Below are 144,179 nucleotides of genomic sequence, written 5' to 3'. Positions count from 1 at the left end.
GTGACAATTTTAGCTGATCCATAAGAGTTTTTCTTTCCAAGAGCACGGACAAGATCAGTTATTCCACAGAGTGGTGGGTTTATTTTCCTGCCCCATTCCTGTGTAAGCCATCTCTTTCACCTTGCTTGCTTCCCTTGCATTACAGTAGAGATTAAGGAAAGCAGAACAGCTTTAAAAACAAGCTGAAGAACCTGGTCTCAAAAGCAGGCTGCCTTTATTCTGAGATTTCTTTTCCACCAATTGTCTTTTATTAAGAATTTTCTGTTGATGCTGGTGACTAACATATGCATCATTCTACATGATACATAAGCAGACTGAATTTGGAACAAAATAGCTTTATTATTAATCTTGATACATTATTTCCTTGAAATATGACAGTCAGAAGAAGATTACAAGTCCTCAAAATTTGGAGATGTGAATGTGTGTATGGATAACTAGTAAGGAGTCAAACTAAATATACTGGGAATCATCAGGGTTAGCTGAGACTGGGTCAGCTCAGTGCTAACAGCTCTGCTGAGGTTTCCTCTTTGGATGAGAGCTTGCAGGGCTGAGTAGTTCTTAAGCCTCTTAAGAGACAGGACAAAGCCAGTTCCCAGATTCATCTGCCTGTAGAATGTCTCCTTCCAAAATAAAAAGTTTGGAGCATTCAGTGGAGTTAACAATCTGTCACTGATTGATATTTTTGTAAATATGGAAAAAATCCAAAGATAATATTAGACTTGGAGACATGCTTTGTCTTAGTTTTCTTTTTTTTCTTTATCTGGCTCTATTGCAAACGTCAGTAGAACTGTGATCAGCCCTGGCTATTTGCCTGTCCTGACACCTATAGATAGCTACTTTGTTATCTATTCATAAGCCTAAAATATTTAAGAAATGAGCTGAAAATTAGGCATTTTTATATTACTAGTGCCTACTATACATTTATAGTTGGTAAGGTGGAATGCTATCTGTGGGTTTTTTACTTGTATTTTTGGGAAAGTGTTCTGACCCACATTTGTGGAAATTAGGTTTTTAGATTACCATTCTGATTTTAAAAGAAAATCCAACAAAAATTTTGGTAGGGTTGTAATTACCTTTAGTTCCTTCATTCACATATAGACTTAAGTTTTAGCAGCGTGATACTTTCTTAAAGATGTAAATAACTCTACAGCAGAGAGAACCATATTGATTTAATGTGGGTTTTTTTTGCATATAGTAATAAATTATATGGGAAGGATTAAAAAACCCTCATTGATAATAGCTGTGATTTTTACCTGTGAACAATGGTTAGAGTTTTGAATTGTGATCATTGTTAGACTAATTTTTGCTCTATCATCTGTTTCCTTTTTATTGTCTTATATGCAATCATTGTCATTAAAATCTACAAGTAATGAGTTTGCTGAGTTGAGATGACTTGGTCTTGGAAAATATTTCGTAATTATAAATCCTCATCTATCCTTCTCCCCATCTTTGGCAAGCTTGGCTTAAAAACTTCCATTGTTATTTGTTGATGAATGATATTCAGATTAGGTTGGGTCAGCCTGAGTTGGACCCACTGCAGTTTTCAAATATATGACTATGAATTTTTTGCTGCTGGAGTCCATTTCTGGAAAGAGAACCAGATCATTACCCAGCAGGAAATGGTATAGTTACGTTGAAAACAATTTTCACTAATTGGTTATCTGACTTATTCAGTTTCCAGTCTTGGCTCTCACTTGGACCAGATGTGATATTATCTCTCAATATTAACTCCTGGTTAAATCTTACTGAAATGATATCCCAATGAAAATTCCATTTGTGCAATAGACTTAGTATTTATCTATCTTATTAAGATTTCAAACAAATAGGGGCAATCCCATCCAACATTCAGGAAAGTGTCCTATTTTTGGTCTCCATGCCAACTCTCTGGAGAAGTGCCTACTATTTTGTACCATCATTACGAGTACATTCTCTTGTTACAGATAATAAACCTGCTCTCCTTTCTGTCACCCTGGTCTATTCATTTAAAAATTGTTTCATTTTTACAACACTAATGTTCTTCTCACCAGCCTGGCAACGCTGGGATAATAGCATAAATCAGTGAATTATTATTTTTGTTTAAGGCATTTCTAATTTTTAATTAAAAAGAAAAGTCAGACTCTTGCTGATCACCTACAGGATTGTGACTCTCCATGGTTACCTGTCACTCAAAGAGATCTAGCTCTGAGGAATGCTAATTAGCACTGTTAAAGCACTGGTAATTGAACTGTGGAGACAGCCTGCAGAAGGAGGCTGTTTGCATTCAACACTGCTTTGCCATTTAAATGGACTAGTACAGTCAGGAAGGTACGGTGGATAAAAGCGAAAAAAGCACTCGGGCTGTAATTTTTCATTTTGACTTCAAAGTTGTTTACCAAAGTGTTTCCTGGAAACAAGTGCCCGTACCAAAAAAGTGTCATGCATAGCATCTTCACTGACAACCTACGCCTAAAAAGTTCACAATGCCCTTCATCTCTTACTTTTCTTGTTGCTTGGAAGAGCCACTCGTAGCAGTGTAGCTCACTGTGCTTCCCTGGGTGACCCATGCCACTCCCGTCCAGTGCTGGGGTTCCAAGCAAGAAATTAAAAATTAAGGAAGCACTAAATTTAACAAAAGGTGGAATAATATACCTTCCATCATAGTATTTTACAGGTTTGCTCAGGTTAGGCAGAATGTCTCTTAGCGCAGTAGAAGTAAAACCCAAGCCTTCTATTGCAAGACTTCTTGTCTGGCACCTTCAGATGGGCTTGATTTTTCTCTGAAGATAAATATTTGGCATCTCTTAAAGATCTCGTACTTTTCTTAAAAGTACTCCAAAAGTGAGATAGCCATGTCACGCTGATCGAACATGTCTTCGTCATCATTGCTTGTGCAATCTATTTTTCTCTTATACAGTTTAATGTCTCAAACTGTTCTCCTTGCCTTCAAAGTGTTGCTTATTTGTTTAGTTTAGGAAATATGAGCAGTCTCTTTCACAGGTATGAAGCTGAACAGTTACCTTGGCCCTTAAACTATGATGCAACACATATGTGAGTTATACATTGAGACAGTCTGACAATAATGAATAGTGATTTTAGAATGTGTCCGTCAGGTAATAGATGAAATGTGGATTTTATTTTTTTTTTTAATTTAGCAGATGTGTGTGCATGTTTTAGTACCTGCAAGATCATTGATTGATTGTTTGATTATGTAAAGTGAATGTTTGCAGCACATGACAGCTATACTATTAAGCTGTGAATATACGAAAGCTGCTAACTTAAGCATTTGAGGATACTGATGACTTTTGTGTTAAAATGTGAAGATATGAAAGTGCAGAAAGTGCCCAAGTGTTATCTTCACTGATGAGTTAAACTTGAAATCCCTTTTCTCTTACTCCTCCTACCTGTTCTCAGTGAATAAAACTCTGACTTCCAATCTCAGTAAGTCCAGGACTTCATGCAGACATTTCAGTGTGTGAGACTGTTATATGGGTAGCACGCAGGTGCTATCTTTATATATTCCCACCTTAGTATTTATTTAACCAAAACTGTTCCTGCATGAGATGTTCCCGGTTTTTCCATTCTTACTGCTTTTTGGAGAACTGTATGGATGGAAATTTTCCATGTTATGAGGAAAAAAACAGTTGTTAGGTCTATGTTGCTGAAAGATTATGATGGCAGTTGAAATCTAACACTTTCCAGACAATATTATATCTGGAGAATGGTAGTGCTGACCTGAAGGACTGTGTGCCAGCATGTTTCCGCGTTGCTCTATTCTTTCTAAATCAGACGTGTTGGCACGTTCACCACATTTCATTTCTCGTGGGCAGTTTGCAGGACATGTCATCTCTTTTAGCCTCCTGACTGTGGCCTGTGCCAGGTGGGTGGAGGAGGGTACACATACCTTTTCACATAATTTACACTTCATTGTTAAAAAATACTAGGGGAAAAATTAATAACCTGATGTGTGCTCAGGAGTATAGTGGCACACTGTTGGGTTTTAATCTGAATCATCTCAGACCATTGCCTAGGGAGCAATGGCATTTTTCACTTATTTGCAGGTTGGGTTTGAAGGGGTTCTGTCTTTCTCTCATTTATGTCAAGCTGTTATCTGTTTAGCCTTCGTGTTGCTCATGACTTTTTGTATCTGAAATGCTTTGTGCATGCCAGTACTCATGTGAAACACAGGCGTGGTGCAGTGTGTAGTCAGTGTCAGGCATTGCACAGTGTCCACACTCAAGTGAAGGGCACTGGGCAGCCATGCTCTTGATGGGGCTTTTGCGGCATGGTGCAGTGCCCCCAGCATGGAGGACGTGATTTTGATGTCAGGCCAACCCATCCTTGCTGTGGAGCTCCCTGCCCAGTAGGCTTCATGAGTGCCATAGTGAGAACGAGGTGCTGGCTTTGCTGCTGCTTGCTGGGGCTGGGTGCCTGCTTGAGTCTCCAGAAGCTGTGCCCACATGCCTGTGTGCTGGCAGGCACCTGAAAGTAAGAAGGAAGATTGCTCCTGGCTCCCACCTGTCAGTTAAGCAAGCAAAGAAAATCAACCTCAGAAAAGGAAGCTCTGACTTGGCTACCCCAGAGGAAGCCTGGAGTAATTTTGGCAGTCCAGGCATCATCCAGCCCTTGAGTACATGTCATTGTTGATTTTCTAAATTTGAAAGCCCATTAGTTTTGGGCATAAATTGGTGCTTAGAGAGGCCACATAAAGCCTTTACTGGGAATGGGGAACAGTGGCAGGCGCTGATGAAGGAGTGGGAGTATTGGGGTCTCCAGAGGCATGTGGGCTCCCATGACCCAGTGCCTGGCTGCGAGGTGCCGTTGTTTCTGCAGCAGCCTATCATGCTCTGGAGCAGTGGCACTGCACAGCTCTTGGATTGCAGTGAGTCTTTTAAATACACGGGTGGGTTTTGAGACTAGACCAGCACTGACTTATCAGTAAATAGACTTTAAGGTAATCTAAATCAGATAGCAGACCTACTGTGTATCCCATTCATCTAGGAGGGCAAGATAGTATTGCAAGACCTATTTTTGGACATCCTGGACGTCAGTCACCATGAGTGTGTCTGCAGTGCTGCAGGTAAAACACCATGCTGAAACAAAGAACTTCTCATTCCTCTGTGGCTTCAGAGGAAGTGTATTCAAATGTGTCTTTGCTTTTCCTCACAAGTCCCTGGAGAATTACACCAGTTAGATTCACACAGAGGAGCTTACTTTTGAGCTTGGTTTCTAAATTTGCAAAGCTTTTCCAGGTGTCAGGGCCAGACACATGGAGCAGAGGAACCATATTTGTGTGGGGAATGTGGTAATTTGGAACGCTGGACCAATAGGTGTTTTGCTTTATTTTAGTCAGTGTTAAGAAGAAAAAGTATCTGAACTGAGAAAATTAGACAGTGACTGTATTAAACTGGCATTTCTCCTGTATTGATTTGCCAGAAAAAAATGTTGGTGTTACCAACAAACCCCAAGGCAAAAAGACCAGGTGGCTTACCTGGTGTCACTCAACATGTGAAAACCAGAGATGAGATGCTAGTTGTCTGGAATCTGTGCTCTATTCATTAGCCCAAGCTGCCTGACTGCAGGCTGTTAACAGACACACACATAATCAGAGAAAGAAAAAATCTGTTGCTAAGTTATTTGTAACTGCCTAGTCTTTTCCAGGGCAGAAGAGGCTTTCACTTCTTAGAAGTTGTCTGCAAAGGGATATTTCCTCTTACCATTATGCAACATAATAGTTATGTTGTATTCACAGCAATTTAATCTGAACTGCAAATAAGTATTTTAGTACTAGGGAGTTGCATCAGTGGGTCTACATAGGTTTAGTGCTCAGTTATAATTGCCTCAGTAAATCTCGCCTGTGTTGACAAACCCTTAGACAAGCAGCGTAGTACCAATTTCCTGTAAGTAGGCACATTTCAGAGCACCAAGTTGCCCCCAGTACTGATGACACTGCGATTTGGACTTTTGGAGCAGTGGTATATGCAGACAAAGCAGCACGTGGCTGAATTTCATACCTGCTGTGTGTGGTGTATGGTTGGGAGCATTGCTTTGTGAATTGGGCCAAGAAAATGCATACAGTGTGCTCTACAAGAAAAACTGGTACAAGGGCACAGCTTGTTTTGAACTGGCAGCATTTTTTCAGGACTTTTTGTGCTGGATTACCCTCTTTCAGCCTAAAGGTTGCAGTGTGACTGTTTTAATTTGAAAACACAGAGGACCCTGAAAGCTGGATCCTTTGCTCTTATAAATTAGTGTTGCTCCATTCTCTTTGGTGCAGGTGAGTTAATGTTTATTTTTATGGCAAAAGAGCTATAAAAGCCTTCCACTTCTGCAAGTGAACAATATGTAACTGTACCAATCAAAATTAGCTTAATAAAAACACTAATTGTGTTTTTATTTTTCCTTGCTAATTGTAAACAGATCTAGGTTTGCTTACACATATTGTGAGTGTATTTATATTCTTTCGTTAGTGAAATTGTTGGAAACAGTTTGAGATGAACGGGATTTGAACGTCTGTACGGGGCACACTTAGTTGCTGTGTACAGCAATACCACACAGAGTGTGTGCCTCCATGGTTCGAGGGTTATTGCTTTGTGTGCCAACCTGATGTAATTCATTATCCTGTTCTAATTGAGTCTGCTCCAGCAGTGAGAAGGAAAGGGCAATATTTAGACCTGTCATGTTCCTCAAACTATTGCTGCTTGGTGTCTTCATGTGATGGTGCTGGGTAAATGTTCCCTGGTGGATGATCTTGCTGAAGGCTGTCAGGCAGCTGGAGTTTGTCATGACAAGCTGGAGGTTGTGTACTGCAGCAAGGGTGCTGCTCACCACTGACCACTGCAGCATGTGATGCTGCATAGGCTGCCTATGCTGTGCCAGGAAAGGGATGCCTTTCTCCTCGTTTACAGTCCCCCAGGAGTTTCCCAGTGGCCTTATCCTCTGCCAAAGTTAGCAGGTAGATACACATTATTTCAGCAGGCGCTGGATCATGCACAGCATGGATATTTGCATTTTGTTCTTCAATCTGAGCTATTAGAGCAGATCTCACCCTATCACCTTTAATACTGAAAAATTTAGCCATTTGATTTAAATATCATATTTCCTTTTCTGATTGTTAAACTATTCTTAAAATAGGCTTGGAAACCAATTTGCAGTTTTGTCCCTGGAGCTCTGGTAGTGGGACAAGGGGCTTTGTGTCAAACAAAGATGTCTACCTCTAGCACGAGGCTCAAATAAGAAATGATAATAAAACACTTTTAAGAATGCATTTCACAGTTTATCCGTAGTGTGAATTGCTTCTTACACTGTGAACTTTTTGGACTGTGGGGATGAGAATTTTCCTTTGAGTCCATCCTGGGTTACAACCAATAAAGGTCTTGGAGCAGAGACAGCAAAGCTTCTGCTCGAACTCCAGAGAATGTGAAAATGGAGCTCTAATGAGGATGTCTGACCTATGACAGCTCTCCCAGCAAAACAACAAACTGGCCATACTCTGCTTGAGCACTAGAAACCCTTGGGGGGATTCTCATGTGGCATGTACTCACTTCCTGATTAACTATACCTGCTGAAAAAGCTTTTTTGTTCTTGGGATCTTATGAATTGCTCCACTCTGAAGGATTACATTACAGAGCAGTTCATGAGTATGGCATTTCCTGGAACATATTTAAAGAAATATGTTGCAAGTGCATATATTGGCATACAGTCTTCAACCTTCCTGTAAATGAAATATTAGCAAATCCAGAAAACAACCCCCATCAAGAAAAAACCCCAAACCATTAGGGGTCTGTAAGGCATCTAAAGCTAGGTAGGGGTTATGTCATAAAGTATATTTTGTTAGTATAATACTTTCAGTTTGCTTCTGAAATCAAGAGTTCAAATTGCTGTTATACAGCTACACATTTTCTAGGTTAATGCTGACATTAGCGCAATGATACATTTGAAGAGTTAAATGTTTCTTTGCCATGAAATGTGGAGTTCAGACAGATTATCCACAGCTCTGTGATTGCACAGTTTGAACCTCTCGTGTTGAATTACCAGGCTGTTGTACTAACCTGTTGTAGAGCTCCAATGGTTTTGTGAATATACTTCAAACCTCTGGCTGCTCCACAGCCCAGGTAGACCTCCAAAATTACTTGTGTCTTAGTAGCAGATAGATACAAAACCTCTGGGTCTGGTGGTATTTGTTTCCATCATCTTCCATGGCTCATGGTATGCAGTCAAGCCTATATCTGCTGCCAGGTGACTTCTTTCCTCCCGCACCTTGTGGAGTCCTGCAAGGGGTGGCCCAGAAAAGCAAGGGCAGCTGCAGCAGCAAAGGGGAGCTCAAGCTGAGAAGGGCACCAGAGGGACTAAGTGTTTTGGATCAGGGAACATGAGATGGAGAAAAAAGAAAACTATTTTGGACTTCAGCTATAAATCGGAATGTGTGAGTAAGCTCTTGGGAAACGGTCTCATGAGCAAAAAGCTGTTCACAAAGAAATATCCTTGGTAATTTTCACCAGTGAGTGAACTGAAGAGAGTTGTGGGTTTGGTGTAAAAGCCATGCTGCTTATTACCAGCGAGAGTGGCTAAATTGCAGTATATATCTGATTAATTTGGTCTGTTTTCATGTGAAAGAATGAAAATTCACAAATACCATGTTTATGATTGTCAAATGAAATTCTCCCTGAATTACTTAGCTCTGCTTACAAGGGCTGAACAGCAGTGCTTACAGTGAAAATACTGCTTCAGGCTTAACATCAGTCATTGCTACTCCCTAATAACACAGGACTTGTCTAAACAACAACCAGCTGCAGGTACATATAAAATTGGAAATATCAGGAGTTATGAAAGCCATAGATTGGTGCTAAAGGCATGTCATTGTGTGATAAGGGAGGTAGATGCAGAAGCCTCATGGCGCCAGCCTCATGGCTCCCCTGTAGGAAGCAGCAAGCTGTGAAGAGGCAGCAAGTCAACAGGCATGTGCTCTGGGTGTCCTAAAGATGTGTTTTGGTTGCTAGCTTAAACGTATCCTTTCTGGCTGAACAAAATTCCTAATGATATCCTACTACTACACTGTGGCACAAATAATGTTAACTTTCCTAAGCAATGCTGAAGAGAATAGCTTTCTCCTTTTAAGCAGCTGGTTTTAAAATGATTTTATCCAACTTGAAGCTTGGAGAAAATTGCATAGAAACCCCTGTTTGGCGAGGAGAAAAGTACATAGGAAAACAACCCCATGTTGATAGCAAGTGTGAATGAATTACATAGATTTTTTTATTATTGCTGCTGGCCATTTTTTCCTTGCTATTGAACTGAGTAACATCGTCTGCCTTTATTTAATTGTTTTTTTGAGCAAAGCAGCAGTCACGGGTTGCTGTATTTCAGGCTGACTACCAAGCAGGTGGTGGCTCTTGTTCTATAACTTACTCCTCTATTACAAGCAGGCACAGGAGACCAGTTTGGTGAAGACATTGTGAATGGCCTACACACACTTTGGCAGCAATTAAGGATTATTTCTCGTACTGGTGAGGGTTAGAGAGGCCTCAGGTTTTAATTAAGACCCCACAGTCCTTGATATCATGCAAATCTAAGCTAGTGTCTTGCTGTTGCATGGGCATGGCCCTGTATCCATGGAGAGCATCAGTGGTATGGAGGAACCTCCTTGCAAGCTCAGAGGTTTGGCAATGGGACACTGGCAACAGGACTGTGCTAATTGTTTGCAACCTTTCCTGCCATGATGTTTTTAATCTAAATAAATAACGAGAAAGAGGAGAATGGATTCTTTGTACCTGGAGCTCTTCAGAAACGGGGCAAAGAGAGACTGCACATGAATGCACTTAGTTTTCTAGTTTTTAGTAATTATCATTGTTGCTCCCATTTTATAAGCAGGAGAGGGAAAAACAAAGTAAAACCTGAAGATTCAAATTACAATGTCTCTGACAGAGCTGAGAGCAGACTGTAAGATTTCTGAGCTTTGTACCAACCCGAGGCATGGTCCGAACAGGCAGGGTGGTGGTGTATGCGTACCAGCAGGAAGAGGCATACAGAGCTATAAGGTGAGCAGTGTCCATCATCCCCATGTATTACTGCACCAGAAGTAACAAGGGACTTCCCAAATCTACAGCCTGCCTGAAACATTACTACCCAGAAGTAGGTATTTCTTGTTCACTAGAATGAAGCACTAAGTTGCAATAATTGGATTTGAGCTTATTTATCAAGACTTTGAAATGTTGCTGTTCATCCCTGCACAAGCATTTAGTCTGTTCCCAGCACAAACCTGGGAAAGACAGTATCAAGATTGAAATTTTCCATCTGACTCAGACCAGGGGTTTGAGCAAAGGTGTCTCCATGTCAGCCTGGGAGGACAGGGTGGCTATCAGGCTGCTATAGACTAAGCTGATGGGTTCAGTTTTCCCTGTTCAAGCTCTTTCCCTGTCTGGGGAAGACTTAACTCCTCCCTGGCACTAGAGCTGGAGCTGAGATTGTGTGGCTCAGGTGAAAATCCTGAATCTCTTGTTATCATCTTCCCAGCCAAAAAATGTTTTACTAGTCTGTATAAGCTGGAAGAGCACCTGGAGGGAAAGATACTTGGGCACAGAGTACCCTGCTGTGGTGATTTGGGCACGCTGTTGAAAGGGCAGGCATGGGTTCAGGGTCCTTCCCATCCCTAGGGAGAAGATTAATTACCAGGTTAGCAGTGTGTAAGTGGCCTACATAACCTCCTTCGATTTATAGCAAGCAATTATTTTCCTTCCTTATTACAATCACCTAAAAGTGAACTACACTATTGCAGCAGGAGGGCAGGCAAGAGTTACACTTCTGTGCAGAGAGAGTAAAAAGAAAGTTGGATTCAAAGCAATCCTACTCTTGTTTTCTAGTCCAGATTTCAGACTAGAAAACGGGCCGAAAAGCGAGCAGCCGGACATGAACTTGTATAGCCCATGATTTTTAGAAGAGCTGCAACTGATTTTGCAGGTTTTCCCTCAGTGTGTTGGTGCAGGCAGTGAGACCTGCACAGAGACTCGCTCCAGGTCTTCCCCTGTGCCTCCAGCAGGTGTTGTGGGCAAGCCTGGGATATCTGAGCCTCGGGGATGATTTAATTCCTTGATTTGCACTGCCATATAATCTCCATTGTTCTGCCTTTTCCCTGCGAATATGGCTTCTGACAGTATGTTCACTGCCTTTTCCGTCAAGCTCTCTTGTGCCTTGCTCTAGGGACAAGTGACATAAAGCCCTTCTTGCTCAACAAGCGAGGCCCCTTGTGCTGCCTTTACAGAGCTCTCACTGAATGCAAAACCCAAGCTGGTATTGCTCATACTTAATCAATTGTGTCACTGCCGATGGTATTGGTAATTCCTGAGTTGTGTCTGCTAGGCAGGCTGGGAAAATAATAAGGAATGGTCAGGAAGAAAAATCACTTCACAACAACCAGACACGCAGAGCCTGAGATGGCAAAAATTTACAGCATCTCCTGCTTGGGCCTGAGACGAGATGACTTCATGCAATGCAAGGTAAGCTCATCTTTTTACTGTTGTGCTGCTTTCCTCTCTAAATTTCAAATGTCAGAGTTTTCAACTTCTGTGCCATGGTTGAAACAGTTGATTGAACTCTCATTCCTGTTGCTGAAATATCTGCGCTTCGCATGGTAGTGCTGTTGCTTCTCAGAGCAATACTTCTGTTACTGCAGATTTTAATTACCGCTCATTGAGAACAAGATAAATGGAGCTTGAAGTCCATAGCCTTAAAGCTATCCATAGACAACCTAACTGTGCCTGTTACTGTGCTTAGATGATGTCAGCCGCATGCTATTTACTTAACCTATAAATGTCACTGGTGTGATTTGTGCTGCTGAAGAAGATTTGGGGAGAAATGCTAACATGCAGCAAAAGAAAGAAACCTCTAAGGAACAGATGGACAGGCAGGATTTTCACACTCACTGTTCATATGTAAGAGCATGGAGAGCCCATATTTAAGGCAGCAGATTTTTGCGGGGGGTGAGCACATCTTGCACATCACTTGGTGTGTGTGCAGGAACATGTCTTCCCTCTGCACTTCACGCCTGCCAGCGAAGCCCTGTGGGAGCTCGGTGGGTGCCAAGTGGTGCCAGATCTGTGCCTGTCAAAATGGTTATCCCACCAGCACAGGTTAGGATGAGTGTGGCTGGGCCGGGAGAAGAGCAAACACCCATACATGCTGAACTGCTCCTTTGAACAGAGCTTGCCTTCTGGCAGGCACAAGTTCTGCTGCAGAGCTGCTGCCTCATGCTGTGCTCTGCCAACGATGTAGGGTGCTGCTGAGGGAGAGGGTGAGGCTGCCTCCACCAGCCTTTGAATCCCAAGTAGAAGTTTTGCTCTTTGGGCTGGATAAACTCTTCCCGTAAACTCTTCTCCACCTGTCTGCTCTCAGCCTTAATGTAGCCTGTGGTTAGCTGGAGGGACTCGTGGACCCCTGCATGCATCTGTACACATGCTGCAGTATCAGAGCTGAAGGGGTTTTGTCCATAAACCAGAAGCCCCAGGCAAGGCTTTTCAAATGCAGTTTGAGCTCAGGGGCTGGATCTGCAACCCTGCCTGCCAGCTTCTCCTCTGAGCTTCCCGGTGGGCTGCTCCTGGGCCCTCCTTCCAGCCCAGGGAAGGCCATCTCCTCCATAGGCACCATTGTTCAGAACAAGGGGTGGACAGAGTTTGGACCAATAGTTCTGGGGGTTTTTTTGTTTTATTTTCTGTTAATCTCTCAGGAGGTCACGAGATAGTTTAGGTCAGTGACAGGGCAGGGCTCAGACATTTAAAGTATAGCTGCTGTTCGTGCATCAGGGTGTTACACAGCACACTCCACAGCCTATTTTCTTTTTGGAGGGGTGGAATGTGGGGAAAGTTACACCTTCTGAATTTAATTCCTGATTTATGTGTGTAAAGCTCGGTGTATGCTTTTTTTTTTTCCTCTATCTTTTATTTTCTTTCTTTTTGGGGGGATAATTTTATACTTCTTTCTGGTCTCCATCCTATTTGATGAATTCATGGTGCCATCTGCTGATTAGAGATGGAATTAACACTGAGTTCTGGTTGAGGATAGCATTCTGCTCTATTTCTAAATAAAATTTAATTATGTGATTAAACAACAGCTTTAAACGTGGAAAGAACCAAATAGCTGGGATTTCTTTTTTTCCTTTTTTTTTTTTTTTTTTTTTTTTTTCACCAGAAGAGCTCAGAACCTCTCAATCACCTTGACTACTCTGGGGTATGTGCCTGCCTGTGCAGGAGGCCAAGTAAGAGCGGTGCTTTTGAAATCTCACCCCAAATATACAGCAGAGCCCCTTTTTCTCCTTGTCCCTGTGTGCAGAGCATTTGTATGCCTCTGCCAATGCTCTGCCCATCAAAATGAGAAATAGCTTTCAAAAACATTTTGAGCTTCTTGGAAAATTGGAAGATTAGGTGGGGTTTTTTTTCCTTTCTTAAAAATATAGCAGTAACCAAAGCCAACAGATCAAAATGTTGTGTTTTGGGTCTGTTTGTGAAGCAGACAAATTCTTTCCCCTTTTATCTGGAGTCAGCAACAATCTGACCATATGGCCAAATCTGCAATTTAAAAAAACCAAGCAAACCACCAATGAGAGGGGAAGAATTGATCTCAGCTGTCCTTACAGATGATCTTTCTGAATTTCAGATTTCAAAAGGCTCCAAATATTTTGATTAGAAATCAAATGTATAATTTTATAAATAATTTGCTGGTTCTACTGCCAACACCTGAACAGGGATGAGCTTTGCTCCTGCAGGTCTCTCCTCCAGCTTTAACTACTGTCTCATGCTATTATTGTCTCTTCAGTACTGACTGCTCGTTCTCTCCCAAACTATCTATTTCTCATGAAGGATCCTGCTCTTCAGGAGCCTGTTTCCCATCCCCAGGCAGATGCACAGCATCACCAACCTAAGAACCTGGCAGCTTACCTGGAAAATAGGGTATGGGGCTGGAGTTAGAGATCCAGGACATCTTCATCCCCAAGTGGCTCTTGCCTTTTGAAGGACTCTCTAGGAGGAGTGAGCAACAGAAAATGTGTGGCGAAAAATACAAGCAAGTAGAAACATCTTTAAAAAATATATGGGTACTTAACATGAAACAGCCAAGTGGCTTAATTGAGATACATTGGCTTTGCTTCTGAAATACCTAGTTCTTTGTTCTTTAGAAGAAAATGCAAAATGTATTCTAAATGGCAAACAATTTCCACACACACCTTTAAAGCACAGCCCCTTTCTGTCCTTTTTCTCTAAGCACAGCGATTGCCCGTAATAGCTTGCCAAATGTTCCTAAGGTTAATTGATAAAATAGATAAAAGATAATAGTATTCCATGTAGTGATGCTTTAGGGAATACTGTGAATATTGAGGTAATTGGGGAAGTCTGTAAGGAGGGGTCAGGTGTCACTGGAGGGAAGTCAAGGTAAGATTAGAAAAGCTGAGCTGCAGATCTTGGGAATACTTGATAAAGGTCAGAACTAGAGGCCACTGGTTCACTTTCTCTCGAAATACTGAGTCAAATAAAGAAAGAAGAGGGCAGAACTAGAGCAGTACCCGTTCTTTCTGACACCTAATTATTTTATAGATACTGTTATTTTAATAAAATTAAGCAGCAGTAGTGGCAAAGCAGCAGACCCTTCCTTTCTTTGTCTGTCTGGCAAGATTAGTCTGCATACCAGCAGTACAGTGGCATGCTTAGAGATGGGCATGACGATAGATGGTGAGGAATAGTTAGTTAAGAAATAACTTTGGTGGTTCCCTTCTCTCCTTCTCACTTCTGCAAAGCTGAACAATTAGGTTCAGCTTTGCACAAGCCATTAATGACAGGTAGTGGCGAGCCAGCTAAAAGTTAAGAACTAGCTCAAATTATGCTATAAAAGGACAGCCGGTATTTATGTGAAGAAAGTTTGGAATTTGGAGGGTCATTATTTTTAATCCAGGTCAAACCTGTTAAATTCAAGTCTTTCAGTAAAAACAATGCAAATGGGATTTTTTCGTTTATAATGTGCCTTTTTAATCCCACCTCAGGGATAAACACAAGGAATATTCTTGCTTTCTACTAAATGTAAGAGGGATGAGTTAGAATACCTACTGCTTCTGAATTTAAAAAAGGCTAATGCCCAGGTTTAGCCTGCCCCTCTTTGCAGTCTAAGCTGGTTTTAGCAAGTGTTTTGTTCAAGTCCTAAGTGATTTGGTATAGCTATGTTAATGTAAGCAGGCTGTAAACAATTGTTGAATGATATGTCAGGAAAGTCAGATTCACATGTGCAACGGTGGGCTGTGCTCTGAATGTATTCATTGGCGACAAACATAGGCAGTAAACTTGCAACCAGCTTGAGGCAGGGATTGCTGTTCCCTCAGTTTGTATAGGACTCAGCACAACAGAACCACAAAACCCCTTGTTGTTTAAAGAATAATAATTCATGTTTGATAACTCCTGGGTGCCACAGTCATGGAGCAGGACTGCAGTGAGGATGGGACTCAAGGCTGGTGTTGGAGAGGGGGATGGTTACGGTCACTAGGAGTTCGTAGCACAACATGACAGCAGATGAATAGGGATATGAGAAAACAAAGAAATGATCGAGATGTTATTGGGTAATACGATAGTCAGTAGTCTCGTAACACAACTTCTTATATGGTTATCATGCTCTTTTAGTAGGATTTGTAGCAAAATGAAGCTTCTTATAACGAGTGTGGAGGAGGAAAATGAAGCCATGTGTTGCATGTCTATGAGGAATTCCAGTTGGAGGAGGAGAAAGCATGAAGGTGCTGATTTGAAAAAGTAATTAGAGGATAGTGCAAGCTGAATCCATAAAGAAATTAAGGAGGCTATAGTGGGAATAAATTAGGATGCACATTAGAAGTTAAAAAAAGGTTACATTTGGTGTGAGAGAACATGTTGGGCTGATGAAAGTAGGAGGCTTTGGTTTGTTTATTTTCCCTCATCATTTTTTCACAATGGCAGTAGTGGCTACAAGAAAGAGGCTAACGAGAAAAGCAATTACTCTAGCACCTGCACTCCCTTGGTGTGGTATGTTTAATTTGATCAAGGATCCTGTGAAACAGAGATGAATTCCCTGTCTATAATTATGGAGAGATGACTGCAAGTCCTTCAGTCACATTGGCAGTGTGATCTTTGGAAATAGACCTCTGCCTCGTTTGTACTAGAACAAATCCACAAAAAGTATCAGATGCCCCAGCCGCTGCAGTGCAGAGGAGCTGGATATTGCACTTTCATCAGTTTCCTCAGGGCATTAGTCTGAGGTTTTAAGTCACGAACTGGACCTCTTACAAACTCACATTGTTGGAGTGTGCTCCTTTCATTTACGGGTCTCTGTTAAGATTGCTCTTTCAATTCCCAGCTCTTTCATAGACATGCTGAAGTCTGAATTCCAGTAGTGGCCTGTAAGGTCAGCAAATACTTGTGTGTGTACTACTACTGTTTTGCCTATGCAAACATTTGTAACTACTGCAGTGCCAGTTTATTGGTTGACTTCTGAACTTGGTTGCTGTTAGTGCTCTGCAAGACTCCAGCCTCAGAAGAGTAGCTGAGTGGAAGCAAGGCAGTGAAACGCAAGCTCAGACATGCTTATTATGTTGTATGCACCTTCAAACTGATCTTCACCTCTTATGGACCTGAAGTTTACAAGGCAAAAAAATAGTTAAAAGAATTGGAACAAGTCACAGGGGGTGAGAAAGCAAAGAGGCTCATTAAACTTTATGCTTGCATGTCAACCATAAACAGCATAGTGCAGTTTTTGTTAATGCTTTGAATTTTAATTACCTGCTGCCTTAACTAGTACATATCTTACCCTTTCCCACCTCGTATTAGAAAATGAATATCAAGTTTAATTTAAAAGCTACACAAGATTTTGAGGACTGCTGGAGTCCCTGTTTGAAGGTAGGGTACACATTTGCTTACGATTTCAAGGAGGGGAAAGGTATTTTCATTCTGGAGCTCATTAGGGACTTGATTTTACTATCCACAAAGCAATTAATAATGTATTGGTATATATGACTGCATTCAGTGTTTGCTGACAAGTCCACATGCTTCTGTGTAGAACATATTTTTTTTTCTGAATATGACATCTTTCTTAACCACCAAAGAGTGTAAATGTTGGTCTTAGTGCTTGAACGAGTCACATCTCAAACAAGTGAGTCACATTTTTAAAGCACCATGCTGTACTGTGGAATTACTGAATTTCTGTACAGATCAAAGCTGTGGCAAGTTTTCATGTTGCATTGAACATGGCCATATCCATTTGTTCTGTTCAAGCAGTGTTCCAAAGGGTATCACAATGAACTTCACAGTAAGATCTCTTTCTTACAGTTCTTCTCATTGAAAATAATACAACATCACAATTTAAAGCGTGGGCTGATGGAAAAAATTTTGATGGAAAATTTTGTCAGAAAATGCCAGTATTACTGAGACACACTCCTACTTTGAAATCCTCTTTAATTCTCAGGTGCACTCGGCAGCCCATTTCATTGCTATTTTGGGAGTCAAAGTGGCTGCACGCAGACCTAGCACAAACTGTGACCATGCACGTCGTCTTTAGTCTTGTACCTCATTAGTCTAGCAACTCCCACCATCACAAGGTGTTTTTCTTACTGAATCTGGTTTCAGATGGGAGCAGTAGGATCAGCAGAGTAGCAGAAGTGCTGGGACATTAGTGAACAACATAGTACGGTAAGTGCCAGATGCATACACTGATGGACAGCTCAGATTTTCACAAAACTGAGTTGAGCTGCTCAGCTTGTATCTTCTGATTTACAGCGATTCCCAGCAGCTGGCAATCAAGTCTAAGATTCTCACAACGGTTCTACCTAACCATGAGTTTGGAAAGGAATATTGCCAGGAAACCTGGAATTGTTTTGGGGAACATGCTCCTAGGTCAGATTTAACCCCCTTTATGGTCAATTCTGACTATTTTTAGCATTGATTAAGTAGAAATTGATGAACCATTCAGGCTTGAATTTGACACAAACAGGTAGGAAAGTAGTTTTCATTTATTTTTTCCAGGGTAAATAAATAATTATGGTCAACCCCCAAAACTGAATGAATAATGCAACTAAACTTTTTTTTTGTAGTATCAAGGATATGTATGAAACATGTTTGTGCTCCTGTACATATAAAACTATAAGTAAAACTTGTGTAAGTTAGTAGGAATTGGAGTACTTACAAAAGTGTGTGGAGATTCTGCAGACTCTCTATCTTGGAGTAAATTATTGTCTCAATGTCACTTTTTTGGATGACTCCAGAGGGTATTTAAGAAATTATATAGAAGAGAAATGGTTTTAAAAAAGAGAAAAGTGCTGAAGTTACTTATTCTAGAGCTGAATGGAAAAACCATTAGGGAAAATACGCTGAACAGGTTTGGCAGCTTGCACCACAAGACACATCCCTTAGTGCATGCAGACAGAGCAGTTAAGTGTTAATAGGAAACAATACTGGGTTTTTTCCTTGCAACTGATATTAGTAGATATGTTAAGAAGTGTTAATCTAAGACACAATTTTTCATTTATTAAATGTTCTTCACTTCTGCTAACAGCAGAGAAAGCATGAGTAAGAAATAAAATGCATCCTCCTGATGCATGGAGAGCCAAGTTTATAAAGTAAGTTACAAAGTAGGTCCTGAGGTTATTAGAGAGCCAGGGTACATGTTTCCTGGGATGGTAGAATAGTTATACCGGGGTGAGGCAGAGGGCAGCTGCTGGGTGCAGAGAAGAGATGTGGATCAAAATTCATGACAGGAGCAATTTCCAGCACCAGCGGTGCCCTGGCAGCCTGTTCTTGTTTGTAGGTCTCACTTCTGGCTCTCTGAGCTGCCACCACACTTCACCTTTACTTAATTTAAGCACAGGTATGAATTATCCCATTGCCAGCAATGGGATTGCTCGTGTATTTGCACTATTTCCCACAAGTAAGCCTGAATGAAAAGAGGACTGCCACAAAATGCTAGATTTATTTTGCAGAGTGACACATGCATGGTTAAATTACATTTATGTTATATATCTGGTTTTACCCATCTATTTTCTACAATAAATCAGTGCCACAGGATTGTAAAATAAATATTTACATGAAATATATAGAGGCGGTTATACAAATTAGGTTGTATTGACATTGCTGATCTGTTTTACATTGATATTTATGCTATATGGTTTGTTACAAGTGAATTGAATTATAAATACTGTGTTTTTTAAAGCCAAATCTATTTAATAGCAAGTATTGAGGTCATTTTTCTGGCATGATATTTCATGGAAAGCTTGTTTTTAACTGAAGTAGCAGTTTTTGAAGCACAGCACAGAATTTCTGTATTTCCAAAAGTGATATGGAAATTTGGTAGCATATTGGAGTCTGATGTACCTGTAAATAAATCAGATCTCTGAGGCAAGAGGGACTTCCAGGAATCACCCTGGGTCAGGTAATTCAGTTGTGGCATATCGTTCATAAAAGCAACAAGGAATCTCAGGAAGTTAATAAGCTTACAAGTCATCAGATTTTCCGCATGCAGTCATGTCTTGTAAGTGCAGTAGAGTGTATTAATAGTACTCCGATGTAACATTTTCCAAGTGTTTTGTAGTAATACTGGTTGGGTCATGTACTTCTAACAAGCGTTAACATTCCTCGGGGAAGGCTCAGGGTTTGAAGTGCCTTATACTACCATAAAATGCGGAATAATCAAATCTGTGAAGGACAGGCCACTGTGAACCTGGCAGGAGTATATATAACACTTGCGTATTGTGTAACAAGCATTTCCTCTATTTCTGCAATGAACTGGAGGAAATTATTTCAAAGTATATGCATGTATACATGAAGCAGAACAAAACTTTATGTAACATTCAAGTTTCTTACTTAATCAACACATGACTGTGGTGAGTTTCTGGAATGGAAAAGAACTGGAATTGCTGCTGTCACCCCAACGCCTTTGCCTGCTATCCTTCCCCCCCTTATGTTTTTTTTTTCTTTCAGTAGCACATGGCTCCCAATGGACAGTCAGGGAAATGTTTCTTTGCCCCATGGTATAGAGAAGCTGACGATGAGATGCCACACTGTACCATTCCCTTGGGTTAGTCTTTTGGTGAGGACATCCTGGAATAGGAACCTGACAAGTGTCTGGGACTGAAGAACAATTGTGCCTGGATAAAATTTGATTAGTCTGCACACTTATTTGAGAGAAAAACAAATCCATAGTTGAAAAGATGCATAGTTGAAAGATGCAGCATGCTCTCATACAGTTTTAGTCAAGAGAAGTTCCAGTTGGAGGTAGTGTCTTCCCATTAAGTGGGCCGCAGGGGCAAGGTTCATCCTTTCTTTTTTAAGAACTGTTACTATTTCACAATAGCTATGTCTTTAACTGAGGACAGTATAACCTGCCTGCCAATATAGCTAATGGCCAATGCCACAGCAAATGTTGGAAGGTGTTGTTTGTGACCTAAAAACATGTTTATATTTCATCTTTAGACTCAGTCTGAAGTCTCACCCTGCCTAGATATGTACCCAGAATTCAACACAGCCCCTTGCTGCAGGAATGGTCAATAAATCCTTACACACAGATATCTTTTTTGCTTTGTCTGCTGTTAAGGATGCTTGTAGGCAAGGCTGCTTGTGGAGGCACATATCTGCAGGTTCACATCTCCTGTGATTGTATGTCATGGCAGCCTGTTGTCACCTGTCCTGTTGTAGCTCTGAGATCTGCAACAGCAGGTCATCTTGTCCCATCTTACAGGGAAACACTGCTCACAGACCTTGATCTACAAAATCTTTTAAGTCAGGGCCTGAAATATTTTGTTCTGTAAAGAGCTTTCCACAGGCTTGTGTCCTACATATATGATCATTTACAAAACAACTTATGTTTTACAGATATATGAACTTCGAAGTATGATTTAATATGGAATAATTAATTGATGCAGATATATATATAAGGAATGAAATCTGATTTCAGTTAATGTCATAATCCATGTATTCAGTTAATATCATAATCATAACCAGATTAATATCTGGTTATGACTTCCCAAATCTTGGCTTCCAAGCTCTTCAGAAATTAATAGGAAAGTCAGTAGAAAGCTTCTACATAGAGCATAGTATTAATTCTTCATGTCTGTTTCATTTTACTTTATTTAGACTTGAAAGACATTCTGTCTTACTGGCATGAGTTCAGAGATCTTCCCTCATCACCCATGAATGGGAATCACATCACTATGTCCTCATATATTATAACTCAAAGTAGAACATTGAGGGAAAACAGCCAGAGAAATTCAGTCCCGTTCATGTCACGAGCTGTATAGAACAGTTTTTGTGCTTTCCACTGGTATGATCTTTTCCACTACTTGTTGTTTGAGGCACTGCAGTCAGTGGATTTAGAATTTATTGTATAATACAGCTGTTCTGTTTCAGACAGTAAAAGCTTTGTTAACCCATTTTTGTAAGACAGTGTAGAATGTGGTCAATCTAGGAAACCTCCCCGAACTTGTTTCAATCTTAATATCTCACATTGTAGGTGTTTTACAGTTGATTTTGATGAGATCAGATATAGAATTTGAATCAGCTCCATTCATTTTATTGATTACTGATTTATTGATAGGTAGAATATACTAATTGAAATACTGAAAGTGCTAATCACCATTGCTGTGTACAGTTTTCACTAGGCAGGGAGGGTAATAGTTACTCCTTACAGAGTCTGGCTTCCAATGATGTGAGGAAAAGCCCTTTGTCTGAAGTGGTGCTGTGGTCAGGCAACCACCCTTTACAATGGAAAAGCGTGTCTGGAGAGATGGAAACCTTCATAGGAGCTCTTCAGGTGTTTGCTAAGACCCTGATTTCAGAGGTATTTATGGGGAAAAAAAGCAAAGATTTACACAGACATGAATGCTATCTATATATGGCTTTCTATTTGTTTGTGTTGTGATATGTGAGATGTTGCCATTTTATTTGGCAACTGCATTGGTACACGTAAAGTAATAGAGTGTCAGGGCACTGCGAGGGCTGGGGGCTCCCTGGCACCCAGGGATCTTCCCCAGAAGATAACAGGGCGGTTGCAATCATCTGTGGTAGATGACTGCTAATACAGAGTAACTGGTTTTGCTCTTTTTTTATGCATTTAAAAGCATTTTGAAATTAATCCTCTTTGCTTCTACGATTTCTTTTTGTTCTGCGTGGAATAATTATTTGCCTTTATCCTGAATATGTGAATGTCATACTAGATATTTTGTGCACTTGTAAATTCAGCAGACATTTTCTTGGCACCTCAACATTCCATTGATGCAGCTGGTACTTTACACTCTTCATTTAAAAAAGCCAGTGTCTTGCCAAATCACATGAAATCTAATTGGACCTTTACCTCTGTACAGCTAGAAGTGATGGTGTAACCACCCTTTCCTTGTCAGTAAGTGGGAATGAATGTAAAAGAGAGCAAATGCACACAGTGCTCAAAGCTTTCAGATTTATATGTCTCAAGATCAAACAGCTAATCATAATGAATTAATTCCCTTTTCATGAGTGGTAGCTTTTCATACTGGCCACAGTTCAAGACAATAATCATGTTCAGAAAGTTTGAGTACTTAAGACCCAATTTATATCTCAAGTTTGCAGGTCATAGCAAGGGTACAGCCAGGTCATTGCCATGATTGCAATGCAATGTCACTACATGGGAGATGGCAGACCTGCTCTGTCCCCTCCAGACAGCGTTCATCCATGCTTCCAGCGGCTTCTGCTGTCCCCCAACATGTGCTTGTTTTTTTTGTCAAGGAGGGCATATTCGTGGGATGATGTATTTTAAAGAAGATCTCAATAAGATATGTTTGCAGTTATTAGGGCTGGAAGGGTAGAGAGCAGCCTTGAAAGGAGGGTAGAAGCTTTGCAAGAAAAGCAGTTGGTGACAGAAGGCAGATTTTGGCAAGAATGAGGGAAAGGGAGAATGTCATAAAAAGGAGCATGGCAATGCAAGAAGACAAAGCTTTATTTCATGTAATCTGGGTTGGTGGCCTTCTGGAAAGCTGGTTCTCTAGTTTGCTGCCCACTGTGCTGTGGCAATTCTGCTCTTGCTGTATACGGGTATAGTTTTCCCATACAGCTGGCAATGGAAACTCCATTGCTTTAGTTCTGCAGTAGACCTGCAACATTTCTGTATGTTTAGAAGTGATAACTGGTGGAAAGGGTCTGAGGTAGCCCAGAAGGGAAAATGGAGCAGTCCTGAACAATGCAGTGAGTCCTTGTGAGACATTAGTGTCCACCTTGGTGACCGTTTAAGCTCACAGAAAATATATGCTTCACACTTGAGGGACTGCGCTGTGACTGCAGCCATAACCCAAGCTGGAGGTGTGTGCGCCCAAGCAATGAGGCAAACCTGAATGCCCCGTGTCATGCAGGAAGGTGCCTGCATTGGCTCATGTGCATGGGCTGGGACTGGAGTTCTTTCATTCCCTCAGTAGATCAAAACCTATCATAACTTGATTCAAAGCACTCCTAAATAAATGAGCCTTCAGCTGATGTCAATAGGATTTTTAGTCTCTTTCCGATTCCTCAGCATCCTTGCGTCCCCAGAGAATATAATCAAGCACAAGAGACTGTAACAATCAGAGCTTGGAGATTATGTGGCATCCAGGCACAGCCTTGAGGAGTCGTGTTTGCTGACATTAAGTTGACTACAGCTTTATGGTCATTTTACGCATGACAGCATGTCAGCTGTGTAAACCTCACTGGAACAGGAGATTGCCTATGACTAGCTTCTGTGAAATTGAAATGATTTGTCTGTGTCTACGTGGACTGAAAACCATGGCTATTGTTTGCTGGTCATTGCAATTTCTCGAGCTTCTTTTCTAATTCAGTGTAATTTTGTACTGGAGACAAGGCATTAAGGGGGTTAATGATGCAGGTGTGTGCCAGGTCTCCACTTCAGCAGTGCCTCCCATCATCCTCCCATCAGATTTAATGGTCTTCACCTTGAAAGCACCAGATCATATTGTATTTTCCAAACTTCAGTAGAATTTACTGCAAGGGACATCTGTGCCATTGCATAGTGCTCAAGGTCACTTGGGTAACAGAAGTGAGCTCAAAGAGACATGATTTCTATGAAAAACTTGTGGGTGAAGGTACCATTTAATGTAACTGCTGTAGAGTTTGAGCCCATGGATTCCTGTGCTTTTGGTGTAACTCTATAGATAATGCTGGATCTGCCAGTCTGCACCTTGAACCAAAGCAATTTTGTAAATAATGATTACTCCTGTTCTCAGTTTTCAGACCTAACAAAGCTATATAAAGTTTATCGTGTGGTTATACAAAAGGATAATACTTTGAGTATAGCTTTTGAATGTAATTCTGTACAAGTCAGCTATATTTTGCTCTAAATTAGCATATGAAAATTGAAAATGTTTTGACCTATTCTTTTTGACCAAAAGCTGCAGACTTCATGTATGTTCCAGAAGCAGACCACTGTGTGTGTCACAAGGGAAGCAGAAATCCTTTAAGTTTTTGTGATATTCTTGAAGTACAATGAAGATTGGGACAAGAAGACTTTATGTAACACCACATAGAATCACAGATCAACCGTAGACTGGTTTGGTTTGGAAGGGACCTTAAAGATCATGCAGTTCCAATCTCCTGTCATGGGCATGGACACCTTCCACTAGACCAGGTTGCTCAAAGCCCCATCCAACCTGGCCTTGAACACTGCCAGGGATGGGGCAGCCACAGCTTCTCTGAGCAACCTGTGCTAGTGTCTCACCACTCTTGAAGCGAAGAAGTACATCCCACTACAGAACATTTTATAAGAGAAAAGGAATAAAGACTCCCACTGAAAAGCTGCTTGTGTCAAATAAGCATTTATTCTACTGTTGTTGACTTGCCTTTGTCTAAATGACAGGGGCTTAGCTAACAACAGGAAACAATATTCCAACTAATGCTTGTGAAACCCTGTATAATTCTTGTTACATTAAAATCCTATATGGAACTGTGTGCTTTTGGCTTTATATTTCACATATACAGAAACAATGAATGAGAAAATATTTATGCTTATCAAGAAAGAAGGCTACTTTTACAAACATCCTTAAGTACATCAGTGAATCTTAAACTGCATGTCTGAAGTTTGGGTGAAGTTCAGGGTTTATATCGCATATCGTGTTCAAAAGCTTTTTCATCATGCTCTCCATGTTCTTGTGGTAGCTGCTAGTGAGGTTTCGGATGTTTTCTGTTGTTTGCTCTTCTATTTTAGCGGAGAGGTTGCCTTGGGAGCCCATGACCTGAAAAGCAGAAGTCCTCTGAGCAAAATAAAGGGTTGTGTGTGACTATGTTTATAGTACTTCGTCATCTAGTCTAAACATAATCCATGTCGCATGTGCAGTGTCGCAGTGCTTCCTAACAGTAAGGGTATGATCTAGGTTGACCTATATGCATAAAAACAGGATTAAAAGGAACTCTTTCATATGCTCATTAGCAATGGGAATCTCCCTATGTAATGAAAACTTCCCAGTTCACTGTGGGAACAACATTGTGCCTGTTTGTCTTTTATATCGCTCATTTTAATTTGTTTTCTATTTTAATGACTAGTCAGCTAAGTTCTATCGCCCGTGTGCTTCATTTAGCCTCACTGAGAATGAATGTGAGTGTGGCCAAGGAGCAAAACATTACAGTTTCAGAGTACTTGAAATGTCTTCAGCAGTTGGTGATGTACAGCCCTCAACAGGCCACAGACAAGGTCTGTTAGTGTTACATTTTCTTATCTGGCAAAATACCAGACAGCTTCTGGCACAGTTAATATCAGGACATTCGCGTAGATTTTAATTGACTCTAGACTTGCTGAACATTTTAGCAAGGTTATGTTATTAACAGATGCATGAGTTCCTAATCTGTGACTTTGCTCCCTCCTCCCCCACTGCCCCAACATCCCTTGAATTCCTCCCTTATGGAAAAGTTCTACAGACACCAGCAGAGAATAGGTTTCCAGTTAAAGAATTCCATGGGGGAGAGCAGAAGACATTTCTGCATGATGACAGAGTAAGAAAGGAATAAGTAACATATTCTTCATATTCCTGCCATGGTTCTCTGGAGTGGACTAGCAGCTGAAGCTAACCTATGATGTTAGTGGAATACCTAGTGCATGACCAAAAATGACGGAGGAGTGATGAGCTTTATTTTCTATGTGATTTCAGCCCAACTTAGTCCTTAAAAGAAGGCAATGCAGCTAAGTTAAGATCTTTTGCAACTTTATCAGTACCTGACAATGTAGTAAAAAGCTTTTTCATAATCCAGACGTAAAACACTTTCCAATTTGGAAGTAATATAGGACATAAATGTAATTGTAAATATCGGGAAAACATTATAGTTTCCTACAGTAACTATTTTTAGCTAGCATTTCATTTCAGCTTTTAGACAAGTTGTAAGGGTCTCACGTGGGGAAGATTGTACAGCTTAGATCAGATTTATGAAGCTGATGTTTTCCACTGGGGAAAATAACTTTCTAGAGATCCCAGATGGTTGTGTGCTATCCAGCTACTAAATACTTTTGAATAACCTCAAGAAAAGTAGTATAATAATAGCCTAATTTTAAGAAGAGCTTCTGCCGACTGGGAACCTGCATTCTCAGTTCATGCTAATACTGTAATGAGATAGTCAGTTCTTCTATGTATTTATTTAACAGTTTTCTGCTTCTGAATTTGAAGACCTTTTTCTTGTCAGAATGCAGACAATGTTCTGCTGACCTTGAAGGTTTGTCTGTTATTTTGTTCATACTGGTTTTATGCTAGTGTCATTCCAAAGTCTCTAAAATGTTACCCTTGGCTTACTGACTTGGAAGCCACAAAATTCAGAACTGGCCTGCACATCTCCAGAGTTTGCAGCTCTTGGACCCTGAGTATAAACACCATGAGCACTAGCAAAATTGGTTTGAGATCTGGGCTTAAATTTAGTATGTTTCGAAAAAGGATCTTGTGTAAAAACCCAATCTTGTCACTCTAACTTCAAATTAATAATTTTCTGTTGCTGCTGTTGTTCATTCTGGACTGATGTGGAACATGTATAGTATGTGAAAATTTACCCCAGTTTTGATACGGCAGAAGAGTAAGTAGAAGAGGAAGAATAACATTAAATGGGACTATGACAAAGAATTAAAAATACTTGTGTCCAAATACCTGAGCCAGTTAACTGAAATGGGCATCAGACTTCCCTCTGCACTGGCTTAGCTGGAACTCCTGCCTGCCTTCCAGGCACAGGTTAATGATAATGACATGTTTCTGGGTGGATAAATGTTCGACATAATGGGGTCAGGGAATGTGGAGGAGGACTGCAATGATCTTGTACAACATACTGTCATTTGAGGAACAATATGTGCTTTGTCCTGCTTGTGTGAAATGTTCAGTCACAGACAGTGGCCTTTCCCTGCAGCTTTAATTTTGGTTGTGATGAAAAAATTGAGTTCACAGCAAACCAATATCTTTACTATGAAAATGTAGTGAAAACCCCCAAAGTTTTGAAGATTTCAGTTCATCAAAGATGCTGTCTTGTATGCAGTCAAAAAAGTCAGCTAAAGTAGAACAGAAACAGAAAGAAAGGTTTTAAATCATTGCTTTTACTGTAACATCCACCTTACTGAAACCTCCAGTTTCAAGACAGGAATGAGGTCTGCCTGGAGTTAGAGAAAGAGGACCCAAAGGCATTTTTCTTTGAGAGATGTATCTTCAAAGGACAAGCATGAGCCAAATACAGAATCTGGACAATTTTAGTCATGAAAGTCCACAGTACCTTCTCAAATGCATTCGAAGCCTGTGAAGAAGTCAAAATGAAGCATATACACACTGTAGGTGATACCTCTGTGTTTAATCAGTATGATCATGTTGGTTTGCAGAAGTCCCTATGTAACACTGAAGCAATTTGTTTTACCATTGAGCAGACCAACACTACAAAAGAACATATGCAGGTTTCTTACAGTTGTTTGCTTGTTCCTAAATTCCTTCTCCCTCTGTAACCTGTAGTGGTCTATCTCGGCTATGGCTTCTTCTTTGGCCTGCTTCAGCCTTTTTCCCTTTCCTGATGGGGGGAAAAAGCAGAGATTTACTTCACACACAATTGTCACTTTATCCCAAAAATGAATATCTCTAAATCGGAGGTATTTTATCCGGCATAGTAAACCAGACAAAGCTTTGAGCAAAGTCAACAGCAGCTTTATTTGCACAAGAATGGTCAGAAGAGCCAAAGTGATTTAGATAGGTACTTTTTGATTGAAAGCCAGTCACATAAGTACCCATCTTCTGAGACCAACTCCCTGTGCGAAAGCACACAGCAAATGAAAAGCTTGTTGGTTTGCTAACAACAGAAGTCTTTTTGCAATTACACATTTTCTCATAACACAAATGCTTTTTTTTTTTTTTATCACAGCTTGGTGTTTAAATAAATATCTATCTTTCCTTCATCAGCAATAGTAGCAGCCAGATAACAGATTTTAGTTGTCACTGATGGGAAAAGACGTTATTCTGTAAGATTTGCTGTGTTGATGGGTTGCCAGCATCCCTTCATCCCACACCAACTGGATTCTGCTTAGAGCTGGCAGGTTTCCAAAGTACTGCAAGATATGTCTTAACCACTACCAAACTGAGTTGCAACCTTCAGGCTTTGTCCTCTTCTCTCCCACCCTTTTCCCTTAATCACCATAAGGTCATTCCTGGGTGTAGCGGTGATGTTACGTAAAACAAAGGAATAAAAGGTTTAATGTGGATGCGATGCTTAAATTTTTACATGAAGCAGGCATTAAACATGTCATAACCACCCCATGGTGATGCACCTTTATCTGCTTGTTTTGTATAAACTTGGTAAAGTTTCATGGATCACCACAGGAATCTGCTACACTACTTCGTTTGGAAAAAGCCGCTTTCTAACTGATAGGGCTATAAACCTCTTGCATTGAGAGTTGGTATGTTATATTTGAGACACCTGGGCTGATGCTGGTTTTTGGGGTCTCTTTCTGCTGTACAGGTAGAATTTTAGGAGTGGGAGGAGATAAGCTTGCTCCCTTAACAGAGAAAAATATCTCAATGGCTGAAAAAGCTATTACTTAGTTGCTTTAATTAGGATATCACAAGAATGAGAGAATGGAGGCTAAGCAACTGAAAAAAGACGTCTTGGTCTCATGCCTGAAACATCCATTTATATATTTACTTAACATCACTGAGCAATACGAATACTTTTGTAAGCTTTTGTTGTGGGGTTTTTTTGGTGGGGTTTTTTTTTGTTTTGTTTTGGTTTTTTGTTTTGTGTGGGGTTTTTTTTGTTTGTTTGTTTGGGTTTTTTTAATCATTCAATTCAAGCAAGGAAGTTGAAAACAGTACATTTTCTGAAATCCTAAGGAACATTGATTGTATAACTAGGCTAGAAAGACAAACATCAGTATTTCTGATTATTTTCTCCAGGTTGCTGCATTGGATTGGTTACGTATGTGCTGGGCTTCTGAAGCCTTATCAGGTGTGGCATTTAGCAGTCTACTTCCACTGAGCATGGCACAATGAGGAAGCTGAATCTTGGGAAGAAGACTGCTGTTTATGAGGCATCTGAGATTCAACAAAAGCCTGGGTAAAATGCCTGATCCACCAGTAAATTATTTGCCCAGTTCATGGCTCCTTCTCAAGTCATTATCTGCAGATGGGTGATTAGGAGCAGAGAGGTGCCTGAAATGTGAATTGCCTTTTAAACTCTTGTTTTCTGCACTGTTTGGTGTTGTGGGTGTTCTTATTGTGGGAACTGGGGTTCATGATTGTATAAAGGCTTTTTACAGGAAGGAGCAACCTGGTGAGGAACTAGATAGCTTTACTGACTCTCAGTTCATTAGAGCAGTGCTCTCTTGTGTAGTTAACTGTATTGCTCAGAGTCCTTCTGCCACCGAGGCACAGTGCTTATGCATTAAGGCGCAGAGAGGCAGTTTAAAACCTAATGTGCGCTTTTCTAGAGCTTGTATGTGTGTGATTCCCTCAGCTTCTGCCACTCACCATATGCAGTCTTGGGATGAGTACGTGTGAACTGACAGATTTGTGTAAGAGTTGACATCAGTCTGGACAACAAAATTTGGAACTAGGTTTAGGTCTTTATTTTGAAGTTTCCTTTATTTCCTTCTCCAAATTTGCAGCTGATCAGACATTTATAGAGTTTTTCTCTAGGAGCAGAGCTATGGGGTGATTCTCAAGCTGTAAGTCGGGGGAGTGACTATGATGAAGCTCTGCCAATTTCACCAGCTGAGGAACTGGATCTCTATAGCAAATTAAATTATTTCAAAATCAGTGGGATTTTAATTTCAAATTCCATCTGGGGGGCCATCTGTGTAAATATGTTGCATATTTGGCCACCGGATAGATAAATAAATCCATTTAAAATGCACAAAATGGAAAGAGAGTAACTGTAAAACAACAGTTCATTTGCCTTTGACAATGTAGCTAGTGAACCAAAAAGTATATATATACATACGTGTCAGCTCTTGACAGTGCACTGGAGTAAGCACAATACATAGGGTGTCACTGTAGGGTGGTAGCCATTTCATTTTTCCATGATGCCTTTAGGATTGGCACAGCAGGAACCTGCTGCTTCTTATTTAATTAAGTGGAAAAGCTGTGAGTAAATTACTGCTAGTTCAACAACGTTGTGGACAGAATCGGCAACTGCCAACATATGCGATAGTGCATATGCTGCACCTGATTAAGTTAAGCAGAAACTAGAGCTTAACCTGCTGTTTCACTAGAGACAAACCAAAATTAATTAATCAGTCTGTTATTAACCACTTGTCTGCTACCTTAGTTGTGCAATATGGGATTGCCTTTTCAAAGTCTCACTGATTTTCTGGATGGGATTCTTTGCAGAGCACAGACAAGCTGAAATCAAACTTTACACATTGAAGGATGGCAAAGCATTGAAATTCAGCCAAGATCATGCAAAAAGAGGGCAAGAAATACAGGAGGATGGGCAAATCAACCTGTTCCTACGATATTTCCTCTAGGATCATAAAGGTGAGGTATAGAGAGCTCCGAGTTTGAAGAGACTTTTCTCCTAAAGGGTGAGTTGTGGGGACTGGGTTTGCTGCTGCCCTTTCCTCCCTTCTTCCCATCCTTGAAGATGGAGAAGCAGCAAAACAGCTGTGCTCTAGTTTCCTTGTCTGCTTCCATCCATGATTACTGTAGCTGATAGCCTATACGTTTCTAGGAACCATGTTAAGTTGGCCAAATCTTAACCAACTTGCCGTAACGAGTCAGCCCTGTATTAGATTTTCTTACCTAACATAGGAAAGCATTACTAGCATGGAGAAAGGATGTATTCTTCTTTCTAGGTGTTTTTGTAATGTTAATGAAATTCCTAGCTCTTTAGATCCAAAAGAACTGGAAGTTTTTTAGGTTGTTGGGGTTTTTTTGATCTTGCAAGAAAAAGACAGTAGAAAGCACAAGTCTTGCATTCTAATTTGCTCGAACACCAAGTTATCTTACTTCCCAAAAACTGCCATGGTAAATTTTTTTTTCTGTTTTCAAACATATCGTCTAGGCTTCTAGCTGAAGTCCTGCATAGAAATAATGTCATATGAAGAAGTTGCCAAAAGTTAATCATATTTTCTTTAAATAGGACTATTTCAGTTGTCTTCAACAGTGTTAAATCATCTGCAAACTGGGATTTAGGGTGCTCATTTTGAGAAGGCTATTTTGCACTTTTAATAAAATACAATAGAAGCAACTGATCAGTATGTATAGCTTTTTCAGTAGATAAAATATGTCCTGGATATTATCCAAGAGAATGCCATGGATCTAATTCTGTTTACAATATCTTATTTTGATTAACATTTGTTTTTAATCTGCTTTTCTGAAATCTTTCATCTGAGTTTTCATTTTATTAGGTGCTAGAAATTCAAGCCAAGGTAGAAAAATCTATAGGAAAACAAGTTTTGTTAAATCCAGTGTTCATGACACATTTGTTTCCCTTGTTTTACCCATAAGGATTTTCAGGAATTGATGTCTTGGCTCTGACGATGCACAGTTATTTCTAGGATCCAAAAATGATAGCTAAAGCAGTGCTGTGTGTAGAAAGCCAAAGGATTGCAGACTGTTTTGGTTTGTTTAATCAATTTAATAGTTTCAGCCTTGCATGTGTGCATTTACCAATGACCTATTAGTAATTTTTCAGGTATAAATGATGTCAGGCAATGATACAGTAAAGATATTGCAAGTCAGGATAAAGGATATTGAGCAAGAAGTATGAAAAAACGTATACAGAACAGCTTTAACACTGTATTTTTTGCTTTGGTTCATGTCTATATATATAATTTTATATATTTGCTGATTTTTCAGCTATCCAAAGTGGATTTTGCATTACAAAGAGCTGCACATATGTCAGCAAAAAATAGGCCCATTATCTGTTTATATACAATATTATGTGTGTTCACACTACATTTTGATCTGGTTATGTGAGTATCAACTGTAAACACTGAAGGGTTTGCATAAGGGGAGTTTTGCTAATCACACTTCCTTGAAAACGCCCTCTCCTGGGTGTGTCCCATAGACAACCTGCCATTCATTCTTCTCACATTACAATGTAAATAGAACAGTTGGACTCATTCCTTCAGTGCTGTTGTGCAGTAACTGCTTTCAGTAACAAAGGAGGTCATAGGTACAGTTTAACAGGAACAGGGCTGAATCAGGACTCACTGGATGGTTCATTGCTTTGACTTGCAGCCCAGATCTGCAGAGTGCCAGCTCCTGAGCAGAGGCTGCTGATCTAAACTGGTAGCGGGTGGATCTGGGCTGGCATTTTCTGGGGTGAAGCAGCATGTCCTCACCTTGTTTCGCTGATCTGTATGTGTGTGCACAGGTCAACTGATTAAACTGGCTATATGAGTTGCATTTCATGTATTTTCTTTTATCTTAGTTTTTATGCTCAGAGACAAACTTTGCTATCCTTTATGCTGACCTAAGTGCATAATCACTCTGGAGAAGAGACTGTTGAAGTAATCCTGACTTGGCATAATCAGATTGGCATTAAAAGAATTCCTTTTGACCTTGTCCCACAGCATTTAAGTTATGCTGGTATAGTTAGCTGTTTAACGTGGTGTAGTGACATAGCTATGAACAAAATTGAAATTAAGGACAGCATGGAAATTGTTTAATATTTTATTTTGTATCTTCACTGCAAACCTCTTGTAATATTGAATATAATAATGATTGTCTAGCTATAATTATTCTGTTAGATTAACTGTAACGTTTGGTTGAGCACAAAACCCAGGGTTGGCTTAAAAAAACCCAAATCAGAAACATTAAGGCCTGACCTTGCTTGTGTGATCATGAGATCTAAAATGCACAAGAGCTGTTCTCAGCCTGGTAGAGACTGTTGGCAGTGTTTAACATGAACAAAAGGAAACCACAGTCTTTAGGCTGTAGATGAATATGCCACTTCATTAGTTATTTAAACTTTTTGCCCTTGATCAGCTACACCTACGAATAAGATTTCTTAGAAATGTTTGAGGTTTTTCATGGGATCACACAGAACTGCTGAGGCTGGAAGGAGCCTCCAGGCTCTACTCCAACCTCTTTCTCAGAGCAGGCTTGGCAGGGCAGCTTGATCAGGGGCATATACAGGGGGTCTGAATGTTTCTGAGGATGGAGCATGTCCACAGCCTCCCTAGGCAGCCTCTTCCTGGGTTTGATCTCCCTCACAGTTACAGAGTTATTTTCTTACATTTAAATTTTTGCGATTTCCTCTTGCCCTTTCAGTGGATGCCATTAAAAAGAGTCTGGTTCTGTCTTCTTTATTTCCTCTTCTATCTCCCTTTCTACCCCCAAATATTTATGTAGGAGAAACTTTTATTTTCCTTAATGTTTATAAAGGCAAAAAATTGTTTGCCCCTTAAAAGTAATAGAGAAGAAAGTCATACTGATGAAATATTTTTATTCTGAATATTTTTATTGGTAGCAAAATTCTTAATAGCTCTTTTTCTGTAGCTGCTGAAAAACTTCTACCAGTGTATTAGTGCTGAGGTAAGCGTAGGCAGTGGTTTAATTCAAGTTTCTTACTCAAAGGGGTCTGGAAGATACTTTATCTGTAAGAAGCTTTGTGCTTATCACAAACACGCTGTATAGGGCTGAGGTGATGACAGGATAGTGCATTTTTTGGCAGAGTAAAGGCACCAGTAACTATGTTTGGATTCTGAAAGACAACTTGGGTCACTACTTTTATGTTATAATGATACTTTTCTTTCTTGGAGTTCCTTAACTTACAAAACCTCTTTTTAACTGGTTCTTTTAGAAAAGCTAAACTGACTTTACTGGGTTTAGAAGCAAAACATTTTAATTTAGAAATGAAAACAGCAAAAAAGCCCAAAACCAAAAGTAAAGGGTAATCAACGTCAAGCTAGTATGGCTAAAGGCCTGATTCTGCAGCCTGTGTTCAGACCAAACTTCCACTCCCTTCACTGGGGGATGTGTCTTTCTTTCCAGGTCATATGCCTTCTTGCTTATTGCTTTGGGGAACAGTGCATTTCCTCTGCCCTGCAGGAGAAGGGAAGAACCATCCCACTCAGAGCACATTTGGCTGTATAAGGGTCGAATCCCCCTTGTAATTATTCCTTGCTTTCAGGCTGGGAGCAACAACCTCCAAACACCTTCTTTTTGGGAGCCTTCTGTTTTATGAAGGTGAGCAAATTCTCCCCCTCCCCATTGCTTCTGCAAGGCATGGGTAGTAGCTGGACTCTCAGGGAAGTGGTGTTGCCTTTCTACTTATTTTTTTTTGTGTGCTGCTGTACAAACTAACATGTCAAACATAATTAATGAACACACAGCTGATTTGCGTGTAGCAGGGATATAGAAGCTACACAAATTATTTTTGTTTGGTTTCTATTTCACCCTAGAAAACAGAATATGTTCCTTCGTCACACTCTTGCTCCACACGGTATCATCTCTGTGCATTTCACTTGAATCCTGCAGGGCAGCATTGTTTCCTGCTGCTGGTTTCTAAATCAGGATAACTCCACAAAACAGTTCTGGTTCTAATGAAGGTCAGTGATTCATATGGTTGGTACCTACATTCAGGAGAATAAGGTCACCATATTTTGCTTTATATCACTGGGAGATAAATACAGAAATTGAAAGGATATCAATAAAGGAAAAACTCTGCCAGGGGAATTAATTCTTTGATTTAAATTATTCTAACAGACACCTTCATTTTTCTATTTGTTGTTATTAATATTTTGCTTGAATGACTAGAATAAAAGTATTTAAAGTATTATTATTGGCTATCTAAACATATTTTGCCCTGGGCATTTAGGCACCCAGTAAATAAGACATTTATTTTAACTTGAACATTTAATCACTTGGTGATTACTTATACCATGTAGTAAAACATATCAATGACTATACAGCATTGATGGTGCTTGTGATTGCACCATGAGTTTGATTACTATGTCCTGTTGTTTTCATATTTTTTTCTTCTAAGCCCAGCTAAGATTAGAAGGAAAGTTACTAGATTTCATAAGTAAAGAGGAATACTGAGAAAATTATACAAGATCTATGAAGAGAGAGTTTGGAGTCTGATCCTCAAGGACTGGCAGCCAGAGGCATGTAGGCTCCTAGTTTAAATAGCTAAGGAAGGCTGTTATGACATTATTGGCATTGAGATAAAGCAAGAATAAATCTAGCTGACAGGATGAATGTAACAAAGAAAACCTTGTTTAATGTAATAAGGCACATGTGCATGCACACACAAGCACACATGCACACAGAATTTTAAGCAAACTCTGCATGTTCAGGTTTGGTTAAGTACCTGGCTGCAGTCAAGTCACAGTACTAATGCAAGTGTGAAGAAATAATAGGAGCAGCACAGCTGTGATGTATGCAGATGAAATAATGTTGGTTTTCTGTAAGCCACTGTAATCCGTAAGAGCTTGCAGTTGAAAACTACAGTAAAACCAGGCCAGCTACTTACTTTTTTTGGCTTCCTCTAGTTTGTCCTTGGCACGTTTTTCTGCCTGCAAAAGCTGCTGGATTCCCTGAGACTGGCTGGTCATGCTGATTGCTGAAGCTGGTGAACTTCTGTGGGTCTGGAGCTCGCAGGGAGTTTTATACAGATGCCAGGCTCTTCCTTGTGCTTTTTGTTCTGTCTGTTATTACAACAGCCTTCCAGATTGCACCAAACCAGCCAGCTCTGCCTGGATTGCTGCTGGGTGAAAAGACCTGCTAGTGCAATCAGAAAAACAGAGCAGTGAGGTTGAAAGGAATGTCCTCCCCTCCTCAGGGTCACAGAAAAGCTGAAGTGTCCGATTAACACATTGGAAAGGAAGCAAAGAGCACTCCAAGTGGCTTGTAGTTTAATGGGGATTTTTCTTTTTTCTTAAATCTTTTATTCCTGAAGCAGAATATAGTCTTGTCAGAGGAACTGAGGAAAAAAAAATGTTTCTTGGAATTTCCTTATAATAAAACTTCCCCTGAATGTGAAGAATCAGACTCGGTCAACAAGGTTGAACACGGTGAACTGGTTGTAGGCTTCTGATTGGTGTTAGTTCTTAACATCATTTGCTAGAGTTTTTTCATTAAAAAAAAAAAAAATCTTAATTGGAATTTAATTCATAAGAGACTAAAGCTTAAAAAAAGCATGTGGTGGTTGAGGTGTGCTCTGCGTTGTAATCTGTTTGAGGGAGATGAGTGTTGTTGTGGGAAGCTGTGGTGTTAGTTCTAAGATCCGGACTCTGGGAAGGTACGACTGGTGGTCTTACTGTCAAAGTACTGACACGCAACAGTCGAATGAACTCATGAGCGTGACTGTAAATGCACATTCTGTTTCCTACGGTAGAAAGTATATCTTGTGAGATACTGCAGAGATAAGCAGAATGTTCATACTTCGAATCCTTATTAAAAAAACCCAACAGATCCCACTGTCACAGGAACTTCAGCCATTGCACAGGAGGGGGACACGTCAAGATGCGTAATTAAATAGATTTTTGTTTTAATACTTCATAGCATGAGTAAAACATATTTATTACAAGTTCTTCTGACACAGATGTGTCAGGACCAGAGATCACCTTCTGCTGTAAATATGGTGGGATTCTGTTTTGTTTGGGTTTTTTTTGTTTGTTTGTTTGTTTTGTTTTGTTCTTTCCTGACTGCAATTATATATAAATATATATTTCTACATATATGTATATAGGTATGATTTCTGCATACAGATTGTAAAATACATATATATGCATATATAAATATTATTTGGTGCTCCCTGCTGATTACTTGCTGTAGGGCCCTTTCTTTTTTGGGGCTTCTAGAGCAGCTGTGCTTGCTGGCTGCAAGGCTATTAGCTAGTTCTTATGAGGAAATGTATGCTGTTGTTAAGAGGGTTCTCCCCTCTCTCCGCCCCCCTGCATGTCCCAAACAGCCACAGGCTTGAGAGAAAATGGAAGGAGAAGCCTTTTTCCCTACTACTGTCTTCAGCTGTGCTCTGAATGACAGTAGCACTGAGACTTTGAAAAGGAAGTTGTTTTCTGATTTGTGATATCGTGAAGTCAAATTCCACCCAGGCTTCCTCTTGGGAAAATGCCCATTTCTTACAGCATATGAGACACCAAGTTTCTTCATTCATCCAGAAAGTGTGCCAGAAGCCTCCTCATTTCCAGCACTGAAATCGGAGGTCTGCTCCTGCTGCAAGAGAGCAGACATGGCACTGTTTTTAGAAGATTTTGATGCATAGCCTTGAAGTTTGTTTTATTCAGACATAGAAGAGGAAGTGATGATTGATTATACAGAAAATGTAGAAACAGCAAATGTAGGGTTAGGAAGCCTGTAATGCCACTGGGGCTTAGCTCCAAATGATCTGACCAGCAAAGCAAAGCAGAAGTGGAAAATGAAAGTAGAAAATGAAGAGATCTGGTTTACTTGGGGCAGGAAACTTGGGCTCAGAACGTTAAAGCAGTAGTTACTTAAAAATTAAATAGGAAGTGGAAATTCCAGGCTTGTCTCAAACACCAGAAGTATATTCCATGCAAAGGGTCTTGTCAAGCAAATCTCATTGCTACCAGAAATGTTCCAAAACTGTTAGCAAACTAAACTGTTTCAGAGTTTCTGGACTTGGCTGAAAGCATCAGAGGTCAGACCCTTTGATTTTTTTCAGAGCAGTTCTCAGCACTGTAGTTATATTATTTGGGCTTCAGTAATGATCTGAATTTTGATATTTACAATCTGTTAATTTTAATATTTCACAGAAAATAGTTCTATGTGATGAATTTTGAGGGAAAAAAAATCATCCTTGAACAGATTACAAAGCTCTTCCATTGTTAAAAAAAGTCATATATTTCTTAAGCAGATCAGTGAAGCTGCAGATGTCACAGTTCACACATTTCAATGCTTTTTCTGAATAATAAAAAAAACTCAGTTTATGATTTTCCTTGTAGCTAGTTCAGATACAGTGTGGTGGCATGCCAATGCCATGCTGGCACTCCTCACAGCATCAGGCAGGTACTGGTACACCTCTGCAGGGGACAGGATGATAATTTATTTTGACTGCTACTTATACACATTTTTTAGACTCCACAGAAAGTACTGCAACTTAGAGCTAATTTCAAAGCTTGTCTGATGATGATGGTGATGATCTCAGACTACATTTACATGGCACCTCTCTGCATCCCACTTCATGGATAATTCATTAAAATAAAGTAGGTTAAGCCACCAACTGACCAAACAGGCTCCTACTTCATCACACAAGCTAATAAGAAACTTCTCTGTGTTGTAGTCCCTGGCGTTCTTTCCAAGTCAGCTGCAGACTCATTTAATTAGAGAAGAGAAGCTGATGTGGTGACTGGTGCTTGGGGGCAGGAGAGGTGTTACTGGAGGGAGAAAGGGCAGAGAGAAAGAAGTTTGGTGGGTTTTTGTGTTTGGTGGTTGTGTTGTGGTTGGTGTGGGTTTTTTTAAGACTCTTCCCTTTTCTTAGCACTTCATCCAGCTATCTTGGTCCCCAGAATTTCCTGAGCCTTTTCTGGTTATCCCCAGTGACAGAAAGGGAAAAACGGGCTCAACTCTGGCATTCTAGCTCTCCCAAACCAAAGGTGTGTGGAGCAAGGAAATGAAGAGTCTTACAAGCGATGAGAGAGCGTGCTGAGCTCCTCCTGCTCATCTACAGCTTAACCATCAGAAATGCTCTAAATCAGGCATTGCTAGTTTAAAGAGAGGCTGTGCAGCTGCTGTCTTCTCTCTGCAGCGGGTAGGTCAGGGCCAGTGGGTAGGTTCACCCTAGGCAGTTCAGATTTTATCTGGCAAAAAATCTGCTTGCTGTTACTCAAATTGAGCATAAATAAAAAAAAACCCCTAGCATAAATATAATGACTTCTCAGTCTGCCTGCCACTGAACAGTAAAGGTAGTGCTGTGGCATCCTTTTATTGTGGCTTAAGTGCGCACAGGATCCCCTGTATGTAGGAGGGCAGCAGGCAGAGTTTCTGCTGAAATGTGTTTCAAGTTGAAGGTCTCCCATGCATTGTTTCTGTGGCTATATTTCCCAAAGCACACATTTTTTTTTTTTAAATCACTTTTTCTATTATAAAAAATATTCTTTCCAAATGAGCTGCTATGACTACTAAGTAGTATGCTTTGTTCAGGCTACAGCTTCAAAGCAGCAACACTGATTCAATGATAAAGCGTTAAAATCAGCAGTATGTCAGGCAGGGCAGCTGGCACAGATGCTTTTGTGTGTCAGTGTGTGCCTTTTGTTTTGTTGCTCTAGAAAGCCCTAAGTAAGGAAAAGCACGTTGCACACCTGCGTAGCTTCCTATATCATGATGGGGGCTGCTTTTATTATGAAAATGGAGCATGTTCAAACAGAGTAAGATCTATCACGTTGAGAAAGAGGAGTGGGCTCCTTTAGGGTTTAATGTCAGAAGGTCTTTGTGCATAAATTAAAATGTATGCAGTAAAAACCATCACACATTTCTCCAAGGCATGGTCTTCTTCCTCTGAATTCATCGACTGTGTTTGCTTATATTAAAAGAAAAATAGTTACTAAGTTTGTACTGAAGTTGTAATTATGTCTGAAAGCTAGGATTCTTGCTACAGCATTTTCCAACAGTGACATTCTCACTCTGTTGACATCAGCACAGTTGACCCCAGCAGCCTGAATTTCACCCAGAGGCCTGAGAAATACATGAAAAAATAGGTAAGCAAAGATAAATAAACATTAAAATATTGCTAGAGGTGGGTTACTGCCATACGGTTTGGGTGAGCTTATTGACTGCTGGCCAAATCTGTTGACACCGGCCCCAGCTTCAGCTGGCATAGCAGTCTGTCTACCCTTTATTGAACACTTACCTATAAAACAACGCATATTTTCCCCTAAATTGGGCCTGTGTCTAGATATGACTAATTATGTTTTCAACTATATTTGGTTTAGCATTCGGAGAAAGCCAGTACAAGCTGTGTGTTTAATTATTTTTTTTCTAAAAATCTCTTCAACTCCCAAGAGGAAAATTAAGGCAGAAATATGTATCCATGTATACTTTTTTTTTTTTTCCTCACTACCTATGTGATAGTTCAGGTAATGTTAATAATAAGAAAAAAAGTGTGTGTGGGAAAAGCTTTAGTCTTTAAAACTTTCACATTAATTTATAACTTGACCAGCACTATAGTTGAGATTATTTCCTGTGCTCAGTGTTTGGTGTGTTCATCCCACCTAGCATATTGCTCACTCCCTACCCCAGTGGCATGGGGTAGAGAATCAAAACAGCAAAAGTGAGAAAACTTGTGGGGCAAGATAAAACCAGTTTAAAAAATGAGGGGAAGAGGTGAGGGGGTGTGTGTAGTGATGCAAAATCACACATCACTTCACACAAGCAGAGCAATGCCCAGTCAGCCTCCAAATAGTGGCTACTGTGGAAAGATCAAATCCCCAGTTTTAATGCTGAGCCTGGCATTACGTGGCATTCAGTATCCCTTTGGTCAGCCTAGGTTGCTGTCCTGGCTGTCTCCTCTTCCGGCCCCTTGCCCACCCCAGCCTGCTCCCTGAGGAGGCAGAGTGAGGAACAGAGAAGGCCTTCATACCCTGCAAGCACTGTTCAGCAACACCTAAAACATTGGTGTGTTAGCAACGCAGTTATAGTGACAAGCCCACAACGTACAGGCTGTGATGAAGCAACGAACTCCATCCCAGCCAGACCCAGCATGCAATATTATTTAATTTAAAATAACATTTCCTCTTTTTCTGTACTTTTTTTCTCTTTTTTCTAGTGCAGCTATTTGCTGTCTTCTTTGTCACTGTTCTGTGCAAAGAGCGTGCCTCTTCCCGTATTACATCCTCTTGAAGATTTTCTAATATTGCTGCCTTCTGCAAAAGACTTCTGCAGCCTCACGAGCGTATTTGTGCAGGCGGGGAGGGGAAGTGGGGAGTCATGTAAGTGTATTTGGAACCATGTAGGCTAACCAACAACTTGCATCCATGTTGCAGCTCAACATTTGCTTGAAGGAAACCAAGTGTAGTATATCAGAAAACTTCAGTGCTGTGCTGTCTCAAATTAGATTTACAGAGGTGAACAAAGAACAGTTCAACTTTGCAGCCTAGAGGAGCTGAACCTGTACTGTAATTACATGCTGCTGCTTTGTATATAGCTCAAGGTCATTTAAACAATATTCTGACCTTTGATAATATCTTAATTTTCTACTCAGTCATTTCATTGTATTTCATTCCAGCTCTGAGCAACTGGAAAAGAGTAAAAGGAATATGAATTTCCTTTTGTTTAGTGAAAATATTAGTACTAAAATAGGAAGAAAGTTTTTTTTTTTCCTAATTGTTCTTTTTTTTCTTTTAGTTTTCATAGAGCAAGTGAGTATTTAGAAAGGTAAGACACAGATTTTTTTCCACCTAGGGTGGAAAAAATACAATACTGATTGTCTTGAAGACCAGAGTAGACATTGCCTTAGCTAAGCTTGTCCCTTGAAGATTTCCTGATACAATTATGAAGGTGAAGGGGGTGTTTTTCTCTTTATTTTATAAGGCCTGCTTTTGAATTAGTGTTCCTAAAACAAGAGATGTGTATACATACTTGTGCTATTGCACGTGTATGTAAGCAAGCGTGTGTTTGTGCATTGATATTTAAAATCACTTTCCAATGCCTTCTAGGATTTTTGTTTAATAATTAAAAAAAAAAAAAAAAACCCCACCCAAAAAACCCCGAACTTAACCTCCCTTCATAAAAAAAAAAAAAAATCAGAACATTAGCTAATTTTAGCCTATTCACCATCTTACATCATGTCTCCAGTATTTCTGTTTCTCTCGCTCCTCATGTGGCTGTGAGAAGCAAGTCTTGCATGTCAGGCAGTTCCTCATCTTCAAGGGGAAAAGACTTCTCAAGCCGTCATGCAGTAAACACACTTTTTTTTAAGCAAGCCTGTCAGTAACTCAGAGGGGTTTGAGTTTTGCTTTGCAAAAAGTAATTCTGCTGGTGAGGATCTCTATGTTTTATGGAAAACATTTGTCCCTCTTATGGGCTTGGAAAAAGGGTTGAAATTCACTATTAGTTTTGCTTTTCTGTCAATGACTTGCAAGTAATTTCAGATCTTGGCTAAACTAAGCACAATTATCACACATTAAATGCGTCCTGACTTCTAGTGTCAGACTTCTTTAAAAGCTGGTTGCTTCATGTCGCTGCGTGCAGAGCGTGAAAAAAACATGCTAGCACGTCTGCATGCAGCATGCTTCATGTTCTACCATGAGGAATATTGCTCTTTTATCCAGCAAGGAGATGTGTCTAAGGCCTTCCTGATAGGTTTTTCTTATATATTGAGGGCTGCCACTGCAAAAATTACCTCAGATTAGCTTCTGTAAGCCAGCGCAGGTGAATATTTTGGGCAATGGCATGATGCGTCATCAACCAGTGTTTTTAACCCAGTACTACAATTTTTAAAGCATTTCTTTATGCATTCAGTAGTCTTCAAGATTTAAGGATTATGCCAGAACTTTGAAAGAAAACATGGGAACCACAATCAGAGAGTTAGAGCTAGCCAATGCATATAGAAAAGCAGCACTGCGCGGGTGGCCTTGTACATGGAAGGAAGCCATCACCAGTAAAGGCATGTAAAGCTTGGGGTGCAGTAGAGACCCCTCTTCTGCTTGTGCTACTTGTGCCTGTTGCTTGGCTGCCTGCCCGTCAGGCACCGAGCTGTCGGGCTAAACCGATCCATGGAGAGGAACATGTGAGGTGAGGGAGTGAGATGTGAGGTTATGGGCCTGGTCTGAGGTAGCGGGATTGGGATAGGAAGACAAAGCCGATGGGAGCCGGGTGCAGAGAAGTGGGGGCCTTCATAACACCTTCCCAGAGGAAGGGTGAGATTCGACTCTAAACCTTGCTTTTGGCTCAGTGTTGTTTGAGATTGTCCTTAGTGTGGGATGGAAAATAACAGGAGTGGTGATCCAGATACAGATCAAAGATGATGTGTGTCATTGTTGTGGAAGTGTAGAAGACTGAAAAGTGCATTTCTGACAGGAACTGTGCTTTTAATGGTGGATCTTGGAGCAGGGGCCACCATGGAAGAGCTCCTCGATGTCTCCCTCACAGCTCCTGTGTGGAGATGTTGGTCCTGTATTTCTGTGATTATTGCACATAAGTTTTAGGGGGTCAGACTTTGCCTGGGAGATGCAAAGAACAAAGAGGAACTAAGTATTGTACAGTAGGAACATTTTGGAAGTTCCTTGTCTACACACAGGAACTGTTTTCTGGCCCTGTGGAGAGCCATGGGATTTTTGGTTTCATGCAGCATTTCAAAGAGGAATTTCTGACTATGGATCTGTGCTGTTCTGAAGCCATCATGGGAGCAAGGCAAGTGACTTTTTTTTAAATAGTTTTATTTTTAATATAAAATGGATCTTCATTAACATGCAGTTAATGTTAATATGAAAAGTTTTCTCTAGGAATCATATGGTCAGACAGGAACTGTTGGAAATGACAATATAGACAAATTATTATCAATCTGATTATTCTGAGTAGCTGCCCAATTTGTCTTTGAAATAAATATGTGGAAAGTTTTTTTTTTTCCTAGAGAAATAAGTGGAATTAGACTACTATGAAAGTATCAAAGTGTTCCTGTATTTCTGTCTGAGGATATTGTGAATATTTGCATTGCTCTTTTTTTTGACACTATGAGTAACAGCAGAAGCAGCATGGATTAAACCTTCTCTTGCAGAGCATGGCACGGGCTATAATAGAAGCCTCTCAAAAGAAAAAACCCATTTCTTTGAAAAACCTCAGAAGATACATTAAAAAAAGAAGCTTCATACTTATGGTAAGGTAACCCTTGATAAAAGGCTACACAATATTAGCTCTCAAAACCCTCTTGAAATTAAATTAAATCCATTGAAATTCTTTAGTAAAGGCCTAACAAGTAATAGCTTTTATGGTGTTAGTGTGCCCTACTGAATCTTTTCCTTCCAAACCACCTGAGGTCCTCCTCTTAATAGCAGAGGTGATTGTAGATATGTGTCCTAGAATTCAGAGAATTACAGCAGTTCAGCTGTCCATTTCACTTCTCGCCCTTTTCTAGGTAGGGTTGAACTCCTTATGCCAAAGTGCTGAGAATCTCAGAAGTTCTTTTTCTTCCTCTTTCTGACCACTTGACTCCTCCTTGCCTTCAGAACAAAAATGACACTTGCTTTATGAAATAACCTGTGATAGTATGGAGAGCAGTGCCTGTGTTTTGTAGGTGCTAGCAGCTCCCTCAGTGCTGGCTGTCCAGAGCCTCGTGTTCAGTATGACCTTCAGACAGGCTTCTGCATGCGTACCACTGCCAGCCCTTTCACTCACTCCTACACATGTGTCTTTATCAATCCCACCTGAGAAGGAGAGGGATAGAAATGGTGAGGAAAAGACAAGGCTTTCTCTTTGTGAACTTAAGCGAGGTGTGATGGGAAGCATCACCTGTCTGCATCAAATAACTGTGTTGTGCTACAGCATCAAGCTTTTTGCATGTGCAAACTGACTCTAATTGCAACAGGTTGTTATATTTTTCATAATATGCATACTATGTCCTGTTTATTCTAGGAAAAAACAGGAATATATTATGCTGGGGACTATTTTGAAGCATTGCAGTTATAGCACTATCATTTCCCTGTAATTTCCTAGTATAAATCACCTCCTCTCATTGTAATATCTTTGATATCAGTGTTTTCTTCTGACCCTCTCACATTTCTGTTTTTGCAGTGCTGCAGTATGTGAAAGACTTGTTATTACAAGCAGTGATGATACTGAAGAAATAACAAGACTCTACAGCATAGATAGTTGTGTCAATAGGTATGTGAATTAAAGGGTGGGAGGGGAGCTGGCGGTAAGAGAACTGGCACTTTACAGTAACATTGACTTCCTCTATACAAATTTTTGCTGTTTTGAAGTTTGAAGATTAAAAATACAAAGGGATGTCTTGCTTATGGGAACCTTCCCCCTCCCATGGCAGTATCTGCTAGGCTTGTTACCAAAAAGCCAAAGGTTTGTGTGAAATTATACTTATGCTTGTGGCTAGATGTATGTTGTGCTGTTATTGGGCTCACTAGTCTTAATCACATCTTAACACATTCCCTTGTCAAAGAATCTGTGTTTATTTTGGAAAACTGACCTGAAACATAATTTTGCAAGTAGAACATGATATGAGCATACTGAATCCTAGCAGCATTTGGGAATGAAGATGTTTTAGTTCCTTGTATATCAGCAATTTGCTTGAGGTCTGAAGGAGCAGATTAGTAGTGTGGCAAAGAGTCCTCAGGGGCAAAACTATGGGTGATATGGCATGGCAGAACATCTGCCACACAGTCCATGGACAGCAGCCTGTCTGTGTCCTGGCCTTGAGATGCAGGTGTGACCTGGTCTTTTCCTGTACTGCATGATGTCTTTCAAGTTGTCTAACAGCTGTAGGCAGCAGTGGATACTTATATTTTTGGAAACAAAAAAATACTGGAAATATTTTTATCTCCAAAACCCCATTTTAAACAGGCAGGAAATATCTATATTTATCTATCAAAAAATAAAAAAAACAAAGTGAAATTTAAGTCCAAACCCCCTCCCCCCCCCCCCCAAAAAAAAAAAGCGTTGCATTAATTATGGAGGTCTGCCTTTTCAGAAAAAATAAATACATTTAATGTGCCCCAAATGAACTTCATGCAAAATTCTGCCAATTGCTTTCCATTATAGCTCTTTATGTGAATCTGTAAACTCTAGATATTAAAAGAAAGGTGAATTGTTATTGATTCATAACCATGCTCAGAATCACCATCCAAGTGTCCACAAGAAGTAATGTCACTTCAGAGTCCTAGTATTTCAGAGCTAACTTGTTAATTATGCAGAGAATAATTAGGAGATACTTATGTCTGTAATCTTTTTAGTCAGCTATGTAGATATTTGCAACTACAAAACTTTGATTTTCTTTTTTTTTTTTTTCCATAGCATTTGAATGCCAGGCATGATGTATAGAAAAATGGATTATTATATTTTTGCTCTTCATATACACAACACAATTTTAAACAGCATGAAGCATTCAGCTGGTGTAATTCATTCGGTTCTTATCTCAACCCACTGGTTTCACCTTTTCTTTTCAATTCTCCTCCCCAGCCCACTGTGAGAGGGAGTGGAGGGGAGTGAATGAGCTGCTGCAAAGTACTGAGTTGTTGTCTGGGCTTAAACCATGACACAGAATCCTCAGTGAAAGTATGGTGGTTGGTGTGTACATGTGCTCATGTGTGCATGTGCACACACATGTTGATGAAAAGCTCTATCAGTCCTACTCTGTGCTGCAAAAATAATTTTAAAGTGTCCCCCTCTCTCCCTGAAGCATCTTGGAGCTAATTCCAGAGATCAGGAGAAAACATAAAGTTGGGAGGCAGAAGGCAGAAGTATTTATGCACAAACCAGAAGGGGGGGGGGGGGGGGGGGGAGGTTTTTTAAAAGAAAAACTAAAAATAAATGCAATGATACTGCTTATTTGTATCTTTTACCTTTCCTGCCCTTCTCTTCCTGTAATACAGTTTTACTATGTTCACAAAGTTGATTTGAAACATGCCGCAATAAGAGATTATAGAGCATTATCTCAGTGATACCAAAGAGTATGTAGGTTTCAATGGGTTCTGAGTAAAAATAACAAGAGATAGGCCTTTTAATCTGATAGCTACTTGTGGAATGAATGTGTGTGTATGCATGTGCGTATATGTGTCTGTATAGACATGTACAGATAGTTACATAAGTGTCAGCAAAAGCAGCTCAAATACATGCTAATAGATCTCTACTGTTTATTAGGTGCATTTTAAACGCAGTTTTTCTATCCATATGGACTGTATTTTCAAGCTCCTTTTCTTTCTGCCCTTCACCTCATTGGAGTATTCATTTTCTTCGTACAGAAGACCAGCAGGAGGTCTGTAAAATGACTTTTTTGTAGTAAGGACTAGAGGATTTGGCTTACAGTTTTAGTAGATGAAAGAAATAATGGATTTCTTTGAAAAAAAACAGGGAAAATCAGGACCGTTCTGTTCAATACTACATCGTTTCCAGTAATTGCTCTGTATGGGTTGCAAGTCTTTCCACTTTCTGTAAATACGTTAGCTTCTGAAAATCTCTTATAGCTGTGAGGTGGGGCCTTTTGAAGGTGTTCTTTTGAAGGTTCGTGGGTCTCTTAAATACACATTTTTTTTCTTGAAAGTAAATCTTCTAGACTCCCTGTCACAAATCCTTCTTGTTAGGAATTCAGCTTGAAGAACTGTTGGAATTTCAATATCAGGTATTTCAAACAAATACATTTAATGCCTCAATACATGTTCCTTGTGGTCACTCAGTGGCCCTAAATAAGAAAGGGAACCTCTGATAATTTGAAATCTATTTCTAGCAACCTTTTGAAGAAAAAAATAAAACAAAATCTGAGGTTTTTATAATTACTTCTGGAAACTAAAAAAAGGGAAAGTAACTGTAAATAAACTTCCAATTTTTGAAGCTGTTGAAAACAAAAAAAACCCCAGTCCTAAAGAAAAATCCCCAGATTCAGAAAGCAACTTTCCATACCTTCCCCAAGCACTTGGTGAAACTCTTCTGGTTCCTATTTATGCAATGGTGTTACAAAATAACCTAGGCTAGCAAAACTCTCAGGACATCTGCCCTCTATCCCTTGATTAGAGCAGGGCTTATTCCACCGTTGCTCACAGCCCTTTCTCATCAAGTTTGACTCTGAGGATGGATGCTCCACAGCTGCTTTGGGCAGCTCATTCTATTGGATGACTGAGCTTGTGAAATTTTGGCTCTTAATGTAAAGTCATATTTTTGCTCAGTGTGATTGGTGCCTGTTGTTCCTCATCCTTTCATTTTGCACCTCTGAGAAGCATTTGACACCATCTTCTCTATAACCACCCACCAGGTAGTTGAAGACAGCAATAACATCTCCTTTTAGCTTTTTTTTCTTTTCTGCTTCATCATGTGCTCCAATTCCCTATACTTTTATACGTAAGATAAATGAGAGGTGCAAAACTCTGTAACAGAAAACAATGCAATAACATATAGGTAGGTTTTTGTCTTGACTCCTAAATAGAGAAAATAATTCATTGTAAGCATATCTGTCATTATCAGTTTAAGCTGTCAAGTGAATAACAGTCGTATTTCAGTTTTCTATAGTGAAGTTCTAGTCTAGCAGATTTTATTGATCAGAGGACAAACGGTCTGTTTTACACATTATGCAGGAGTGAGGCCATAAGGTTCTGAAGCAGTTACATCTGAATTTCTTTCTGTAGCTAAGTACGGCTATTTTGTTTGATATAATTTTGAAAATTCTGATATGCTATAGTGCAAAGGTTTTGTAGGCTACAAATCTGGAAAGAGAAAATCTACTTTTAAAGATTGGATATGGATTAAAAATACAATCTCAAGAAAGCGTTTTAATAAAAGCTAGGCTTTTTACTCAGTTTCTCCACACTTGTGGACTTAAGGAAGTACATACCACATCTTAGATTTAAAGCCTTTAGCTATAAGACAATTAAGGGAGCACATAGATTACTTGAAAGCTTCTCTGGTTTATGTTGAATTGTTGCAAGATTCCTACAGTTCAAGGACACCATCTTGTTGTTAAGAAAACCAGAAGTGAACTAGCTTCTTGAAGTCCAGCCACATTTTTACAGTCAGGGTCTCTAGGAAAGAGAATCATAAATCTGGAATGTTATAAAATATTTTCCCATAATTCAAGGTCAAGCTATAAATCTGAGTTACCAGGTCTCTTGCTAGATATGAATTTTCTCTGGTTATTAGAGCTTAAAGCTTCCAAGAAGTGGCCCTTTAAATGCTATCAACATTAATTTTAGCAGCAAATGTGAACATTAACCTTGCTAAGCTGGGCAGTATGAGTTGCTTAAAAGTAGTATATGATCAAAGGTTTTTTATGTAACATGGAACCCAAAGCATATTCCATGTTACACAAATGCAGAACATGTAAAATATCCTCTTAGCCTGATACTCCTTCCGTCTAAAACTGATAACTATTTTGAAAATTCACGTGTGCATACTCACGTACATGTTCCTATATACATAGGATCCTGTGTATCATTGCCCCTTTGAAACACTCCTTGTGATTTCCTAAACGCCTATAGAGGCAAGTGTAGAGCACAAGTGTAAATGGAGTTGGATATAGTGAAGCACATTGTACCAGCATTCATGCTTTCTCTGCTGAGATTATTACCAGCATCCTGCTTTCATCTGCAGTGCTCTGAGTCATCACCAATTCTTGCTTCATGATCTACTTTTCTCCTCTGCTCTCTTCCTCCCACTTCCTTCCCACACACATTTGCATTGCTTTTCCAGAAGACCTGTGCTGCATCGAGCTGGATTAATCAAAGCATGCATTTCCCTGAACAGTAGTATGGTTAGGTGACATCCGGTGAAAAAAGAAAGGCGCTGTCAGTGCTTGCCCCCAGCTTAAGCGAAGGACAACATAGATCTCTGCGCTAGTAATGCAGTATGTCTTCCAAAGATGAAAATGTTCAAATTATTCCAAAAAATGCTGCAGAAATGGCCATAAACAACTATGGCTTTCTAAACATAGCAAACCCAACCTCACTCCTGATTAGCTGGTAAGGGAAGGATGAGATACTAGCAACTGTGTATACAATAGGTAGATTGAAATGTGTGGTTAAACTGCAAGCCAAAACACGCTGAGACATAACATGCATCCCATCAACTGCACTGCTAAAAAGTGGTCTTAGGGAGGGCTATCTAATGGACTATTTTGTTCTGTACACCATGTTCAAGTCTTATCTTGTCAACTGGAAGCCATCAACAAGCTGAAAAAGCAGCTGGGGCCTAGGCATAGCGAGAGATGTGCTCTCAGCACTTGGACTGGACAGAACTTCAAATTTCTGGACACTTCTGGTAACCCCTCCACTGCCCCGGAGCAGGGTTCATTGGTCCTGCAGGACCTGGGAGTCAGTGTCATGTATGCTTTAGTTCAGTGCAAACTTCACATCATCCAATGTATCATGACAAGAGCTAAGAAACCAGCTTATCAATTTTGGAAGGACCTGGCACAATTGGCTGAAAATGTTTTACTGAATCTTTAAAGTAGTGTTTAGATGAGAATTTCCGTAGAATTTATCTGTCACTGTACTTTTCTACTTTGAGTAAGAAAGTGCTGGCTCCTGTGGCACTTCAAATACAAAGCCAGACTGGTGACAAGGAGCTTGGTGCCTCTGAGGTACACAATGAAATCAGAGATATTAATTAGATTGTCCCCAAAGGACCAGCGTTTACATCCAAACAATCCAAAGGTAACAAGGCATGCACTGACATAAAAGGTGTCAATATGTTAAACTGAGGTTGGAGAGTGTGGGTTTGGATATTAACACCACTGTTTTCAGCTCTCAGAATATTTCTTAATTTCAGGGACATCAAAATGCAGAAAGATCTCCAGAAAGTCCATCTTCAAAGACATCTACCAGAGACAACATGAGTGAAAGCGTTGCTTCACCGATGTATCTTGGATTTCACTTAGCCAGAAAAGAAGGTTATATTCAGGCTCCAGTTCTGAATTTTGCAGCTCAGCCCCCTTGCTGGGCCCTGGTAATTATCATACAGGAACCAGAAAGTGAAACTGGCTTGGAAAGCTGAGAGCAGCATCACTTTGCAGGCCAAGCTGAGGCAAAATCAGTAAGCAGCAGTCAGGAGTTTTTGCTGTTTTTCAGATATACCAACTTCAGTTACAGCTTTTGGGGGCCTAATAGTCCTAATCTGGCAATCTTGAAAACGCTGCTGCTGATCGTTCATGGCGTAATTGACAGTAAAGGCATTAAATGTATCTAATGTTGCAGCTAAACAAAACTTGCTGCCAATACGTAAAGAATCAATTAATGCAGCATAAAAAGTAATACCAGCCATATTTTAAGTGGATATTTCCTTGCATTTAAAATAGATAATCAATTTGACAGGACAATTGGTTTATGTTTTTCCATTTGAGCTTTTACTTGATCAATAAACAATTTTAAGAGGTTTTGAAGATTGGTGTATATAATTTATAAGACTGGTTTTACACAATCTAACTATTGTAGATCATGCAAAGCAAACTATTTTTTTTTTTCTTAATTAGGTTGAATGTTAATGAAAGAATAAAACTCTTTAAAGTAGATAAATAGGTAAAGATGCACTATCTTCAGAGAGTTCACATGGTTAGATGGTTGTGCAAAGAATATGTACATTTTCAGCTTCTCAACTTTCCAACACTGAGCTGGGACATATGTCAGACTTTCTCAAAACCACTTTTTCTACTTCCTGTTACCCCTTGGAGCAGAGCAGAGGCAACTGTGGAAACAGCAGAGAAACGCTCTTCCCACCTCATTTTGGAACTTCTCTTTTCTCACCCTGCTTGTGTTCCTCATGCAAACAAAAGGGAATAAAGACTGAACTTCCTGCCTCTCCCGAAGCGCCTCAGTCAAAGGTTTGATTGGAGCTTGGTTTCCTCAGGACTGGTATTTGGCACTCTCACTGTCTGAATATTGTAATAGTATGCAAAAGATTATTTCCAAGAAGTGTAAGTCTAACCTTAAATATTGATGACTTAAGAAGGCGAGCTATCTGTGAACAGTAGTGGGCAAGTTTAGACATTGGAAGGTATTTTTTCAGGCAGGTGTGGGGAAACCTGAAGAAAGGAAGGTTTCAAGGCGAGGAGTAGCACAAAGAATTTTCTGGGTCAGAGACAGTGGAGGTCAGCCTGGTCTTATTTTGAACACGATAATCATGTGTCTTTAAATTTTGTTCCTGTTTACAGTAGAAAAAGAAAAGGAAAATTGACAGGTTAATTGCTTTTCTTAGCAAAACTTCTCTGTGAATCTGTATTTTTTCATAGTGGTTGGTCTCTTCCATCTAAAATGACAGGGTTCTGGAGGAGGGGATAAAATCTTCCAGAAACTTCACTCCTCTAGAATGTGTTTCCATTGATCAGTGTGGGCCAATTTACTGAACATCAGCAAACTGAAAATAAAGCTGGGATCTCAAACTGAAATGAGGTTGATATCTCTGTCAGTACACTTTTGTCTGAAGGACAAACCTGAATTTTTGTTTACCAGTTTACAGGCTTGATAGACTGACTTTGCTCTAGGAACTGTAATGTTTAGCTAACAAGTCTGTTGTTTGTTTGGTTTTGAATAAAAACCATTTTTAAATAATGCCTCTATATTTAAACCTGGAATTTCATAAACTCTAAAGTGCATCGTCTTATGAGTAGATGACACACAAACCCTCTTGCTAAATAATTGTTGCATGGAGTTTCGTCTTCTGTGATATTTCCTAACTTACTGACTCTAGGAAATAACACTTGTTATAAAGCAGAAAAAAGATGTGCAAATACTGTGTGCTGATCTTGGGAGGGGGAGAGCACATCACATTACCTCAGTACATCAGCCTGAGTTCGATATTAGAAAAAATGACCTATTCTTGCTGTGCCAAAATTTAGGTTGCTAACCTTTTACCACTTTTTAGAGCAAACTGAAGAAATAATAGCAATACTAGGCCTTTTTACCCTTTGACAGAGATTAGATTTTTGGCAGTGTACATGTGAGCACTTATAACATTAGCTATTGTGACATTGTGATGTTTCTTTGAGATGCGTGAAAGGATTTTTTTTCTTGAACTAGAGGAATTTGATACTGTTTTAACCCTGTTGTGATTCAGTTGTTACATACTCTGAGAATTCTAGGTGTTTTGGGAATATGAACTGTTTCAGTGTGATAGATTGCAAGCTTTCCCTCCTACTCTTCCACCATCCTCTTCTGGCTGTTTTTTGGCTACTCCATTGTATTGCATGCAGTAAATTAATTGTATGTGTTTGTAAGGTCCCAGGAATATGTTTCTTGAGCTTTTCTAACACAGTTAAAATAGCCAATTTGTGCTAAATGTCTTTAAGTGTTTATTACAAAATATCCTACAGTGAAATAGAAATAAGCTATAAAGCAAAAATAATGAAACAAATCTTTTTATTTCGGAGTGTTTAATTTCCCTGTGCTGTCTTTTCTTTTACCTGTCTTTAAATCACTCAAGTATTTACTTGGCGCTTTGCCACAGTTTGTCTCATACAAGAGCATACTGTTTACCTGGCTGTTACTTTAAAAGCATATATTTCTAATGTTTCTGCACCTCTGTTTGCTGACTTTAATTATGCCCATTAATAAGAGGTGATAGAGAAGCATTTGAAATTGCATAAATGACTTTATATAATACTAATTTTAATCCTTTAAATGAAATTGAAATGCTTGCTTAATTGAGCTTAATTTTGCTCAGATTTACCTTCTGCATTTCACATTCAGACCAGACACCTGTCTACCCAAGCTGAATACTGTAAGAGTTTGGAAAAGGCCAAATTAATGTTTATCTAAAAAGACCAGCCTGACTGTCTTAATTTTTTCTTGAATAATCTAATATTGTCTTCAGTTTTTCTCTTCCATTGTAGTTTTTAATCTGCAGTAAGTGTTTCCTTACTGTGCCCCAGGACAAATAACATTCGTGATTAAAGAAAGAATAAAATCAGCTTGGAAGTAGCAGACAAAATGAGAAGGCTGATAGTTTGGTAAATTTGTATTTAATGTAACTATTGTTGCAGGCAACTAATCAATTCAAAATATTTTGTCCGTGAAGTACATATAATAGGCAGCAAGTAACCTTTTTCTGTGCTGCTGAAATGCATCTCACATATTTTTTACTTCTGTGCTGTCCCCTCATCCCCCATTTCTTACCTGTATTGTGAAAATTAGTATTTTCTTTTAACTTTGGCTCATATTATGTCAGTCAGGGAAGATGGGTGGTAAAATCAGATTCTTTTATCACTTCTACTAATGGAGCAAATAAGCAAGGTGCATGGACTATCACAAGACTTCATAGAACATGTTTCTGGGACAATACTTTAAAGAATATATTTCAAAATGTATGTCCCAGGATGTAGCTTCCTGGGATTTTCAATGTTATGGAATTGTTTCGGTGATACATAAACTTTTCAGAAAAGGTTGTGTCTGCTTATAGTGAACTGTTTTTCAATCTTTCCTTCTAGGTTTGATAACTCTTTTTCTGTAAAGACGCTTTGAATTTACTGCCTGTTCTAATTACTTTGTTGGTTTTTTATAGTGTGAGAATAAACAAAGACAGCCAGTATATCTTTGAACAGACTTTTTCTGAGTATCAGCATTATGAACATTTTAAGATGGCTTACAGTGTGTGTGTGTGTAACATATAAATTGAAGAGCTTATAGGCAGGGAAACTGAGGGAGAGAGATGTGACATAGACCCTGATGTGCAAGGTAAGTCTATGGGATCAGTCTGGTTTCTTAACTGTTTCAAATTAAAAGATGGATATTATGAGCTGAGATTATAAAAATCTTCTGGACTCTTTTAGCTTTATAGTGGTAGTTTCTTGACAAGCCACTGAGGAAGAAGTAATGCCTGCCATGTGCTTGCGTTGGAGACTTCTATCTAACCCATTCGGACAGCCCCAGAGAGAAAAATCATGTCAAAACCTGGAGAAGGGTAAGAGATGTGCTATCAGAAGATGACCGACAGCATCACTGTAAGCAGATCAGCCTTCTAGGTAAATATTTGGGGTTTATGCTCGTAAATACCTTGCTCAAAGGCATTTTTGTGTTTCCATACCATAATGACTGCAATCAGCTATGGGAATGCATTTGTATCCCCAAAATAATCATAGTTTGGATGTTAGGAAAGTATTTGATATAAAGTTATACTGTATCTTATTGGGAAAATGAACACAAGTACTCTTGGATATAAGCACTGTCACCTGACAGATAGCAAAACACTGGGAGGACTTGCAGACCACAGCTAATTGTGTATGATAACAAATTTGGCATCCTAGGTGGGAAGCAGTCCGGGTGGAAGCAGAACACTCTGTTAGAAGCAAACAATACAGAAGTTAATGTCACAGAAGATGGGGAAAACCTGAAAATGGACAGAGAACCTGCAGAAAGCAAGCTGGTCTACTTTTTTATGACACTGACTAACCAGCAGTTAGCTCAGAAGTATCATGTTGTGGAAAGATAGCCCAAAATAGATGTTCAGAAGCCTACCCTGACAGTGGTCCTGGTTTGCTTCAGCTAAAGTTGTGCTTTAAAAAAAAACAAAATTAAAAATAGAAAAAAAAAATCCCCAACCTGTTTGGTTATTTCAGGCAGTAGCTTCGGAATGAACAGGCATGTCTTTAAGTATGCTATAGAGCACACAGGAAACAACGTCCAAGAGATAAGGGAATGTCCTGTGAAATGCAGTGAAGTATGTGAGTGCCATTTTGTAACCAAAATGGAAATACTATGGGAAAGATTGTTTCTATTGTCATTTTCTTTCTCTGTGTGGGCTCTTTTGTGTTGGGTGGTGTTACTATTGCTTTGACTCTAGTTCTGTCAGGCCTTCTGCAAATATGACACAACCATGACTTTCTGTATGGTGTAGGTAAGGCAGCATTTTCTGCAGTGTCATATAGTCATGTATGATTTTGCTTATAATTTGGGAAAATTAACTAGCAGACACAGCTTCACTAGTAGAAAGTAATCAGTGAGCAAGTAATCAGTTTTGCTAAAGGCAGGGTGGACTTGGTAAAGGTAATAGGGCAGATCCCTCACAGAGGGAGCTTGTTTAGTACCTTCAGTTGAGGTGGTAGTCCTATTTCAGTGTGATTGCGCAGAGCACAGCTTCCTGCCTGGCATTCACCTCATTGCTTTTTAAAGTTGTATTTGTTCATTTGCTGAGACAAAGTCATATTAGTGTCTATAAGAATCTAGAAGTTAGTACTAGAGAAATGAAACTGGAGAAAAGGAATATCAGACTAAGAAAAGGTAAAATATGCCATTGTTGAAGGGCTCTTCTGAATGAGAGTCCAACAAGGAGTGGTCCACGGGCAGCAAATATTCAAATAAATGTTCTCTCTCCTTTTCATTTTCCCCTTTAAACTGGATGATGGAAGGAATCAAAGAAGAGACACAATGGGTAAGAATGTTTATTTGATGTTTCATAATGTAAAATGAACTCATTCACTGTGCAATTTTTTGAATGCCATATACAAAGCTAAATCCTGAGCTGTTCTCAGCATCTGGCGTTCAAAACCATGAAGAGAAGATGTTCAGAACAAATCTGACTGTGTGCTTTTGGGTGTGCTGCCACCATCTAAGGGCAGAAAATTATAAGGGAGCATGTTAGAACTATTCCAGAATACCCATTTCAGAATAATTGTGCCTAGTGTTATCCTGGAATGATTTTATGTGTAAGCAAGAAAGAAGTGTGTGGCACTTCTGAGAGCTTATCATAGACTTATTGCTCATTTAGGGCCAGATAGTGCCTCAAGGATACCAAAATATGATCCCTGTCCTGAGCAGGTACAGCATAGATCATGCAGGCAACCTATGAAGCAAAGATGTCAAATCATCATTGCCTGAGGGTAGATAGCAGCATAGCAGTACGCCTGCACAAAGAGCTGTATTGTTTACTCTTGACCTTAAAATAATTTGATGCAATATGACATATTAAGTAAAAATGTTTTCTTTCTTCAAGAAATAGTTCTTGGCGATTGCAAACAAGCCAGAAAAAGTATGTGCAAAATAGATTTCTTAGCAAATATTCAACAACAACAACAAAAGAGTATTATAACATATATTCTCTAGCATGAATAATGTTTTCACAGTAAGGCTGTCAAATTAATTTTACAGGATGAAATGCATTACAGAGGTAGTTTCCTTGATTTAAACAGAGTTGCCCTTGGGATGAATTTATCCTGTGTCTATTAGGGTTTTCTAAGGTGTGTGCATTCAGATTCTTTGGAACTGCTTAATTCTGATGTGCAGCCATGCTGAATATCAGTGTAACTGAGCTGAGCTATAAAAGCTGACTTCCATGCAAGGAAAACTATGCAAACCAAAGAAAGTCTGCACAACGTTAAGTCCAAGTGATGTATGGAGTATGCAGAGAAATTATTATTATTTTTTTTTTTAAATTACATGCTCTGTACTTTATTCTTTCAGGGCCTCTGGACAAGAAGAGGGCAAAGGTTGGTTTTCAAGAATACATTTCTTGAGAAAAATAATTTATACAACATTTTGTAAACACGTTAACACGAAACAGCATCAAGTTTAAGTACTGGTGGAGAACACCATTGCCTGAATTAAAACCCAAAACCAACAACAACCAAAAGCAGCCAAACAACCCGCCCACCTCCCAAATGTAATTCAGTTAAAATTCTTTGTGATGAATGCCAAAGTGACACCATATTGACTTCGAAAATCTGGACTTGGAAGTTGTGTTGGATGAGGAATATGAGTGCCCTATTGTTATTTGACTAAACTCTTGGGGAAATGAACGCGGAGTTTAAATGGGCATAAATATTTTACAGGGGTATATGAAGCCTATATTCATAGTAGAAATCATTTGAAATTGACAACTTTCAGTCACAGTTCCTGTGGCATTGAACACAATGGAATGATAGGTTTTGGGTGGCACAGGCCCAGTAAATGTTAGTGTGCAGGGTAAGCATGGCTGTTATTTGATACCTGATGGCAGATACAGGGTGGCCAAATCTTTTGGGGGCAATTCGCAACAATCCAAGTTGGGACACATTTATTTGGCTTGTGGCTGTATGAAACTGCTGGTCATACCCTGGTTACTGCTACACTTGCCTTTCCCTCATCTTTACAGTCTGTTTCCTCTTACCCCTGCGGTTCCAGGCAGAGAGAGGGAACACTCTGGGGTGCAAGAGGTGAGTCGCAAAGTTGCTTATAAGCATGAAGAGTCCATGCTCTCCCAGGCTCTAGAGTAGATAGTGGTGGTTTTTATGGCTGTTCTCTAGTTTTCTCTACCCTTCTTTGAAATAGGAACCAGCTCCTTGTCTTCTCCCCAAAGAGCAGTAGGGGACTTTTTTAGCTTCATTGGCATATGATGGAGTTGTTCTGGGGCAGAGGTGTCATGTGTGCTCCTTCCTCCCCCTCACCTTAGACAGACACAGATGTCATTGATGCTCAGAGGGAGGAAAGAAGACAGGAGTCTGTACTGAAAAAAGCAAGATGCCACACACCCTGAACTGCCTCTCAGTAAAGCTATTGTAGAGCAGGTAGCTATGGGGAAGTGCTTATGTTTGTCTGGCCTATGTGGGCACCTTTTTACACTCCAGCTGTTGCTCATCCTTCTCCTTAGATGTATTAAAAAGGCTGTGGCCCCTTTTTGCAGGTTTTCCACTTGAATGCAATTGCCTTAACAAGTGATTTCATTCCCTGTGAGCTCCTGCAAGAGTAAGTACAGCCCAGGCTGTCCATTTGGTTTTGTTTGAAAGTTGGTGAAATACTCTGCAAAAGGAAATCTTAACCACAGAATCTAGCATGTTCAGCTGAATTTTCTCTTCCTCTGCCCTGCTTTTGCCTACATAGTGTCATAAGACCTGGCCAAGCAGGACCACTGCTAAGTGCCTTCAGAAGGAAAAATGTGACATGCTTTGTGTAGTAGTGCTTGAGGATCATGCCATGCCCAGTGAACTCTATAATCTGATGTCTTTGTGCAGCACAACTTACAAAACCAAGCTACAGACATACCTCCTGGTAGAAATGAAGGTGGTAGTGACTGTGGAGGCTATCAGAGATCCTGGTCTCTCTCAGCAAGCTCTAAGATTGTTTGGGATTTGGGCAGAGCTTTTGCACTAAGGTCAGTCACTGAGTAACGACAGCATTTTTGCCTGATGTTATGAGAGATTGTGCAGGAGGATGGGCATGTATAGTGTTTTGGGGATCACAAGTCCTTGCTCCAATTGTGCAGTCTCATTAGCAGTGAGAGAACCAGACTTCCCTCCTGGCTTAAACAGGGGGACAGTTGACTAGGCCTAGGGCTGAGACTCAGCCCTGGGAGCAGGAACAGTTGTCTTTTCCCTTCCCCCATTTAGGGAAACAGTTTAGGGCTGGCACTGAAAAGTTCATCTGTGCTGAGACTCCTCTTTTCATCCAACTCGAGTCGCCCTGCTGAGAACAGTGGATATGGGGTTAGAAGGGAAACACTTCCTTGCCAGAGGGGCACTCTTGGTTCAAGGGCTTGTATCAAATGCTCTGAGCATTTGTTGGACCTAGCCAAGGACTACAGAGGTGGGAGAGAAGGAGAATTGGCATCAGGGTTGCTGATACCTTTGTAATAATCTCCTTATTCAACCATTATTATTCTCGTGTGGGACATATGTGTCATGTAAATCAATGCAAATAAAAAACTGTGAGAATTCTCATTGCATCTTTCCATAGAATAATTTGATTTTTCTCCCTGCTTATATCATCTGTTTCAGAAATCTATTGCAAGGATAGAGCATCTGAATATACAGACTCTAACAGTATATTTCTTTGTGGCTTAATTTCACTCTCACAGTAAAGCCAAGCTTTTTTTGGCAACTGTCAATCAAAGCCAGTTGTGATGTATTTTAGGTGTTGAAGCTGATTATAGCCTGCATATATCCATGTAAAATATTAGCTAGATTGCTAGTTCTGAAATGCAACTTGTTTTATGTTTCTGTTATTTCTTGTGAGTTTGTTTCATTTGTTGCTTGCCTTTCCTTTTTCTTTGTTTTAAAGTTTTAAACTAGATCTGGGTGGTTAATTTATCTGCAAATATGTAGTAACTTCAGCATAAAAGTATTTTCAAATGGCATAATTAGTGTCATGTAGCAGACATTTATGTCTTAAACCACTTTAAATTAGTATAATATTAATCTATTTTCTGATTATGATTTCAATGTATTTTAATGTAAAATTTTGTGAATTGCTTCATACCAATATTTGCAAAGTTTTGATATGAAGCAGGAGGCATATATTTGTGATATCTTCCAAAGGCTTCAGATGTAAATTGAGAGGGAAACTGATTGTTATTGGCACTTCATATTTTAAAATTTTATTGCAGTTGTAATATAATTGCCCTTTGAGCTGATATTTAACTGCACAGAATATGGAGACATTTATGGTAATTTAACAAATTACTGTATTGCAAAATAGGTGAATCAGACAAGAAAAGATTTGCTTCTTACAGGTGGCTTGAATTTTTTTGTTTGTTTTGTTTTGTTTCTTTGTTTAGGGGTATTTTAGCTCTTTTCATAACTTATGAAAGAGTGAGACTTCCAAGGAGCTGGGCAATTTAAGCATCTACACATTTTTATAGTGTCATTTTAGAAAGCCTTAACATCTGTTAAGTACAAATTGATGGTTTTGGTTTTGCTTCTTTCCAGCACAGGGGAAGTATACCACTATAGTTATGCACTGACATAATTATTTGGCTGGTTAAAGATTAAGGCTGTGTCCTGAGAAAGGATTTATTTTAAAAGCCCATTGCTTAATCTGCAATAGAGTAAATTAATTCCCTCCCACTCCCCCAGAAGTGGAGGTTCAGTCTGAAGCTTTTGATAAATTAGTAGATTATGGTTACACCAATGTATTTACACCCCATATATTATTTCCTATTTGTGGCTTACCCAGAATTAAATGTTTTTAAGGCTATTAGAACACCCAAAGTCTTTTTCCAAACATAAACTGCAGTCGTCTTCCCAAGGATTCCCTTTGATTCTATGTTTTTCACTCAAATCTGAACTTTTGTGTAAATTTCAGCTTTGTGTATGTAGTTGATAATTACCTGCTTTCAAAGGCTCATTATGAGGGGAGAAATCTTGAGAAAGTTTGCTTTTTGTAACATACATACTTCCTCCTTCTTCTTAGGCCAGGTCTGCAGCAGTTTTGAGGACTGGAGAAGGTCAGATAGAAATGGAGCCTGATTCTTGTTGGAGCCTGGTTCTTTTTGAGAGCCTTGATGTGAAATTCTCTACAGGATAAGTGTTGCACTCTGTTCATCAGATAGGACACTTCAGCCCTTCTGTTACCCTGGTTTTGTGTAGGATAAGAGGTACTAAGATGTCAGTGCTGCAGAAAATGTATGGCTATAGTCCAAATTCAATTTGTGACAACTCCAGGATGATGAAATTATTTGATATGAAAGTTGGGGTCTCTGGAGTGTCAGAGTGATATCACTATGTCAGTTTTGTTCTGAACACATTTACAACATAATCATTATTGCAGCTATTTTGTATAGCGACATACAGCTTAGAAAGGTAAGCTAAGATTTTGTCCTGTGTTGTAAGGCTTGACTGAAAGTTGGATGTGTAGAAAGCTGGGTTTAATCTCATGAGGAGATTGATTCTCTTATGTCATCTGTGAATTATTATGTGAATTTGTGCAACTTTTTCCTGTGTGATGCTTAGGAAGTCTTCCTCTTAGGAAAGACTTATGAAAAATAAGCACAAATATATTCTCTTCCCTTCTTTATTTGTCTTGTGGCAGGATTCCACTTGTTCTTTTAAAACCTTTGAAGCCTCCAATAAGAAAGGCAGTCCCAACATTTATTCAATTTGTAATCCACTATAAAACAGACATTTGTTACCAAGTTGTTGAGTGTTTTCTCAGGTCATGCAGTGAGGGAAAATGTCTTGGGTGTACCTTGCATCAACTCCAGAAAAGGGACCACAATCTTCTGGCACTATCATGGTAAAGAATTGCACTGAGCTATCTAATTAGGAACTGAACATTACGGAAAACAGGAATAAACTGTCTCTATTCATTTGTTGTATATTACTGTCATACCTAGGATTGCATCCTTGCAGAAAGATTCAGAAATATATCCCATGTTCAAAGGGTTTTCATTTAATCAGCAGTCACTTCACTTCATGATGCATCTTTTTATGAAGGCCTTGTTGCTAGTATAAGGATTTTGTTGACTGGTGGTTTGGGTTTCTCTTTCTCTCAACAGAAATCCTAAGAAACATCCATAACATAGAACGTTAGTTAGCATCCGTAACATAGGTGCTCAGTGAACGTATGTAATAAAAAAGTGAATATGAAGAAAAAGAATGACTGTTAAATCTGGTTCTTTCTTTGAAAAAATCTTGTTTAGCTCCTCAGTAGAAAGAAATGGCGGTAAAAAAAGTCTATTTTGTCTGAATTAAGGAAGCTGAGCATTACTGCAGCAACTTAAGAAAAACCCTCTTGACTTCCTGGAACGAAAAGAATTTTTTTTTTTTGAAGAAGTAATTGTCTCTGACATCACTAAACTGCATAGTGAGTTTGCAAGTGGTTAGTTCGGGGTAACGGAGGAAGCAACTCCTTCACAGATAAGCAGGCAGTGCAATGTAGGTGCCTAGTTATTCTCCTTTTTGGTTCAAGTTTTGCAGAGAAATTCTTTTGCAGACAGATAACACTTATTTTGCTTTCCAGAGAGACACACATGCTGTTTCATAAGGATACGCCTGATTTCCAGAAATAACCATGTTTTTGTGGCTTAAACTGTTAGCCTTTGGTGTTGCATTTCTGAGACAGGATGCTTTTGTCAAAGGTAGGTAGAAATTAATATTTCTTTCTCTTCTTTTGATCTCTGAATGTCCTCTGTGAAAGTAAAACAATGAAAGCTTTGCAAAGTGGAGGAATAACATTTTTTTTCAGAAACTAGAATACAATTGTATGCAATGGTGTCAGAACGTAGAAGATTGACGCATAATGTACAAGGCTAAAATGTCTTCCGCATGGTCATACATGAGAGTTATATGAACCACTTAGAAAGAAAAAAGATTTGTAGTTGTATTCAAAAAAGAATACATATAGATCACTTATGTGAACCTGTTCAATACAGTCTTTATGTTTGGTTTGACCTCACGGTGCAGTACTTCGTTTTCTACGTTTAAATCCTTTAAGAAGAAAAATCTTCCCTTCCATTTTAGCCACTCCCTGATCTCAGAATCTGCTTACAGTTCCTCAAATTTTGATTTTTACTGCAGTGAGGTTAGTAAAAAAATCTAAACATTGTAGGTTAATCTCTACTGTTAGTATTTTTTTATTAATTTTTCAAAATACAATTTATTTATTTTATAAAAAACTCTTCTTAAAGAGCCTTCAAAGTTTTTAATTGTCTGCGTAATTACCCCACTGCAAGTGAATTTGTCACTTAGCTTTTTCAATTTTATGAGAGAAAGATAGAGCCCAAGAAGGTTGATCTTGAAAAACATGCTAGGTGTGACAGATACTGTGAGTAGCAAGAAAAGCAATAGATTTTGAGGTAACACTTTATATAAAGACAAAAATGGATCTATGTTTAAGAAAATCTTTTCTTTAAAAGAACATGCAGCATTCTATGCATATGTACCTTCCATCAGTTTTGCTAGTGAATGTAATTTGGGATAGTTGAGGCAGACACAAAAGCTTTTCTCTAAAGCAGTATTCACTCTAAAAAGTGGCTTGAAACATATATTTCTGAAATGGCAACAAATTATATGCAGGGCTGAAACCTTTTTTTACATAAATTGAATTTATGAGTGCTTCTATCATCATGTCACTATAGTAACTCCAGGTTTATACTGATGTAAGCAAGAAAATTCTCTGCCTTTAGTTGATAACCACCTGAGAAGAACATTTGAAGCATGAGCATTAGTTCTCTTATCCTTCAAAGTCTCTGAAGAGAGGCAGCACTGAATAAATCTGGTTGGTAGCTGTTGGATATTATAAGAAAACAAGTGAATGCTGTACTGTAGAGGAAAAAGAACAAAATCTCTTGCTTTTCCTGTCCCCATTTTTCTTTTTTTTTCAATCTGCTGTCCTACTTTCCATTTTATCAGTCTTTCTGAGACTTCCCACTGTTCCCTTTTCTCCAGAAAGGGCAGGTTACTGTCTGCTCTCTCAGCCACCTCCACAGTCAGTTGATGTGTTAGCTAACAGAGAGGGCCGGAAGACAGAGGGGTAGTGGTATTTTATTTCAAGTAATAGTTATTTTCTCTGTCCATACACAGTGGTCTAGCTTGAGCCAGTTCCTCTCTATAGGCTTTTACTAAACAGAAGAGCCTCAAAGAAATAATGTTTTAACTCCTCTCTAGTACAGTTACAGCAATCAACAGTCTCATGCTGTAGTATCAAGTACTCAATTTCACACCCTTGTTTTCACCGTGTAGTTTTGCACAGAAATTGGTTCTCCTGTCAGGGTGCCAGAACCTTTATACTTCATCTTTGCTATGTAGATTTCTCTGCCTCGGAGCTACAGGTGACTGGTCTTCTAGGGAGGGGTTTGTTAATTGTGGAGCAGCATTTGGAAAAGGTGCTGTAGGCTTTGGTTTTATGGCAAGAACAATTTTCAGGCACTTGTTAGTAAGTGTTGGATGAGCTTTGGGGCTTCAGTTGTTACTATTATTATTGTTCTCCAACAGCCTATTGTACCTAGTGATTTTGAAGACCTAGCAGGAGAAATTTTAAGGTTGTCTGATGTCTACCACAAGCACAGACATCCTATAAAATATCTCTGATTTCCCGTAATCAGCAAACCACTTTTCAGAGCATCAAACTACATTCAAACAACAGCAGAAAAATTAGGAATATCTAGAGCCTGCACAAAGGCCTCTTCACTTTGTAAATCCCCCAGGTAAAAGGCATGTATCCAGCTGGTTATCCTGGTAAGAAATAGATGAGTAATATTTTTTGTGGATGTACCTATAGGTACCAATATATGGTACCAGTAAACACCAAATTTGGAGTTCAGTCTATCCTTGTAAATATTTGCACTGCTGAAACATCCCATTAAATGCATCAGTGTTTTGTGTACTGTTTTTTAGTCTTTCATCTCTACATACATGGAATAACTAGCTTTAATAAATCTTCAGTTGTCAAATGTACGCTTCTTAAAATCTTTAGTGTAAGATTGATACCGTAATGCTTTCTAATATCTAAGCTGACCTCCCAATCAAAAAACTTATCCTGACATATCTGATACAATGCATCTATGCCTGTTTATAAAAAAACCCCAACAAAACCCAAAACAACCCAAACAAAAAAACCCACCTTTAAAGAACCCGATTAAAAAAAACCCAACCCAACAACAAAGTAAACCAACCCAACACCCTGCCCATCCCCCAGAAAAACTCCCAACAAAACCTGAACTCATAAAAACCTTCTTGCCTCTATTTAGGAAAAAAGAAAAAGTAATGCTTGCAGGACAAATACTATTTTTTGCATTAGATCATTAATTCTTCTTCCTTCCCCACTCTCCACAAAAGTATTAGCAATTTGACGGCTTTCAAAAGCCTTCACCCACTCTGAGCCACTTCCTTTATTTCAGGAAACTAAATAATTGCTTGATAGTTCTGGGTGTGACTTTTTTATTTTCCAATTTAAAAGTACCAAGCTTCAGCAGGCGCACTGTGCTGGTTTTGGCTGGGACAGTGTGCGGCAAATAAGCTCCATGGCAAGCACAGGAGCCTGTCAAATAATACCTAAACAGCAGTAACAGCTATAAATTTGATCTAGCACATTCCAATCAAATCTGTTATTATCTCAAACCCTTTGAGCCCCATGTTGGGCACCAAAAAGGACTATCGTGTTTTAACCCCAGCTGGCAACTGAGGACCACGCAACCACTCACTCCCTCCCTCCTCTGTGGGATGGGGGAGAGAATCAGAAAAGTGAGAAAACTCATTGGTTGAGGTAAAGACAGTTTAGTAAGTGAAGCACAAGCAAAACAAGACATTTATTCACTACTTCCCATTGGCAGGCAGGTGTTCAGCTGTCTCCAGGAGAACAGGGCTCCATCAGGTGTAACGGTTACTTGGGAAGAGAAAATGCCATAACTCTGAATGCACCCTCCCCTTCTTCCCCCAGCTTTACATGCTGAGCATGACTCTGTATTATCAACACTATTTTCAGTGGAATCCAAAACTTAGCCCCATACCAGCTACTATGAAGAAAATTAATGCTGTCCCAGCCAAAACCAGCTCACACATGAAATCAGGGGCCACGCAACCTCTATGCCAAACAGCTGTGGAAGTTTCCACCTAGAAGTGTTATTTTTATTTGCACAGACATCAGTGTCACTATAGCTCATCCTATGCATTTGACTTTCTGTGAAAAGGTTTTTCACAGATTGATCTATCCCTTTGGAAAGTGCCTGTCAGACCTAGTTTTTAACTACGAGAACTTAGTAATATTGTCTTACTTTACGTGTAGGATAAGTGGTAAGGGGAATTGCTCTGGCAGGAGGATAGGTATTAAGGTAGAAGAAAGTGAAGTGAAGGCTTCAGAGCACTGCCTCTGTTTTCTTCTTGTGGATGCCACACTGCAGGTTCTATTTAGGAATGTCTCATATTCTTTTTATTTTGGTTTTTTTTTAGTGCACTTGAGGCTTTCTGAAATACATACCTTGGAGTCCTGCACTCAGGGGCTTCTTATAATAATTTGAAACAAATTGCCTGCTTTTCACATCTTGCACAGTTCCAATACTTTATTCAAAATCAACTGAAAGAGTTTGTGTATGCACAGAGGTGCAGGCAGTCCTGTTCATTTCCTGGGCTGGCCAGATGCAAGCCACTTCTAAGGTGGAAGCCATTGAGTTTCGTTATGGTGTTATACTTAAGCCATCAGCAGGACACATGTTAATCAGAAAACAGCAGCACACTAGCATAGCTACATGGTTTCTGGACTAGAATTAGCTAATGATTTGAACCAAGCATGTAATCTTTACCTGTTCACCTAGACCTGCACAGACATAACAAGCAGGTAGCTGGATTGGTGATGTGGTATGTTGGTTATAACTGCAGATAGGGCAAGAGATTTTGGTTCTGGTCTAATGAGTCTCTCTTACATAGTACGGAAAAGATATTTGCTGGTCATTCTGTATTCACTCACATCAGTATATTGACATACTGAGAATGTTTTACCAGTATAGACCTAAAGCTGCAAAACTGCCATCCAGAGAGAAGTTCTAAAGAAAGTCCAGCTTTCAGTGGCATGGTATGTTGGAACCACTTCCTTTAGTTTCAGTTTTAATTTGATGAACTTACATTTATATATTTAGGTACTGAAGAACAAATCAACAGTGAGTGGGTTAGAAACATTACATATATAATGAGATAAGGCAGAAGAAATGGGGGATGAAGTGACTTCAAAAGTTCCCGGTATCAGGAATCGAGCTCTCTTTTTCTGACTGCTGTGACCTATCTGCAGAACTGCCTGCCTCCCTGGGAGCATGTATATGCATTAAACAAGTAGGCAGCCTCCAGACTGAAATTGTGAATGTATTGTGTATAGCACATGAAAATTATCCTGTTTTCTTTTGCCGTGCAGCGGCATTGGGGTATATACTGTACCATGCTGCGAGCAAGGAGAGGTGAAAAGTAGGCCATGAAAATGTTCTGTCCTCTGTTTTCATTCCTGATCGAGTTTTAAGAGTTAATATTCCTAAGCATACATCTGGCCCACCAGGAAGGAAGAGCAAATGAACCCATAATGAACTCTCTGCTGTCATGGCTTGACTTCTCTGCATACTTATATAACTACCTTGTTCAGAGTTAGCCTGGGTGTTTCTGCATTACCCTGTGTTTTGTAGCACAGACTTGTCCTGAGTCTTGCCACTGCCATTCCCCTTCTTTTGGGTGGCTGTTCCTTTGGTGCTGTCAGCCCTGGGGGTGGGTACCGCGGGGGAGCATAGTGCAGGGATGGCTGCAGAGATGGAATTGAGACAGCAGAGGAGCGAGAAGCACCGCAGGAAAATCTCACGTGCTGGGCAGGGCTTGCTAGCATGAGTTCAGCTCTTCATGGCTTGAGTGAACTCCTTCCAAACCCTAGCAAGAACACGTGTTACAGGAATGTAACAGCTTAGAAAGGGCTGGAATGGATGTCTGTGACCTGCCTGGGACAGGTATGTCCTTTGAGCTGGCTGCTGGGGCTCTGACTGCCAGCCCTGCCTGGGAGACAGTGATTGTACCAGACCTTTGCTGCGTTCTGCATTGTGTGGAGACATCCAGTGTTCACATTTAGTCATCTTTGATTGTATATAACTTGAAATCAAGCAATTGTTTCTTTCAGGAAAACTATGAAGTACAGAACATCCACTACATTTTGGGGGGAATAGTTTACTCTCTTCAAAGCACAGTTTAGGCTCTGAAGCAGTTCTGTGCAAAAGATGGTAAAAAGTTTTAAAGTGGCAAAATTCTGACTTCCTCTTCTAAATGTCAAGATTAAAATAACATTCAGTTGTCATAGCTGCTTTTTCCCCCTGCAACTTTACTGAGTCTCTCAGACTGTTGTACTGTGTTTCCTGATGCATTTCCAGGCTATCCATACACTTGCAGACAGATCTTGTTCTACTGGTGTTTCAATAACTATTACAGCATTTTATCTATTTCCAGGCTTCTTTCCCTTCCAAGTAAAGCAGTTTGGGGCCTTTAGTGCCAGGTTTTTAGAAACTAGCTGTGAGCACTTCAGTGCCAGCTTATATTATCCATAGTGTTGTATAGCTAACAGAATCCACTTCTTTTGTTTTATACCACTGCTTTGCAGTACTTTTCTTCCAGTTATTCCCTCTGTGCCAGTGCCTCCTCGGCTAGCCTGCAAGCTTAGCTTTCTATTCTCTGATTTCAAAGACTTCTCTTACAATCTATCTGTTCTTCATTCATAATCCCACTGCCCTGCACAGAGCTCTAGAGGTATCTTTTGTTGTGTGTGAATGACATTTTTTGTTGTTGCAAAAATGTGGACTCCATGGAGCAATATTTTTAATTTCCTTTTGAAATACATTCTTTTCCTGACAAAGAGAGAAATAATCAAACTAGCTGTCTAATAGAAAAATGAAGCCATACAATGAAGCTTTCTGTACAACATATAAGGAGATAGTAGTTCGTTAAATGAAGCATCTACGTCCTATATGAACTGAAAGATTTTACACTTGGGGAAATATAGTACAATACGAAGCCTCATCTGAGATGGTACAAAAATACATGGCTAGTAAAGCCTTTCCAGGTAATCATATACATTGCAGAAGCTGTGACTAGAATATTTAAGATAGCATTAGTCTCTGAACTGTTTTGGGATGCTTGTGAGTTAAGACGTGAGTAGAAAAAAGGGTAAGATAAATGGCAGAGCATAGTCAAGCTTCTAGAATAAGATCTAAGACACAGACGTCAGCTGCAGTCTAGCCTGTCTCAGAAACCCATGGTATGAAGTGTTAAGTAATTTTCATTTCTCCAGATCTCAGTTTCATCATTTGTTAAGTTGACGGTAGTAATGCTTACCTTGTTGCAAAATGTAGAATCATAATTCCTTAAGTATTCTGAGGGATGCTTGTCTCTTGCAACCTGTAAACTACCACAAATTAATCTGAAGAAACTGGTTGTGCATTAAAGTGTTTTGAATAGTGTATCTGAGCAAAGAAAATGAAAACTATGAAACAAATGACTTGTGTATAAATTTCTACCTTGTTCTCAGTGCTAAAGCACAGGTGTTGTCAATGGGGAGGTGATACTTCAGTGCTGAGTGAGAACAACCCATACTGTGCTTAACTTCAGCAAATATGAAATTCTCTAAACCACGATCATGTCAAATGTAGTCTCCATTTAAACCAACTTTGGGTGAAATAACTGAAGTTGATTGAGTCCTTGTGAGACACGAGAACAGGACTGCCAGCTTTTGACTTCAAGTGTATGTGGTTGAGATGAGGTGTGCTAAATGGGCCATAGCTGCGAAAGGCTTCATGTTAACAAAGCACTGTTCACACTTGATGGTGTAAATATAATAGTGAGCCTGTATAGTAAATTAGGTGGTTTAGGCATCTTAGTGATAGCATTTATAAACATTAACCAATAGTTATAGAAAAATGTGGGCGAAGCTGACTCTGTCAGCATCTGATTTAAAATTACGTACCGGCATAATTGAAGGAAAGATGACCAATGTTGCTACTGCAGCCATTTATTTAATCTTGAGATGGAGTTCCAATGTCTAAAATGAATGCAGAATCACAGACTTCTACGCCTTAGAGAAATCTTTTGGTTTTAAAGAGTTTTGGATAGAGTATTTGAAGGATTTGTTTATTCATATCACTCTTTCTTGGAAAAAAATAAATTATAATGAAGCATATATATTTGAAATTATGTATATTTTTTTTTTTTACTTGGTCTCTGATGGCAGTGAGAGATTATTGCCCCAAGTCTCTTGAAAGTGATATGTAAGTTCCCTCATCCCCAAATAACATGTGTGAATGTGCATGCCTGTGCCATGTGTCTGTGTATGAGTGGAAGTATAACCTTTATGATACCTGAGACTGCCCAATAAGTGCACAAGAGGACTTGGCCTTGTTTGCAGTTTCACTAATGCTTCTGTACTTAACTGTGTTGCCTCAACAGAACTGAAAGACTTTTCTACATCCTCCACACACCTGCAGTCTAGTTTGTTAGTCTGAAGTATGAAATGCGGTTGGGGTTTGAGGGATAGATGTAAAACAGCGGTAAGAAATATGCTTTAGTATAACTTAGCAGCACTTCTGATTTTGCTGTCCTAGTCTGTTAATAAAATGACTTACAAATAAATGTTTCTGAGAGACATCCAGTGCGGCTCCTCACTCTTAGGAAATGTCAGGAGTAATAACAGCTTAACGCAGTGTCAATTTACATACTTGAAGGTTTATAAGTTTGAAAGGTTTATAGTGGAATGGTGCTAAATATGAGGGAGGCATTTCAAGGAGATGATTATGAGATCTGTAAAGAGTTATTTATCCTTGATATTAATGGATCAAGGTTTTGTGATACTTCAAGGTTTTGTAATACTTATAGATGAAACTTTAATAAAATCCAGTGATGTTTGGCCTCCTGAATTTAGCACTTTATGTTTTTCTGAAGATTGGTCAGTTTGGCCATGAGGATTTTTAATTGAGAGAATAGATACATTTCTGTATGTAGTAAGATTTATAGAGGCACACTGTTTATGGAAATCTTGCCTACAGATGCCTTTTGAATCAACACAGGGTGTATTAAGTTCATTAGAAATCATAGAAAAGTTCAGGAGAGAAGATTCCACAAAAATTCCAAGATTTGAAGATCAGATTACTCTAAAACCTAATAAAAAAGCATTTTTATTTTTTTTCCTGCTGTGATTAATCCTGGGCTAAAGGGCCTGCTAAAATGCAGTTTTGCACCACCCTGAATAAACGGACAAGTGTTCAGTGCAGTAGCTGGTTTAAGGTTTTGTGTCAGTGTTGGGGAGAGAGCCATTTGCAGCGTGGAAGTGATTCTGCTCCAGAGATGTCAGCAAGTGTGTCGTCATTGCAGGAGCATGCCTTAAATGGCAAGGGAAGGATTGCTTGCAAACCACAGCTTCTAAAAAACTCTCTTCATTGAGCAATGAGGACATTTTAATAACACAGAGCATGTCAGATATGCCATTTTCAGCTGCTCTCTTGCAGTTTATGCTCTCTGTTTCTCTTTGCAACAGAATTGCTGCTCACCTAAGTCTCACCTCAGTGGTGACGTCAGTGGAAAGTCTGAAAAGGCTTTCAAGTGTCTTACAGGGTTTATTTTATCTTCGTGGTCTTTTTAGAGTGTTTTGAATTTTCTTTGGCTTTATATTAGAACAGTAAAATAAAGTCCACTTTTATTTTTTTTTACCTACTGGGAGTATTCAGACTCAAAGTTCTGCTTTCCCTTGAGCTACCCTGAGAAACCTGTTTGGAGGAGACATCCCTAGATTTGACTGTAAGCTCTCAAACACTTGAGAACTGTTTTTTTTATAGAAGAAAATGGTCAGATTTTCAGAAGGCCTTCCTGTGCTCATCACTGAAGTGATGTGAATAATAGGAGTGTACAGCTGCAAGTTAATATTTGCTGAAAATTTTTATCAAGTTATGAATACTAAACGCTTGGAAAGCCAGGAAGGAGCTGTGTGTAGGTATTTCTTAAAAAGGAATGATATAGAGGCAGGAGGAAAGACACATAAGGGAAAAAGTGCAGTAGCATATGTGCCCAGACAAAGAGCTTGCATAATCCCCTGTGCTATTTATTTACTTTTCTGAGAAAGGGACATGCAACATCTTATTCAAAGCAGCATACAACTGAATAAATTATTGCCTGTATATAATAATGAACAAATCCCTGAATAAACTCTCCCACATAGGTCCTTGTGTTGCAGATCTCACATTGTGCTCTTATAACTTCTTTATATGACAAAAACTGATGCACATGTTTCTGGAAGACAACTCTTAAAAGTAAAACTGCAGCAGGTAAAAACTTCCAGTGGTCAAAGCTTCTCTCTTGCTGTAAAGAAACAATAAAAAATCAGGTCACATACAAAGATACTATATTTATTTGCAATGATCATTTTCTCCAGCTGTTTAATCCTTTCATTAACATATTGCATTCTCTCAGCAGTGAGTGAAATACGGTAAACAAACAACAGAATGTGTAGATGATGTGTTACAAACACATGCACACACATTCACTCTTGTATGGGAGAGCACATAATTTCACCCCTCCGATTCTCAATTATTGTAGCAGATACTCTATCTGCAGGAGATGAGCTAACATGAACAGCATCTGTATATGAATGAGAAGGACCACATTCTGCTCAGTTCAGAGAATTTTTATGTTGCTTTCAGCATGCTCATGTCTAAGTGCTCATAAATAGTAATAACAATAATAAATTAATTTTGACCTGTAATTGACCTAACAGGTTTATTTAGACTGGGGGAAAAAAATAAAAATCACTCTATAACTCTTTTCTCTTGAAAAAAAGCAAGGAGAAAGAAATACGGAACTTATCTTCAGGGTTGCGTAGGATGACATCATGTTTCCTGAATATCAGATGAACTCTGTAGACATAAGCTCTGGGAATTGTTTGCAATTAATTTAAGTGTGATCTGGATCCATATTACAGTATAGAATATTTTTGGAAATATTTATTGAACTCTACAGATGGGTTGGTTTTTGGTTTTTTTGGTTGTTTTTTTTTTTTTAATTGGTTGTGATTTGTTTGCTGGGTTGGAGCTCAGAGTCATAAGGACTTGGGTTCTAGATGGCTGCAAGTTGGACTGAAAGATTTTGTTGTGAAGTGCTAAGGGTTTGGCATAGCTGTGTTGTTACAGTAGTTGATGATCAGGTACATCTGTGAGTAGAGTCTTGAATGAAGCTGATGTATTGTGTAATAACTATTTAAGAATGTTTTTCTGTATCTGTTCTTAATTAACTGTCTTCTGTAAAATCTGAGCTCTATCTGTTATGTCAGCTCGTCCTTGTGGCAGTGAGCAACCATAGCTAACAGGAAACAGGTACATAACCCTACATCCTTTCTAAAAAATCACTTCAGATCTTTTTGGTAGTCTTTGAAAAGCACTGCAATGGTTGATAGAGTGATAAGTCTTCTAATTTATGGTTGTCGTCAGATCTTACAGTGTTAGTGGATGCAGTTGGCATATTTAGTGAAATTTTCTGTAGTTATAAGAGTGAACATTCAGAAAGAAGTGTTGATCAGATATGGAGCCAAATGGGGGAAGATCAGTGCTGTGGGACAGGGAGTCAGGATGTGATGGTACACCTATTGCTACTCCAGAACATCAGATGAAATATAGTGAAACTGGTTTAAGAGAAAATGGATTTAACAGGATGAAAACCTAATATCTCCAGCATTTCTTCAGTGTTAGCATGAAGAAAGCCCTTTTCTTTTTTCTATTTTTTTTTTAAATTTTTTATTTTTTTAAAACTAGCACTTGGTGCCCCATGCTCCCTAATTGACCTCAGACTTTTTGATAGCAGCTAGAACCAGTGCAGAGCTTAGCTCTTCTGACTAGTTATTCACTATTGACTGATTTGCAGCTTGGTCCCTTGTCTCCTGTCACCAACTCTAAAGCCAGGGAAGAGCTGGATTGAATGTCCACAGTGGAACAAGCTGTGGAATCGATAAGATTGTAATTCCGAGCACACTTATAGTCATGGAAATAGTGTCCGTCATTTTCTTAGTGATTATATATGATTCATTTTGAGGGAGAAGCACTAACACTTTTGCATTGATTCATCAAGATAGGTAGCATCTTTGTCTCTAGATGAGTGTGGAAAATTACCTGACCTTTGATGGATATTTTGATCAAAGCAGACACACAGGCCCAGGCTGAGTTTCCAGGAAGTGTAGGCAGAATACTATCATTCTTCCATTTATAACAAAAACTAAAGGCAATTCTTAAAGGGGGGGGGGGCGAGGAATTCTGCCTCAGAGAAGTGGCTGAGAATGTCTCCCTTCTCTGGAGAGTAAGCATATTGTGCAGAACAAATGCAGGGGGAAGAAACAGTATCTAGTTAAGAAAATATATTATTTGTCCAGTCAGGAAGGCATCTTGTTTATATCTTAGTTAGAACTGCACTACTGAAATTATTATAGTGTCCCTTCAGAAAATTCTTACCTGTAGGAGCTTTCAAACTATGTTTGTGAGAGTTTTGCCTGAGAAAATATATCTTCTAGGTGAGCAAAGAAATGTAATTCCCCTAAAACGACCATGGAACATTTTTCATTCATGGAATATTACCTTGCAAAATATTTATGTCATTAAAGGGAAAAGTATGTATTTGTGGAAATCAGACCATCTATTTATTTTACTAAGTGCTGCTAAACATTAGTGATTACAGGAAATGCAAAAGAAAAGAGCCTTGGGACACATGTTCATCATAGCAGATTGTCACCTTATAGAGCTGATATAAGATATTTCTGCTTCATAAGTGGACTTCAATGCACCTTCATAAATATCTTGCTGTAACAGAGCTCAAAACACTTTAGCAAAGAAAAGTCATTATTCCCAGGTTAAATGGAAACAGATCCAGAGATCTGATTTCTAAAGGATCACCTGAAAAGTTGTTGGACAAAAAGAAATACTGTGGGACTTTTGCTGAGTAACAAGCTAAAAAAAAAAAAAAAAAGAGGAGAAATGAAGACAGAAGGAGCATTTTTGAATTCAAACTTTTAAGTTGGTTGGTTGTGACTGTAAGTCACAGGTAGTATTTTGTAGCAAACTCAAGCAGAAAGTCAATACTGAACAACGCAACATGAGGAGAATGTAACGTTGATTATTGTGAAAAATTAACCATTCATTTAATGAATCCTGTTAGTCAATCAGCAAAGTGATAGGAGACCTGTATATCATCTCAGCTTCTTGCAGGAATCCTGGGTTAATCTTCTGTGTAATGTGCTTGTCACCCTACCAAAGGGTGGGCACAAGAACTTAATCTGATATTCAACAAAGACTAGTGGAGGAAGACATGAAAGTATTAATCCCTCTTCCTGGGAGAAGATTGCTGTCAGCTTCAAAAGAAAATGTGTGCCTACATCCAAGCAGGGGGGTCAGACTGAAGCAGAAATAACAGGGTTGCTTGGACAGTTGGAGCAGATCATAGGGTAGCACCTTTCAGATGTTCTGGAGCATGAGCAAATCAAGAGCAGGGAAATAACAATAATGCACCAGTAATTTTGCATCAGGGGTCAGTACATTTAGCAGCTGCATTTAATTTTATGATCTCTACATACTGTGGTACTGCAGGAGGCAAATGCGAATGAGAATTAACATGATCAGGACTACAACAGATCTTAATGAGGCAGATTTCTGTGAAAGTTATGATCTACTCTCCTTGTAAAAGAAATCCAAAATCCAAATACTTCAGCTGTGCTCATGATGCACACTCCCAATCTATGTCTTAGGTCAGAATGATATATCTCTTTGAGTCCTCTTTCGGTCTGTGCACATATAATAGCGTTTTCACTGGAGCTGGAAGGTGTTGCAGAGTGCATGTGGTTGCAGTGTTGATGCAGTCATAGAGGCAGATGAGAGGTCTCACTACAGGAAATGTGATCGTTAGGGAAATGATCTGTCACGAAATTCATTGTAATGCCACATTTCAGAACAAAAAGTGCTTCAAAGCTTTTAGCTCAAAAACAAACTCAAAACCAAATCCCCATGACTTCTTCTCATAGTGAGACAGGAGATTTAACTCATAATGAAGAACACGGGGAATGACTGACAGTGTGTGATGCTGAGTATTTGAAGTGTTGGATGTTGGTTTCTTGTCTGCAGATTCCATTTAGAAGCTTCACAATGCAGTTGCTGGAGAAGAAACCAGTTTGACTGCAAATAGATCCTAGCTTGGTCTCTCTGCTCATTATCTTTGTGGTATACTTGCTTTTCGTATGCCTGCTGTTGTTACAATATTCAAAATCCTTTCTGGATTTTAGTTCTTTGATGATTCTTTGCTAAAAATAATTAGATTTAATATTATTTAAGTATCCAATGTTTAAAATCTTACTGTTTCATGCTTTTAATATTGCTTTTGATGTATTTATTAATATAATGATCAAATTTGTGAGCACTAGACCAGCTCATGCATTTTTCATAGGTGAAGCCTTGCTGCAAGGAAAATAGAGGAAGTAGAAAAGTTTCCTCAGAGTTTCCCAACTTAGACAGGAGTTGTCTGCATGCTACCGTAAAAAAAAAACCCACCACCATGAGGTTTAAACATCTTACAGTACAGATTCTCCAGATCTGGGGGAGTCAAAGGATTCTCTGGAGATACAAGGGTTGTACATCTTCTGCAAATCCCAATTCCTGCCACTTTCTTGGCTTACAATGCCACAGGCATTTCAAGGTCACATCCAGTTCCAGGTCCATAGCACTTTGTACTGTCAGCAGACTACTAATCTGTCAGAATGAACTGTCTGTATTTCGTTACATAAATATACTTTTCATCCAGGGTAGGAACCCTTATTTTCAATGGCATTTATGATCTTTCTATAAGGGCAACTTCATGGAAATCAACTGGTTTTTTTTTTTTTTTTTTTTTTTTTTACTATTCTTGATTTTTGTAATTCTGTTAAGCAGACAGAAAGAATTGTTTGTTTGTTTGATTGTGGGTTTTTATAGTATTTAAATTAAAGAAACTGCTTTGATAGGAATCTTTTTTAAAAGCTTCATAATGCAAGTTATGAAATTAAAAAATGAAAATTTATAAGGAAGATGTGAAATTCCCAGATGTAAATGTCTTTGACTGGATCTCTTCTAGAGGTGGTAATATGGTCTAAGCTGTGCCTCACAGCCTTGGCCCTCTGACCATGCAGGGAGACATCCTGGCACATGTTGCGCCCTTCCCTCCCACATATTTAGGCTTCCTTCATGTAGCAACCAGAGATGGAGGTGCTTCCCCTTTGGTGTCCGTATGCTTAATCTGGACCTGTCAGTTTGGAAGTGTTTTCAGGTTTGTTGGAATAGATGTAGTCATCCATTTCTATCAATGCATTAAGGGTGAAATCTGAGGCTACTTGGATGCCTCTTATCATACTGTGTCCAAACCTGTTAGGCAATGTTTAATTTTTCCGGTGATTGCATTGCTCTCGTTGCAGTGCGTCACTCCTTTTTAATCTAAATAGGGACTTAGTTTAATGTCATGTTGTGATACTTTTTTACAGAGAACATATTCTACTTTAAGAAAAACACAGGTAACAATATGCAGATGAAATAATTTGTTTCTACCTCTGTCAATTTTAAAGTTGGCCTGAAAAATCCTTCTCTGTTCTCAGTACTTTGGAAGTGCACAGTAACCAAGTTTTTGTTATTCTTTGTGAGGACAAGGCACGAGTTCATAGTCTCACTGCAAATACTGCTAGGTTAGGCTGGAAAATGGGCATACAAAGAAACAAAGTTAATTCACTCGGTTGTATCAAGCTTCCACTATACCTAACCAAAGGACTTCACAGTTTAAGGCCTTGGTAGAGATTTACCATGAAGAGCTCCTATCTTATAACTAGGTATTTTGAGTTAGTCTTATACAAATCTGTGTGCAGTTGGTATTAGAAAGTGAGAGATGTGAGGATGTTACATAAATGTAATGTCTTGCAAATAAATATGGTATCTTCTAGGTATAATTCAAACAGAGTAAACGTTACATCTCCTCTGAAAATCCCAGTGCTATTTCTTCAGAATATGAGCACTAGTGTTCTCTGGGACAAGTGCTATTTGGAAGTTAGCTCTAGGATAAAGCATTTTAGAATGAACTGAAAGAAAATATAAAAAAATTAACTGAAATACTAGAACCTATAAGGAAATTATGTTAACACACTGTGCAAGTGTGTGCCTGAGCCTAAAAGGAGAGGGAGCTGTAAAGCCAGAGAAGAAAATAAAAGCTGGATCACAAGTATGCGTTTAGATACTAGAGGTGTTCTGAAGCTGGAAATCCATCTGAAGTGATACTAACTAAAGATATTATCAACTGCCATATGTAAAATTCAAAGTAATTATTACCAAAATGAAGAAGAAATTAGTTCAGGAAATAACATAAACTGTAATAAAATAACAAATGATTCCAGTGTATGAGAAAAGCTGTGAATAACTCGGTGAGTCTGCTAGATTGTTAAAAACTAATAGGAGAAATGAAGCAGAAGACTAAAGGTGCCTTTTCACAAAGTTTTCATGCAGTTGGCCCCCGAGAGATTCCTGTTCACTGCCTGAAAGTGTAAGGCAATGTTAGAAACTAAGGTTGGCTACAATCTTTTAGTGGTGTGAGAACGGGGGCATGGCAATGTACCAGCACAGGGTGTTTGCTACTGTGACCAGTGGGGAAGAGGTGTGACCCATTGCCTTTTTTTCTTCTTGATCCCAGATTTTCTTCTAGGGAAGAACTCTGCATAAAGCTTGTAGAAGTTGTCTTTAGGAAGTAAGCTTCAGAGCTGAATGATGTGGAATTCACCCAGAATTTCTTGAAGGACTTATGAATATGAACTTAAAATAAAAATAAAACCCAACTCCCTAAGCATCAGTTTCTATGGTGGAGGTAGTCAGTGTACTACAGTAATCATCTTTTTAAGGGTGGCTTTTTGGACTTTAGTTCAACAAACCTTCGGTAATAAAAGAATACCTGAAATAGCAATAACAGAGCTATAAAAGGAAAAAGTATTTTGGATGTTTGTACTGGGCAACTCAGATCATCGTACTCTAGGACAGTCACTGGATCTTCTGTATACAGTGTAATGCTCATGGAAGGTAAACTACAAAGAGTCTTATTTCTTAGATAATTGTCTCATTCCGTGATGTACCATGAGGCTTGTGTCATTGTAGAGGCTGCTTTGTGTCGTACTTTGTAACTAAAGAAGCATGCTAAAAATGAAAGGTGATTCATTAGGGCAAGTAAATTTTCTGGTAGTTTAGTTTTGCAAAAGTTTTTCAAATGATGTAGGCTGAAGTGTTTATATTTTTGTACATTGCTACTATTGCTACCTTACCTCAGTGAGGAAGTTTACTCATTTGTGGGTTGACAGGCAGCCTTGCCATGGGAATGGGGAGGCACTTGCTTACAATGCAAGCTGAGAGCTGGTTTGCTAAGTACAGACCAGTGCTCTGCAAAGTGGAGATAAAATTAAGGCACCCACATCCTGTGACACTGTATAGTTCTTGCAGGCTGCCATTTACCAGGAAATTGAAAGAAGTCCATTAGTTCCAGACACTGTTAAAACAGCAAAATGCTTGACTAGTTATACTTGATTTACCTTGCACTGTGTACAGTTGAAAGTGTATCTTGTGAACTAGATCTTCTGGTGATGAAACTCAGTCTCTTCCTGGTGGTGTCAGAGGAGAAGCAAAAACCAGCCCTAGCTACTTGTTTGCGATATTGGTTTTGCAGGTGAACATGAGTATGTTCCTGTAATTCCTAGCTAATCCAACTCTTCTTGTACATTTATAATCATCATTTGCTGTTAGTTCCTGTTTCTGTTCCTATCTTTTTTCAAAAACTGTTAAATATGTAGCTTTAAATGATTTTAAAAAATCAACTGTGTTATATTTCTGGAATACGTGTACATTTCAGATGAAGTTATAGACTAGGTGGAAATGAACATTTTATTCTTGGCAGCAATAATGTTGGGAACTTAAATTTTTATTTATCAATAAATCATTGAATGAGGCTGACTGCATCTATTTTGGAAATTCTGAAATAAGTGTGAGTTATCATCTGAAAAGAAACATAAATTTTCATTAAGTTTGCTCATTACCTGCAGCCAAACAATATTTCCCCAGTGAAATCTGGTCAATACTAGGAAGATAAACACAGTGCCATGGTCACATGTCACAGGCTTGCTGGGCAAGCAGATCTAAATTACTATCTCTCTAGAATGCTGAACCAATCTCTTGAATCTTGTCACCTCTGAATCTCAGAATTAGATTAGAGATAGCAAACTGCTAAGGCATCCCAAAATAAGCAAACTAGATGGCAATTCTGAAGCAACTGCAAGTTCATAGTGGAACTCTGGTGTAAGAATGGGTCAGCGTTTAGGCTACGGAGACTGCACATATCTTTTAGATGAGGATGTTTGTCATATGAAGTCATCGTCAGAGTTGTGGACCAATTTCCTGGAGCGTGACATAAGCAAATGCTTGATGGTAAGACAATGAACAGAGACAGTCAGAACAGATCAGCCCCTTGAACACAGGACCATTGCAGTTTAGAGGCAGGCTGCTGAAACTGCGTCGGAAGTAGCAGAGAATCAGGAACTTCTAACCATGGGGTGAAGGGGAAGGGCTGGCTAAAGGCAAAAAAACAAAAGCAAGAAGTAGCCAACCGCATACAGCTTTTGCAATTTGAGGCTTTCCAGCAGAGAGCGGCATTGTCTGATGCATGGGCAGGAAGCAGTGGAGCTGCAGCTAGCCCCAGCCCCTCTCTCAGGCCCCTCTCTTAGTGCTGATTAATGTATCAGCACTGCACCGTAAGCTGTTGTAGGTGTCAGCATTAACGCAGGGCCTGGGAAAGAACACAAGAAGATATTTCGTTGGATGAAGTTACTACTAGAGACCAAACACATTTGACAACAGTTTGGTTACTTTTTAAGTGTTCAAATAATTCTTCTGCCCCTTCCTAGTGAGGTGGTGGGTTGCAGTGGGTTTTATTTATTTTATGTGATATCTCTGTCTCTCTGCCAAACCCAATAAGTGAAACTGAAGCTGGTTAATGGGTAAACACCAGTGTTAACCTCTCAGTTTTGTACTCGAAGATCTAAAGGCAGAATTTTAACAAGACAATGGGAACACCCATGGTTAAGCCACTCAAATCTAAACTGAAGTTGAATTATACTGAAATGGGGGTTTGACCATGTGACTGATTAACTGTAATGACTCATAGCCCCAAAGGACATGACTTCAGGGTGCAGCGAAGGAAGACAGAGAGGCCCCTGATTGAGAAATAACACAACTACCTGCAGAAGCAGGATTTTTACAATCACATTTGGTAGCGTAGTACCAAAGCTCATTAACATGGATGAGGCAAAAGATGACTCTCATTAGCAACTGCCAATAACTTAAAACTGAAAACCAAAACATGCTTGGTGATTAAGCTGTTTTAGCATTGTGTACCTTTAAGCAAGTAAAAAGCACCCACACTTCTGGCTAGAAAGCGGGTGCTCTGGCAAGAGTCCCACATTCCTCATGCAATGTAGACCCTTGTTAACAGAAAGAAAGCCATGGTCAAATAGATTGTAATTGGTCTAATTTGAGAAGTTCCCCATGATTCCAAGTGCAGTGGGATCCCACTCAGCCATCAGCCACTCACCTTTGCAGAGCCAGCTCCTCCACTACAGCCAGTTCCCCAATCACCCATGATGAGGGACTGAGCAGGCAGAATGTCATCTAGGTGTAGGAGATGCTGGAGACCTCAGTGCCGTATCTTGTATTCTTTGGAGAATGCTTTTGTAGAAGTTCCGTTACCATTCATCAGAAAACCATATTCCTTTGGGGCAGCTATCTGCCCCAGACATCTGCCAAAATGAATTGTCAGCTTTTAATTCAATTGTCTTTTATGCCATCTGCTGTGGCCCTAGAGGATTTGTTACTCATCCCCTAACAGAATCACATTATGTCCCAGGTGGGAAGTTCCATTCCCTGATCACTGTGTTCCTTATTTTCTTGGGAGTTTACTAATCTTTGTAAAGGTTTTCTTTGGCCCTGTCTGCCTAAAGAAGGCTGGTGGTTTCCTGCCTTATTTTTCACAACACTATTTCAGATTGCTTTACACCGTCATTGCTGCAGATGTTGTTTGTCTGTCCTTAATTTCTTTGGGTCTTGGTTATGTAAATGTACGTAAAGAACATAATTTGTTTTCTAAAGGAAAGACATTGCATTTTTAACAGTGCAGATTCGATTGGTTTTGCAGCAGACATTACAATGGGCAGAGCATCATGAATTCTTGACCATGGAATTTCCTACAAAAAGAAGTTTACTATTTTCATAGATTTTTCAAAGTTTCTGGATGCGAGGGTAATCTTGAAAATCCTAACTGAAATACCGCAGCCTGTTTGAGTCTTTGGGTATAGTGGTCTCAGTTGCCTTGCTAACGTTTGGCACCGTTTTGCATTGTCTTTCATAATTTCAATGTGAAGGAAACTGCCTTGAAATTTTCAGTTTTGCAGTATGAAGCATTATGAAAACATACAAATTGACACAGAGTTTGGCTGTGGGTGCTGTAGATTGTGCAGGTTTTTGATGGTAGTTCAGTTTATCTAACCACTCCTAACAGCATATACATTAGGGCAGAGCAGCCCATGGAAAGCCGGGAGATTCCACACTAGAGCTGGTCTACACAAACCAAGTGGCAGGGACAGAAAAGGTTCAGGTGCCCTCCCAAGCCAGCAGAGCTGAATGCTGTATTAAGCATTGTCAGTCCCCACTTCCTGTTAATATTTGTTGCTGGGTTGGTATTGGGGATCTGTTAGATGCTTACAAGCCGGACTCTGAGCAGTCCTAATTCAGAGCATCATCTAAATTTAAACTATGGTCTTAATTCGTACTGAAGCCAATGATGAATATGTGTGCAGAAGTGCTTTCTGGAACACTTACCAGAACTTTTTGTCTTTTGTTTGGTTTGGTTGTATTATGAAATTTGTGGAGCATATGTATAAAATGCTGTATAGGTGCTAAATAATATCTAATAATATCTTCAGTTGTCTTAATCTACAGAACTGAAAAATTTCTGATATATTCCCTTTGTTAAAAATGAAAAAACCAATTTTGGCAGGTCATGTGGTCATAAATTCCACCAAATGCTGTTAAAGTTTAGACTTTGAAAGAATAAAATCTTACCCACTTTTGCACATACTGTGTCTTTCAGCTACAGCTTTCCATCTGTCTTCACAGAAGACATTACACATGCAACTTCCAAACTGCTCCATCTATGTGTGTATACAAACTGATACTTGTTTTACAGGTCAAGGTTTCTGACCTTCCACTTCCAAGAGGGAGTTGTTCTTGCTATTGTCATCAGATTGTAATGCTACTATATACATCTATCTTATTAATAGACATCAGAAATGTTTACAGGTCTGCTGAATTTCCTAGCTTATGTATTGCTCTGCCTATATAAAGAGTGTAAAATTATTTGGAGCATGAAATTGGACGTTTTCTTAATCTTTGGCCTAAGGGTTTTCCCTGGGTCCCTATACTTTGAAAGGTCCGTAAAATTCTTCTCTTAAATGAACTCGTCTAGCACCTTTATCTAGTATCTTTGATTTTACTTGTCTTTCCCAGACTGCTCACTGCAAAAAAATTATAATAGAAAATAGGAAAAAGGAAAATATTTATGAAACCCTGATAAAAATTGCTTGCCACATACAAAAGATGAAAACATAGACTGTTTGTGTTCTTTCTGCCTTGAATTATTTAAAGTGATACTGAAATTAGTCATGTTCAAATCCTGAGGAACATGAGCTTTAGATTTTATATGTTCTTTGCTGGAATATGAGGCACCACAATCCCTGTGAGCAGAGTGGAGCCCTTGCATTTTGAGGCTTTATTTTCATCTCCTGAAATATTCAGAATACATCATCTTTTAGAGAAGCATGGCCAGCACAGGATTTAAAGCAAAATCAGATGACTCGTTTTTCCCTCTTTTTGCTTACGATTATCAGATTGTTAAAGTTGGGGCTCACAGCTCCTCTTTCTTGTAATGAAAATAACAAATAGAGGAAGAGAAAAAAAGGACACATTTCAAAGGCAGGTTACTGCCCAGAGTTGTGCACCAAAATTGAAGATCTGATTTTCAGAAGAAAAATATAGAAGGAAAGGGGATTGAGAAACCGCTTTCACTCAAAGATTTTATTGAACTAAAGAGGGGTCAAACGTGCTCATCTCTCTTTTGAAATCTGTCCATTATTGCTTTTGTCACGACATGAAGTACAAGTCTCTTCTTAATAGTGCTGGCTCAACTCCCCATAAGGGGCAGAGCCTAGGTTTTGCATCCAGATTTTGAGATAGTGAGAGGCTTTTTTATGTGCGTGCACAGCATTCTGGGGAGCTCATGTTCTAGGGATTTCTTTGCAGCTTATGACTGTTCCTATTTATGCAACCAGAAGAATGTGAGCCTATTTTTGTTTTTTTTTTTTTTAATAGCATTTTCAGATCCCTTGTCTGCAAACTTCATGATTTTGAATGAATTTCAGTTGCAATATGCCAGTTTAGTAAGATAGTGCCATTATCTCCACTTTCCATGAGACATTACAGGGGCACAGAAATGGAGGGTATGTCTGACCAGTCACACAGTAGTAAAATGTGGAACTCCTGAGCAGGACTTGGTCACAGTCTCAACTTTCCTCATTCTGGCTGAGTACAAGGTTGATTTCAGGTTATATATCAAATATAGGAAATTTTGATTAAATGCTGGTAATTTCTGCTTTTCAATTAAAATATGAATGATTCCATATTAGATTATGTAGGAAATACATATAAATAATTTGTAATAGGCAGTTTTCCTAAAAGATATTGGTATGTTTCACTGAATGATTTACTTTTCAATGATTTTCTTTGCATGAGTGATGGTGGTAGAATCGGACCCTGTTTCCTATCAGCATTTTGTGTGTATATTTTACTGTGTTTTAAATTGTACTCTAACAAGTATGCAGTTGATTTAGCTGTTGATCAGTGAATATGGTTTGTTACAATATTTTATGAAAAAAAATGTTATTCAGTAAAATATTTGGTGAATGATATTAAATTCTGATAATTTCTGGCCTGCATGTCTGGAGAAAAAAAGTCAGGACAGTAACAAAGTAAAATCACTCTCCCTTGAAACACAGAGGGTTCGCTGGCTGCAGCTCGCAGCCCCGGGAGGGCAAGGAAGCTGCCCAGCAGGCAGAGTTGGTATGGGAACAGTTCTCCACTGAGCTGGGTGGGTTTTTTTATCCTCTGTACTCTCTATCCTTTTAAGAAACAGAAGCTAAATGTCTATCAGCCAGTGCTGGTTAGGATCTTCTCTTCATGCTGGAAGAAATCCAGGTCATCAGAGATGACTGAGACTAGCAGGGTAGTTTAGAGCATTGCTCCTTGGAGATGTGAGGCTGGGACTTTGGCTCATGGAGCACAGGGACTGCTGAGGGTCCTGTTAAGCTTGGAGCAAGAAGCTGTAGAAATACAAATGACAGATCACTGGAAAGTGAAATTTTTGTGTCACATCTTTATTCTGATTTGTGCCTTCCTGCTGTAGTTAAGAGTCTTTCAAAGGCTGGGGCTGTGCAGGCAAAGTAACTGAGCACAGTAAAACCCAGCACTATGCACTGGAGGTACAGAGCAATGACATGTACGTAACTCTGCTGCAGAACAAAGCAGCTACTTTTCTTTAAGCCTGAACTGCACAATCATCAGAGAAGTCAATTAAACAGTCATGTCATTCTTGTGAGTAGATAAAGTCAGATCCTCACTCTGACTCCAATGTGCTCATCTGAACCATTGGATCTGTTCTCTTCAAAGAGAGTAGCTGACTCTCCCCAACCCCAGCCTGTAACAGGGATGCTTCAGTAGCAGAAAACATCACTGCAGGCCTCAGAGCACCACTCCTGTGAGCCACTTGGCATCTCCTGTAAGTGTGAGGAATTTTGTATTCAGGGCACTGTCTGATTTTTGCAGGAATACTGAATTACTGGGAGGTTCGCCTTGGTGAGGGGAAGAACTGTCCTGTGGGAACAGTCTGTGTCACTAAAGCAGAGATTTTCTTTCCATTTTTGATTGTGCTTTGATCCTATTTTGTAGGAAAGCTAACTATTTGTGAATCCAGGTGGTGTCAGTTGGAGACATAGATGTTCAGAGGACCTGAATATCAACTATTTATCCATGTCATCTGCGCTCCTCCCTCAGCTCCCACAGGCCAGTTTGCTACTTTTGTTTGAGTCTTTAGCAGAGCAACAGGTCAGAGAAAATATTATTACAAAAAGGAAAAGCTCATAGACAGATGTCATTTCTTGAAAGAAGTGTTCATGCCTTTTTAAAAATCACTGGCTGCATCTTTTTGAAAATCACTGAGTTCTCACTGACATAATGCTCCCAGCAGGCACAAAGCTGTTGATCTATGGAATTCATGCTAATAGATTTCTACCAAACAGAAGATATGTCTGATGTCAGAAAGCTTTATATTATCAGTGGCTAAAATGCTGCTAATCATACAGTACTAAATTGCTTATGGTTTGATATTTGAGCTGATTAAAGACAGTTTAGAGAAATATGTCCAGTTGTTTTCTTGCAGAACAAAGGACCCATTTTCTATTGCTGGCAAAATTGGGTAAAAAGTAATCTGCAATCAGGAAGAGAAACAAGTCAGATATTTAACTAAACCATGGTCCAATGAGATAGTATGAGATGAAGAAATTTGCCCCTACCTCACACTCTCAGCATTAGTCAGTCAGTTCTTAGCTGCAGCCTCCTTTTCTAGTCAAAACTCTTGAGAACTGAGCTGCCCTCAGCTGTGCTCAATAGTGCCCCAGGACTAATGGAGTTGGCAATTGCCAAAACATGGGAGTAGGAATTGAGAGGATAATGTAATAGTTGCATGTTCTTTCCTCCTTCTGCTTGCCGTGAACAATATGCATTCAGCAAATCTAGAACATGCTGGTCAGTATCATTAAGCAGAGCAATATGGACAAAGTATTTCTTTCTGCTCATGGTAGATGTAGGAAAGAAAGATGAAGGAAGTTACAGCAGGGCTAGAAAAGTCATAGCTAAATTTAGCGACTGGCCCTTGACAGCGGGCAAGTTAAGCATGGTATCAGTGTGAGTCTGGCGCTTGACTTTATACATGCACAAATACTGAAAATTTGTAAAAGGAAAGCAAACATTAACAGAGGTGTTCTTTTGCATGTAGCACAGAAGTGCCAAGCAAATATCACAGCCGATCTTCCATTCCTCATGTATAGGTGTTTCTTAATGACTGTGGATAGTAGCCAGCATTTCACAGTTGAAGTAACTGTTACATCAGGGTTTGATCTTCTCCACTCTCGCAGACAATTCACATGGTGACACGTACTCCGTGCAAAGCAGCCTGGACTGTATCCCAAAGATTGCCACCCCCCACTGTATCATATTAAGGAACCTGTACAACTAAAAATAATTATGAATGCAAATTTGGTGAAAAGGAGTTTAATAGGGAAATTTCATGACTGCACTAGAGAAGTTGTGGTTTAGCACTAAGATAGGTCTGATTGCTTGAGCATGTGGGTGCTATGGTAACTCAGTTTCACCATTTGGAAGCACTTAAGCTCTAAACCACAGTATGCTGCACCCTCTTCCTTTTGAGTAGGGTTCTGTAGAAGAAAAACAGAAGTAAACAGCATGAGAGAAACCACAGAGCAACAAAGGCATCGTTAGGCGTAGTCGTACAAGTGGGTTACTGTAGTTAAAGTCCCCCTATGAAGACTTATTTAAACTGCAGTGCAATTGGTAGAAACACTGTCCTTCTGCCTGCAAATACACAATATTCCTGGATAATTATTTTATGTTTGCAAGAACTGTCTACACAGCAAAAAGTATTTGAATTGCTGCTTTTAGTGTTTGTTCTACTTCAGGTTTATGGTTTTGAGAAATCCTAGATATCGTTAGTAACAAATGTTGCTTCCACAAAAGTAGTATTTCTTGAGGGGAATTGCTGTTTTGGTTTTTTTTTTTCTCTGTGTTCTTATTTTTCTCTGGAAAAATTAAACTCTTAAATTTATTTTCTGTGATAAGAATCAGAAAATTCCTTTTTCTAAATGGTCAGAAATATTTCATTTGATTTCAGGTTAGCTGAGGAATAAAAAATCAGTATTTTTCTTGTGCTTTTTTTTATTCTTCACTTAAGACAAGCTCTGTATGTTAGCAGAAGTTATGCTTGGTTTTTGTTTTAGCTGATGAATGTTGTTTTAGCTGATGATTGTTGACAAACTGATGTTTGTATTTCCTCCTCTTTCCTGAGCCTGCAACATTATGTTCCTCCTTGTATCTGCCAGCTATAGAGTCTTCGTAATTCAATCTCTTTCTTCTGGCAGCTACCCTTGCACTTGATTGCTAGTTAATTTGATTTTTTTTTTTTGCTTTCTCCAGTGCAGTAAATGCTGCTTAATGCTTATAGTTGACACTGAGATTCAGGAGAGAGACAACTCCTGCCCTGGAGGATGGACAGCAAGGAGAGGGCCATAGATATTGGGAACCAAGAACAAGCATAAATTTCAAAGGTCTATTTTAATTAAAAAAAATATAATATCGCATCTTATCATATTTAGCTATAGTCTGGGTCTGTACTTATTCCTGAGATGTGATTTGCAGGAAGACTAGGCCTTCCATAATGTAATTCAAGCCTGAGCACTGGTATGTGTCTTAGGAATGAAAAAGCCTTTGGCTCCCCAGGTATATACTTTAACCAAAGTTTAAAAGTGGTACGAAAGAGTGACAGGATCAGGCTCTTAGGCAATGGTTGCAGTGTGTTAAGAAGCCACTGGGGGGGGCGCAATTATTAATGAATTTCTATAAAAGGTAACATTTTGAGAAATTGAAAGGGAAACTATTTTAATTACAGTTCTGGAGAGTTGGAACGAATGTTACATCCTGACACCAAAAAGAAACAATTGGCATTTCTTAAAGCATTTTAAATTTTCTGTTAAATTAAAATTTGCAGTTTCAAATTTTTATCCCTAAGTTCTGGTGAAAATAAATATTGTAACTATTGCCTGTGGGAACAGAAATTCCAATATTTATTTAGTTTTAATTCTCAGCTACTGTAAATGTATAGCATTCCTGATAGCTGTGGGAACAGAAATTCCAATATTTATTTAGTTTTAATTCTCAGCTACTGTAAATGTATAGCATTCCTGATTGCTGTAGGGCTATGAAGATTTTACCAATTAGATTATGGATTACTTTGAAGTGATTTCATGGCTGCATCTTCAATGACCAAAAGCATAGGCTTTTTTTTTTTTTAGGACCCTCTGAAATGTCCCAGTTACCTGAGAAGTTTCTACATATTAAAGTCAAATGAGTAATTTCCTTTTTGACTCAGAGCATGAAAAGTTTCACATGTCTTTAATATGACCTCTATATGGCATTCTTTTAATCAATTTTCAAAAAGCAGCAGTTTGTCCAGAAACTGGGACCAGTTTTGTTTTTTCCTTCCCCAGAGCTGGTGATAAAGAATTAAGTGTAATTCTGCAGTCTGTGATTATGAAAGCACTGCAGCGTACATGATCCTACCTATAAAATTTGAGGGGTCCTGTGTGGTATAGAATTACTCAGATGTTTAAGTGTTTGTTAGCCTGTTCATAGGTCTGCCCAGATTTATTTGTAAAGTAGGAATGGATCCGTTTATTTCATGTTTGCAGCAAAAATAAGCAGTAACATCTCTGTCCCTGATGCTCATTTACTTTAAGGTCTCTTTAGCTAGTTCTGGCAGCACAAGGGAGCCTTAAAGTAAGTGTGAATTACATCCCATCCTACTTGAAGTTTAAAAATAAATCAAAGCAGTGTGGCTGGCAGCATTTTGTAAGGCTCCTTGCCTTACTCACCCTTCACCTCCCACCAGAAACTGTTCTTTTTCTGCAATTTAGTATTGGCTTGCAGTGGAGCTGACTAATGTCTGTGCTGTTTGCTAGAAGACCCCCTCAAAGAGCTTTACTCCATCTGAACAAGTAGACCACATCCTGTTGCTTTCTGTGCAGATGTGAAGAGCCCTGACCCTGCTGAAGCAGTGCTGTTCAGCTGAAAAAAGAGGGAAGACAGAATCTGGACCTACACTAGCTGCTTTGTGTAAAGTGCTGCTCGGTGGGAGTTGCTGGGGTCTGTCCAATATGCTGAAGAGTGAAGAGATCCTGGGAAAAGGGCAGCATTTCTGCAGAATCACTAAACATTTTTCCTGGCAGAAAACCCCAGTTGCCACTGGTTTTGCAGACATGAGGCTGAGAGGAAGGATTACTTCCTCTGCTCACTCCCCAAGTCTGGCAAAGACACTCGGAGTGCAGCTGGATGTGAAGAGCCAGCTGGTATGGTACCACTCTAGATAAAACACCAAATGCATGACTAGCAAAAAGGCATCCTCCTTTCCACATTTCTCTATGCTGTGTGCATCAAGGAATGCAATGCTGCAGCAATCCTGTGCTCGGAGGGGAAAGCCTGAGCTTCTGGCATGCAAGTGTAGTCCCCTGCCCAGCCCAGCAGGAAATACAAAACTGGGTCCACTTGACTCCCGTGCAAATTAAGCAGCAGAATGGAGTTAAAAGGCATGTTCCCTGTCATCAGCTAATGTATTTTTGCTTGTATAAACGTGGTAATGTTTTTAGATTCTTAATCCAGATTCAACAGCACCTTCATTATATCAGCTAGAGTTTCCTTTAATAACACATGTGCACAGGAAATTTGTGCTGGTGCTTCCTTCTGCTCGAGAAGATCAGACCCTGAACTTCGTTGGAACACAGTGTCTTTTAACATATTCTAGATCTGAGCTGTCTTCTGTTGAGTTGGGAAGCATTTTCATCTTAGCCTGTCTTTCGTGAGAGGACAGCAGTGAGCAGTAACTTTTTACATATAGGCATGATCCTAGTTCACTTCCACAAGTGCAGTCACTACTACAGCAGCGATATAGCAGCTCCTGCACCTCCGAATGTGGCCTGTACAGTTTGCTGTCCTTGGGGTTTGAAGTGTTTGGCTTTTTTTGTGGCCTGGTTTCTTTCCTAGTTTTTTAATTTACTCTTCTTGTTGAACGTTGAAAGGTTTCTTCAAAATACAGTAGTCCCATATTTCATTCCCAGGGCCTATGTGTCTTTGAGCTTTTAGGAGAAAGGGTGATCAGCTCATACATTTTAGGTGTATTTTGTTGGCAGACTGTCATTCCATCAAAACCTTTTCTTTAACACAGCAGCTGCACTCTGTCTGCCAACAGGTAGCCAAAGAGGAAGGGGAATGAAAGTGATTAGCCAAGCTCCCATCTGCCTGTGGGTCGTGCAGGTTGAATCTTTTTGCGGGGTACCAGACTAAGGCCAGATCAACTCAAATACTACTGATGGGTTGTAAATCTTTTGGGTAAGTCAGCAAGAACAAACTGGTGGCCAAATCAAGAGAAGTGAAATGGAAACTTACAGAAATTCCTTCATTAGTAGGAACTTGGTGTACACTTTAATTCTGCCACTTGGGTTGTCTCAGCCTATCCTACACCTGTTATCTTAAAAATGTCTTATGGCTGGATGCAGTTTAAAATCTGAAAAAAGATTTGGGATAGTTCTGTTTAAACCCAAACCTATTTGCTTAGTTGTGTAATCATCAGACTTTCATACCACACAGCATGTTTTTTTGGGGTTGGACATCCTTATTAAATTGTAAAGATATTCTTAGATTTCAGCCTTCAAGATTCCAGAGTTATGTTTTAGAGTATAAACATGAGCAGACAGTTTTGACTTGGAGGTTAATTTTGTTAACCCGAGGTTAGCCCAGACATATTTGTTAGCTGTGGGACATTTGGGGAAAATAAATTAATTGTAGCAATGTGCCAATTAATATTGGAGTACCAGTCGGGTGTGTTGGGATTCTTCTTTATTTTCCTTCAGTTTACCTAGTGTCTCTCAAGAAGGTTATATGGCAAAATTTATCTGCTTTGCTGTTTGAGATTTTTTTTGTGTTCTGGTGCCACCTATCGAATTCTTTTCAACTGTGTCCAATTCTATTGCTATAATAAGTCATATAATACAATAAAACCATAGAAGAGGAGAAGACCTTTAAAATGCTCAGAAGAACATAAAACTGCCATGAAATACTGTTAAAATGCCAGTGCTTATTTGGAGGGAAAAAAAAGCAATCTAGGACTAATTATTTTCGAAACTCCTTTCTGCTCTAGTTGAACTGGTCTGAGCAGGGCAGACTAGATGATCTCTTGAGGTCGCTTTCAACCTATGACTGTGACTAACATTGAGCGTCTGTCATGAGTGAGCAATAAACCTCACGCTATATTTAAGCTAGTAGCATTATTCCTGACTTTACAAGGTAGAGGACGGGGAAAATGACTTTCTCAGGAATCTTAAGGAAGTGAATGAGGCAACCAGAAATAAAGCACTGTGACAAGCTTATAGTTCGCCTTTTGCTCATATTATTTTACTTCTCTTGGAAGAGACAATCTTGAAGTATATATGTTTGCATTAGAGATCAATAAATAGCTTGAAAAATATTTCTAAATGTTTCACTAATCTCTGAGCAGAGTTTCATTTAGGACTTTTTCTGCAACTCCTTTTATTCATTTCTTGGAAACAGTTATTTAAGTGAAAGTTGATCTGCGTAGATGCCCACAGAAAGTTAATCTTGGGCTTGAAGCGTATTTAATGTGCTGAACCAAAGTAAAATTTAGGAAGGAGGGTGAATAATTGATCCTTCAGCTGATAAGCCAGTTGAAGAAAGAAAAATCATATTATGGAGTTTAGAGCAACCAACTGCCACCTTTCAAATGCTGAACTTAAAAACATGAAGATACAGTGAAAATGAATTGCTCGTGGCAAATATGAATGAATATACATGTTATGTTTTCTAAGCTTCATTGGCAGTTTAGTATATAATTAGATTATACAATTGCTGTTAATAAATATTCTAGTCCTTACCAGAGATTTCAGATGCTGCAGATACATTGGTAGTTCAAAAGATCATCTATATTGTTGTTTCTTATCTGAAGCATCTGTCAGGTTAGGTTAACATTCTGTAGCTCTGAAAAGCATACGTGGTCCTGTGTTTCAATGGAGATACATAGATATAAATGAGTTAACATACTAGAGCTGTTAATATAGTAGCTTCTAAACCCATGTTATTTAGTATTTTGTCAGTCTACTACATTTTTTATGGATTATATTCTTACAATTAAGAGCAATTTTATTTTGAAAGTTTCTTGTGATTTCAGACAAACTACAGGCAGGCCCGTATCCTCACCTCATGGACTAGATTTTAGGCAATGCCATCCCAACCTCTGTAAAGAACGAAATAGCTAACTCTGTGTTACTGTTTTTAGATGAGCTTCATTTGACTTCTGTTGATACATTTTCTTTAAAATATCAGACTACTGGATTTTTCCAAATTTTAATTTCTAGGAAGAGATCTTGAATAATGTACAGTCCACAACAAATTCAACTGTTCACTAGAAAAGTACTTACAAGATTTTATTTTATTTTTTTACATTGATTTTTATATCATGGCTTATACACGTTTCATGACAGTTCTGAGCATAAAGAAATTGCTCACTCTCCACAGGCGTCTTTGTCATCACTGATCATGTTTTTTTAGTGGCTGTTGTTGGTCTTATGAACTGTCCATACGGGGTGCAGAATCCATGGTGGCTATTGAGCAGCCAACACATGTAATACTGATTGTCAGATCGATAAGGAGAAAATCTTTGGAGTCCTGGGAGATCTGTCTATATTGAGCTTCTGTGTCAGAGCAAAGCAACATGGTTTTGATGCTTGCACATGAACAGGGCAACAGAACATGTATCCTTCATAAGTATTGCAGTTTTTCACAAAACCCAAGATTTTTGCTTTAAAGGTGGAAGGAGTTTGTTTTCAAAAGAGTAGAGCTACAACATTTGTGAAGTACCATGTAGGGAAGCTGAAGTAACAGAGAAATTATAAACAGTGAAGTACTATCTGAAAAACACAGATGCTCCCCACCACCGAAAAAAGACAAATCAACCAAACAAAACCCCTCAACAAAACAAACAGGAAAGAAACATAGTGGGAAAGAAGTAGTAGAAAAAGGGAGAAAAGGAAGAGTCAAACAAGCAGATGGAAGTTTGTGAACAGTCACAACAAAGCATGTGTGAACAAGTGGCTTTGTTCCTTGATGGAAGCATAGCAGGCTGTGTTAGAGTGAGATGTCTTGAGGGAAGAGGCGTAGTTTTGGGATGGATTTCACAGAACCATAGGATGCTTTGGGTTGGAAGGGACCTTAAAGATCATCTCGTTCCAACCCCCCTGCCACAGGCAGGGACACCTTCAGCTAGACCAGGTTGCTCAAAGCCCCATTCAGCCTGGCCTTGAACACTGCCAGTGGTGGGGCATCCACAACTTGTCAGGGAAACCTACTCCAGTCCCTCACCACCTTCACAGTAAAGAACTTCTTCCTAATGTCTAATCTAAGTCAACCCTTTGTCAGCTTAAAATCATTCCCCTTGTCCTATCCCTACATGCCCTTGTAAAAAGCCCCTCTCCAGATTTCTTGTAGGCCCCCTTTAGGCACTGGAAGCTGTTCTAAGGTCTCCCCAGAGCCTTCTCTTCTCCAGGCTGAACAATCCCAGTTCTCTAAGCCTGTCTTCATAGGAGAGGTGCTCCAGCCCTCTGATCATCTTCATGGCCTTCCTGGGCTTGCTCCTACGGCTTCACATCCTTCTTATGTTTGGGGCCCCACAGCTGAACGCAGTACTCCAGGTGGAGTCTCACCAGAGTGGAGTAGAGGGTGAGAATCACCTCCCTCAACCTGCTGGTCATGCTCCTTTAGATGCAGCCCAGCATATGGTTACCTTTCTGGGCTTGAAGTGCACACAGCAGGTCATGTTGTTCTTACGAACCAACACCTCCAAGTCTTTCTCCCCAGGGTTGCTCTCAATCAGTTTTCTGCCCATCCTGTGTTTATACTTGGAGTTGCTCTGACCCAGGTGCAGGACCTTGCACTTGGCCTTGTTGAACTTCCTAAGGTTTGCACTGGTCTAGCTCTCAAGCCTGTCAAGGTTTCGTACGTCAAAGTGGACTTCAGGATTCTTATCTCAAAGTGGAAGCTTCTAATCCTCAAAATGAGTAAAGGATATAGTGCTGAGAACAAACTTGTGATGCCGGCCATTGCCATTCTTTTTTGTCTCTCTTGCAACAGAAATTTTACATTACACAAATACAAAATGCTTTGCACCAGAATTTCAAAGCAGAATGTAAAAATGGGGCTTGTTTTTATAGGTGTGAAAAGATCATATCTCCCAGCTCAAGTCAGGAGGTCATTTATAACCTGAGGATAAGAGTTATTTGGAGAGATGCTTAAATATTGGCAGGATGGTCCAGGAAGGGTGCAACCACTTAGAAATTAATATTAGGAAAGCTAATGGTTTTCAGAAATGCTGAGGATTGGCTTTCCAGCTCTTGTATAGTGAGGATCATAGACAGGTAGGATTTTTCTTGACAACAGAGCGTTGATATCTCTTCTTAGCAATAGTCATTCTTCATTCACTGAAAAGCTACCCCTATTTGTTGGTATTGCTTGTACTTGTATACATTGCTGTGTGATGATGCAAAAGATTTTGAGAGTTTTAGCTTTTGGTATTGCAAAATACATCAATAAACATGAAACATTTAACTATCCCCTGAAAATATTTCAGTATCTGTCCTAAAAAATGTGGTTCAGAGAAAGCTATACAAACCATTGGACTTTTTCTACTATAGATGAACTTCTCACTTACATGCATTGCTCACCTGGTGATATCTTTTCCCCACTGTGCAGCAGGAGACGAAAATCTGGCAAGCACCAGCTCACCCTCCCTTATGTCACCTCCACCTGCACACTCCACATCACTCTCACCTCCAGGCACCACTGAAGGTAATGGTGAATTCAGGACCATGGCACTGCTGCTTTCTCCTGTTTCAGCTGAACTGGCATCTACTTCTACAAGTATCATTTGTTAACTCCATTGCTGTGAAAGCAATCATCTGGTCATTTATGTTGTCTGGGGTCAGTTGTATTACAGCAAAATTTGTTAATGTGATGAGGACATATTTAGGTCTTTTTAATTTTAATTAAATCAAAGGTGGGGATTTGAAGCACATTCTTCAAAGAATTCAGGGTATAACATGCTGTTGTTGTGAGTTCATGTGTTCTTGTTGTTATGAGTTCATGGACACCCGTTCCCTTTGAGCTCTCAGATGAGCTTTTCATGCTGAGTTGTCACAGTGTCACTTTCTTGCAATTCATGCAGGCACCATAGCAGTGTCTGGTAATTATGGGAAGAGGGTATTTCCTGGGTCAAAACCACAAAACCACTCCAATCAGTTGGCTTTTTGCAAACTGTACATTACTTCGCCCCTTTCAGCTGGTGTTTTGAAACACCTGAAATCAGTGCATCCCCTACACGTTGCTAAAGGATGATCAAATCTCTTCCCCACAAAGGCATTCCAGACAAGTTGGTGGGAATTTGGAATAAGTGGTCTTGCAGACCTAACTGCAAGCCATGCTATTGCAATAAATCCAAGCAGTTGTATTGCACAGGCTGTGCAGGAACTGGAGAGGAATTTTAAATGTGTTCTTTTTTTTGCCAGTGCTGGAGAGGGAAATATAATTCAGAGAGCATCTGCTTGCAGTGAGCTACTCACCTTCATACATTTGCTCACCTGATGGTATCCTTTTCCCCACTGTGCAGCAGGAAATGAAAAACTGGCAAACACCAGCTTTCCCTTCCTTACGTCACTTCCACCTGCACGCTCCACATCACTCTCACCTCCAGGCACCACTGAAGGTAATGGTGAATTCGGGACCATGGCACTGCTGCTATTCTCCTGTTTCAGCTGAACTGGCATCAAGTGCAGCCTTCCTGATGCTGCCTCTACCCCTCAGGCTGCACAGCACAGAGTCCTGGCTCAAGAAAAAGTGATTTTTAATGTGGACAGTATCAGTCCACATATATCATATGTTCAATATTTTGGGGGTCTGGTTGTTGCTACATGCCACTAAATATTACTTAGGAATGTGTAATTCCCTGGGAAAAACTCAGTTGGCTGTTGGGAGGAAGGAATGTTTCTTTTTATAGTTTTGGCATATGATTGTGTTTAATTCCTTGAAAGTTTAATTTACAATTTCTCTCTCTCTTTCTCTTTTAAAGGAGATGAGTCAGCAGTGACTACGCCTGGTAAGAAACTTTTCATTTACATGACAGAACTGCATTGGTGTTTTTTACTGATAATTTCTTCTTTCCTTTTCCTGCACACAGTTATCTCACAGAATATGTCATCCCTTTTCATTCAGCCCAATAAGTTGAAATATGCTGTCTTTAGAGGCAAGAATATCAGACCAGTCTAGTTTACAGTCATGAATTTGAGTATGCTTTAAAACACAGCAAGAAAGAGGTGTAGTGAGCACCAAAAAGGGTTATACTTGCTGGATGTTCAGCTGACGCCTGTTGGACCTCCTAACACCTTGAGCATTTGGTGTGCTTGTGTCTTTGCTTGCAAACAGATTCACAGTGCCTCAGTATGGGAGTGCTCCAGCACAGCAGTCCTGTGTTGTGTGCAGCTTTGTGTCCCTCCTTGAGCAGGCAGCCTCTGAAGCATTAATGAAACTGCTGTAACTCTCACCACAGGTTTCTCTCCTGCAGACAGCACATACCTCATCACGCACGCAGGCTCCATCCCTGGCATGGCACTCAGCAACCCACCACACAGCAGCACTACTTCCCTCACCACACACACTCCCACTGCCTTCGAGAATGCTGCATCAGGTTTGATGTCTTCCTTTAGATGCCACTCACTGCTCTCTAAACCGTAGGGGAAAACTGAGTAATTCAGCCTCAGGGAAGCCTTTTCCAGCATTTGGTTCATCGAATAGAAAAGGTATCTGCAATTTGGCAAAGTTGCAATACCAGAATTATTTCCATGATCTGGTATCTGATAGCCAAGTCTTGTAGTCATCACAGTACTAGCAAAACTCCAGCTGCTGTCGACGAGGCTGTTGTCAAAGCAAGAGCAATAGGAATGGACCTAAAAGAGAATACAGAAACCTGTCAGTGATTTATAAACAGGAATATGAATACTGATATATAGTGAGTAATGTAGTGTGCAAGTTGTGTAATCTGGCAAATGGAGACTAATGGAGTGCTTGTTTCTGAAAGAGCACAAGGACTGTTCATGATTGCGTTTTACTATAAGAATATAGCAAAATGTTACATGTTTTCCCAGTTCACAATTATTAACGCTATTTTTATGTTGATTCTATCTGAATTATGCCTAAATAAAGAAAAAAAAAGTCTGCTTATACATTGCAAAATTCATTAATAAGTGGTATATTCCTAAAAAATTGCTGCTATTTAAATACTTATTCTCTGGTTTATTTGATATATTAACATGATTTTTCTTTCAGCACTCTTCTCTAAATTACAAAAATCTTGGGAAGGAAAAAAAATAATCAGAGAAGGGGTGTAGTATAAGATGTTTCCGATGACACAGCCATATGAAATAATGAATTTAATTTTTTAATGCTGATATGTTTTTTATTTCCTTACAGATGATTACAATTCAACATCCTTGCACAGCACCATCTCACCAGTCAGCATGCCAGCAAACACTGGGATCATCCCCACTTACACAATAGGTGACAAACTTGCACACAGTTATCACAATTATGATGCTGCAAGCACAAAAAATGTGCTAGAATGAAGGAATTCATACAAATTAGGCATACAACTGCATTAAACTTAAGGAATTTTTAGAAATCTTATTAATAGTTTATGAGCAGCGTTAAAGATCTCAGATTTGCTACTTGTCAAGCAAGTGAAAAATAGAAATTATTTCCACACAGTGGCATAGCACAAGGGTAAAACTGTCAATTACTGCATCAGTACTTCTCTTGATATTCACAGAAATTTGCCCAAGCAGCAAAAATGTATGAAGACATCCAAGATCTATGTGTGTCTCTGTTTTCTGGTGGCATCCCTTTTGTTTCACTCAGCATTAACATTTTCTTGGGATCTAATATTGCAAAGACACACATTATCACTGCAGTTGGGCTGTTAGGAATTACTCAGGCCAGTAAAATATATGTGCGTGCTTGAGCAAAGTACATCCAGGGCTTGGACTCTTACCATCCTTGTAACTACCCTTCAGGTAGCTTATAGAGTTCTGTCAGGTCTTTGACTGAACTTAACTTTTACATGTGGGTCTTCTGCCCCTAATCATCTTGGTAAATCTCCACTGGACCCTCTCAGCTTATCCACTGTTTAGGGGCACTACTCAGCCCGATGACCCCCAGCCTGGAGGGATACAAATCTAGGGCCTATCTTTTTTGAAAAAAATTACATTGTCGGTCTCTTTTGGTAATACTTGTACCTTAGCATATTTTCAGTATTTGTTTTAGGATGATGTTCTTTGCTCAAGCATCCATACATATTTTCTAAATACCAGCTCATAATTTCTTTTGAGTATTTTGATGTAAAACTATTTGTAAAACAATCTGTACTGTTGCAGAAATCTCTTTCCAAAGAGTATGAAAAGTAGGTTAATTTTGTTTCTTTAGTGACATTGGATACTGTTCAGTTAGCCGTTCCACAGCATATGTATCCTGGGAAACTGCTATCACTTATCACTATAAGAATGTGTGATTTTGGAATTTTCTTCTGTAACTTTGTATGCAGAAATGTTATTAATAGCCAGTTTAATTTGTAGTCAGTTATGTCACTGGAAAATGATGAAAGACACATGATGCCTGAAGTAACTAATTAAAAAATGGGGTTATATGTAGCTGATGTTTTCTTCCCTTTTTCAAATGTGAGTGGAGTGCTAAATATAATTACTTGTATTGAATACATTGAATGAAGTTTTGGGCAGTATGAGCCACCCTCATCTAATGCTCTGTGAAAAAAACCATCAAGCCTCCTGAGCTACACCTTCATTTTATTTTCTTTCCTTATAGAAGCTCCCGTAGTGACAACAGAAGAACCTTGTGGTAAGAACCAAACTACTTATTTTTCTTCAGTCTTCAAACGTGACCAAATCAGTAAACTCAAACACAAAGAGTTGATCAGTAAAACTGATCAGTTAGCATCTCTTATTATTTATTAATCTGATTCAGTAAGATTAATGTTATTAACCTTTCTGGTCTTCTAATCTCCATTTACAGTTCTGTTAAATTTCCCTGCACTAGGCTGTTGATATCAGGGCTGCAGAAGAGATCTGCCTTCATTCCATTCTCTAAGTTTTACCCATCATACTGATAATCACATGCTGCAATCTGCAATTCATAACTAATATAAAACTAAAGTTTGGATATTGTTTTTTATCTCTTCAGAGTTAGAGACCTCTCCTTTCTTTTTTTCAGGAATAGACTCTAGCCATTATTTACTAGGTGGTTATGAAATGCTTCCAGTAAGAAAACTTGAAATTTCTGTTCAAACAAATTATTCAAAGTGTCAAAAAAAAGTATTTAACTTTGAACTGACATTTTAAATTGAAACAAATCTGTTTCTGGAATGTTCATCTTTTTAATTTTTTAGTTTTTCTAACTGAAAAATTATTTAAAAGAACATTTTCTGAAGGAAATGTTCTGTTTTGACTAAACAGTTTTTTAAAGTAAAAAATAAATAAAAAGTTAAAATAAAGAATAAGAGGCATTTAATTTAGCTGTATTTTCTTATTCTTAAAACACATATGGTGCTTGGGGTGCCATGAAACATTTAATGGTTCTTAAAAATTGTCATAAAATCATTGTTTACTATTTTATCTTTTTCTTTTTAGATGATGGTATTGGCTACAGCATAAAAAGTATAAAAGACAAGAATAACATGGCTGAAGTTACACTGATAAATCTCAGAAAAAACAGAGAATATGTAATTTTGGAGGCTAACAAGAACTTCAGTGTGGATTCCAGCAGCTATACGATAGAACTTCAGAGATGCATAAGATACACAGTTAGAGTTAAAAATTGTGCTGACTTATATTTTTCTGTTCCACCTGGTAGGTGCAGAAGGGGTTTGGCAGTTTTGGGGGTTTTTTTGACATGCAGCCATCCAACTTTCCTGGATTTCTGTCCTTTTGTGTCTCTCTTCAGAGACTTAGACAGGTTTTCATATTTTGTGCTTGGTTTGTAAGATATTTTGAAGTTGCATCTTAAAACCCTTTAGTATTTTCTTAAAGTAGGATGTAAAAAACCTGTAATTTTCTCATTGTAAAGGAAAAAAGGGATCTACGTTGCCCATATGCAGCATGGTTAGCTATAGCAAGATGAGCCAGCACTTGAAAGCTGCTATTTACGCTGGATATTATGTTCACCAAAAAGATTGTTGGATTCAAAGTTTCATTTATTATTTGAATGCCAGCAGTGTCTCTATCTCCTGTAGGCTTTTTTTTTTCTTTACTTTCGATTTTCTGTTAAATTCTTTGTATGTTATTCTGTGCCAATTTTATCTTCGTATTGCAGAACAAGTCAACAAATACAAAAGAACAAATTGCTATTTAAAGAGTCAATATAGTCAGTGTAACAGTGGCATATAATGTTAATCCTTTTCAGACATTATCGAGAATCCTTTCACAGTTGAGGATCAAACCAACACATCTGTAAAGTTATGTTGGGAAAAGCCACTTGACTGCTCAGCTAATGTGACCGTTAGCTGCAAAGGTAAGACATATCTAAGATATTCTAAACGTTATTTGTTTATTTATTTCTTTATTTTTAACCACAATGTTGATGATGTCTTTTGATGAGAGACTGGCAGGTTTGAATTAATTGCGCCAGTTTGAGAGGAAGGGCTGTTCAGAATTTCTGGGATAACCAGGCTGGGGACTGCTGTCCCCACACACTGCAGATCAGGGGAAAGTTCAAACCCAGAGAGCTCATTTCCTGAGTTTACTGGCTTCACAAATTGCAGACTTGTGGACATTTTGAGGTCCTGCTTGATGATCTGAAGGGGAGCTGAGAATTTGGAAATCCCGCAATATGTGGGTCTGCTGTGAGCCGATCCATTGCAAACTACCTGGGCAGCTCGCTCTGCAGGCTCCTGGATGGTGAAAGGCCAGGCTGTCTGCTCTTGGAGCCAGCCAGTGGGAGGAGACACTGGCTCAAAGGCAGCTAGTGTGGTAGGGAAGATATGAATGTTGGATGTCCTCATATGTCCCAGAAAAATGTGTGATGAATGTCCAGGCCTGGAGGTTTCATGTTTCAGGGAGCTGAAGAGCTAAGAAGCCACTCCAGGATTCTACAAACTCCCATGAAATGTTTTGATTTCTGTGGAAAAATTGTTTTCTTAGAAAGTCAGATCATGTGACCTTTGCTGATAAGAAATAAAGATCTATGTATAAAAGAACCCATACCCTAGTCACTGGATTAGGTTGTACACTTTTCTGTTTGGAATATTATGACAGTTTATTAAAAATGGTATTGAATAACTATTGTAGACAAATCCCAGTTAAAATGTTAGAATGTACTCTTGGAGTTGTGAAAAATATTGGTAAAATTCTTTTTGTGTCTACAGATTTACTAGTCTTTACAGAATTAGATCAATCTTGTAAAGAACTGAATAATTTATCAGCCAACTCTGAGTACAACTGCACTGGTACCATACGTTTTTTTGAAAAGAAGGTTGTCGACCAAGAGTTCATCATAACAACAGACTATGGTGGTAAGTGTAATGCTTATTTTTGCTTTATGTTCCACATATTTCTAGAAACCCTACTACAAATCCCACTATCCGTGTTTCCTGGGGTTGAAGATATATTTTGAGCAGCGTGTTCAGCCATTCTCTGGTTCTGCTGCAGCTCTTCCTGCCTGGTACCCTGCTCTTGTGGCTGTTCTTTGACTGAAATCCCTCTCGAGCCCCAGTCGCAGTCTTCCATTTTGATGCCTTCCTCTCCTTCTTTCAGAGATTGTGATTTATTTTTGAGGATGAGAGCATGACTGAATATAAGCAAGTTTGACTTGAATGCAGACAGAAAAAAAAGGTTCAGGCCTAGTCAAAAACAAGTGTTAAATTCTTGATTTGAAGAAAAATGTGATAGAACAATTGCAAAGAATGTTTTCATGTGTTTTTCCAAAACATTGTCCTTGGAAATAGCTTAGTTTTGAGGTTTGTTTTTTTTGGTTTTTTGGGATTTTTTTATTTGGTTGGTTTTTGGGTGGTTTTTTTTTGTAAATTAAAAAGGAAATCAACATAAATCAAGTAAAACCAATTTATAATATTTGGAAATGCTGGAAAAAAATAGTAATATGTAATATTGCTGTATTCACCTTGTCCTAAATTAATTAAATTTATGAAATTACTCTAATATGATGCTTTTACATATACTCAGCTTATACTTACGTATAATTTCTTTGAATGAAATAGACTACAAAAAATATTACATGATGTTGGTATCTTGTTTTAGTATTCAATGAAATTTAATTAAAGTAGGTAAAAACAGGAATATTTTGCATTTTCATTCAAACATTTCCTTCCTTCCCCATTATTTTTCTTTTACAACAGCTCCAGAAGCACCAGAAAACCTTACAGTAGTTTCTGATGCCAGAAATGTATGGGTTACATGGAAGAAACCTAGTGACATTTCAAAGGGTCCTATAGATGGTTATATAGTGACATGCAATGACAAAGGTAAGCATAGACCCCTTCAGTATTGAATAATTCAGTGCATGTTTTAATATTTACAGAGCACTAAGCATGATGCACTGTCATTCCATTTTGGAATCTCTTCAAACTGTGCTTTTTTTTTTGGTACAAACATTTTTTTTTCCTTCAAGATTATTGCAATTCAACCCTGTGGCTATTCAGTTTACCATTTCAGGACACAATTCTGTCACCATTCAGTTCTCATGGTTCTTGTATTAAGAATAAGTTGTTATAAGATCATCAGCGGCCTGATTAGTTTGTAGCATGGTGCTCTCTGTCTCAGAAAAAGCTGCTATTGCTGGTTAATATATTCTCTGAGAAGACAGTGACCTGCCTTCTGTGTAACAACTATGTATGTAAAAGTTGGGTCCCAAGTATGGCAGTTAACATTAACATGTTTAGACAGGTAAAGCCAGGTTGTTGTCTTCTACTAAACGGTCACTCCCTTCAGATATGCTGGATTAGGCCACCTTGCATCTAGATGGATAAGTTTGTATCCATTATACTGGGACCATGTTTTCCAGGTGTGAGCTTTTCTTCAAAACAAGACTGAAAAATGATGTTTTAAAAATGAAGAGCCTGATATATGATTTCAGGAAATATATGTCAGGTTTAAGCCAGTCCCGAGTTCATTCATTCTTTCTGTTAACATACTACATGTTTTGTAAAGGTAGACTGCCACAGAAACCAAACGCTGTCATGTTCCAATGCTTCCCAGATATAAATCTCTTCCATTCTCCATGCCCTGAATTTGACCACTCCCCAAAAGGGTGGCAGCTCCATGCACTAGTTTCTGTGGTTGGTCTGGTTTGGCCAGTGTAGGAGACCAGGGTAGTATGATGGGGTGCAGGGACATCACACCTGAAGCAGCAAGAAGGAAATATGGAAAGACCATTGCTTTCCAATTCCCCAAGCCACCAAAGCCCCAGACTTGCTCAGCGTAAAGAGTGACTTTTGACATCTGTCTATGAACCCCTTCCTAAGCTGAACACAGACAAAAGTATCAGTGTCTCTTTATCAATCTGTTTTATGCTAGTTTTTAATTACAGCCATTTAAATGACATACTGAGAAAGTAAAAAAAAAAGAAAAAAAAAAGAAAAAGACAAAACAAAAAATACAAAAGGAAAAAAACCCATCAACTTTCTACCTTTTTGATTGGGGAGTGTATTTTTCCTCTTCCTGAGCTTTCACTTAGCATTAGTAAGGGAGACAAACTAACTAAATACAAGGGAATTAAAATAGAAGTACACATGCTAGTGGTTTCAGGTGCTTCTAATGAAGTATAAGAGTTCCTGTGCTACCAACATACATTTCATTAATTAATTTAATTTTTCATTTTTTTCTCAAAGAGGAAGAGATTGTCAATGTGACTAACCATATTTGCCGTGAATTAGAACCTTATACCAATGGTTCTGTATCTGTGACTCCATATACGGAAAGCACATTTACAATGGAAATATATAGAGGAAAAACTGGAAGATGTAACTTTAGAACAAAATCAGCAGGTAAGCCTCTCATTTGCTGACTGTTACAAACAAGGCTGATAATAACACAGAGAATATGTACTTTCTTATTGTGCTTCATTATATTTTATGTGTTATTGTTATTTGCCAAGAATCTTCAGATATAGAGCCTCATACTGGTTTAATTCCTTCTTTGAGGTAAAAAAACCCTACAGAAAACGCCACAATCCCCAAACCCACCCAAACCCCCATGTTTATCTAAATTCTTCAAGTACTTTTTTAGCTCTAGTTCCACCACCTCCAGGCTCAGCTATTATACAGTTACAGCTATAGGGAAACTATGATGGTTTAATACCTAGTAAGAGATCAAATTTTTCCTTTAATTTCGCTGAATAAGGAAAAGATTGTTTTTATTTTTAGTAAAAAATAAAATATTACTTTTGTGCTAGTGATGTAATGATAGTTTGTAGAAGTGGTTGGTGGGTTTTTTTGTTTCTTTCCCTCCTCCCCCCCCCCCAGTAGTGGGAATAATTAAATCATTTGTTGCTTTTAGCACTCCTGAAAAGTATGTCAAAATAAACATATAAGAATATTAAATCTGAACTGTTTTTGTGAAATGTGTTTCTGTAGAGCTTAGGGAAATACAGAGGCTTCTGAAAAACTCTTGTTTTGAATTTGAATCTTACACATCTCTGGAATATACAGAGCTTTTTATCCAGTTTTATAGACAATCCTTAAAAAAAAATATGTAATCACCTTATTACTCTGGGTCATTAAGATAACAAATTTTACTTTATGGATGGAAGAATACAGGGGTCAAAATTATTACCTGAAGCCCCCCCCCCCAAAAATAAAAGCTGTTAAATTGGTTGATAATGTAAACCATTTGATCTTAGACTTAACTGTAACAGAAATTAATGTCATTAATTTTTAAACATCCCTGATTTGAGCATGATCATGATTTTTCTCTATGATAATCTAGTTTAAGTAAATGGTGTTTTGGAGCCCCCACTCTCTGGAGCTCCATTCATGTTTTAATAGCTCAGGTGAAGATTACTGTCCACAATATAAGTTTATGAGTTTGGAAAACAACCTCAGTTCCTTTATTTTTTTAAGAGAATAACAAGTTGCTTGCCTTCATGAATTAATGGTATTTAGTAAATCTTCTCCAACTGTTTCAACAATTGATAACATGATACTATTTCAGATACTAAAATATACTAGTAACTCCTGGTAGGAAACCTCATTTAAAGAGTTCTGAAACGTATACAGAAGTTTTGAAACATATACTCACACAGAAAACTGTTTGTTCCCTTCTTGTCTGTTGTCCCATGTTTCTAAAATAAGAAAGTGATGTCAGGTGGAAGAGAGAGAGTTAACATCCTTATCTTTGCAGCCTGACTGGCAGTAGAGCTCTGATCTTCCCTGCCTTTTCACTTCCACTTCACATCTTTTCCAGTTCAGTTAAGCCTATGGTTAACTCAAAATTGATTTTATTGATCTTGTTAAATTGGGATTGAAATTTTTAAGGAAGAAAATGTTTGAAATTATCAAGAGAAAAGATGACAGACAGACATGAACAGATACAGCTCTTGAAATGTTTGGTTTGAAATGATGAGAATAGAACCAGTAACACTTCTTTTGTGAACAGAACCACAGCAAGTGATTGATGTTAATGCAACATTAACAGCTGATAATGCTGTCCAAATTAAATGCAAAAGTCAAAAAGTGTATGGAGCACAAAAAGTATTTGAATTGACTTGGGAAAATGATGGAACACAAGACTCCAGACAAGAGTGTGATTTTAAAAAAGAAAATCTCTCATACTTAACAAACTATACATTTACGGTAAGTAGGCTTATTAAATTAAATATATAAAATATTGCTGTATTTTCATTGTTTAAGTGTATTATACTTGATTTTAGGAAAAGCAAATATGGTGGCAGAGAAGTTAGTTTATGGGTGTGTAGGCCACAGATGTAAAGAAGTAGCTATTACCTTGGAAACAAAATGCATATGTGCCTAGCCTATCAATCAATCAATCAATCGATCATTCTGTTGTGTGCTATTCCACATAGGTTCTGACTGCATGAAAAGTACAAGCTGAATAGATTATTTGTGCTTGGGATAGAGATAAATTTGGGTGTTACATAAGTTTTAAAATAGTTTCTTAAGTATAACTGATATTTTAGTGTTTAAAACACATTTCATTTAATGTCATTTCCATCAGAGGATAAATATGGGATTTAGGCCTTGAGATAATTGCTCAGAAATAAATTGTTCAGTATTTTTCATTATGAAGACTTTTGATGCTTTGGGGACTGGTTAGTGTAAAGCAGTTCAGATCCTTTCCCAGTCGTTGTTTCCATGCAAAATATATCATCCTCTGTTTACAAGCTTCACTTTCCTGAAGGCCTCCTGCTATTTTCTGTTCTTTGAGTCATTTCATCCTTTTGGCATTTGTTGTTTGCAAAGCCAATGGTCTTATGTGACCCCCTTAATGTGGCCACTAAGAATATTTTTCATATCCTGGTAGCAACTCTCCAAAAAGCAGGAACGATGGAGTTTTGTTACTTTTAGGAAGCAGTTTTGCTCATTTTTCAAAATCTTTTCCTCTTTTCTCTCTGTTTTCCAGAGCAAATGCAGTATCAGAGGATTCGAATAGTCTAGGTTTTGTTCCAAGACTTTGTCAGTATTTTTTCAAGAGATTCTGCTCAGAAAGCTTTGTATTTGGAAACTAAACACGAGGTCCTGTGGGATCAAGAAATGCTTGCATTGTCCCCATAGTATGAGACCCCTGCACTCTTGTGAGGTTTTTGTACACCAATTGCAGTGAGCAGTTTGCCTTACAGAAGAAATTATCTTCTGCTTGGCTCTAACCCTTGGCTTCTGCTTTTACCTTATTTTGCCCAGTTCTTACTGGAAAAAGAGAGAAAGCTTTATGGCCTTAACTAGTAATGAAAGGATTCTGGGTCAAGTTATAGAATGCTCCAGAAAAAAAACCCAACAGATCACCTGTGAAAGTTGGCAGATGTCACGATTCCCTTCTATCTGGACTGGATTGTTCAGGGAATAAACAGGAACCTACCTAGGATACTTTTGGTTTAGTGATATTTTGACCCTAACTGCAATTTAAAAGATTCAATAAATGTAATATGTATTATGAAATATAAACACATCTACACAGAGTTAGTATTTTAACATCAAAGAGATAGATTTGATTTTTTCCTTGAGATATTGCTAGTACTGATTTTGTAAAATGTGTCTCCTATTTCACTAACTAACCAGTCATCTACATATTTTTGGATTTAGATCTTGCTATAACTTAGGTAGAAACCTGAGCTGCACTACAAATGGTTATACGAAGATTGACAGCACATCCTGCTGTCAATGAGGTTGATTCATTGAAAATAGATGGATGCATTTTGAGTATCCATTGTGCTTCATTTTTCTTAAAAAATTTTATGCAGAAATTTTGACTTGTTATATCTTATCTCTATTATTCTCACCCACTGCATGCAGATCTTGGTGTTTAATGGAGAATACAGAGGGCAGCCAGTAAAGACAAGTATAAAAACCAGATGTAAGTAAATATATGCACAGCACTTTTAGACTTTAGCATAGTATAAACAGTGTAAATTGTGATTTCTGTTACAGTTGCTCCTAACTGAAAGTCCAAACTGTCTGTTTTTATACTTAGTAGTTGATCTGCACTTGAAAAAATAACATCCTCACTCAGCATTAACAGATCATGTTGACAAGTCACTGATTGTAATTCAGAATTATTACACAGCTGTGGTTTCTTCAGGAAACATTCAAGTACAACTAGAAATTAATTTCTCTAATTTAAATTATTCACTTTAGGAATATTTTCCTGTATTCAGATCCTGTATTTCAGGAGCTGAACATCTGTGAGGAGACAAGCATGGTAATGCTGAACCAGTGACTAAGTTGTAGCATTTTGACAGGTGGACATGGAGAGTTTAAATGAAAGTTTTCTTAAGGAAAAAATGAAATTCCCTCATTTTCTTTAAAGTTTTTGGCACTTTGGAATAACAAGCTTAAACTAAACCACTGAAAAATAATTGTTTTGTTCCATTAATTATTTATTGAAGAAGTAATAAATGTATTCTTTTTCTATTGCTAGATAATTCTAAAGCCTTGATTATATTCTTGGTGTTCTTGATCATTGTGACATCAATTGCTTTACTACTGGTTCTGTACAAAATCTATGGTCTTCACAAAAATAAGCTTAGGTAAGCTTAAGGTTTCTTGCCCTCTCTCATATAAATGGGGGTGTGGCAGGTGGGCTTTCTGTTTTTCCACTAGCTTTCCCAATTGGTAGTGCAAAATGTTACAAGTTTGATATTTTATTAAACTGGGAAAAGACATCCATTTGCCCGTTAGTTCTTTCAAAAGAAACTCAATTTTTGGTGGTTTGTCTGGCAATGCAAATACAATGAAGTAGATTTAAAATCTCTCTGCTATACCCTTTCTCCATGCACAGAAGAACTGATCTGCTAGAACAAAATGTTTTGTCACTAGGTTTGTGAAAAAAGTATGCACGAATACTGGAAAATCTTTCCTTCACATTTTAATCTAAAAGTATTGAAAACAATACATGCAATACATCTCAGGGAGGCTTTGGTTATTATAGTCATCTAGGTGATGTGGCAGTTCTGTAGGTCAGAGAGGATGGTAATAGAAAAATGGTTGTTGCCTTTCCTGGAAAGCCAGACTGACTGCTGCTATTGCTGTGGAAGGAGGTGGTGCAATGTACGAGGGGGCATTTGCTGCTGGTAGAGATAAGGGAGCTAGGGCAATTTTCTTCAGAAACCTCTCAGCCCTCTGGCAACAGCAGAACTTTGGGGATTCATCTCTTCCAGGTTCTTTACAACCTCATCACCTACCCTCACAGAGTCTTGCTTGTTCTTGGCTACCTGGCATTTAAAATTAATTTGGTTATATTTTATGTGTTCGGTTTTTGTCTCTTTTTTGGCAAAATAAACAAAGATGGTATAAGCAGTTACTCCAGTGAAGAAATTAAAGAAATAATTGCTGCAGGTGAAATGGGCAAAATTATGCAACAGTAAAGCTGTTTGATGTGATTCCCTTGTTTCTCCCCCTCAGTAGTGCTTGGAGTAGGAAGATAAGGATTCAAACCACCTATGTGTAGGTCCTGTAAGTCCCAGTTGTAGTACTCTTGTTTCACAGGCAGTTTGTAATGCAGTCTGCTAGTTAGAAACAGTCTTAGTCTTCACATACAGACCTGCTTTTATTTAAATCATCATATATATGTGTTACTAGAGCTTTTACAGATACTTTCGTTTTTTACAGCAATTCTTCTGAAGGCATGAACCTTGTTACAGGTGAGTATATATTTAGCAAGTGGAAATAAAATTAGTCACGTCTTGCTGCCGCCTTTGGATTGTTTAAACTCTAGGTTGTATAGATAGATTACAGATATCAACATAATAACACCTCATTTGGAGGAAAAATAACCCAAGAAAACTTTCCTGTGCACCTTTTTCAAAGCAAGAATTTAAACATAAGCCAGTTGCTTTTTACTGCAAAATTTTGAAGGATTTCAAATCTCAAAGACTGAAACCAAACATTATGTGTAATATTTTCACAAGATTTCAAAGCCTCTGAAGGAAGGCAGAACCAGTCAATACCAGAAAGCTTCAATAAAAAAATAATTTATGATAGTGAAGCCAACAGAAATTAACTACATTAAATGGTTAGTAATATTGTGTTGATATTCAAATTCATTTGCTTAGACAGACAGTTGTTAAAAAAAAATCTTTCCAACATAATAGAAAAATTAATCAATGTCTAGTTACAGATGTTAAAACTTGTTTGATCATTATCGTTAAAGATGATATTACATATTTTTGTGATTTAGAGAATAAGTTGGAGAAAATTTGTTATTTGAAAATACATATTGTTACACACATATTTGAAAATAAATGTTGTTACATTTGTAGATTGTTTGCACATTAATGCATTTTACCACTGATGATAATTGATCAGAATTGAAGTAGAAAGCAAGGACATGTAACTATTGTAGGTGTTGGGGCTGTTGCTGTGACCTGATGTCATGGTTCAGGTGGCAGAATTGAACAAGTTCTGTTATTCTCAGGGCCTGTTTGCTCACAGCTGGCTCAGGCAACACCATTTTTTTGAAAAGTAAAGATGCTTGGTTAAAATAAAGAGGTTTTCCCTTTTGTTAATTTATCTGACGATTCGAGAATCGTGTTTACTGAAATGTAATTTACATTTTCAAAGTCAGTAACGATAAATGTTCAACATATTTACACAGTTAAAGATGATGACAGGCAACTTCTGAACATAGAGCCAATACCTTCGGAACAATTGCTGGACACATACAAGAGGAAGATTGCTGATGAAGGAAGACTTTTCTTAGATGAATTTCAGGTTTGTTATTGGCTCAAAAAATACCACAGATATGTAGCCAAGGGGTTGGAATAATTCTGTTCAAGAGCATGTTTGAAGTGTATGCACTGATTATAAATTAAAAAATAAGGATCTAGAAATTTGAGTTCATTCTTTATTAGGGTCAAGTAGGCTACAGTTAATTTTGCTACCAAGCTTTCCTCACTATAAGATGACTTTTTTTCCTGAAGGTGTTTTTCAGCAAAAGTATAAAATACGCAGTTTGAATACTTCTCACTCTAAAGTACAGTTTACTACACTTTTTTTAATGCTTTCTCTTACTGCATAGACATATATAAATAAGTATGCAGGGAACATAAATAATATATAATTGTGGAGATATATATTATTTATATTAAGGGTAAGAAATTTGTTTGTTTTACATATAAGAAATATGTGAAGTAGTACTGTAAGAAACAGAATGTTATGTTCCAGACTCAGTAGTAGCAAATATCTTCCACTTGACTGCTAGTAGAAGCAATTTTAAATACATGCTTACCCAATAAAAGAAACATTGTATTTTACAGAGTATTCCTAGAGTTTTCACTAAATTTTCAATAAAGGAGGCCAAGAAAAGCCATAATCAGAACAAAAACCGTTATATTGATATCCTTCCATGTGAGTATTTGCTACAATTTTTGTATGTTTTATAAGTATTTGTGTTCTCAGTGCTTCGAGATAATTTTTTTTAATTGTTTTTAAATTATTTAAACAGATGATCATAACCGTGTTGAGCTCTCAGAAATCCCAGGATACCCAGGATCAGACTATATCAATGCAAGTTATATTGATGTGAGTGACTTCTACTTAAAAAAAGTCTTAGGCACTACTGAAGAATTCTGTAGTCTGTATGTTTCATGCAGGGGGGTTTGAACTAGATGATCTTGAGGTCCTTTACAACCCTAACTATTCTATGGTTTCTGTTTGAGTTCTTTCTGTCTCTGTAATGTATTCAGTATTATTGCACTATTGCAAATTGAATTTATTTTTAAAGTTGCAAATCTTTTAAATTGTCCATGCTTCCTTTCTAAGAGTTGATAACATTGTACTTGTTACAGGGCTTCAAAGAACCAAGAAAATACATTGCTGCACAAGGTATTTTTTAACCTTAGAAGAATATGGTTTCTTTATTCACGCACTTTTTGTTAGAGAGTAGTAAAAAAATATTAGTAAATTTATAAAAAAATTGAAAATCTGAGATTCTGAAATTTAATATGAAAAGGTTTGCCAATGAGTTTTTACTTAGGCAATTTTATGAAGATGGTAGAGTTCATATGATGTATAATTTTACACCAAAGTTTTCAGATTTCACAGCTATGCACTGAAGATCTATATGAGACTTTTAAAATGTTGTGGCCTAATGCAACAGTCATAATGAAATCAAGTGTGTGGCTCTTATTTGTGTGATCTCTGGTTAGCTTTTCAGGCTGCATGGCTATGCATGTCAAGAAGACAAGTGGTTTTTTATGTAGCTGTACTCTGAAAAATTCCCTTATAATACCTCTCGCTAGGCCCCAAGGATGAAACCACAGATGATTTCTGGAGAATGATCTGGGAACAGAAGGCAACAATTATTGTCATGGTGACTCGCTGTGAGGAAGGAAAGAGGGTGAGAAATATCCATCCATCCATCCATCCATCCATCCATCCATCCATCCATCCATCCATCCATCTTTTGTCTGAAAACTGAATGGGTTGCTGTCCTGTGGTGAATTACATTTTCTTCTAAGTACTTTGTTTTCATTCTTTGCTGTTTTCTCGTTGTGGCGGAACCTATTTTGGAAAGTATGCTAAAAGTGTGTGCTGCCTTATGGAATTACCAGTCTTATCATAAATTGTCACTTTAGTCCCAGCTGTAAGTAGCAGAGGGTGAGCTTCCAAATTACGACTAATAAATCCAGAAAAGGGCTCAAGCTAGAACTGTAGCTCCTCATAGACCTGTCATAAAAGATATTGGTTTTATTTTTCTCCTGTCAATTATCTTCTGATATCCTGGCAATGCCCTCAGTAAATCCTAGACAGAATATATATTTTTGTTTAATCTGTTGTCTTTGCCTTTCCTTTAACTGGAAGGTTGGGTGCTTCTGGCTTGCCGTTGTTCTTTATTCCAGGTACAGCAGGAAGAAGGGGAACTGCTGTTTTAACTGCTTTAAAAGACTGGCAGCATGCAGATTTACAGCATCCCCAAGCTGATGTCATAGGCAGACGGGAATGACGTCCCTCACTAAAGACTCAAAAAGAAGCCATAGAAGCAGCCGCAAACTTTTCTAAAACCTTCAGGCAACAGCAACCATGGCTGTTCACTTTTTCAACTAGTGTACACGATTTTTTTTCCTCATGGTATTTTCCAAGTTGAATTCCATGGGCATAAACTTCAGGTCAGAGACTTGAATTTTTGGATATTTGGAATTATTTAGCACTGACACCCTAAGCAGTGACAGCCTTTTCAGGAGAGCAAAAGACCTGAGAGAAGTTGGAAAAGCTATACTGAATTGCCATCTCTTTTAAATCAGACTTTCTTCTAGCTCTCAGCTCTCTGCCATTTTGCTGTAGTGCTGGTCAACTAACTTCATATCTTCATAGAACAAATGTGCCCAGTACTGGCCGTCAATGGAGGGTGGCTCTGCAGCATATGGGGACATCATTGTGAAGATCAATGAAAGTAAAACGTGTCCAGACTATGTCATTCAGAAACTACACATCACAAATGTAAGTTGATTCGAAAGCGTAAGACTGACTGAAATTGGAGCACCTGTTTGGAGTCTGTAGGTATTGTTGAGAGATTCTTTCAAGAGAAGAGCCAGCTATCAATGGAGAATGCTCTGCTATTTTTTCCTAAGCAACATATAATTCAAAAAGAAACTTCTTAGATGTAGGTGTCATTCCTTACAAGAAATAGGGGTTAGACATATATTTCCAAACTTAAAAATGTATTTTCCTTAGCATTCTGGTATCTATAATTAAGAGGAAACTGTTAATATGCTGTTAAGCATGGAAAACTTAATACACTGTGGTTTCCTTAGATATTTAGCTTGTTCTTTAACATAGAAATTTTACTGGTTTATGTGTATCTCGGAATAACCTTCTGCAAGTAAAATCAATGTGACTCATAGAGCACCATTATCTACCCTAGTGGTAATTGTATAGTGGGACAATTACAAATTCTGCTTATCTCAAGTGCATTTATAAACATAAGCATTTAAAATTACCATTTGTCTATGTGTAGAATCATTAAGGCTGGTTAATTGCTCTGTTCTAGACATCTGAAATCACATTTATTGCTCTGTGGGTAATTCGCAATTTGTGTGTAAAAGTCTGAGATCCAGTTTAATTTATTTATTTATTTATTAATCTATTGTAACCTCATCAGGCTACTTCTAGGAGACATCAGAAAATTACCAACCTGTACCCCGTGAAGTAAGCATGGCTATACACTGGCCAAGCTGTTCATGAATAGAGTGAGCAGATATATTATATTCAGGACCATAGACTAACCTGAGAAAAAAGTATTTTTAGCAACACTTTGAACCAATTGCTTGTCTTCTGTTGGAGTCATTGTGTATCCTTGATTCATGGGTATTTTTAAATTAAAATTGAATATGAAAAATGTCATAACCTGGAGACCATTGGGATCATAACATTACAACACACTGGAATTTCAACATTTGATGACCATTGCTCTTGTTTTTCTTCTGCTTTGTCTATCGGCACTTGATTTTGGCTTTCTGTATATATATACATATATTATGTATATACTATATATATACACTACATATATAAACCCCACACTTCACTTTGTCTAGGGAAGAGAAAGGACATCTGGAAGAGATATCACTCATATTCAGTTTACAAGCTGGCCAGATCATGGAGTCCCTGAGGATCCACATCTCCTTCTCAAACTCCGACGCAGAGTTAATGCTCTCAGCAACTTCTTTAGTGGCCCAATAGTGGTTCATTGCAGGTAGATATATGTTTTGTTTTAAAAATGTTGTTAGTGTTAAATGAAGTGGTGCTGTTCAGAAAAGAGCTGGCAAAGGTATTTGGCCGATCCCAAATTTTGTGGCTTGATTACTTGAGAGTGAGGGACTCACAGACACATAAAAAGCCTGTTTTCTGAAGGCTCTGAAGGACATTCACATAAATAAAATCTGAGAATACACAGACTTTCGGACTTCCAGAAAGCAGGCAGATAAACATCATGCTATTCTGGCTACAAGCACCACAATTGACAATATTTGCCTTACTTTCATTAAAAGATACTTAAAATACAAACTCATCATTGTTTCTGTTGCCAATTAATTTACAGCAAAAACTGTTTTCAGTTGCTTCGTATCCTGCTGTTACACTTTTCCCCTTTCACTCCCTCCCTGACTGTTCACCTCTCAAGAGTGGGACTGAGAGAAGCCATTCCCTCTTGATAACCAGATCACTTTCTGCTTTGCAGTGCTGGTGTTGGGCGCACTGGGACGTATATAGGAATTGATGCCATGCTGGAGGGGCTGGATACAGAAGGCAGAGTGGATGTTTATGGTTATGTTGTGAAGCTGCGTCGGCAACGGTGCCTTATGGTTCAAGTAGAGGTATCTTGCTAGAACTTCTGTCACTTAGAATTCTTCTCTAGGGCTTCATCAGTATTTCTCAGAAGTACACTGCTCAGTCTTGGGTACTGCTATAGTTCAGTTGAAGTTGTTCATAGAAAATATAGCTCTGAAAAATATAGAGAGTTAAAAACTTCGAACGCATTTTCTACTTGTAGAAACTTCAACTTCTTAAGTTTAGGCTTTAAAAAAGGAAAGCAAGAAGATTATAGATTTGCTAATCCAGCTTTTGCCCTGCAATTCGCAAATGCAAAATTGAACTTGCATAGTCAAACTTAATTTGCAAATTCTAAAGACTGTCTAGGTGGGATGTTCAGTTGAGTTGAGACTACAACAAAAGTTATAGACTGATAAGATGCATGTTTTTAACTTATTTAATCATTTCACAGATCTTTCAAATCTCAGTTGCATATTTCTTCAATAGCATTACATTTATTTGCAGAGCACTTTTCATGCAACATACTAAATGTGCTCCAAAATGTCTAATTTGGAAGCCACTCTGATTTTTTATATTTTTATTTAATTGCCTATTTAACATTAATGCTTAATATTATTAGCACGAATAACATCATTGGAATAATAGTTTTTTATAATGGTTTTAAAAAATGATATTAATTTGTTGGGGTTTTGGTTTTGTTTATTTGTTTTTTACTCTAACAACATTATTTTTAAAACCTTCAAATGGAAAACACCAGTCACAGTACATCCTTATCCATCAAGCACTAGTGGAATACAATCAGTATGGAGAAACAGAGGTCACTTTATCAGAACTGCATTCCTATCTTAACAATCTGAAAAGAAAAGATCCTCCGAGTGATCCTTCTCTGCTGGAGGCAGAGTTTCAGGTAAATAAGCATTGCATTCTGCTGCTATTACCTCTCACTTCTATTAGAAAGCACCTTGCACAGTAGTCATGAGAGAGATACCACGCTTCATATATCACTGCGGTGCTGTTTTATTTCTCTGGCACAGGAAGTTTCTTTACCTTCATGAAAAATAATTAAGTTAATGAAATTTAATTCCTGCTTTTGATGTTAATATTGTTAACAAAGATGGGGAGCATAGAATGATTACTTATATCTATGTGCATGATTTCCTGTGCCATCGTACATGGTATGACAGGCATTTTTAAACTATAGTCCAGATGTGACCAACGTTTAAAGAATTAAAGGAAGAAGTGACTGGATGTGGGTCTCCAGAGGGGACAATGATCCCAGGAGCCATTTTAATCAAGCATAATACCAAACATCCTCTTTCTTTAGAGATTACCTTCCTATAAGGGGTGGCGGACACAGAACACTGGAAATCGTGAGGAAAATAAAAGCAAAAATAGGAATGCAACCATAATTCCATGTAAGTATTTTCCAGGAATTCTCCCTTATTTTATCTGTTATCTTCTGTAAGAAAACCTACTAAATTTTGAAAAAATTAGGACAGTAAATTACCTTACTGAGATGTATTTGGTTGCTTAATTTTCTCAACACTGCAAAATTAGAGACTTATCATAGTATTTTAAAAAAGAGATGAGATTTTAAAGATGTGGATTATCATTACTGTCTATTTCAAACAAAGCGGCTTTTGTTCTGCAATCTGTTTTGAAGGATTACCCTTTTTCTGTATATTTCCCGCCCTGCACATGCAGGGACAGCCCCCTCTAATACTACACCTGAGCAACAGTGTGGCGTGATGATGGCACTTTGTCTCATGCAGATGACTTTAATCGAGTACCAATCAAGCAGGAAGATGAATGCAATAAGGAGGGTGAACATGATTCGAATGATTCCTCAGATGAGGACAGTGACTGTGAGGAATCAAGCAAATACATCAATGCTTCCTTCATAACTGTATGTATTAGAGGATCCATTATAAGTATTTCACAAGCTTTCAGCTAAAACTATATTCTAGCTTGTGCTCTTACTCTTTTCTGGTTTCACATATAGAATAGGATTTACCTGAATAAGGGAGAAGGTTCTGACAGTCAATTGGTAAATCCATTTATAGTTTTAATCATCAAAATCTTCTACATTTTGCTGCAGTAATAAGATGAATCTTTTCCCCCTACATGGTGTCAGTCTGTGCAATCTTAAGCAGTGAGATTAAACATAGAAATGCCTTTTTTTTTTTTTTCCACATGTGTGTTATGTTTAAAACCACTAACTTTCAAAGTGGCCTCATGATAACAGGTATTTCTAGTAGTGGGCACCTGCCTACAAGTTGTTTCATACTGATATTTTCCCTATTAGTGAAATATGAGTATAGTTATTCACATATACAAAACCTTACTACTGAAAATTGGAGCCATCAGTTTTTTAGTATCATATATACCTCCAAAAGAAGGCTAGCAGTTATCCATCATGGATGGTGTAACTGATTTTAATGAAATTACTAGCTAAATTGGGTAAAGTTGAATGCTTTAAAATGCTGCAAAGTTATGATATATATTCAAAGTAAATACGTTTTTTTACTTTTGGATAGCTCAGTGTGAACTGACTGGTGATATGAACTTTGTGTAGTATAAACTCCATTTCTTAGTGGTCAAATTAAACAGCTGTGTAGAATTAAATGTTTTAGCCCTTAAAAATATGCTTTGCAGAAAATGGCAGGGTGAGGTCTCACCCATGGCAGGATGAGTATGCCTTGTTGTCAATCTGGAAGCGATACTGTTGTTAGTGGAATTGAGTTTAATGTCATTTGGCTCATAGAATTCCTGTAAGACCATTGCCTACTTTGATAGGCATATTTTCCCTATAAAGAAAAGAGTTCAGTAGTTTATTTCATAGGCTGTCCTTTAAATGATGAGTTCTTTTGCTTGACAATCACATTTCAAATGAATTTAAGAAAAATAAAATATTAAAAACTTCTCTTACAGGGTTACTGGGGTCCAAAAGCCATGATAGCAACACAAGGACCACTGCAGGAAACTATCTCTGACTTCTGGCAAATGGTCTTCCAAAGAAAAGTCAAAGTCATTGTTATGCTGACAGAACTGAAAGAAGGAGATCAGGTGAGGGCATTGTCTTCACGCTGGCACGTTAAGGGTCCTCTATAAGCAAAGAAAACACTGAACAGCACTCTCTCATTCCTTTCCTCCAGTTAAGTGTTTCATAGGATGAGGAATTTGCATTTCCAATATTATTTGTTCTATTATTTACCTTCTTAATTTACTTTCTAATGATTTTTTGAGGGGAAGAGTGTATGATGCTGTATTTTTAAATACAATGACACTCCTACTACTTTAAAGTCAATACCATCTGTAAGTGCATGTGGAGGATAAAATAAAAGGAGGTTTGAATGGTGGTAAGCACTGACTTGTACTTTTACCCATTTTAGGAACTCTGTGCACAGTACTGGGGAGAAGGAAAACAATTGTATGATGGCATAGAGGTTCAAATGACAGATATCAACTGTTGTCCTAGCTATACCATACGTGCGTTTGATGTTACACATCTGAAGGTAAAAGTTTCTTTGTGAATTCAAAAGGGACGTTTTAAATTTCTTTCCCTGTTACAAACTTAGCCTAAAAACCCAGAAAGGACAATTCCCACTGCACTTATCTCCTGCTTTAAGAAATTGGAATTGTTTTTTTCTTTCAGACCAGCAGCCAATCATGATAAATGCTGTAATTTATCTCAGGTTTCCCATTTAGTGAATTGCTGACATGGTGCTAGTGGAGTCTCAGGAGTTCAACTATCTTTTGCACTTTGAGCAAAGCTTGAATGTCTACCTACCTCATGTTCATGAGGTAGAACTTTCATCACCATGCAGTTCCTCAGGAATATAGTTTTTCTTTTGTAAATCAGCTGCACTAGATGTACTACATGAATCTTTATTTTAACCTGAACATTGACTACATCTCCACTGCTGTTTTTCAGATGAAAGAAACACAGAAGGTGTATCAGTATCAGTATCACAAGTGGAGTGGCTTTGATGTTCCAGAAAACCCCAAAGATTTAGTCAGCATGATTCTTAACCTTAAACAAAAAGTTACAATCAGACCAGCCACTGAGGACAAGAAGAATACCCGCAGTGTCCCGCTTGTCATCCACTGCCGGTGGGTCTGAATTTAGCACATATTTAACCTAGCTGAGTTCTGGCTATACATAGCAACCACAGTTTTGGGACGCCTACCTTTTCTCCAAAGCCTTGAATTGCTCAAGCTTGACCTTTCTGGCTGGAGTAATGAAAAGTGAGCACACTTTGGCAAGCATGGGCTGGCGTAGGTGTTCAGAGCTAGCTGCTTTTTCCTGGTACGCATATTTTGAGAAGAAGTACTAGGTCAGAGTGCTCTTGTAGCATACCACTAATGAGGATCCAGCAGAACTTTTAGGTTCCTCTCTTTCTCCAGTACATAAGCTCACTTTTTTAGGACCACTTCCAGAAATAGCCTTGCATACAATCTAAAATAGAGGATAATCCTGCTAACAATTGTTGAAATTGTAAACCTAAAGCTTCTAATTTCTCTCTTACCCATTAAGTGGCCACATAAGATCCAGGTAGCCTCTAGAAAAACTGTCTTGTGTATATTCTTAATATTAACAATATTCTTAATTTTAACAATTTCAGTCCAGCAAAAAATAATTTGGAAAAGTAATTCGTTATGTAGATTTGAAATAAATCTAACATTTAGTTAGAAGACCTGATGATTTTACATTTAAAATTTATATGTACTTTTTACTTCATCTTCTAGTGATGGATCACAGCAGACTGGTGTATTTTGTGCTTTAATGACTCTCTTGGAAAGTGCAGAAACAGAAGAAGTAATAGATGTTTTCCAAGTAGTAAAAGCTCTTCGTCGCACCAGGCTGGGGGTGGTCCCCACCTTTGTAAGTAAATCTTATGAATTACCAGAAAAAAATTATGAGATTACTTATCACGGTCACTAATATCCTCATAGCCTTTCTCATAGGCAACACTAATTCTAATCAGGACATTCACAGCCTCTCACCACTACTTGGGAATTGGCTGTTACTGATAAGAATGAAGGAGTCTGTGAGATGTCCAAAGCTGCAATTCTATAACACTATGGTAGAAGGGCACATATTATAAAATTTCAAATTGCATAAATTGGTGTTTCTGCAGTAGCTTCAGGAGTGGACATGCACAGTGTCCATTAACTCCTGCAGGTAGGAGGCTAAGTCTATTTCACAGGCTATCAGCCACCAACTTTTTTTGTTTAGGTCACTCCAGATGAATTGTGTCTCTGTGACATACACTGTGCATTTACAAACAAACCAGACCCAGGTATCACAATAATGTTGTTTACAACTTGGGTACTCTAAAAAACATGGTTTTGGTGAACCAAGCGAACACTTAGTACCTTCTTGTGAACTAAGAAGGTACTAAGTGACAACTTGCAAGCAGCTACAAAGACGTTACATACTGTCACCGTTTAACCCCAGCTGGCAACTAAGCACAACACAGCCGCTCACTCATTCCTCCTGTGTTGAGATGGGAAAGAGAATCAGAAGAGTAAAAGTGAGAAAGCTCATCGGTTGACATAAAGACAGTTTAATAGTAAAGCAAAAGCTACACACACAAGCAAAGTAAAGTAAGGAATTCATTCACCACTTCCCATCAGCAGGTAGGTGTCCAGCCAACTCCAGGAAAGCAGGGCTCCATCATGCATGATGGTTACCTGAGAAATAAAAATGCCATCACTCTGAACGTCCACCATCCTTCCTTCCTCTTCCCCCAGCTTTATATGCTGAGCATGACGCCATATAGAATGGAAAGGGTGTGGAATATCCCTTAGATCAGTTGGTGTCAGCTGTCCTGGCTGTGTCCCCTCTCAGCTTCTTGTGCACCCCCAGCATACTCGCTGGTAGAGTGGTGTGACAAGCGGAAGAAGCCTTGGCTCTGTCTAAGCACTGCTCAGCAATAAAGAAAACATTCCTGTGTTATCAATTCTGTTTTCAGCACAAAACATAGCCCCAGACTAGCTGCTCTGATGAAATTTAACTCTACCCCAGCCAAAACCAGCAGGACATGAAGTCAGAATACAACATAGAAGCAACACTCTGTACACCAAAAACTGTGGAGTCAGCTTCATATGCAATATTTCATATTAAACTCCATGTTACGTTTATAAAATTTAAGAAAACACAGAAAGAATGGGTTTATTCTTGGGCTCTGAGCGTTCCATTCATACTAACTTTTTTTCTTTATATTTAAGGAACATTACCAATTTCTTTATGATACCATTGCCAGTTCCTACCCTGCACAGAATGGACAAATAAAGAAGAACAGCCAACAGGAAGATAAAGTTGAATTTTGCAATGAAGTAATAAAAACAGATCAGGAAACTGATTTGATCACTATTGATCTTACCCCATCAACGCCAGAAGAAAATCAGGCTTCTGAAGTATGTGACGAATCTAAGGCTGCAGATAGCACTAAGGGAGCAGAAAGCTCTGCAAATGGCCCATCAGCTCCAGTTCTAACTTAGAGGTTTTTGGGTTTTTTTTTAAAAAAAGCTTTTTCATGTGCAAAAAAATTTAAGCAAAAGAAGTACAAGATTTCTTCCTCTTCCCAGCTTTTTTGTTTTTTTTGAAAATGATAACTGTTATTTCAGTTTTTCAAAGGTACAAATTTAAAGGATTACTTGAAACTTGGCAAGAGTGACAAAGAACTGTGAAAATTTAAGTTTTGTGTAGATCTGCATTTAATACTTCAGAAACCTTTTCACTGTTTTTATACTTTTTCTTTTAAAAATATGTACAGTGTAATACTATGCTGAGCAGTGGGAAGGAAATTTTTTTACTTCTGTAACAAGGAGAAAAGCTATTCAGAACAACAAGATGAGCGTGTTGCAACAACAGGTTTGTCTTCGAAAGTATTAGTAAGTGGTAAGCATGTATTCTGGCATTTCAGGAGTGCTGACCAAGCACTGCTTTCATAATACTCTGGAACTTGTGGGACTTTACCAAACAGTTTGAAGAGCTTATCATTGACAGCATGTGGCACTTCCAAGGAATTCAGGTTTACAGAGAATCTGTACATCCTCCCAGGTCAATGTGGAATAGAAATTTCTTGCATTTTTCTGAATTGCCTCAAGGTGTCCTTGTTGCTCCACATATGTTAGAGTTTTCAACGTTCGACTCGAAGAGTTTGGAGATTGGCACTTGAATCATTGCAATCGTAGTGATAGAAAACACCTCATCTTTATTCTTAGAGTTTAGAATACAGCGTGCTTGCACATCTGTTTCTTATGCTTACTGTTATTTAAAGGGACTGCCTCCATGAATGCATCTGACCCGTTTTCAGAATTGGAAAATACGTAGATGCTTTTCCTCCAAACCTTGTAGATTTTAATTGGTACAGAATTTTTTTGTTTGTTTGTTAGTTTTTCATTATGAGATTTTATCTGTTACAGTTGTGATATTTTCACTATTTCTTGCTGGATTTTAGCCTACTGTTTTTAGAACAAATAAAAAAGATAGATAATAGTTGACAAGGTGGAAATTATTTTGTTCTGTTGTATTCTGCAAACTGACAATTTTCTTCTAAATGCACAAAATCTTGTGTTATCCCATACATGGATAAAATTTACAAATTTCAGTAGGAAAACGCAGTTTAATTCTTATAAAACTGTGTGTGAATCCAGGTAAGTGTCTTGTCTTGTTTCTTTCATTACATAGGAAGGAAACTTCATTTTTCTCTTGCTTGATGTCATTAAAGGAACAGTCACTCAACAGATTAAGTGCTCCTAGTTTAGCACTGCATATTCCTAATCTCTCCTTTCAAAAAATAATTGAAAATACTTAGAGAGCCATGTCAATGTGTGACTGACATACAGTCACCCTTGGTAAAACATAAATTTAATTTTGCTGTTACTCTAGATCAAAGATTTAATTCACAGTTATCAGCTCAGACAAGTGCTTCCTGTCAGTCTTACTTGGGTAAGTGGCAGCAAACGGCCACAGAGGCAGTGGGATTCCCCTCAGCTGTGAGCTGAACTGCCTTTTCCACTGAAGCTGTGTTAGTTGGTAAACTAACAAAGTTGAGGGGGTCACCTGCAGAGAAAAAGCTCTTGAGACTAAATGTGAAGATAATCTAAAACTATAGGCCCAAAACCTGTTGGCTGTTTTTAGTGGAACATGTCAAAATTGCAGCTTTAGCATACCTTTGAAGATCAAAAGGATAAAGAGCCTTGGATGCAGATTGACCCACTGGTGCTTATTGGATGACTTATTGGATGTATTTTTTTACTCTAAATTTTTGCCACTGTAAAGCCTCTCCAGGTAGCAAAATAGAGGTCAGGGCAGCTACCTATTGTAAAATTGTGGAGGCAGAGACTAAGTCACACTTTTAGGAATAACAGCAAGCATTTTCCAAATCAAAAATTAGGCCCAAATTTTCATTCTGTGTTAAACCTGAGGGCACTCATATAGTTCAATTCCTTGAAAAATGTTTCTGCAGGTTTATAGCTCCTGCAGCACCCAGGCTGTAAAAATTCAGGAGGATTTTGTTTTGCTTGAATTGTTTCGTAGAATGATTTCAATGTTCTTTTGACTGCCTTTTATTCATTTTTTTTTTTTAAATGCATGCCATGTTAACACTTGATTTGTGCATGTGTTTTGAAAGAAAGGTCCTGAACTGTGGTAAACTTTGCCTTGTGCTTATCTTCATTATTAGCCTAATCAGAGAAACAGAGCCTTACATTAAAACTGCCCTCGTGTGCTTAGAGTAAACCACTTTTGGAGTAAAGTTCCTTATTGCCACGAGGGAATAAACTGAGCTCTTGGCATTTAATTATTTTCAAATTAAGTAACACTTTGTACAATTAAATCTCATTAAATCCCAGTGTGACAATTGATGGAGCCAGTCTTAACACAGCTTAGAAATTCTGATTGCTTCTAGGAACTTTCTATGTTCCTATGTATGTACATCCCTATGTATATACCAGGGATTTTTTTTTTCCTTCTCGATTGCCATTTGAATTTCGGAAATCCACAGGGTGGTGACACAGAGCTTGTAGGAGAAGGCCATTAAGCTGGATGCTCCGAGGTCACTTGGCTTATTCACTTGCAGGCTTAATTTTATGTCTCCCAGGAACACAGCGAAGCTTATTACATGTGAGGTGTGAAGCCCAAGCTAACAAGCTCTGCTAGGAAACTGCTCTGGCTCAGTTAGGGCAAGAACAACATTGTAGCAGGCTGGAGACTTGGCAGGACCTGAAAGCTGAGAAACAAACATGAAAAGTAAGATGCCGAATGTTTATGTTCTCAAGTAGAGCTAAGCTGCACAAAGACTGCTAACCACTGCCTCAAGCTCAGAGGTAGGTGTTGTTCCAAAGTGTTTTATAATCTAAAGTCCAGGATAAAAATAAAGTAACAGATCAGCTGGGAGAGGACTTTGAGCAACAAACTAGGGTAATCAAGGGCTTATGTGACCAAAGGGAGTGGATTTCATCCACAATTTGCTGGGTAGAAGCTGATAGAAAAGTGGATATGGAAAAGTGACAGTGCTGTGTTAGCAGATTCCGGTGTGGGAAGACAGAGGAGAGGAAGGATCGGCAGGATTCTGCTTGGTCAGGTAACTGCAGTGGGGAATGAACTCTGTGTTGGCTTTTGTTTAGATTTTTATGTTTTTTGTGCTCTGTAATGAACAAGGTAGATATATTAAAAATCTTTTTCAGAGATTGTACATTATGAATATCAGCAATGTTGTGATTCTTGAGATAAATGTCACACAACGGCCAGTGCACTGAGCCATGGTGGTCAGGGGTGCCATTCAAGGAGATGACAGAAGCACCATTGCTTTCCCACACCCCAGCTTCCACTGCTGCGTTTGGGCTCTTGTGCGGTATGTTTGTGCTTGCTCCTTTTCCCACCCATATGTGCAGCCAGTGTCTGTGAAATCACCTCCTCTGCTTCTGAGCTGGGAGATGCTGTTCGAGACCACAGCCCCTGGCAGCAGTGAGCTCCCGGCCCACCTTTCACTGCTCCCGTTAGGACAGGGAAGATGTTTGTCACTGGAGTGGAGCAAGCAGTAGGGTTCTCGAGCCTTGCTGCAATAGAGGAAACTTAAGTTAGATCTCGTATGAGAGGCACAAGCAGAGCTGGGTAGTGAGCACTGAAGGTAGGAGCGGCAAAACAAAGTAAATATGAACATCACTGGCTGTTTGTTTGTGTGAGATGGCAAGGGAAGTAAGAAAGAATAGTGACTCAAGACAGGTGTCTCATTAAGTTGGAAATTATATCCTTTATTTTGCATTCTTCAGGAAAACTCTCCAATAGCAATACTTACCTCTTTGACAAGGCATCTTGCTTTTGTAAAGGCCTATTTTTTTCATGTTGTACACTCTCCAGATGGCCTCTAAAAGAGTATCACAAATTCCCCAAGGGCTCTACACCACTGTGCCGCAGCTATTTTTCCATACATGAAGCAACTGTTTGCCAAGAACCAGCATGCTGTGTTTTAGGCTAGGGAAAACCAAAACAGAAGAAAAGGAAAGTTTCAGTTACAGAGTGCAGCACACTTCTATATGCACCAGCTCTGCTTCAGAAAAAACATAAGTTTTTGGAAGAAGAACAGAATCAAATAAGTTTAAAGGTACAGCAATGTAGAAATAAAGTTTAATACAAAAACTTTACAAGTCTATCTCTCTTTTCAATGCAAATTGAAGAAAGATGATGACTACAAAAGTACTAAGCAAGCTTATACTAAAAAATTTCCTTTCTAAAAGGGACAAAAATGATTATTTAGGAAGGATACTTAGTAGAAGTTATTGTAAAATATTAGTCTCATTGTTTTACCTTAGTGAAAAGCAGGAATTTATTAAGTAGTTATGTCCTTAGACTCATAATTGTCTGAATCAGCAATGCGTAATATTACTGAATTTTTTAAAGTAACAATATATCCTTATTCCTTTTTCAGAGGAATAGGCATATAACTATTTATAGCTGGGTTGTCTCTTCAATCCCACAGCTGCACGCTTCTCTGGCTGGCAGTACTAATGTTGTCATGACTGTCTAACATACAGAGGGAAAATGGAAAAGAAGTTTACTTTGGACCAATTTTACCGCTCGGTATCAAGTTTTGGGGTTTGGATATGAAACCTCATGATAGCCTGACCTTGCCTTGCAGTTAGCTACGACCCAGCAATACCCAGAGATTCCTTGGAGTGGACCTGATGTACTTTCAGTCCTTACCCGCCAGGCTGTGCTGAAACTCTTCAAATGCCTTTTGCTCTGCAGACACTCCCGCAGTTTTCAGCTCGCTCCACTTCAGTAACGTGGAGCCACTCAAGGTAACGAAGATGAAATTTGTTTATACAGCACTGCAGAGATTGTGTCTATCCAAGACCAAGCAGGAGTTCAGAGTGAGAGGATGAGTGTGTGCGTGCGTCATTCATAGCCTTACGTGTGAGGTTACATTCCCAAACAGAAATCAATGAGTTGTTGACTTTGCAGCTGCTCAGCTTAAAAAATTTATAGAAGAATCAGAGATGATGTAGTGGGCCTGTGCTAACCTTTTCGTAGGGCAGTGCAGCACTGAGACGATATTGGATTGGGTGGCTGATGGGCTTTATATGAGTGGTTTTCAAAACTGGTACTGGAGACTGCATGCAGGCAGAAAGCTCCTGTTATCACAGACTTAATCAGTGCTGGCATCAGTGACTGCTAAAAATTACTGGTCAGCTCTCCTGATGTTGCAATAGAAGTCAATGTGCATGTTCTTCAACAGAGAAAAGTAGTACAAAAATGATAATAGAAAGTTACCACTGAAAGGTGGAGTTTCTGCCAAATTCTGCATTTGATGAGAAGTGTAAATGTTTGTTGTTTTTTTTTTTTTAAGAAAGAAATAATGAATCATTTTCATCCTATTTTACTAATGTTAATATGTCAAATTGAGAATAACAATATCTTGTTCTAAGTTTAGCACTGGACTTTCTTTTACTCCTGGTCTTTTCTGAAATATTTAAATTTATTATTTTTAATATATCATTATGTCATTGAAACCACTTCAAGACTAGAGCAGTTCAGCACCATTAAGTGTTTCCTTTTTCTATACTGCTTTCTTAATATAATTTCTATTCAGCAATAAAAAGAAATTCTGACTTCATGTATTGATTTAACATTAATAAAATTCTCATGGAACAGGAATTCAATTTCTTAAATGGCATTAATAAATTATTCCATGAAGAGTTTTTTCTCCTCTCAAAGAGAGCAAGGCATTTCCACTATCAAATAATGCCTTGTCCCATTCCAGTCCCAGCAGAAAGACTCTTTCTGTGGCCATGGAGGGCAGACAGAGCTCACAGCTCCCCCCAGCTCTGCAGATAGCCCTACTCTCATCTCCACAGTCCAATTAGTCAAAGTCTCTGACTTTTCTTTTTCTAGCTTTTGCTTCACTTACTGAGCGGTGGCCTGACTCATGAAAACCTCATACCAGGTTGGTAAGTTAGGACATGCCAGCACGGCATCTCATCAGCTGAGCTGTTGTATCACGGCGTAGCGTTCCATGGGTTATATTGTTTCTGAAGACTCCTGATTATTTTAGATCTTATATGTTTAGATGATAGGAAAACCATTGACCTCTGTAAAATCAATGCCACAGGCTGAGCATCAGCTGAATATATAGACGAAAACTTGAAACTTTGTTGATAAGAAGTATTAGTTTATGGTGGTCTGTGCAGAATTTAGAGTTTAATATATAAAGCTGAGAGAAAAGCAAGTTAGATGAGTCCACTGACTTACAGATTGGGTGGTCAGGCATAGTTTCATTCAAGGCCCATGTCTACCCTTGAGCTACATCTGCATCTTCTGCATCCTAAGTGTATTCTCCTGTCATCTGGTTAGCTGAGGTTTTATTTTGACAGTTCATCATAGACAACATAGGAAAGAAATATCCACAAACCAGATATCTTGTTCTCAACATTTCCATCTTGCAGAAACAGCTGTCTGACAGTGTTTTGTAAGAGTCACAGTTTCCAGCTTGCTAATTTTGAATTCCTAATTCAGTACTCCTTGAAGTCATGAACTGTGCACTGCTGCACAGAAATGTATTAACAACCACCACATATCATTTTGTGGTCTCCTGTTGCAGGACAAAGCTATATAAAGTGCTGTTTTAATTGCTGTTGTTCTCTGAGAGACCTGTCTCTCTATGTTTTTAACAAATGAGATGGGATACCAGTTACTCCTGTTTTCTCACCCACACCCAAAGAAAGAGGAAAAGGTTCCTTGTTCCAACAGATGTATGTATCCAGACAGCATCACAATTCATGACAGGCTACAGTACAAACAGGTGCTTAAATTTTGGTTATGATCATTTTTTGGTCTGAGCTATTCTGAGTTTTAAATACCTTGAAGCCTGGGCCACTGTTCTAGTCTAATACATAGGTGACAGGCATGATTATGAACTGACAACGTGTGAAATGGTGGTCTCAGTCCTATTCATATTGGAAAAGGCTGTTTCACTGTTAGAGCAATAGCAGCACTCTGCAAATTGAACTGCTTGCTGTACATGCAGCTGGACAAAATGAATGTAGATTGCTTTCAAGAATATCATGGCCAGTTGACTAGGTTTTGTGTACTTGCAAGTGTCTTCTTTGGTGAATACACTCCATAGCCTTCCTGTAGGCTCCTCTTTGTAGTGAGGAGCTTCATTAAGCCAAAGCAGCAGGCATGAAGCCAGCCATGGTGCTAGCTGCACGACAGGATGCTTTGAGGAGGAGGCACTGTTGGAGAAGGAGTAAGGCAGCTTGAACTGAGATGGCCCCGCACTCGTATGCTCGTTTTATAAAGAAATGCTCAGGAGTCATTGAACAAATGCTATTCAACAGCCATTTCAATCTCTTCTCCCCTTCCTCCTCCAAAGTGTTAGGATGGAGCAGGTGGGTATGTTTTTCCTTATATTCATGGAATTTTCTTTTGCTTTCATTTCTTTCTGCATCACATATATTTTTAAATTGCATCTAGCACTCTATTACTTCACTTCAAGCTTTTGCTTGTAGCTAAAAATATAAATAAATCAAGAGTTTGTTTAGTTTAATTCCTGGTGCTGCAATTTTTTTCATCCAACTGTCATTATGAATTAGTCATTTCTTTGCTCAAAACCATCAAGTGCAACAGCATCCAAGGTAAATACTTCAGTAAATCGGCTCTGATAAATTAAATAGTTTTAATTTCAAAAATCTAAGATAAATAGGAAGGAGAGAATATTTTTATAAGGTTTATTCAGGTTTCCTTGGCAAGGGCTTGATCTTCAGTAGACATCCCAGCCAGTACTTTCCCCTGCAACCTGACACTTTTGGCTGAGAGACATCACAAACACAAACGGGTGACCCTATGATGGTAACTGCTCTGAACAGCTACAACTGTGTGCTGATGGCTCCTCTGAAGTGGTTCACAGGCAGAGATAGCTTATAAAGGGCTGTTAGAAGGCAGCATGAGTAAACCAGCCCAGAAGCTAGAACTGGATATGTCTCCGCAGCAGAGAAGTGGGCTGTATGCAACAAATAAATGCAGGTGCCCAGATGTTCTGCTGGACTTCTAACTTGGGAAAGGGCACATTTGACTTAGGGAGGAAGATTTTAGTTTTTTTTTTAGCCAATTATATAATCTTATAGCAGCATTTAAGGGAAAATTTGCAGTGTGCACTAATAATTTCTATAGCAAATTAATAAAATCGTGATAGGAAGGAACACATTCACTCCCTTTGCTTCCTGGTACTGGCTCCCTACTTGTTGTCCTGTAAATCCGAAGCACACATATTACATAAGGCTGCCCTCTGATCCTCAAAAGATGAAGGCAGCTTCCTCACAGAGGACTGAACTATGCAGGGCCAGCAGTACATGTTATGACAAAGATCTGAGCATCCATTGTTTATCAGGGACTAAGGAGAGCAGAAGGTTATATTAAAGAATAAAAGAGCAAATTTTCCTGCTGTGATTACTTTGAGGTAAAGGACGAGCCCAGTGTGTCAGAGTTCAGCACTAGAAAGGAGAGCTCTGGAAACTGAGGATGTCTTTTTCTGTCCAAAGAGGGGTTGCTGTAACAGTAAGTGTGTCATCTTAGTCCTCTGTTAAAGAGCATTTTCGATGACGTTAATCAGACTTTGGAGGGCATCTGTTATGAAGCACAGCTCAAGAAACTGTGCTGCCTCAAGGCCTTGGAGCAGCCTTTTTACTTTTATGTCTTGGCTAATGAATAGACTGCCCTTTGGCAACTGTTACATAAGCCAAGAGCTTTTTAAGCCCAATGCATTTCACATTCTCTTGAAAAACAAAATTTTTTGACCCAGTAGGATAATGCGTAAGCAATTCCCTGAGTTATAGCCTTTCCCGAGTTTTCCCAGTGTGGGTTTTTTCTCCACAAAGCACATTATGAGCATGGGAAAAGCAGTTCCAATGGACAAACTGCTTTTGCAACGTTGCTTAAAAGTGTCCAGTGGTGTCAATATGATCACACCATTCTTCTGAGCCAGGACTTTGTCCTATATCAGCTGAAATTAGTGGGATTATTTCCAATGATTTTGCTGTGCAGTAAGCTGAGGCCTAAATAAAAGAAGCAAGTATGAATAGATTACATTCAATTTTATTTTTTTTTTTTTTGCCCTTCAGTACCAGAGATACTGACGCTCACAAACACTGCTTGTACGCAGAAAGTTTCCCTCCTGTAATAAGCTCTTTATTTTCCCCCTCAAACCAAGGGGAAAACAGAGGTCATCTACATAAAAATGTGCATTTGGCACACTACTGTGCCTTGAAACAATTCAGTCTTCGATTCAGCTGCCCTGTAAGTGAAGAACAGCACAGGGTATGTTTTTTGGTGAGTTCTACTAACTTTCACATTCTGCGTCCTTAAGAAATAAGAAGTACAAATAATAAAGTTACCTGTTATCTATTTTACGTTTTACCTGGAGCCCACTGTTAAATTGGTCCTCAGCCAATGGCACGCTAAGAATATGCTTTCCTGATAATTTGGTTCAGTGATAAGATCCTTGCCAATGGTATATATTGGGGAAACTGTATGTGGTTAGCCTTGATTCGTCGGCAAACAGGCATGCAATTTGAACAGCAAGTGGGAAATTCCTGGTTATACTGTTTTTCAGAGTCTTATGCCTGTTTCTTTTTCACTGTTCTCTTCCTGTGCATCAGTTGTTTCTTGGGATTTTTTTTCTTGTGCGTGTAAAAGATCAAAGCAAGAGGCAACATGAATTTGCTCTTAGATGTGGCTTCTGTTCAGTCCACTAGATTAAAATTTGGCGTGTAATAAAAAAAATCCCCAAACTGTCATCACAGATACAACTTCTGTTACCTCATGGTTTATTTTTGGTTAGGGCCAATTACATGAGCATAGTTGGAGGACACACAAGTACTTGTTAGAGTGTCAGAGTTAAGCAACAGGGAAGTGTAATTAAATGTGATGTTCTGGTGGGCTTGAACCCTATTTGTAATCAAGAAAATCACTGAGCTTTTCAGCAGATCTGGCACTCTCACCTCAGAAGAGGTCCAGTACCCAGACAGCAGCCATGTTTCACTGCCTCTCCTGACTGAGGTGCATTGCAGAGACATGTATGGGAGTTTACACAGGGTCCACTTGCACCAAACCTTGCTCTGGCCACGATTAATCCCTCATTTTTATGAGCACTAAATTTCACCAACTTTTACCCTCAAATAAAAACAAATAAAAAATAATAAGAATATATTATAAAATCAAATAGACTTTGCTTTTTCTGCATAGATAAAGGGAAGTCTTACTTAATCTTTTTTGCGTTGGATGAAGAGAACATGGTATTAGGTGCCAGATCTTTCATGGCCTCCTGGCTGTACCTGAAATTAACTCTTTCAAAGGAAAATGGAAGTGACGAGTGACACATTGGTTTACAGTTTCTTTTTATCTCCCACATAACTAGGGCAAAACTGTCAAAAGCTTGAATGTTATTGAGAGTCTATGCACAATGTATGTTCACTGAAATGCAGTATCTGAGTGACAGCTTAGGAGCTCCACAGCTAATACTGAACCAGTAAGCTTGGAGCTATGAATCAGATGCAGCATAGCAATGTTATTCCAGCAGTCTCATTAGAATTAATTAGCCTGGCTGAGAAGCAGGGCCGATTTGCCTGGGCAGACTGGAAAGACAGAGCAGCTCTAGAGCCCAGTACCTGGTGAGTTTATTTGGAGCAATATGGAAGTGTTATCAGTGTTAAAATTATACTGATGTAAATGGGTGCCAGATCATACTGTTTATTAGATCAGTTGTCTCAAAGAAACGTGCACAAGGCTGTATCTGAAACCAATAGTTTTGCTCCTGTGCTTTTCCTCTTTGGCACAGCTTCAAGAGAATTCTGGGTATGCTTGCTTGAAAAGCCTTTCTCTATGAATTCATCAAAAAAGATTAAGTTGTAGTAAAGCAACTTTTCTATCTCATATGCATGTACAAATATTAAGAATGGAAATGGAGATAGAAACACATGGATATGTATTGAGGTATCAAAGTGGAGATCTCTAAGATTGATCTGTACACTCACTAATCTATAATAATTAGATTTTACATTAGTAGAATCCTTTAAAAGAATGTTTTGCAAACAGTATGTCTGTAATTTATTTCTGAAGTCTAAATAGCTAAGTAATAGTTAAGCATATAAACTCGCATGCATTAGCTTCCAGGAAAAAGGAATTTGGGAACATAATCTGATGTTAAGACTTTCCAGGTAATGTGAGCCTTCCATCTAATGGGGTTCTCTTGGATAAGAGCTGTAATTGCCAGGCACTGTAACCCCAGCTTCAAGGAAAGAAGACTAACCTGGAGAGATGTATACCCACCAGGGAACACTGATGCAGGCTTAGCTCCCTCCTTTTCTGTGATTGTGGACAAGTTACTCTGGGCAGAAAGACACAAAGACTATTGGAAAGTGATGAATATAATACTTTGAAATAGTGTTAAGTTATTGAGAGATAGAAAAAAAGCACAGTAATGGGGAACAAACAAGTGTTTTAGAAAAAAAAAGTGTTAAGCAGCTTGGTTTTATGGGAATCAAAGAGGAAGCAGGATGTAAATGTGAGTAAGTGGAATTGTTCTATGTACACATACCTATAACTGATGGGATCAGGAAAGAGATGTTGCCCTGGTAGTCTAATACTTGTCCATATCCTTCACATTGTACAGTTATATCTTGATCCTGCAACAAAGTCTGTGTTTTATAGGTGAGAATTCTGTGTAGCTATACATGCCACGCAGCTGCTACTCTACTAGAAAGTACCATGAGTACGAGATGCTGCAGCAGTTCGCAGAGTGAGTACAGAATAGGAATTACGACTTTCAGAGCTATCCATTAAATTTGCATGTCTGTTTCAATGCAGTTAATGGAATAAAACTGCAAGACTGAAGATCTCAACCAGCAATCTCTGGAGAAGTCCAGCGCAAGATTTAGGTAGCTCAGAAAGCAAGTAATGTCTTTATGTGCAAAAAAATGGGCTGCACATATTCTGTGTTAAAAAAAAAAAAAAAAAGAGAAACCGAGACACTTTAACGAGAAGCAACACTAATGGGGAGACATGTTAACAGGAGTGCTGATTCATATTGTTAATGTGGGCAGGCAGGAACTGTGGAGCTGTTGGAACACGCTTTTCTTGAGAACACACCTAAATTGAGAGGCTGTCAGAGACATGTGTTTTGTAGCGTTGGCAACCCAGGTGTAACAAATTTCCAAGATGACTATTAGTGAGTACTAACAGCTAAAAAAGCATTTCTAGTTTCTTGCTGAATACAGAGACTTAAGCGTCAGGAGGAACCGGGAACTGTAAACAGAAGTGGAGGTCAGTCGGGATACACGTGCAAAGTAATGCCCATTAGCAGGGAAAACATAAATGACTTCCAGACATGATGGAGTTCAAATCAAGTATTTGATTTAAGAAAAAGAACTAGGATTTGAGAGAGTGGAAAGATCATCTCATACTTTCCTAGTGCAGAATTTTTTTTGCTTACACTGTTAAGCTTTTGTCTGGAACAGTGGATCTAGGATCTAGTTTTGATATGGCAATTCGTATCTTCCTGTATTTGCTTTTCTTTTATATATTTTAGAATAACGCTAATTGCACCTGGAAAAAACACACACGCTCTCTTATTTTTCTGAGTGCTACATTATTTTTCATTTATGGATCAGTTTCTTACCATAATGGAACCAAAGAGATGATAGGATTTTATTTCCTGAATATGATTGATCAATGCCTGAGAATATTGCACTTTTATTTCACTGGGGCTGCTTTGCAGAACAGAAGCAGGAATTAAGCATGACTTTCAAGAAATTTTGTCAACTTTACTAACTTTTAGGTATCTTGCTAGTAAAACATTCATTTGTTTCACCTTTGATATTCTTTTCTCTACTTTTTCTCATTCTTTTTTTCATCTGGAAGTTCTCTCCGAGTTTTAAGTAAGGGTTGAGGAGAAAACGTAAAACTTTTGATAACAAACATCAAGACAGGTATCAAGGATGTATATTTTACCTGTTGACTCATATGCAATATTTATTATGAAAAGTTTAAAATGGTGCTCAATTTGGCTCAGACTGAAAAGTATTTTAAAGGGATTTTATGATATATCCCTTTATGTAGTACTTTTTGAAGCTACTTAAAATAGTTGAATGTCAGGAGTTTGTGATTTTTTGAAAAACAAAGCAATTCTAGAAGTAGCCTTTCTTTTATTCAATCTTGTGGTTTTATGGCAGATGGATGACATGGAGTAGTCATATTACTATTTCAAATTGGCATGTTCTGTTAAAAATGCATCAGGAGCTACCCTGTAATGTCTCCTGAATCCAACACAGCTAATGCAGATTTACACTAACATTACAGAGGGGAGAAATTGGTCAATTTTAGACATAATTTTCTAAGCAAAGGGATATGTTGTACATCCTACAAGGCTTCATAACCCTTCATTAATGGGATTTATGGAACTTAAAGAGAAAATAGACTGTTGGGCAGCAACTTTATTCTTTGTAATGTGTGCAAACTAGTGATATGTATCTTTTATACTTAATGACAAAATAACAGCCCAGAGCACCATTTACGCTTTCCTTGTGCATGCATTGTGTCAGAGTATTTTATTTCTATCAGATAGATATACTGTCTGTAATATAATATGTTATCCATGAAGAGTTTTTACAGTGCTTAGTAAAGTTCTGTCTCCCTAAAACTGGATTTTGGAGTTCTCAAGTAGGGCATTCTCTGCAGTAACTTTCCATCATCCCTTCCAACATTCTTTTTCTCTTTTGAAAATCATGGCTGATTAAAAGCCTAATGCAACAGCTGTTTGTGATCATATGATTGATATGTTTTCTAGACAGATGCCGACTATTAGAAGCAGAAACATTCTGAATTCTTTGCAGTGCTCAAAAAATGTTGAATTGGTACTTTTTAAAGTCACAGCAGGACAGAGCTGCCAGGCAGTGCAGACTCTTTACGTACTTGATTAAGAATTGGTGCAACTCAAAAGATTGATCACACCATACAAAACACCCCAACCCTGTAGGCATGACTTCAGAAGGTGAAATTCTTTGTCTGCATGAATAAAAAAGTGCTCTGAAAACTTTTAACAACTCACTATACCCATAGATTTCTGTGCAATTTTTTTTTTTTTTTGCTGTTTAATATCAGAAGTGAAGTCGCCTTTTGAAAAAGCCTACTCATTAGCTTTACATTAGCAGACCAGTACATAACAGCTAGCTGAAGGGTGGTAAAACCAGCAGAAGCTGCAGGAGGGGCACAGGCAGTGATATAGCATTTAAACAATTTGTAGTACAGAAGGCATTAGGCTTTGTAATTGCCTTTAAAAAAGTCAAAACCCTTGTGGTCAATCAAGGGCAGAAACATTCCCAATATCTGTTTTACACAGTCTCTGAAGAGTAAGCAAACCTGCCGAGGCACGTCCCCAGTTAGGTAATGTGCACAGATAAATCCCAAAGGCTAGCAGAGCAATCAGCTCCTTCTAAAGCCTGTCCTGGGCATTCCCAGTGGACTGCGCGTTTAGGAATGTGGTAGCCCAGCTGGTCCCTGTAGGCAATTCATGTTTAGACACTTCAGGCAAATGGCCTAATTCCGTGCTCTGTATTTCCCCACCACAACCACCCAAGTGCCCAGGCCATCTCCCTTTTGCAGCCACAGTGGGGAACACAGGCCTAACACAGTATACCCCACTTGCTGGCCACCAAGATAGTGCTGCCCATCATCATAAAGAGCAACACCTGAGCCCTGATGGGCAGCACCTGAGCCTACCCTACCTCAGGCCCAGAACCTTCCCCTCAGCCGAAACCATATAGGGCAGTCTCCAGTTAGCAGCAAGCTCCTGGGGAAGGTGCTCTAGCAGTACCTCAGGAAGCGCTGGTGTACGTGCAGGTAGGTTGTTTCTGTTAACATCCATCTCTTACAGCCTGTGACCTGCTGTTGGAGTGTGGGGTGGATGGTGGGAGTAAAGGGAAGGGAATGTTTCCTTCTTGTCTCAGGGTGACTTGGAGTCTGCCATTTTAAAGGCCGTTGCTTCATTTTTAAGGTAAGGTTGCTCTTGCTGCAGTTGTGTGTTCTTGTGGGAACTTCATTGTGTAAATGCAGTTTCTGTTGTGTTGTTCCTGATCTCTCTTACTCAGCTGCTCTTCTAGTTTGAGGACACTGTGGTTATGCAGGTGTGCCATGATGCAGAGAGGAGGCTTGGGTGTTTAAATGGTATGTATAGGGAAAATAAGGAAAGGCTTTTCTGAAGCTGCTCTCTAGTTGCAGATTCCTAGCAAATATTCATGAGAGAAGATTGAGTAGTGCTGTTATCGCTTGTATGTGCTCTTGGTACCAGTGGTTGTCTCACAGGGAGTTGTTTTTCTGGTGGTTTTTTCCACTTTTTAAAGTGGAGAAATCTTCAGTGGTGCGGCTTTCCTTCTGTAACGCTGACAGTCCAACTGTATATAACAATTTGTCTTTCTTGGTACTAGGAATTTTTCCCTTTCTTTTCCTTTCCTTAGCAGTAGCACCAGAAGTTCTACTTGGCTTTCAAATTTTTTATCACTTATCTCGGCAGTATGGATGAAGAAATGTAAAGTAAATGCACAGTTTACATGGACATTCTACTAGAGTTGCACCTTAAATTGTTTATTGGCAGTTGCTTGAATTAAGGTGGGGGGGGAGGTGTGTTGGAGCCAATTAATTCCATTTTGTGGAGTCTGGTATTTTTATACACCAAGACTAAGGTCAACATAAAGCGAAGTTTAAGTACCTAGTCTTGAAAATAATCAAAACCTTAAATAAGGTGATGTTTATCCACTTTGTGTGCAGGACAAAATCCACTTATTTTTCCAGGAAGATTAATTTTTGTTGGTGGAAGAGTTCAGTCATAAAATGGTTGTTATAGAAATTAGAGACATAAAAGCAACATATTATTTAACAGAAATAGTGAACTTTGATTTGGTAGAATAGTGCAATAACTTATGCTCTTGGTCATCAAACATTGTGTGTATGCTAGGGGAACAAATAAAAAACAATATATAAAACGGACATTACAAAAAAAGCCTTATTCCATATGATATGCAAGACAAATAGCCTGTGTTTGTTAAATCTGTGGCTTTTTAACATGGAGCTTCAAGAAAATTTCTGTTCATGGGAATCTACTTTTATTTGGTGTTGAGCCCAGTTTGGCAGTGATAGCTTTAAAAGTCTGATTCAAATGCAAAACCAAGTGAATTTGTTTCCTCCTTAGCAGAAATTAAAAGGGAAAAAAACCCCAAACAACTCAGCACCTGAAGAAGGACAGAAAATGGTTCTGAAAAGAGAGGGGACAGGAATTTAAAAAACTGAATATATAACCTCAGTATTCCTATATTTGTGAAAGCTTGCTTTTGGGACAGAAAAGGCTATGCTGCTTTGGTAACCATTGTAAGCTTCCCTTCAACTAGAAACTGGATATGAATACAACCATACAAAAAACTGTGTGGATAAACCGGTATGCATTCAGTTTGTCTCAGTATTCCAACCTCTTATAGTAAAGAACGGTCAAAAAAATTAGCTAGGAATTTGAACCAATGTGTCAATATCTATAAAAATAGCCTAAACCAAATACCAATTATTTCATATTGTTTGCTACAAAGGAAAGCAATAGATTTAGATCAGTTAGGATGATTAGCAAACGTGTATGAACTGCAAGTACCCATGTGTCATCTGGCTCTTGATATATCTAAGTTGCCTACTTCATTATACAGTGTGGAAATACTTGTATAGATTTCTAAGCTACAGAATAGTGTCAAAGTGGGGCCTAAGTGATGATTTAATGGTAGTACTTGTACTAAACCTAGGCATACGCATTAAAGGTTTGTTTAGCTGATTTTTTTTGTATTTTTAAGTATTTCTGCTTATTTTACTAATGTGTCACAGTTTTCACTTCATTATATCAGGCCATAGACTATATCAGACTATATATTAGTTTGCCTTTAATAGCAGAAATAAACTTGAATGATGTCACTGAATTCAGGCTGTGTGACTAGAATGGTGTATAATATGTAACTGTAGTCCCTATAAAGTGATCAGAGTGCTGCCTTTCTTGGTGTTGAGAAACCCCTTTGGAAAGAAGGCCAAGCTGCCTGATAATTTGTATAAAGCATAGCTTTCCTCAGAAAGTTTCAACAGTTTTACTTCAGTTTGGCTTCTCATCATTATAATTTCTTTTAAGAATAGAAGCAGTTGTAATTTCTACAAATTCGTGGGACTACTGTGAATAGATAAAATACAATAAGTCTGGGGGTTGTTTTCCATGTGGAGTAGCCATTAATTGTAAAATTCTCATAACACAATCAGGGTTGATTAGCTGGTTGATTAGTTGTCTTTTAAAGGATCATGTAAGCATCTGGGGAAACAGGTGGTGCCTCTCCTAAATGCATCTGCAAGAAGTGGAAAGCTGCATTCAGTGTCTGCCCTGCTTGAATCTGGAGACTTTGTATTTGCCCATTAACATTTTCCTGTAGCTGGTCCCAGTTTCTGGCTCAAAATGGGATTGTGTTCATATCTGGCATTGTGACCACTTAATATGCCGCCATGTTCCTGGTGCTGTAGTAAGAGCTCCAATGGTTAAAACTTGAAGGGCCTCTTCCTAAGAGTGTTCTTAACCCCTAGTGGGTTAGATTCAAAACAATTTAAAGCAGATGCTGGATTTAGAACATGGATGAACAAGCTGAAGAGAAATAAAGAGATCCACAGCTATGTCCTCATAGGGGAGATGGGCAAACTGATATAAAATGAAACTTTTTATTGCAAGGCATCCTTTTGAATATGTGCATCCTTGCGAATATGCATTTGCAGCAGCCTCTAATTTGTGTGTGTGTATTCTGATAGTATAGGTGCAGACGTAGCACAGCTCTCTTCATTAAGCAAAAGTGTTTTTTGAGGGAGCTGTAACATTATGTTCAGAGGGACAGCTTTGCCATAAAGCTGACTCTGGGAATTTAAGGCATATGTTTGTATATTAATGGTGTACTTTGTACTATGTGTATAAAGAAAGGCCATCAAAAAATTCATTTCTTAATTGTGGCTTGAAATTCAGACGGTTAATAGAGTTTGTTTCTGTTCCAAATATTTGCTCATAAAAATACATGGGTTTGTGTACATCTTAGATATTCTCAGATCAAACTATTGAAAAGAGGCAAACTTGACTGCTTTGTTTATTAATGGACAAAAGCACTGTCTGAAAATTTTACAATAGAAGAGTAGTTCTAGACAGACAGCAAGGCACCACTGTAGGAGCTGATTGCTCATTATATTTATAGATAAGCATAGAAGCAATGTGTGAAAGTTGGCTTTAAGGGGTGAAGTTTTCTAGTATATGATACGAAGTACCAACCGCTCTTTTTGAGAGCTGTTGAGAATACAGATTTAGAAATGGAACTCTGTCTTTAACAGCTGCTTAAAGATACCAAGTGAGAATTCTTTCTTTTTAGAGACCTTTTTTGGTTTTTTTTAAGTTGCAACAGCTCTTGTTGTGTGAGGGCTTTCTTAATTAGCACCTAACTCTACATGCCTGATGAGTGATGAGGAACTTCTGAGCTCTTGAATAAAGGTTTATTGCAAAGTTGCATTACCTATAATCTGGGGTTGATAATAATCTGCAGTATTTTGATTTAAACTAATTTATTATTTGATTCACTTTAAATAATGTCCATTTGAAATCTGGAGGGCAATTCAATAAAGAACTGGCTCCCCACTCAACTCCTTGAATGCACCATGTATTTAGATAATACTTGAAAGCTGAATGATCAGTATTATATCTGTGTTTTAATAGGGTCAATTTCTGTGCTTGGGAAATTCTTAGACTTATCAGAGAGTAGTAATTTATTTTTTAAGAGGAAGCCTTATGTAGCATTAAGTATGATTTTTGAGACTTCAGACTTTAATTTTCATACTCTATTGAACCTAACATGATTAATTCAACTTAAAAATTAAACTTTTTTCTGAATCTTGAATAGCATTAAAATTGCTGTAGCTGACACACTTTCCTGTGTTTTCTCTATGCAACTTTTCTTACCATGTGCATTTTTCAGCCACTTCTCTAGGGAAAGACTATTAAGGAATACCTTTTTTCCTCCAATGACATGTTAAAATATAGGCTTAAGTGTACAGCACAAATTCTGTTTCCAAAATTAACATTCTGAATTTGATGTGATCTTGCTTCAGTATGTCTATTATGTGTTTAGAGTTTGTAATAATATCGTTTATGTTATACGTTTGTGTGGCTTCTTGTTAAAAAGCTTTGAGACTTTCTCTAGAACACAAGCTGCCAGCTTTATCACCTCTTGCGGTTTGTGAGCTGACTGAAGGGCTAGCAAACCCCAAATGTGTTGAAGTACTAGTGGTATTACTGATGGACTGAAATGGATGTCTTCCAGCAATGCATCTGCACAACCCTTTTCTCTTTTGTGTATGGGCTCTGACAGATGCAGCAAAAGGATGCCAGTTAGCAACATCCTCTACCAGGTTCTTAGAGCTTCCACTTTCATAAGGTCACCACTTACTGTGGTTCCTTAGTGAGGCTTTTTTTTTTTTTTCCTTTTAAGTTGAAGAAGGTGGCCTAAACTGCAAACTTATGTCCTTAATGTCCCTGAATGCACAGAGTTTTTGGGTGCTGACTTGCTTAGTCACTAAGGGCAAACTCTCAGATGGTGTAGCTGGTTCTGCTGAAACCATTACAGGCACACTCACTTATACCTTGGACTTCTCTTAAGCCTCAGCAATGAATAAAAACAGTGTTCTAAGATTAAAAATCTTATACTGTGTAAGTTTGGAGAACTTTAAAGCTTCTGTAATGACGTAATATGCAACAGGTATGCATGATAAATTCTGCATTGCAACCCAAGCTCTGACTTCTGTCAATTTTTGAACATCTTATTTTCAGGATGCACTAAGGAATTACAACTGCTTTTGGTTTATTTATTAGCTTTTGAAGCACTGTGTTTTGAATTGCCAAAGAAGCCATGTTCCATGATGATTTAATCTTACAAAAAAACCCAAAAACCCTAAAATAAACCACCTAAAAAAAGGCCACCACCAAGAAAGCCCAAACAAAACCCCGGTGAACTGCAAGTTACATTAACCTAGATGTAAATTCCAGTCCAGGCTTCTGATGCCAGTTCATGCTCTCTTCTGTCTGCTCCTGTGCAGATTTAGCTGTTCTATGCTCATATGCACTATCATTTTGGCATTTTCATATCAAAAGCATTCAGATGGAATATTGAATTGGAGGTTACACATCAGGAAAAAAACGTTTTCCAGAAGCAGTGATGAAAGAAGTATTACTGATCCCATTTCAGTTTCCATTTTTAGAGTAAGGGTAACAGCTCTGGAATGAGACTGAGTAGAGTATATTTGCCTTTATAATGGAAAGCAAGCAGGTCGTCTTGCCAGGTTTCCAGTATCCGAGCAATTACCTGGGTGAAAAAAACATCCAAATACTGGCTCCTTGGAGCTAAAATAATGGATTGTGTTTACATAGATTTGATTGTTTTCTTTATTATTAGATTTTTCAAAGGTGACTAAGTCACGTATTCACTTTCTACTCCTAAAACATTACAAATCCCAGCTCAAAAAGTAACTGAACAAACTAACAGCAAGTTTTCTGTCTCACAGACCACCATGGTAGCTGAAATTACCCTACAGAAATATTTCTCAATTTGCCACCTTTCATTATCACACCATTTGCTTTCATTCTTTCTAACACAGCCGAATCCTGATTGCCCACAAAAAGCTTTGAGGCATGTTTCTATGCTGCTTCCTGTGAATGATACAAGCTTAGCTCAGTCTCATAAGGCCATTACTTTTTATAACTTCTTAAAACTAGAAAATATAGAAACCAAATTAATTTTGTAGAAGCTGCAAGTGATTAAAAATGCTGCTCAGTATCACTTTGTGCCATGCAATCTCCGCTCAACCTTGAAGATCCATAGTACAATTAACAGGTGCTGCGTAGTTTGAACAGACTTTGAGTAAAGGTTATTCGTACAGGAAGGAGAGACTTGCTTCTCAATATGTCCGGACATTTTTGAAAGGGAAAGAGTAGTGATGGGAGAGGGGTCATTGAGTGCCATAATTTGTCATTATATCTTCACGTTTTGGTTTTCATTGCCTTTCCTGCACGTTTTTCTAGGACTCTATTTTGAGTAAATACTATTTTTGAGAGTACACCAAAAATACATAGATTCTCATAATACTTCAGTATGAAGGAAAGTTGAAATGTTGCAGGAAATCTGTATTAACACCATCTTTTTTCCCTCCTGTTTCAATGCTTGTATACAATGTTTATAAAACAGACATCTACTTCCCTTTCCTCAATTGTAGCCTTTGGATCC

The 144,179-nt window shown here is 38.6% G+C and overlaps 2 protein-coding genes across 14 annotated transcripts; one reads left to right on the top strand and one right to left on the bottom strand.

Annotated features, from left to right (window-relative positions):
* Positions 1-24,768: 24,768 nt before the first annotated feature.
* ATP6V1G3 (ATPase H+ transporting V1 subunit G3) lies at positions 24,769-36,137 on the bottom strand. The gene is made up of 3 exons (XM_030493737.1): positions 35,892-36,137; positions 27,886-27,986; positions 24,769-25,204 (listed from the first exon to the last, which is right to left on the bottom strand). The coding sequence occupies exons 1-3, from the start codon at positions 35,971-35,973 to the stop codon at positions 25,031-25,033; spliced, it is 357 nt and encodes a 118-aa protein (XP_030349597.1). The 5' UTR covers positions 35,974-36,137; the 3' UTR covers positions 24,769-25,030.
* PTPRC (protein tyrosine phosphatase receptor type C) lies at positions 28,108-123,810 on the top strand. 13 transcript variants are annotated; one of them, XM_030493725.1, is made up of 38 exons: positions 28,108-29,522; positions 30,797-30,943; positions 44,112-44,210; positions 45,125-45,214; positions 50,816-56,404; positions 57,433-57,458; positions 58,103-58,163; positions 62,683-62,800; positions 95,993-96,088; positions 96,906-97,001; positions 97,365-97,391; positions 98,762-98,848; positions 100,166-100,198; positions 100,987-101,205; positions 101,759-101,866; positions 102,720-102,866; positions 103,707-103,832; positions 105,198-105,353; positions 106,963-107,159; positions 108,834-108,894; positions 109,459-109,567; positions 110,649-110,680; positions 111,634-111,749; positions 112,295-112,385; positions 112,483-112,559; positions 112,826-112,862; positions 113,279-113,376; positions 114,351-114,476; positions 115,571-115,728; positions 116,212-116,347; positions 117,061-117,210; positions 117,628-117,718; positions 118,076-118,209; positions 119,235-119,369; positions 119,696-119,818; positions 120,238-120,416; positions 121,053-121,188; positions 122,538-123,810. In XM_030493725.1, the coding sequence occupies exons 8-38, from the start codon at positions 62,734-62,736 to the stop codon at positions 122,808-122,810; spliced, it is 3,621 nt and encodes a 1,206-aa protein (XP_030349585.1). In that variant the 5' UTR covers positions 28,108-29,522; positions 30,797-30,943; positions 44,112-44,210; positions 45,125-45,214; positions 50,816-56,404; positions 57,433-57,458; positions 58,103-58,163; positions 62,683-62,733; the 3' UTR covers positions 122,811-123,810. The 13 variants fall into 13 exon arrangements, with proteins under 13 accessions (XP_030349585.1, XP_030349596.1, XP_030349584.1 ...); XM_030493736.1 differs by lacking the exons at positions 28,108-29,522; positions 30,797-30,943 and adding an exon at positions 97,842-97,979 and having other exon boundaries at positions 40,473-44,210; XM_030493724.1 differs by lacking the exons at positions 28,108-29,522; positions 30,797-30,943 and having other exon boundaries at positions 40,474-44,210; positions 50,816-54,998; positions 56,382-56,404.
* The last annotated feature ends 20,369 nt before the right edge of the window (positions 123,811-144,179 follow it).

The sequence above is a fragment of the Strigops habroptila genome, chromosome 8 (assembly GCF_004027225.2).
Source record: "Strigops habroptila isolate Jane chromosome 8, bStrHab1.2.pri, whole genome shotgun sequence".
Lineage (NCBI taxonomy): Eukaryota > Metazoa > Chordata > Aves > Psittaciformes > Psittacidae > Strigops > Strigops habroptila.
The sequence above is the reverse complement of the archived record's forward strand: the minus strand, read 5'-3'. Positions and strand labels throughout refer to the sequence as shown.

Coding starts and splice junctions, on each gene's coding strand:
- ATP6V1G3 (XM_030493737.1), bottom strand. CDS start 35,973: ATGACCAGCCAGTCTCAGGGAATCCAGCAGCTTTTGCAGGCAGAAAAA. Junction 27,987..35,891: donor ACTAGAGGAAGCCAAAAAAA/GTAAGTAGCTGG, acceptor TCCCCCCATCAG/GAAAGGGAAAAAGGCTGAAG. Junction 25,205..27,885: donor TTAGGAACAAGCAAACAACT/GTAAGAAACCTG, acceptor TCTGCTTTTCAG/GTCATGGGCTCCCAAGGCAA.
- PTPRC (XM_030493736.1), top strand. CDS start 62,734: ATGTTTTTGTGGCTTAAACTGTTAGCCTTTGGTGTTGCATTTCTGAGA. Junction 102,867..103,706: donor CATAACAACAGACTATGGTG/GTAAGTGTAATG, acceptor CTTTTACAACAG/CTCCAGAAGCACCAGAAAAC. Junction 109,568..110,648: donor CTTCACAAAAATAAGCTTAG/GTAAGCTTAAGG, acceptor CGTTTTTTACAG/CAATTCTTCTGAAGGCATGA.